We start from the raw sequence: 136,969 nt of genomic DNA on the forward strand, positions 1-136,969 counted from the left end.
CTCCTAGCAACCAGCTGTCTTAAGCTTCTGATTGGCTGGGGAACGCGGAGCGGACCATATTTTCTACTTGTAACTCCTTATTGGTCAAAAAGAGCGTCAGTCTCTCAGCCTCCCATCCCTGCAAGAGGCTAGTTAGGGCTTAAGCTCAGCGACTACTGGCCCAGTGGAACTAAGGGGAGTGACGAAGGACCAGACTAGGCCGTCATTGGTCCTTTTCCCTCGGTGGCGGCTGCGATTCCGCCCTTTTCTCCAGGTTCCCTTAGCTCGCGGCCCAGCGCCTCCCCGAGGCTCTAGCCCCCATTGGCTGCGGGCCAGGCCGTGACCCCGCCCCCTGGCCCTTCCGGAGCGCCGATTGGCAGGTGCCGGGAACCGGCCAGCTGCGGAAGAGCGCGCCGTGCTCGCGGAAAGAGAGCGGTGCGGCGCGAGCGTGCGGGCAGCCAGCCGGCTGCATGGCGCGCTGCGAACGGCTGCGCGGCGCGGCCCTGCGCGACGTGCTGGGCCGGGCGCAGGGGGTCCTTTTCGATTGCGACGGGGTGCTGTGGAACGGCGAGCGCGCCGTGCCGGGCGCCCCGGAGCTGCTGGAGCGGTTGGCGCGGGCTGGCAAGGCGGCGCTGTTCGTGAGCAACAACAGCCGGCGCGCGCGGCCCGAGCTGGCCCTCCGCTTCGCGCGCCTCGGCTTCGGGGGGCTGCGCGCCGAGCAGCTCTTCAGCTCCGCGCTGTGCGCCGCGCGCTTGCTGCGCCAGCGCCTGCTCGGGCCGCCGGACGCGCAGGGCGCGGTGTTCGTGGTGGGGGGCGAGGGGCTGCGGGCCGAGCTGCGCGCCGCGGGGCTGCGCCTGGCGGGGGACCCCGACGAGGACCCGGGCTCGGCCCCGCGCGTGCGCGCTGTGCTGGTGGGCTACGACGAGCACTTCTCCTTCGCTAAGCTGAGCGAGGCCTGCGCGCACCTGCGCGACCCCGACTGCCTGCTGGTGGCCACCGACCGCGACCCGTGGCACCCGCTCAGCGACGGCAGCCGGACTCCCGGTGAGCGCGGGGCTGGCGGGGAAACTGAGCTAGGGGGCGGCCTGCGCTTATTCCTCCACTCCTGGGAGTGGGGTGGGGAAGGGGCGTCTCCAGGTGACAGGTGAGGAGCAGGAGGGATGTGAGGGCGGTCCCCACCCAGCAAGAGCCCAGGATGCTTTTATGTCCACATGTGGTAATTCTTGCAGCCCTCACCCTGTGAGGGGCAGCAGTGGGGTCCCGGTTTGACAGATGAGGAAACTGAGGCCCATTGTGGCGCAAGGAGTTGCAGGCGGAATCCAGGGCCCCGACTCCCAATCCTAGCCTTTCTGAACCAGCCTCAAGGGCTCCTGTCATTTTCCCCACCCGCCATCGGGGTGAGGTCGGAGCGTTGGGGACAAAGCCTGGAAGGATTCCCCCCCCGTTGGAGGTTTCAAACAGGCGTTTCTAGCGGCAGGTTGAAGGCAGGTGTGTGGGGAGCACAGAAGGTGGATGGAGTTTGACCTGAGTTCCAGTTCCAGCTCCAGGGCTCTGTAATCTTGTTAAGTTACATAACCTTTGAGCATCTCTGCCCTGGGTGTAAAATGGGAATAGTAACCATGACAGTTTCGCTGAGGAGAGAGTGATCAGGATGAGTGCCTGCTACACAGTAGGTGCTCAGATGATGTAAATTGTATCCAAGACCTCTCCTATTACAGAGCTTTATGAAGCACCTTGGTGTCTGTTATTTAGTTTCAGAATTACTCTGGAGATGGAAGTTATTGTCCGATTTCCCAGTTAAACTGAGGCTAAGAGAAGGGAAGTGAGCCACCCAAGAGCAAGAGGATCTGAACTTGGGTCTTGAGGCCACCTTACCCCCAACCTCTGAACCCCACCCCCTCCATCCAAGGCACTCTTCACTGCTGTCATTTGGGAATTCAGATCTGCAGAGAAAGCAGGAGCAAGTGAGGCTCCTACATCTTGGAGGGTTCAAGTTAGACAAGAGCAGATGGTAGCAGAGGCTAGCTGACAGTAGTGAGTGTGTGTGTGGACAACCAGTCAATAAGCTGAGGGCAGGGACAGATCTCCATTGCTCACTCCCTGCTGGCCGCTGACTCGATTGATACCGAATCCTAGGAGGGCAGGGTGGAATCGATTGAGGAGTAGACACAGTATTAAGATGGGTGGCAGGGAGGTCCTAGAGCTGAGGAGATCTGGGAAAGCTTCCTGGAGGAGGCATCTTGCAGGACAGGGCACTAGGGAATGGAACAGGGCTTGAGCCATGGCAGAACCAGTTCCAGGCTGAGAATCTTATAGTTCTAGGCCTGTCTTAGCTTTGCTGCATGACCACTTCAGTCTCAGTTTCCCCATAAATCCAAGGTGAGGGCGCTGGTCAGGGCTCCCAGCTGCAGTAGTTCATGCCCTAGGCCATGCTATGCAAAGTGAGTTTCTTTGGAGGCCTCAAAGCTCAGGTTAAGGCTGTGGGTTCAGAAGCTCCTCCAGGGGCTCAGGAAGGATGATGTGGAGGAGCTGGGGAGAGACCAGGCCCTGCCCACGCGTGCCCCTTGGGTCTCAGCACCCACCTGGCTTTGCCCGCCGGCTCTGCTGGTCATTCCCACAGCCAAGAGGGGGAGACAGAGCTTAACAAATACAGCACTGCTGTCCTGTTTGGGCACAACTGAATCATGCAGCTTTGAAAGTGGAATAAAAACACTAATAAAGGCCCCAATATGCATAAAATCTGAAATAATGCTAATCTCACCCCAGTTCCCCCTCTGCAGTCCCTATGGGTCTCCTAAATTGTGTGTTTACCTATTTACCACCTGGCAGCCACTTGAGCTGGCAAATAGAAATGCCTGTTGTCTTAGGAATACGTCACCAGCGAAACATATGCCAGCCTTGGATGACAGGATGTTGAGAAGAGTGGGATGTAGTGGTCTGAGGACAGAGTTAAGTTCGTAGACTCCCCTGCTTGGATGCTCGCTCACCCAGGGTACGGATCCTAGTTTCATTCACTGCTCTATTCCCAGTGCCTAACACAGTGCCTGGCATATAGTTGGGCCTCAGTAATATTGGCTGAGTGAGTGAGGTGGGACATGGGGGGCCAAGAGGGATCGGCTCCGACCTGGTAGGAAAGGAAGATGCTGGGACTTCCCTGGTGGTTCAGTGGTTAAGAATCTGCCTGCCAATGCAGGGGACATGGGTTCGAGCCCTGGTCCGGGACGATCCCACATGCTGCGGAGCAACTAAGCCCGTGTACCACAACTGCTGAGCCTGCGCTGTGGAGCCCGCGAGCCACAACTACTGAACCCGGGTGCCACACTGCGCCTGGAGCCCGTGCTCTGCAACGGGAGAGGCCACTGCAACAAGAGGCCTGCACACAGCAATGAAGAGTAGCTCCTGCTCGCTGCAACTAGAGAAAGCCCCCGTGCAGCAACGAAGACCCAACACAGCCAAAAATAAATAAATAAATTTATTTTAAAAAGGAAAGAAATATGCTGACAGAGCTACCATTCTTTTTTTTTTTTTTTTTTTTAATATTTATTATTTATTTATTTATTTATTTTGGCTGCGCCAGGTCTTAGTTGCAGCATGCAGGATCTTTAGTTGCGGCATGCGAACTCTTAGTTGCAGCATGCATGCGGGATCTAGTTCCCCGACGGGATCGAACCCAGGCCCCCTGTATTGAAAGCATGGAGTCTTACCCACTGGACCACCAGGGAAGTCCCCAGAGCTACCATTCTTGAGCTGAGAAAATCACTTTGGGGTGACACAGTTGAGCCCTTCCCATCCTGGAAGGAATTTCTAACTAACAGGGCAAATGGCTTTTCTTCCCTACCCAGTTCTCCGGAAAACAAGCAGGCAAGTTCTAGGTCAGAGGTCAGGGAGACCTTCCCAACAGCGTTGCTCTGGGCCAGCTCTGCCTTGATCCTAAGGAAGTTCCTCCTCCTCATCGGGGGGCCACAGGGCTGAGGATTCTTCCTGTTTGTGCACCTTCTGTGTCTTCGGCTTAATCAAGTTGAGTGTCATCCCCTGTGAGAAGGGAGACAGGAGGCCCAGAGCATTTGGGGTCAGACCAGTGGAGTACTGATGTCTAGTAACTGGAAGAGTCTTGATTTATGCCTTTTGCCAATTTCTGTGGTGTAAGTACTCCCCCCACTGTGGCTGATTTCAGCCTACCAACATGAAGTCACTTCTCATCATGGGGTAGGGAAGATATGTACACACCATTCTGTAATATTTCCATCATTAGGATGCAGGTAACCTCAAGAGCACAGATAATGGTAAAATAATTAGGAAGTGATGAGTTTTGAGAATTTATTACCTTTGTTTTAAACATATTTCACTTGATTGTTAAGTTTATATAAGTTGACTTTTTTAAAAAAAATATTTATTTATTTATTTATTTATTTATTTATGGCTGTGTTGGGTCTTCGTTTCTGTGCGAGGGCTCTCTCTAGTTGCGGCAAGTGAGGGCCACTCTTCATCGCGGTGCGCGGGCCTCTCACTATCGTGGCCTCTCTCGTTGCGGAGCAAAGGCTCCAGACGCGCAGGCTCAGCAATTGTGGCTCACGGGCCCAGCCGCTCTGCGGCATGTGGGATCTTCCTAGACCAGGGCTCGAACCCGTGTCCCCTGCATTGGCAGGCAGATTCTCAACCACTGCGCCACCAGGGAAGCCCATAAGTTGACTTTTAATAGTGGCTTTGTTTAACCACCAACTCATTTCAGAATTGCTGAAAATGAAACATTCAGCACTCCCAAGCCAGTACAAGCTGGCCCTGCACGTGTCTGGGTCAGACCTACCTGAATGCATATCCTTTATCTGCCACTTATTAAGCTGTGCAACCCTGGACAAGTTACTTAACGACACTGAACATCAGCTTTCTCATCTGTAAAATGGGCGTTCATGAGCTCCCACACAGCCCCTGGCACTTTAGAATGTGCTCATCATTAGAGTGAAGGTAGAACATTCTGGCACAAAGATGTACCCCTGAGACGGGCACAGTGGACTCATTGTGTGGGACAGGATGGTACTGGGCTGGGAATTAGCCTTTTCTAAACAGTCCTCCTATTGTTAAACACTTGGGTGCGTTCCACAATTTTGCTTGTTATAGTTACTGAGGCCACGGACATCTTCAAGCATGTAGCTGTTTGTCTCCAGTTTGAATTCTCGCCTTGTGATCACTTTCCCAGTGGAGGCTGACTGGGTCAGAGGTGCGAACATTTCTGTGCCCTGCTGTGTTCCAAAAGGGCTGTGCCAGTTTCCGATGCCAGGAGCACACATTCTTGTAGCAATGACCACAGCTGCTGTTCGTTAAGGGCTTTTCTGTTTCCAAAGCATTTGCCCCTGTCGTGCTCACAGCACCTCTTTGAAGGTAGGCATTACTTGGATCCCCCTTTCCAGTGAGTCTAGGGAAACTCAGAGAGGTTGGCTTGCCCAAAGGCGTGTGGCTGCCTGGATAAAATTGTGAACCGCACGCAGGGCTGACTGAGCCAGGCCCGGTTACATGCAGTGGCTCATTCAGGCCTTACAATACCCACATGAGATACTGCCATTGATATCCCCATATAAGAGATGGGAAAACTGAGGCACAGGGAGGTTAAATAGCCTGCCCAAGAAAGGTGGAGATGGGGTGTGAATGCAGGCATCTGGTTGCAGAGTCTGTGCCCTTAACCCCTACACTAAGACTTGGAGGTAGGTGGCCTTTTAACTCATTTCAGTGCCTAATTTGACCCCCGTGCCAAGCTGCCTCGATGGGAATTCCAGTTTCCGGGCCTGGATGCTTTCCCCGCTGCCACCCGCACTGACCGAGTCTCCATGTCCCTGCAGGCACCGGGAGCCTGGCTGCCGCCGTAGAGACAGCCTCAGGCCGCCAGGCCCTGGTGGTGGGCAAGCCCAGCCCCTACATGTTCGAGTGCATCACAGAGCACTTCAACGTGGACCCCAGCCGCATACTTATGGTGGGCGACCGCCTGGAGACCGACATCCTCTTCGGCCACCGCTGTGGCATGACCACGGTGCTCACGCTCACAGGCGTCTCCTGTCTGGAGGAGGCCCAGGCCTACCTGGCAGCCGGCCAGCACGACCTCGTGCCCCATTACTATGTGGAGAGCATCGCGGACATGATGGAGGGGTTGGAGGACTGAGCCCACCTGACCAGCAACTGCGGCTGCAACCCTTGCTCACCCTTTTCCTGTAGATGGAGGTGATGGGCCAAGAGCTGCATTAAGGGCTACCAGCTCCCTGGCCCCAGTTTCTACCCTGGTGGGGCTGGAACCCAGGGAAGATGTCAGGGCCCTCGGACCCCCTTCCAGCAGTGGCTGGGCACTCTGCCGTCCCAGAAGCTGCCCCCTCCCTGCCACTGGTTTACCCTGGCCTGACCCAGCCAGGTGGCCTTATATCCTGCCCTGTGACCTCCACTTGTTTAAATCTGGGCCCTGCTGCCTTGTGAGGACTTACCCCAACCCTGAGCACTTAATCCCCTACCTCCTCCCTGGGGCTTCTAGGGCTCTACCTGCTCCTGGGTCCTGGCCCTGGGTTCCTGTTGACCAATCAGAGGTCTAGGTAGCCAAGAATCATCATTGTCCTGAGCCCTGAATGGACCGATCAGAAGGCTAAGTAATAGTGACTCGTTGCTCTTGGGTCTTGAGTGGACCAATTGGGAGCCTAAGCGACAATGACCCTTTCTTGTCGTAGGTCCGGGGTAGACCAATCAGGACCCTAGGTAATAATGACCCATTAGTCTCTTGGATCCTGAATAGAACAATCCAGAAGTCTGAGAGACAGTGGCCTCTTGACAATCTGGGTCTGACTGGACCAGCCAGGGGTCCAGATTTCTGTTCATAAATAAGGGTCCAAGTGCTGAAGACACCCCTCCTCCACAAAGGGGGCCACTTGGTGGCTCTGGGGGCTTCTGTAGCTGAGAGCCCCACCCCTCCCTGATCATGGTACCAGACCAGTGTTGACGGTGGTCACAGCTTGGGAGGGGGGCTTTTGTGGCCCGCCCCCCGTGCTGTCAGTGTTTGCTGTGCCACCTCTCCCCCGTGCCCACCCCCAGCTATTTATTATTGCGTGCCAGTGATGGTGGGGATGGGGGCTGGGCCTTCCCTGCCACCTCCACCCGTTGTAACCAGTCCTCCCGTACTTAATAAAGTGCGAGTGGGAGTGTCTGTGGGTTGAAGTCTGTGTCCAGGGTGGGGCGGGGGGAGGAGCCCCTGCCTGAGCCTGCTCTCCCCGGAACTGGCCCACCCGCTTCGTGAAATGATTCACCCCAGTTCCAGAGTATTCTCTGTGTGCAGTGGTACCTTAGCACGATAGCACTTTATGCTTCACTGAGTCTTTATATACCAATCTGTTTCAGTCCTTCAGAAAATCCAGCAAGCTTGCATTACTCATCCCACTTTACTCCTTGGGGAATGAGCATCATAAAGGTGATGTTGAGTTAAACATGAGGGCACACACCTAGAAAGTGTGATCACCTGCGGCAGGATCTGAACTTGTGTTGGCTGACTCCGGGAGGCTGCAGCCCCTCTCTGTAGAGACTGAGGTGGGAGACCGGTCCTCACCCTCCAGGAGCTCAGGTGAGATGCTGCGCACCCCTCTCCACTTCAGGCATCCTTCACACCTGGGCTGCTGCTGTGACTGTCTGCCCTGCTGGCCTCGAGCATCCCCAGTGCCTTCTGCAGAGCAGGTGCCCATCTGTGAGCTGGCTGAGGGTAGGACTTCGAGGTCTGGAAAATTCTCTTCAGTATGATTCTTCTGGGGAAGAGGGAGTACTTGACTGAGCTTGGCTGCATCAGGAAGTGGGAGCAAATGTGCTCTTGTGGAGACTTCTGGTTGTGACAGACTTGGCTCAACCTGGCTAAGGCATAAGAGTTTATTGGCTGCCCCAGAGGTGGTCCAACACCCTCCGGGTGCATCCCTCTCATCCTCTCACTCTTCTGGGCTTTGGGTGTGAAAGCGGTTGCAGCCATTATGTGATCGCAAAGCATGGCCCAGTATATTTCTCTGCTTGTGAGTCTGCTTCAGAAAGATGGGAAGAGCTTGTTGGGGTTGTTTCCTCCAGACCTCTAAAAGTTGCAAACCAACAGAAAAAGTCTAAGAACAGCACAATGAATACCACATGGCCTTCACCTAGACTCCCAGCTAATATTTCAGGAAGCTGATGACACCAATCCACAAAATGAAACAACTCCTTCACATTATACCCCCTGGTTTCAACAGGTACCTAGTTTTGCCTCCCTCCTCCCCCACCCCTGCATGTTGACTACTTTCTTGGTGACCAGAGGCCTTAGGGGTACTTTCTGTTGTCCCTGGCATAATTTTTTCCTCTGGGGGTGGCTCTGAAACAGTGGGCAAAGCTCAGACTCACTGAAATCTGAGCTTGGTCTAGCATCAAAGTCCCACCCAGCACTCTTTTTATTTCATCTTAGCTATTACAGATAAGCATAACCACAGGACTGTAAGTTTTACTTTTTTTGCAATTCCTTATGCCTCAGTAAGCCAGCTCCCCAGGACTTGGAGCCATGTCTAAATTCCATTGGTAACGTTAACCTTTTTTTAAAAAAATTAGTTAAGAAAGCACATAATTTTGGGACTTCCCTGGTGGTCCAGTGGTTAAGACTCCACACTCCCAACGGAGGGGGCACGGGTTCGATCCCTGGTCGGGGAACTAAGATCCCACATGCCACACAGCGTGGCCAAAAAAAAAAAAAAAAATTTTTTTTTTTTTTTTTGGCCGCGATGCATGGCTTGCGGGATCTTAGTTCCCCAACCAGGGATTGAATCCAGGCCCTTGGCAGTGAAAGCGTGGAGTCCTAACCACTGGACCGCCAGGGGATTCCCCCACGTTTACCTTCAGACAATGCAGCACAGCTGCTGCTCATACCATGGGTGACCACGTGACCACCTAGGAATCAAAGGTTCCTCATCCGGCGCCGTTTCACACTTTCTCTTCCCAAACCACACGTTTCCATGAGCCAGGGCCTTTGTAGCAAATCCCACTTCTCTGACTCCAACTGAAAGGGCAAACTGTTTCCTCTGCCCACAGAATACAGTACTTCTGACACCAAATGCGTGGGTTTTCTACATCAAGCAACTCACCAGTTTTCTGCAGACACCAACTGGGTATCCTACAATCTATCAATAATTCAATTCCGACACTACCTGGAGTTAGTGCAGACCCCACAGGTTAAGTGCTCAGTCCCCCAAGACTTTCCCCCACTTCAATGCCAGTCACAAGTGTCAGGTCATCACCTGGCACTCTGACCAACTGGCTATAAATCGGAGGCTCCCGCAACTCCCCTCTCAGGTCTGATCATTTGTTACAACGGCTCACAAAACTCGGGAAACACTATGAATACAGTTTTATTATATAATAAAGGATATGATAAAGCTTACGGATGAACAGCTAGATGAAGACATATACATAGCGTGAGGTCCTGGAGGGTACAAAGTGAGGGGCTTCTGTTCCCGTGGGGTTAGGGTGTGCCACCCTCCCAGCATGTGGATGTGTTCACCAAACCAGAAGCTCTCCAAACTGTGTGGTTTTGGGATTCTTATGGAGGGGATTCATCACATAGGCATGACTGATCATTAGTCTCTAGTCCCTCACCCGTCCCTGGAGGACGGGGGGCGGGGCTGAAAGTTACAAGCTTCTGATCACTGCTTGGTCTTTCTGGTGACCAGCCCCCCTCCTGAAGCCATCCAGGTACCCACCAAGAGTCACCTCATTAGAACAAAAGAAGATCCTATCACCCAGGAAATTCCAAGGGATTTAGGAGCTGTGTCAGGAACTGGGGTCAGAGACCAAAATGTTAGAATAAAAGATGCTCTTTCAGGCACCCATATCACTTAGGAAATTCCAAAGGATTTAGGAACTCTGTGTCAGGAACTAGGGTCATGGACCAAATATACATTTCTTATTATGTCACACTCCCCAAATTTTAATTTAGAAACGTTTCAAACCAACAGAAAAGGTGCAAGAACAGCACAATGAACACTCATGTGCCCTTCACCTAGATTCCCTGTTGTTCATATTTGTCCGATTTGCTTCATTGCTCTGTATATATTGGGTTGGCCAAAAAGATCGTTCACTTTTTGGCCGATCCAGTATCTTTTGACATTTTTTTAACTGACTCATTCGAGAGTCTGTTGCAGATGTGAAGACAGTTCATCCCAAATCCTTTAGCTTGTCTGTCCTAAGAGCAAGGATGAATTGTGGATTGTGGTTGTGCAGAAGAGCAAGGACTGTCTACATGGCCACAATCCATGATCATGCAGGAACCCAGATCTTTGATTTCATTGAGCCACTGAATTAACCTACCATGGAAACCTCCTAGCTCCAGACTGCTTGGTATGTGAATTTTCCTTAATTTTCAAGCAGTTTTTGTTGAGATTTCTGTTATTTGCAGCCCCAAACTCTCCTGATACACAGGTCCCAAGCACATTATAGAAAACATTAAAATGTACCCACAGCCCCCATTAAATATATTTGTGGGGAGTTTTTGCTATACATTTTTCCAAATATTTTTATGCTTTTGTTTTAGACATTATTTGGCTATGGGGATCTAATTTAGGAGTGACCAACCTCTAGGGAGAACTGGGCACACTTTCGAAGAAAATTCAACCCACAAAATTGTTTTCAAGGTAATACAATTTTTATGATTACCAAGTGTTAGGTTTGAGCACAGTAAACATTCATTAATTTCAACTCTTCAGTCTTAGAATTTTGGGGCCAACACATTTTTTTCTTCAAGTCTCAAATATTTTCTAAGCTTTTAAAAAACTCTTAGCTTCCTGTGAGTCTATAATTATTTCACCCTCCCCCCCACCAAAAGTTTAAAAAAAAAAGACTCATGCCTGAGCCCTGGAGGGCTAATGAATGACAGGGTCTGGACCCCACCCAGACCTCATACGAGAGGAGGAGTGGTTCCCCAAAGGCGAGCTGGGGCCTGTGTTCAGAGGGGGACAAACACCAGGAAATAAGCAAAGGCAGGGAGGTGGGCTCCAGCACAAACTGGTTGGAAAAGTATCTGAAGTTGGGGGCATCCCCCAACTAGTCCTTCCTTCATGGAGCAGGAGGAAAAGATCATTTTGAGGTCCCGGTATCCCCGGACCACAGTGTTCTTTCCTTGGCTCGGCAGATGAAAGGGCTGCAGCGCTAGCTCCGTGTGTGACCCTGGCCACATGGCCACGCTCTCTGGGTGGTCTCTGCATCATTAAATGAAGGGGCTCTGGAGCTGGCTCTGACCACCCACACTTTCCCCAGCTGGGCCAGCCAGGTTGCCTGGGGGTGTCTCAGTGGGCCTGGCAGCCCTCTCCACCACGGCCAGCTGGAGGAGGCACAGCCTTCATGGGGGCAGGGCAGGAGAGTCGGCAGGCTGGGAAGGGCCATGTTGGCCTGGATCCCCTGTCTGGACAAGCTCAGCTCATTTCTCATGGCGGAAGCCAAGGTCCAGCCCATAGCACCAGCCTGTAGGATGGAGGAATTCCAGAGAGTTCGCTGCCTCTGCGGCAGGCCAGTGAGGGGGAGGAGAGTCCCTGGGGTGGGTGCCCTTGGCCTTGGGGGGTGCAGGAGAGAGAACTGACGTGCAGCCCCTCTCACATCACTCCTGTAATCCTCCAAGCAGCCAGAGGATTACACTCCTGCTACCCTCCAAAATGGGTAACATTCCCACCTTCCAGGCCTGGATACAGGTTCAGGGAGGACAAGGACCAAGGCTAGAGTCACAGCCAGGTAGCCCCCTAATCAGGACTTGCCCCTCTTCTCTGATTCTAACATCGGCTTCATTTCAGGGCCCCAGAGCAGCTTCCCTATGCAGAAGTTTCACCCAGGTGGCCTGCTTCAGGAGGGAGGTGAAGACGAAATGAGATAATGTATGAAAGTGAGGCGCCGGGCACAGGGCCTGACAGATAAGTGGGCGCCACCAGTAGGAGGCCCCAAGATGGGGGCGGGGGGCACGCAATGCACCTTGTCCCTGGTCCCTGCCTCAGGAAAACTGCGGCCCCTGTTATAGGGGACACTGGACTCTGGAGAGACTCCCCACCGCAGCCTAGGCAGGAGGGGACTGCCGAGGGACGGGGGTGGTGAGAGGGAGGCCTCCCAGAAGTGCTGACCCAGGAAGGTGAACTCAGCCTGGGAGAAGAGATAAGAGGAAGGCTAAAACCTTCTCAGACTCTATGAAAAAAATAATCATCTATTAAGTACAACAGACCTGAACTCCACCTTGTACTAACCTCATGCAGGAGAGCAGGGCTGCACATCCCCAATTCACAGACGGGGAGACTGAGGCAAGCAGGGAGAAGCAGCTTGCCAGGATGCCCTGGGGAGGGCGTGGCAGGGCTAGAACCAGAACCCAAGTCTCCAGACTCCCAAAGGGGCCTTTCCGGGGGCCTATACACCCTGTCACCCTGCCACTCCATCTCTCTACCAGCCCTCAACAGGCCAGATGCCAGAGAGGAGTAAAGCAGCCCCTCATCCAACAGCAAACACTTCCTGGTGCTGGACCCGTCTTCCAGGTTGGGGGGAGAATGGAGGAGCAGCTCCTGAGGCCCTGAGAGCCCAACTACTGGGTGGGAACAGCCAGCCAGTCCCACCTGATGGCAGTCACAGCAACGACTGCGTCTGAAGCACCTCTGGCCTTGGTCCTGGACTCCTCCTGAAATGCCCCCACTCCTTGACCAGGCAGAGAGTGTCTGTGGGCCTCGGAGGGGAAGCACAGAGGAAAGGCAGTGGAGCTAGGCCCCACCCACCCCTCCCTAATGCTGAGGTCTGGAGGAGGCCCTGGAGGAAAAAGTGAAGCTCTGTGGTTGGTTTCCGTGGCAGCTGGCTTGGTCTAGGAGGAGGGATGAGGGGCTCGCAAGGGGTGCGACCCAACCTCTCTGGGCCTGCCTCTCAGCCCCGGGCAGCCCCTCTCCTCCTGTGCCAGCGTGGGTTTCAGGCATCTGGAGGAAGGTGGGGTCTGGGGAGGCAGTGCAGGGCAGGGCGGGTTTGCTCCAGATGTGAGTCACCCCCGGTCCACATCTTCCTCCCTCTTCAGTGCTGGTGATTTCAGAGGGGGACAGTGATGTGAAGCAGGTCCTGTTGATAACTCTCTTAGCAAGCCCCCCACCTCACCCAGTGCTCCCCACGCTCCTCCCTCTACCTGGTTTCTGAGTGTGAGGTGAGCACCCCTCCAACCCACCTTCAACCCTGTTGCTGCAGTGATTTTCCCTGCAGCCTAAATCTGGCCTCAATACTCACTCTTCCTACAACCTTTGGTGGCTCCCCAGCACCCTCAGATAAAACAAACCCCTCAGTGAGGCCCTTCATGATCCAGGTACCGCTGGCTTCCCACCCTCATGCCCCATCTCTCCCTAGCACACCCTAAACTCCAGCCATGCCCAGATGATCACCGTTCCCCAGACTTGTGCCTTTTCATTTCTGAGCCTTTGCCCACACTGGAATGCCAGTCCCAGCTTCTTCACCCATCCTTCAAGACCCACCTTCTTCCCATTCTGGACCATCCCACCAATGTGCTCGCTCATGACTTCCCTCAGAGCCTGCATCATGCTGCTTCTTAATTAGGTTCATGGCCAGATTCTGCCCCAACAGTGGGCTACTTGAGAACAGGGACTGAGGGCTTCATCTTTGAATCCTCTGAGGCTAGCTCAGGGCCAGGCACATAGTAGGTACTCAGTAAAATATCTGCTAAACAGATGGGGAAAGGGAAAGCTGCGCCGGGTGTCAGAGGGAGAAATGTGAGGAGAGCGGATGGGGGTGCACAGACCGGGGACCCCATCCCCTCATGGCCTGGCTCACCCTGGGCCCCCTCCCAGGCCTGACCCTCTCGGACAGGCCAGAGGCTGTCAGGCAGGGGCTCTTGGAGGACCCCCGGCAGACCCCTCGGGAGGGCAGAACGAAGCCTGAGGCCTGAGCCCTGAGCCTGGGCGGCAGCCTCAAGCCTGGCACCGGCCCAGCCTTTCTTTAGCGCTAGTGAGGAGCACGAGCAGCAGCCGCAATCTCTGCTTCCGGGGGAGGCCCAGGCGGGGCCAGGGCTTTGTGGTTAATGGGTCCTGGGTCCTCTGCAGAGGCGCCCAGGGCGGGCCACGCCCTGGCCCCTGCCAGGGAGCAGCCTCACGAACCCCAGATCTAATTCTTGAAGGACACTGCACCTCTTCAGCCGCCTTCTATGCGGGACCCCCTGAGCTCAGCTAGCTGGCCCTGGCCCTCTTCCCGCCAACCCTTGGGCCTAGCTCATCCTCAAACTATTTTCCACTGGCTTCCCTCAATCCTTGCCACAGCATAATTTTGGGAAGGGGTAAGAGAATGGGAGGTGGAGTCTGGACCTTGGGGGAGTGGCTAAGAAGGAATGGGGGGGGTCTCCACTCTGATTGGTCAGCTCTGCTCCAGAACTGGCTTCAAAATTCCATTGACTCCGCCTCCCGTGGCCCCCATCTCCTTTCTGAGTTACAATTGGCTCAGCATCCAGGGGGCGGGACTCACCCGGGTCTGGTCCAGTTAAAAGGGTGGGAGCGGGCTGTGGCCCATCTCTCCAGTAGAGTCTTCAGACAGCTGGTCCCGAAGTCCCAGGAACATCCTCCTCTCCTCAGTCATGGCTTGTGTGAGTATGGGGACCCCACCCCAAGGCCCAGAGATGGCGTGGGGGCAGACAGCCAGTCAGAGTGAGGGCAGATCACGATCTGGGTTCTAGTTCTTGTGGTGTGGCCTTGAACAAGTGTCTTTTCTGGGCCTCAGTGACCGTGTCTGTAAAATGGGAGTGGGCTCCATGGTTCCCCAAGGCCTTCTCTGGCTTAAGAATTTTCTGGATTCCTCCAGGGTCTGACAGCACAGTTATTTCTGCCAAGGGCTGACATTCTGCAGCTCTTTAAGTGGGAGTGGGAAGGGTGTGGCCGACTGGAGGTGGAGTGGGGCATTTTGAGGGCGCCCAGGCCACTATCCCTTCCCCCTTCCCCCCAAAGAGCCTCCTGTCCCCTCCCCCCTGCAGCTGTCCCTGTCACTGGGCCAGGGCAGAGTCACCCTCTGCTCCAGAGCTGTAAAAGTCGCCAGGATCTGAGACAGGCTGCCGGGAGGGAGCCTGCCTGGGTTAGCCGTGGGCGGGTGATTCTGTCCAGGCTGGTCAGGTGGGGGCTGGGGTAATTCCCGCTCAACCATTCCTCCAAGCTGGGGGTGGGGGGTGTGATAAAGGAGCAAGAAGGCAGCAAGACTCTTCTGCAGGCCCCTAGGGAAAGGATTCAAGTTTCTGGCAGGAGGAACCACTCACACCAGTTAAGCTTTGCGCTGGCTCTTGTTAACCCCGAGCCAGCCAGGTTGCAGGCTCCCGCCCTGGGCTGCCTTCCCTTCTTAAAGGGGTCTAGCTGTGCTCCTTAGGGGTCTCCTCTCCAGCCCCTGGCCCTCTCTGCACAGAGGAGCTTGAAGGGGATGGTGGCGGATGGCCCAGCCCCAGGCCTCTTCCTCTCCAGCAGAGGGGCAGACGCCGCACTCACCTTCCTTTGCCCCCAACTCGCAGTGTGACGCATTTGGAGCCTGGTTCTCTCCATCTATTCAGTGAGGCGATGGAGCACAGCACTCCACCTCCCAGGCTACTCTGCATCTAAAATCCCTGGGCTAAACCGCAGAAACTTCTAGATCCTGTCTTCTAGAACCTCAGTCATGTTCCAGACAAGAAACTGACCCAGTTGGGAGTAGGGACTTGCCCAGGACCACACAAAGAAGGAGAGTCTAGAACTTGCAGCCGGGTTCCTCAGCCTTCGGGTCGGCCTGGTCAGAGCAGGCCTGGTCTTCCCGGGGAGGGGGGCGGGGGCACGACCCCCCACCCTCCTACCCTGCGTCCTCTAACCCGGCTGGGCGGGGTCTTGTCTGCGCAGGGTCTGGTCGCCAGCAACCTGAATCTCAAACCTGGGGAGTGCCTCAGAGTGCGGGGCGAGGTGTCCCCGGACGCCAAGAGGTGAGGGGACGACGGCGGGGGCGGCGGGCGGCAGGGGCGGGGGCTGGAGCTCGAGGGTCCCGCCCCGCGTCTGGCAGGGGCGTGGCTGGCCGGGCCGGCCTCCTCCCTCCGGCGGGGCGGGGTTAATGTCGACGGCTGCTGAGGCTACGTCTTCTGGGTGAGTCACTTCCTCCGCGGAGTCTGGACGCCCCCACCGTTGTCGCCCCCTTAAACTAAACCAGCTGCGGCCTCGTCATCTGCCTCGGCTGGCCTTCCCCTCCCCACTGCTGTGGGCGGGACCAGAGGCTGAGGGGGGCGGGGAGAGGGAATGAAAGGGTGTCACCCTCGCTGCCCGCCCTCGGAGGTCTGTGTATCCTGCTCTCTTCACTCTCGACTTTTCACTCCTTCGGCCCTTCCTTAACTCATCATTCATTCGGCCAGCTGGCCTAGTTTCTCCGCAGCCTTGTGAGCTTGGACCAGTCAACCAACCGCCTTGAGCCTCGTTTGTTAATCAGTTAATGGAGGGGGGAGGTTGTGTGGAGGTGAAATGCTGGGTCATCTCACACGTTGATGACCAGCTGACAGTATAAAGAGCCGCACGCTTCATATGCACTGCTCATGTCATTCTTTCTAAACCCTCAGAGGGAGGCCTTGCTGTTACCTCCACTCAGCAAATGTATTATTGTTATTCGTTCATTTGCCCCACGGTTACAGAGCACGTAATGTGTGTCACACATCATGCTGGGCACCAGGGATACAGAGATAGACAAGACAGACAGGACACTTGCCCTCCCAGAGGTCACCATCTGGAGGGAGTCTCTGACCTTGACCAAACGGGCAGGGACACAAATTCATGTCTACAAGAGTCCTGGCTGTCAACATAGCAAGGCCCTTAAGAGATACTTCCGGTGGAGCCCCCACTGTGCAGATATGGAAACTGAGACCCAGATGAGGCAGGGACTTGCTCAAGGTCACACAGCAAGGAGGTGGCAGGGCACAGCTAGAATCCAGGTTTCCTGCCTCTCGGCTCCATGAGTTCCCCCGGTGAGGTCCATTAACGTGGACTGAGCGGCACAGACTGGTCGGTCTGAGGGGGCTGCAGCGGGCGGGGGCAGCCTCAAGCCCACCCGTTATCCCCTAGCTTCGTGCTGAACCTGGGCAAAGATGGCAACAACCTGTGCCTGCACTTCAACCCCCGCTTCAACGCGCACGGGGACACCAACACCATCGTGTGTAACAGCAAGGATGACGGGGCCTGGGGGGCTGAGCAGCGGGAGTCCGTCTTCCCCTTCCAGCCTGGAAGTGTTGTGGAGGTGGGCTGGGGCCTGGGGGTGGGGTCAGGGCCCTGGGTGGGCTGGGGCAGAGCTGGGTTGAGTGGCTAGAGACCTAGGTCCACCCTGCCCCACTTCCCTCCCTCCCCATCTCCCCTCCCTTCCCATCTCCCCTCCCTCCCCATCTCCCCTCCCTCCCCATCTCCCCTCTCTCCCGTCACCTGCTGTGTGATCCTCGGTGAGCATCATCCCCTCTCCCAACCTCAGGGCCTCACCATGAAGCGGGGCTGTTGTCAGGGCTACGTGAGGAAAGGGCTCTGGGAGGGCCTAGGACTTGCAGGCCGTGGCTGCAGGGCCGAGGCTCCCGCTGTGGGGTCCACACGCTCACTGCCCCTCTCCACCCCCAGGTGTGCGTCTCCTTCGACCAGGCAGACCTAACCATCCAGCTGCCTGGTGGATACGATTTCAAGTTCCCCAACCGCCTCAACCTGGAGGCCATCAACTACCTGGCAGCCGATGGCGACTTCAAGATCAAGTGCGTGGCCTTTGAGTGAAGCCAGCTGGCCCATGGCCCCCAATAAAGGCAGCTGCCTCTGCTCCCCCTGAACCAGCCTCCTGTGTGTGTGTGTGTGTGTGTGTGTGTGTGGAAGAGGAGGGTTCTGCCGACTCCCCCAGGCTCTGCCCCTTCCTTCACCTCCATTCACTGCCTCGATGCATGCATACCTTTTTTTTTTTGGCTGCACCGTGCGGCTTGTGGGATCTTAGTTCCCCGACCAGGGATTGAACCCAGGCCCATGGCAGTGAAAGCGCCGAATCCTAACCACTGGACCGGCAGGGAATTCCCTCGATGCATACCTCTTAAGTGCTAGTGACATCTTGTTCCCCTGGGTCCCCTGGGCTGAACAGAGAGCTCAATACACAGCGAGGGGCTCAGTACTAAATAAGACCCAGTCACTGCCCTCAAAACAGCTCCCAACTCACTGGGCCCCAGCACACAGTAGATGCGCAAAAGATGTTGAAATAAACGAAAACGGGAAGAGAGGCAAGGACAGACTGATTCATGCCATGGTATCTGGGGCAACACAGGGGGAGGTGAAAGGAATACCTGGGGCCCCTCTCATTTGTTTTCATGAACTAGGAAGAGATCTGGTTCAGACAGTGCAGGGAAACCAGCTGTGTGCCCCTGTGGGCCTTAACTGACCTCTCTGAGCCTCGGTTTATTCATTTATATGAGGGAGATGATAGCACGGAGCCTACCGTGGGACTGTTGTGAGGATGAAATGAGGTGTGTGACGGAGGATGAGTGTAGGGCCTGGCACAACGTACACACGCAGTGGATAGTGTTTCCCGTCGCTGCCGCACTACCTCTTGAGATCTTATCCCCCGAATCTGAAGGGGAGTAAACAGGCTCTGAGTGATGACTCCCTGGTCTCTACCAGGCCCAGCTGAGCCTTCTGGGGCTCCCCAGGCATCCCAGCTTTGTGGTGCCAGGCCGCACACCTCAATGCTACAGTGTAAGGGCAACCAGGGTGCTAGTCTGGAAACTCGGGTTCTGTGGCCCTCCCTACTCAGGACCCTCAACCCAACACAGGGAAGATGGGCTTGTGCGATGGCCCTGGCACCACCTGCTGGCCCGTTTCTGTATAGGAGGAATTGGGGTCGGTGGCAGGATACGCCAGCCCCTGCAGAGAACCTAGAAGTAGAGGCAGGTGGGCCTACTTGAAGCCCCGCCTTCAGGTTCTCAGAGGCCTCCTGCTGCACACAGCCTGTTCCCTGCACGGCAGAGTGCGGGAGACTCACTCTGCCTGAGATGAGGCCTCCGTGAGCCTCTCCTCTGCTGGTTTCCAGAGGACGTGTTTTCCAAGACCAGCCAGGCTCTGTTACCTTGGAGGGCAATCACACTCACTTGTTGCAAGTGATGGGACATGAGCTGATAGCTGGGCAACGCTGCAGACCGACCATTCCCCTGCACCTTTTCCTTTCTGCTCCCTGCTGTAGGGCCCCCTACCTCCCTGGGAAACAGCCCCTGGGAACTGAGCCAATGTTCCAAGAAGGCTTGGAAACAGGACCTCAGTAGGCACCCCCAACCCCCAAGGCAGTCTCCTGAGGTATGTGTGGGGTGGGAGCTTGGCAAATCTCACTCTCCAGGACAGCCAGCACTAGCTGTGGAACCCTGGGTAGGTCTCTTCCGCCCCCCAGTCTGAGTTTCCTCATCTATGAAATGGGGGTCATTATTTTCACCTGGCCCTTTTGGGTGGATGATTCCCATCTCAGTGGGTCTGCTGGAGGGCACATCTCTATAAGAGGGCCAAGAAGGATGGAGCGCAAAGGCTGGGAGCTGCCATGAGCCACACCCAATCTCCAGGCTCTCCTGGGGCACCCAACTGGCCACCAGAGAGAAACAGCTTTGGAAGTCTGGCTGTGGAGGGGCGCCCTCTGCTGGAGATCAGAGAAAGTGTCTTCTTGACTGCCTTTCTCTGATCCCACTTATTCTCTCTACACTGGCGGAACTCAACGATACTCCAGGACTGGGACTACAGCCAGGCAGAGGGAAGCCCTGGGGCAGATAAGGAGAGAGACCACTGGCAGTGGAGGAAAGAAACTGGGCTCGGAGTCAGACAGACTTGTGTCCAAACCCCAGCTCTATCACTGTGTGCCCTTGGACCAGTTGATCAACCTCTCTGAACCTGTTTCCTCATCTATCAAATTGCATTAGTACTAGTATCCACCCTGTGCGGCCGTTGCAAGGATTAGCTGACATAACGTAGAGAACTACCCTGTGCCTGGCACGTAGTAGGAGCTCCGTAACTGTTGGTTCCCTTCACCTCTTTTAAGACTCGGTGTGTCTCAAGAGCCTATGAAACTGGGTCCAGAGAAACTAAGCAGAGTTCTGCCCTTAGACCACTCAAGCTTCACCCTCAGCACTTGCTCTTCTTGTCTGTGTGACCTTGGGTAAGTGACTGCACATCTCTGGGCCTCATTAAAATGGAACTCATACCTCAAAATAGATAATCGTGTAAAGAGCTAAATAAATGGCAGCTGCCGTTATTCTTTTTTTTTTTTTTTTTTTTTTTTTTGCCGTTATTCTTTTGGCTCATCATCTTCATCATCATTTCTATTACGGAGAACGTACCATCTCTTGCTGTGCCTGGCACACAGCAGGTGCTCAATAAACATAAAAATAATGTCAAGGAGAAACTGACCTAAAAAGGGAAGTGTTTTAGACCGTGAGTTGCAGTAAATGGCCCTCAAGCTTTTGGAATCTGGGTGGGGCTGCCAGTCCTGCATCTCTTTTCCTGGAGTAAAGGGGACCTGGAACTCCCAGGGAAGAGTTTGGAGCAACAGCACCTGCCCGAAGTGGCGGGCTTCACTCTGCACTGGGAGCTTTCGCAGATGTGACCTCCCTGAACCACTCGTGGGCTGGCAGCTTGGGCCCGGTGGGCTGCGAGGGTGGACTGTACATAGCTCCCCACACGAGGTCCTGCATAAGCAGGTGTCTCCTTACTCAGTCCCCAGTCTCTGCGCCTGACCGGAAGCTCCGGGAGGGCAGAACCACTCCACACACAGGGCAGCAATTGAGGATGACGCTGCACACCACTTAATAATGGGGTGACTTTGCTTAAGTCACTTCTCTCTGAACCTCCACAGAAGGCGGCTCACTGGGCATCTTTTTGGGGGGCATCACTGCATCCAAGGCAATGCTTCCTCCCAGGAGGAGGGTGCCAAGGGTGGCATGGGGCATGGCCACTAGGGGGTGGCAGAGGGTCAGAGGGGCAGTTGTTCATCACCCTGAAGCCCCCCGCTGTGCCCTGGATTTGAGGATAACTTCCTCTCAGTGCCCAACGTGGAATCCCCCAGGCGGAGGACCCTTGTGGAATGGGTTCAACATTCGTGGAGAGATGCACCTACTGTGTGCCTAGCTCCTTTCAAAACTCATGGTCAGGGTCTGCGTCTTGCCCTCCGGAGGGGGTGTGCTGCTATTGGGAGAGTGATCCCTCAAGCCAGTGCCCCAGGATGCTGGGCCATGAGGCCAGTGACCCAGGTCAAGTCCCAGCTTTACCAAAGAACAGCAGTGTAACCCTGGACAAGTCGCTTCCCCTCTCTGAGATAACAGTTGCCTTCTCTGTGTGCCTGGCACACAGTAGGCACTCAATATGTGTGTGCTTACTTGCTCTCTGGGCTCCAGTCACTTGTCAAAGAAGACCATTGGGTCCTAAGAGTCTGTTATCCGCACTCTCGTACTGTTCTGGGGTCACCTCCTCTGGGAAGCCCTCCACACTGGAAGAGCCAACCCTGAGCTCCTCCAGCCTCCCGTGCACCTCACAGCAGAGGTGTCATCCCCTGGACTGTAATGATCATTGACCCTGTGGACCTGTGAGTCCTTAAGGGCAAGGGCAGCAGCTTGTCTGCAGTACCCAGCACAGATGAGTTGAGAATGGGAGATTCAGGCATACAATCCCAGCTACTAAAATTCCCCTTCAGGTGTTTTACTTACTGCCTTCACATTCATGCCCTCATTTTTAGTAGAGGATGTGTTACTACATCCCAACTCCATACTTGGGGAACTGAGGCACAGAGAGGGGTGATGGCTTGTGTAGCAAACACATGTGTGGCATGTATTATGTTATACATACACGCTACATAACTCACTTATCCCTCACAATCAGGGTTCTCAAAATTTGGTCTGTGGGCCAGCAACAGCAGCATCACCTGAGAACTTGCCTGAAGTGCATATTCTGGGGCTCACTCCAGAACTGCTGAATCAGAAACTCTGGAGTGGGCCCAAGCGATCTGGGTTTCAGCAAACCCTCCAGGGGATTCTGATGCACGCCAACGTTTGGAAACCACTGCCTTACAATACCTACCAAGTCACTATGATTAGTCCTCTTTTACAAACAGGGTGATTGAGGCACAGTGAAGGCAACTGGTCTAGGACCATACAGCTGTAACTGGGGTATCAGGATTCTAATCCAGGTAGTTTGGCTCCAGAAACGTGCTCTTGGAGACCACCACGGAGTTGACATCCAAATCAAAAGAAGGATCAGCAATCTTTGGCCATTCACTAATAACTCTGTATTGAGCACCTACTGTGTGCAAGGCACCGTGCTAGGCGCTGGGACCTCTGGGTCTCGCTCTCACCGTTGTTAGTCTAAGAGAGGGACTGGGGCTGGGAGTCGCGGCGGTGGGTTGGGGAGGGGCAGGAATCTTGCCTGTTACAGACAGAAGAGAGGGACGGGGAGACGGGCTGGGCGGCCCCTTTAAAAGGCGGGGCCTGGCGAGCGGAACTGCGGGGCGTCTCTGAGGGGCACTTCCGGGAGGCTGGAAGCGCTACACCCGGAAGTGTCAGGTGAGAGGGAGCCGCACCGCCGAGGCCTCACCGCTATGGGCCGCAACAAGAAGAAGAAGCGAGATGGCGACGGCCGGCGGCCGCGGCTCATTTTGAGCTTCGACGAGGAGAAGCGGCGGTGAGTGTCAAGAGTGGACCGTATCCTCTTCGGGCCGCCGGGCAAGGCTAAGGCCAGCTCCGCTGGCACACGCTCACGCGGAGGGCCCTTCCGGTCCCGCCCTCTGGGCGTGGTGCGAAGCTCCCGCGGAAGGAAGCGGGCGCTCTGGGCCCCCAGCCCAGAGGAATGGAATCGTCCACCCCGCCCTTACTTCTCTTTTCGGCTCCCCAACCCGGCCGGCGCTGCTGTACGCGCCGCCCGAGAGCGGGGAGCTCGGGTCTCCGAGCGGTGGCTTCGACCTCCCTAGCCCAGCCCGGCGGCCCCGCACACAGCAGACTCAGCTGTTTTTGATGACCGATGAGTGAATAAAACGAGTGGCTTAAATTCATTTATTCACCGGGCGATTACTAAGCTTCTTCGGGGTGTGCGCGCCAGGCCTCGGGATCCCTGAGTCAGACCCCTAAGCCTTAGCGTCCGGCCCATCACATGTCCCCCACTCAGAGTGCCACTTGGGCATATGGTAGTGGGTCAGCGAAAAGCCTAGCGTTGGGCCGCGGAACAGATGGGAATGGTGCAGCAGGCTCTAGAGAGATGAGAGGGGCTGAGATCAGATAGGGGGAGGGAGGGAAATGCTGAAGCATCATCAAGAAACTCAGGATGGGACTTCCCTGGTGGCGCAGTGGTTAAGAATCCGCCTGCCAATGCAGAGGACATGGGTTCGAGCCCTGGTCCGGGAAGATCCCACATGCCGCGGAGCAACTAAGCCCGTGAGCCACAACCACTGAGCCTGCGCTCTGGAGCCCGCGAGCCACAACTACTGAGCCTGCGTGCCACAACTACTGAAGCCCATGCGCCTAGAGCCCGTGCTGCGCAACAAGAGAAGCCACTGCAATGAGAAGCCCACGCACCGCAACGAAGAGTAGCCCCCACTCGCCGCAACTAGAGAAAGCCCGCGCGCAGCAACGAAGACCCAATGCAGTCAAAAATAACAAACAAATAAAAAAAACTCAGGGTGGCATCAACACAACTTACAGATGAGTCCAGGGGCGGGGTCCTGGGCAAATGGGGGGTTGGTCCAATGGAAAGTTCGTGGAGGTTTGGGTGAGGGTGGCCTTGAAAGCCCCACTAGAAGTGGCTTAATTCACTGAGTAATGGAGTTTGCCAGAGAAGAAGGGACCCTCACCTGTTCTAGGTTCAAAGGTCCTCAGCCTGTGCCCACCACCTGGCCCTGTTGCTGGCAGCTGAGAGCCCTGGAGGGTAGTGAGTGGAGAGAGGCAGCATCTCCCTCTCTTTCCCTAACCTTACACTCTCTGTGATCTTGGGCAAGTAACCTTGCCTCTCTGTGCCTCAGTGTCTTCCATCTGTAAAATGGGGATGGGTACCTACTATGCAGGTTGCTGTGAGGATTACATGAGTTAACATGTACATTTTTGGAATGGTGCTTGGCACATGGTGAGTGCAGTATTAGGTGTTTTTTGTTTTTTGTTTTCTCTTTCTGGAGCAAGCCCTTCTTTCCTTGTATCCTGACTTTCTTTCTTGCCTCTCTGCTGTAGGGAGTACCTGACAGGCTTCCACAAGCGGAAGGTGGAGCGGAAGAAGGCAGCCATTGAGGAGATCAAGAAGCGGCTCAAGCAGGAGCAGAAGAAGCTCCGGGAGGAGGTGCAGAGGGAGAGGGCGGGAGGGTGTCTCTGACTCCCAGGGGACTTGCAGCCTCGATGGCCCGAAAAGGGACACCTGCAGGGATGAGGGGAGGTGTGGGCAGGCCTGAGGAGCAGTTTATACAGATAGAGACGCCGTGGGCCCAGGTCTGGGGAAGGTTTAAGGTGAGATCTCCTGGTCTTTCTCTTCAAGCCATGGTCTTACTCACCCTGGAGGTGAGCAGTGCCTCTGCCTGAGGTTGAGCTGAGAGGCCATACTCACCATGTTCCCTTCCCTTTGGTTTCAGCGCCACCAGGAATACTTGAAGATGCTGGCAGAGAGAGAGGAGGCGCTGGGTAAGCCCATCCTTGGCCTGTCCTGGAGCATAGCCAACAGGCTGAGTTTGTTTATTCCTTGGTGGGTGGGAGCGGAGGGGTGTGAGGGCTGCACGGAAGCTGACGTCCCTTGCTTTAGGGCTCTTGGTGGTGACCTGGCAGCCAGGGGTGGTCCTCAGCTGTCTCTGAATGTCTGGATCAGAGACCAGGAGGAGGTCCAAACCTCTTGGTAAACCGATCGTGAGCAGAAAGGCCAGCTTCTGAGGCCTGGAGGGACTGGGGGTGGAGGGGTAGGGGAAGCAGCAGCTCCTGGTGTGGCCCCAGCTTCGTCCTGGGGGGGACCAGGGGGTCTGAGGTGTCCTTGGAGCATGAAGGGAAGAGTTGGGGGTCATTTACAGCATTTGCAGGCCACTCTCTGGAGCTGGGGACTTCCTGGATGCCCTCCGATAGAGCAGGGGGGCCACTGCACTCCAGGGCTGGGGGCAGGGGGCGGTGGCTGGAGCCTGCTTACTTGTGCCCTGGGGCTGAGGCCTGGCTCTGTGCCCACCTGCACAGAGGAGGCGGACGAACTGGACCGGCTGGTGACAGCAAAGACAGAGCCGGTGCAGTACGACCACCTCAACCACACGGTCACCGTGACCACCATCAGCAACCTGGACTTCTCAGCGGCCCGGCTGCTCGGACTGCCCCCGCCTGAGGTGGGTCTCCCTCGCAGCCCCAGGGAAGAAGGGACACAGGGGCAGCCTGGCTGGCCAGGGGGTCACTAAGTGCGGGTGCATGTCATGGGATTCCAGTGTGAGGGCCTCTTTCCTCTGGGGCACCCTCCAGGGCCTGGACAAAAGCCCCGAGCCTGGGGCTTCAGAGGCCGGCTCCACCACTAGTGGCTGTGGGAACCTGGGCAGGTCTCTCTGCCTTGTCTGCTTCCCTTCACCACTACCTTGGGGTCACTGACGATAGCAGCTGCCTCGTGGGGTTGCTGTGGAGGATAAAAGTGGTCGATCCACTAGAAGCACTTGAGAGAGCAGTGATCACTCCCACTGCACGGTATGTCTCTGTGCCCTGACCTGTGGGGTGTGAGTCATAACAAGTTCCAACCAGCATTTTTTTTTTTTAAAGAAAAGGAACACAATATCGTTGAAAATATCAGAAAGCATCACAGCAAGTGCTGCCTTATGAAACGTTTGTTTCAGTTAAACTTGTGTTTGGGTCGCCTAGGGGTTTATATGCGTGTGCACGTACAGTCACCAAGTAAACCACATCCCCGAGCATGGGTTACGGTGTCCTTGAGTTCGAGGGCCACTGCTTTATCACATCCTTTCTGAGCTCACACTCACCTTGCATTTGGTGCTCTTTCTTCTGTAAGGTCTGATGCAAAGACCAGTCTCGTCCCCATCTTAGAGTTTGTTCATTTGTGAGTGTTTGAGTGTGTTCACTGTAGGCTGTGGCGGTGGAGGACTTTGGAATCCAGCTCTGCCCGTGTCATCCCTGCTTTAGGGCACACGTGGCCTTTCCGCCCACGGCCTTCTGTGAGCCCCGACCCCGGTGAGGGAGGCGGCAGGTCATGCGCCCGCGCGACAGAGCCGCAACTGCTCAGGGTGCCCAGGCCCCCCGATCCAGCGCTCCCTGTGACGGTCCTTGTCCTGCGCTTCTTTAGCAAGGGCCCGGGCCCAGGTCTGAGGAGGACGCGTCATCCGTGGAGAAGCCGACCAGAGCCTTACCCAGGAAGTCCAGAGACCCTCTGCTGTCCCAGCGGTGAGCCCTGGCCTGTCCTCCCCTGTGGGCCTGCTGCTATGGCTGGCGTTGTGAGGGCGGCCTGTGGTGGGTGGTGTGGGGCCCATGTGGGGCCCTGGGCAGCGCTCTGCTCTGCTTGTCAAGTGGTCCTCGGCCTCCCTCACTGCCCCCCACCTCCAACCCCTGAGAATGTCTGACCCTGGGTACCCTTAGTGCCTGGGGTAAGGGCCTTTCTTGCCGTGAGCTGAGGAGCTGGCAGGCCCTCTGGGGACAGAGCATGCTGCCTTTGGAATGGCGTCCATGGCCTGTCCTGACTTCCCCTCCATGAGCTGGGCTGTCAGTCCCCCCCCTGCCCAAACTTCCACCCGCACCCTGTTCCCCAGGGTAGACTGAGGCCCGAGCCTCACCAGCCTTCCGCCCTCCCACAGGATCTCCTCTCTCACGGCCTCGCTGCACGCGCACAAGCGCAGGAAGGTCAAGAGGAAACATCCCAGCCGGGCCCAGAACTCCACCAAGAAGCCCCCAAGCGCCACTCGTACCAGTAAGACCCAGCGCCGCCGGCTGACAGGCCAAGCCCGGCACAGCGGGGAGTGAGCCCTGAGACCCAGGCCGTGCCCCAGCCTTGGCTGCAAGGACCTGTCCTGTCCCAGCTTGGCTGTCCCGTAAGCCAGCCTGCACCCAGGCGCTGACTCTCCGGCCCAAACTTGGGAGGCCAGCACCTCTCCGGCCTGGGGCTTGGACTCCAGCCAACGCAGGCGGCTGAGAGCTGGCCTCCGCCAGGGGGAGCCTCCAGGGCCACGTTTGGGGCATCTTCCCAAATGTATACCCCACCGAACCTTGATTACATTTGTCAAAGTAAGCGCACGTGTGGTCGGTTTGTCCCTGGCCCCGATGCCACGCGCCGAGGGCAGGCGTTTGTGGTGGAGGGAGCTGCTGGGGTGTGGGTCATCCTCACTGTCCAGCAGTCCTCCCTGTGGGCACGAAACGGTAGCGCTAGGTCCGGGCCCCCAACCCGGGTGAAGGCCAGCGCCACCACTGGTAGATGCCAGGGTCTCCCTGCTGCTCTGGAACCTGGGCCGGTGGGTGAGCAGGGCTGGGCTCTGCCTTTTCCTGGCTGGGACTTTTTGCCTCTTCCTTCTCCTTGGCCTTGTTGGCCTCCTTAGCTGACATTGAAGGGGTGGAGACGGGGCAGTCCCGGAGTATTCCTCCCCCCCACCAAACTTGGGCAGCTTCCCCAGGCTTCCAGCAGCTCCCAGACAGAGCTCAACAAAGAAGGAACGATTAGTCCCTTGTAAAGAAAATACATCTCCACTCGCCTGAAAGCCTGGCCCTTTCAGAGCAGGCCCCTCACGAGGCCGGCTGGTGCTCGGTGAGGCCTGCTGCTTTTTCACATTCTTTCAGGGAGACCTTCAGGTGCGGCTTCAGAGCCGATGGAAACCAGCCTGTTAGTGACCCACGTCACTCACACTCCCCGCGCTTCTCCTGACCGAGCTGGGCTGGTGGCAGAATCCAGGTCCAGCTGCGTCAGGTGGATGCGATGCCGGTGAGGACAGCCGGAGCATCTGTTCTGGAGACTGTCAGACCCCACTTGCGCTGACTGGTTCCTGTGACTCTGGGCCAGGGCACAGGAATTTCAGGTTGCGCCCTGATTAGTGGAGCTGTGTCGGGCCCTGACACTAGGACTGCAAAGGCGAGACACATGAGCTCTAGGCCCCTGTGCAGCTGATGGACTAGTAAGTGTGTGTGAGGGGAGCGCAGGTTCTGCTCAGCCCTGGGGCGTGGGGGGGGCTCCTGGAGGAGGGGAGCAGGGATCGGGGGTCCGCAGAGCCAGGCTTCCCCTCCACTCACCCCGTGGAGGGACTCCCAGGAGCAGCCCTGGCCCGGCACTGGGCAGGCGTTCTCCCCTGTCACCATCAACCCACCGTCTGGTGCTGGCTGGTGCGGGTCTGAAGGCCACACCTGGCCGTGGGAACGCGAAGCTCAGGGCTTGTGGCTGGGAGGCCCGGTGACCTGGCTTCTTGGCTCCTTCCTGCTCTCCCTGCTGCCTTCCTGTTGTCCTCCCCGTGCTTGGGGTGGGGCGACTTGCCCCGTTTGGCTGCCTCTATCCAGGGCAGAGGGCAGGGCTTGTACAAGCCGTCCAGGTGGTTCTGGTACTTGACCCGGAGTAGTGAGTCTCTCCCTCACAGCCCCTTGTGATCAGGAGCAGAGATGAGCCTGGGGGATTCGCACACACAGCCGGGCTGGGGTTTGAGTCCTGGCTCAGCCGCTGGCCCACTGTGTGAGCTCCTCACTGCTGACTTCACTGGGACTGTTTCTCCACGTGTGAGATGTCATAAGACACCTATCTCGCAGGCCTGCCTGGAGGCTGAAGGGAGACCACGTGCATGAACCGCTTCCCACGGCTCCTGACTTTCCCAGGCGTGCCTTCCGTGTGTGCGCGGCTGCCGCTGAGACACCGTACCGGGCTCTCTTCTCCGTTCCCAATGGCATAGGATGTTTTACAACTTACACCTACATTTGTAATGTTTACTAGTATTAAGTTCTCATCCACTCTCTCCCACGTGTGCCCTCGGAAACCAGCAGACCAAGGAGATTGAATCATGGTAATTTTTGCCAATCCTAAAATTGAAAGTGATAGAGTCAGAACTCTCTGGAGAACTTGTCTTTTCTCTCCACGTTCTACCTGGATTCTTCCTGTTGCTCCCCATCCTGTGGGCCCTGTGGTTTGGGACCTCTAGGAGCTTAATCAGGAAAGATTAGATTTAGCTACATATAATATGAAACAAGAATTTAAAATAACTGGCTTATGTAAGAGAGGAATTCTCAGGTTAACAAAAATGGAAGTTAGCTAGTCTGGAGTGGAGATGGCAGGCTTTTAGCTTTTTGTTTTGTGCCATTTTCTTTTTTTTTTTTTTTTTAGTTAATTAATTAATTTATTTATTTATTTTTGGCTGTGTTGGGTCTTCGTTTCTGTGCGAGGGCTTTCTCCAGTTGCAGCGAGCGGGGGCCACTCTTCATCGCGGTGCGCGGGCCTCTCACTGTCGCGGCCTCTCCTGTTGCGGAGCACAGGCTCCAGACGTGCAGGCTCAGTAGTTGTGGCTCACGGGCTTAGTTGCTCCGCGGCATGTGGGATCTTCCCAGACCAGGGCTCGAACCCGTGTCCCCTGCATTGGCAGGCAGATTCTTAACCACTGCACCACCAGGGAAGCCCTTGTGCCATTTTCAATACATGGGTTCCACCTCGTGGTCCAAGATGGCTGCCTGAGCTTCAGCCATCATATCTGCCTCTCAGCTGCAGGAAGGAGGAAGGGATGAAGGTCAGGGCCCTCCTTTTAGGAACACTTGATGCTTGTGCTATTAGGCAGGTGGCAAAGGCTTAGGGCAGGAGGAAGAGGGAGCTCCTAGTTGCAGGGAAGGCTGGGGTCCGTGGTCTGTTCTGGAGAACCGTGTACCCACTAAGAATTGGGGATTGCGTTACTAATGGGAGAATTGGCATTGGGGTGCAAGCAGCAGATTCTCACACAGGAGCCAAATACGTAAAGGGCTGTCCAGAGGGGATCCAACTGTGGAACTAAAGCCACAGCAGACGCTCATCCAGATGTTCCTGTTACCGCACTGAACTTCCCAGATGGGTCAGGCCTGTGCTAGTAAAAGAAGGAGCAATGGCCATGGTTACTGGGAGCCAGGCCTCAGCTCAGTAGAGGAAAGAACTCTCCTAGTAGGATCCGTTTTGGGGTGGCCTGATTCTCCCCCGGGGGCTGAGGTGAGCAGGCCGGGTGGAGCTGCCCGCCAGCATCTGAAACTGAGGAGGAGAAGGATCTGATGTTAAGCCTCAGCTTCCTTCCTCTCCAAAATCCCCTTGACCTTGATGTTCCCTAGGCTTGAGCTGTTGCTTTCCCTTTAGCTGTGTGGAGGGCTCTGGGGAGGGGTTTCCAATTCATCCTGAGCTTGGAGGGCTCACTGCCTGCTCTTTTGTGAGCAGGTCCATCTTAGAAAAGCCCTCCTGGGACTTTGTTGGTGGTGCAGTGGTGGTTAGGACTCCGTGCTCCCAATGCAGGAGGCCCGGTTCAATCCCTGGTCGGGGAACTAGATCCTGAACGCTGCAACAAAACTAAAAGATCCCACTTGCTGCAACAAAGACCCGGCGCAGCCAAATAATTATTAAAGAAAAAGAAAAGCCGTCCTGTTCTGAGCAAACATCTGCCTCCTCCAGATGCCAGAGAAGCCCTTTAGGTGTTTGCACTCTGCCCTCTGCCTTTCTCAGTCTCCTCGGCTCTGAGCTGCCTCCTCTGGGAAGCCTTCCTTGACACCTGGCAATCAGTCATTTCTCCATCTGGGCTCCTGGGATACTTTGCGTTTCTTTCTTTTAAACACTGAACATATTATAACCTGGTTACCTCTTTCCCCCCAGCCAGGCCCTGAGCTTTCTGAATGGGAAGTTGTGTCAGTCATTTCTGTGTTTCTGCTCTTGAAACAGGACCTGAATCACTGTAGGTTTTTGGCCAGTCCTGGCTGGATTACACTGGACCCATTCCCCCTCCTCACAGGTGTTTCCATGCAACCCTTGAAATAATCTTTTTGAGATTTTCTTGGCCCTAGTGCCATGCTTTCCTGTCTGCAAGTTTCCGAATCTAGTTTTTTCTCCTCATCGCCACAACCATCTCCCATGGGCCCTTGCTGAAACCTTCCCTGTCCGGTGAGCTTTGCCCTTTCCCTTCCCCCTTAGTCACCATGATTGGCAAATAACCAAAAGAAGGAGGATGGAAAACAAATTTATAAAGTACCTCCAATGTGCCAGTGATGACATTAACTCAACAACAGCACTGTGAAGTGGGTACTAGCTGCATTCGACAGTTGAGAAAACTGAGTCTCAGGTTAAGTTACATCAAAAGTTACCCCGTTATAGATAATAAGACATGACCCTCACATCTCATGAGGGAGACAGACACATGGAGATCACCCTGGAGGTCGGTTCAATAAAGTATAGGCCCAGGGGGGCACAGAACAGAGAGGAGGTGACATTGAAAGGAGTCTTGGAAGATGGCTTGGCCAGGTGGATGGGAGAGGGAATGGGCAGGCAGAGAGCCCTTGGTGAGCAAAGGTGGGGGAGGGGTGGTCAGAGGAGAGGAGAAAGCTGCAGAGGCCGGCAGGGACCAGACCCTTAAGGGCCTCAGATACTGAGCTAAGGATCTGGACCCTTATCTTGGGGCAGCGGGAGCCTCGGATGCAGGAGTGGGGGTTGAGCCTGGGGAGAGTCAGAGTCAGGGATTCATTTGAGAGAAATCTCCCTGGTGGCAGTGTCAGGGTGCATCAGGGAGACTAGAAGCTCCAAGACCCTCCAGCAATAATCCAGGGGAGAGGTGGGCAGACCCTCCTCTCATGCAGGCAGCACTTGCTCTCTCACCAAGTGTTTACTGAGCACCGGTAGGGAAGTGCTTAGTAAAGCACCAGTATTAGGTGCTTAGCACTGGGGATACACTGGTGAGTGAGACAGGGTGGTCTGTGCCCTCCAGGGATTTACATTCCCTGAGCTGTTTCTATAGGGACAGAGAGGAGGAGAGATAATAACATTTATTGAGCACTCACTGTATACCAGTCACTCTTTATCTGGTTTAACTCACTGAGTTCTCACCATAACCCCACAGGGTAGGTAATTCCATTAAGCCCATTTTGCAGGTGAGGCACATTGAGATGCCCCCCAACCCTACGCTGATGTCCTCCAGGACACTGTTTTAGCTGAGTTCTAACTGATCACTGTCTCTTAGTTGGAGCTGGGATTTAAGCTGAGGGTCATCTCTAGCTGGGCACATGTACATTTCCAGGGAAGGATCAAGAAGGTAGATATACCCAAGCCATGGGTCCTTCCGCAAAGAAATAAGTCACACCCTAGATACCTATGTTAACACTGCTGGACTAGCTGAACAAACCCAAAGAAACGGGAGACGGAGATCCAGGATCTTACCTCCAGGGGGCGCCACTCACATGGTCGACAATGTGAAAGACACCCCAGGAACAGCGGGAGTCTTGCACAGGATCCTGGCAGAGTGAGCCCTCACTTAAGGCTGGGGAAGCCAGGGAGGGCTTCCTGGAGGGGGTGGGCATTTAAGCCATCACTAAAGGATGAAAATCTGATTTACCATTTCAGAGACACTGCATAAAAAAGTCCTGAGGATTAGTTTGGTTTGACTCACACAATGTTTAAAAACAATTTGACTTAGCCATATTTAAAATTTTTTGAGGTTTTATATAAAAGTTCAGATTTCCAGCTTCTCCAGCTTCTGCAGGCTTTGGATCACCACTTTACAGGGTAGGTAGCTTTGGGCTGGAGCCAGCCCTGATGACTGCTTTAGAGACTCATACCTTCCAGCCCCTGCTCCACTGGGTCACAGCCCCCTGCATCTCTACCTTGCCTGCCCAGACCATGTGACACTCCAACAGGCCTGTGAGCCCAGAAGCCTGGGATGACCCTTCCCGCTTGATCAGGGAGGAAACTGAGGCTCAGGGGGGTAGAGTGGGATTAGAACTGTCACTTATTGTTCTGCTTTCCCAAATCTCTGAAGAGGTATGTCTGCGCCGAGGGGAAGGGCGTGAGCCAAGGGGTGGAGGTGAGCAGGCACAAACTCTTCAGGGAGCAGAAAGGGGAATGGGAGGCTGGGGCTAAATGGTGACAAGTGGTGACGCTGCCCTGCCTGCCACCATTATGCCCTGAGCCATCCCGCAGAACTCAAGAGTGTGTTTTCAGACCAGGCACTGTCATTGAGGGGCTGGGTGGCTTTGGGCAACTTGCTTGAGTCTTGAGTTTCCCATCTATACAATGGGGTTGTAGCTGCCCTTCCCATCACAGGGATGAAAGTACCACTGTCCCCCCCAGGAGGGGGCTTCCTCCAACAGACCCCTTCACTCATCTCAACACACCCTTGGCTCACCGGCCCCCTTCAGGACCCTGGCTGCTGCCCAACCCCAATCCCCCCACCCCAACTGTTTTCCCTGCCCTGGAGGAATGCAGCCAGGCGGCTCCAGAGCTGCGGAGAGCACTCAGGACAGCCCACCAATCCTGCCCACTGACTCTCCCCCTCACCTCCTTATTCTTTCCCCTCAGCCTGAAATGCTTTTCCCAGGACCTGCAGGCTCACTGCCACGTCTTCTCCAGGTTTTTGCTCAAAGGTCGCCATCTCAGAGAGGCCATCGCTGACCACCTTATTTATTTATTTTTTAATGTTTAACATTTTCTAAATATTTATTTTTGGCTTTTTGTAACGTTAAATAAATAGAGCCATTGGAATTGTTTTATTGACTAAATATATATGTGTATATATATGAGATCCAGCTGTAAATACTTCCTGACCACCTTATTTAAAAAGTAATGCTCTCCCCACACCAGCCACTTCCAACCCCCCGACCCTTTCATTTTTCTCCTTAGCACCTATCACCAGCCGACATACTCCATATATTGCTTCTTTATCTTGTTTGGGATCTGTTTGTCTCCACTAGAATGTAAGTGCCACAAAAATAGGAGGTTTGCTCGTTTGTTCACTGATGTGTCTTCAGCACACACAACGGACAAAGTAGGGGCTCTGTAAGTATTGAATGAATTGAAGTGTCAGGAGTGCCACGCTGAGTTGGTTCCAGATTTTACTGGTTGGTGGGGGCTAGAGAGCTGGGGCCATACCCTGAGTTTCAAACTCAAACCAAGCACCCACCCACCCCCTGGCTCAGAGAGGTCAAGTAACTTTCTCAAGATCCCACGGCCTCACTACAAGTGCTAGAGCCTCCCTGCTCCCTGTTTTGCTTATAGTAATTGGGACTGAGCAGAAAGATCATTATCCTTGTTATGAAGGTGTGCTTTCACCCACTCCGTCCTGTGCCAGGATGACCTGTTCAGGGGTCTGTCTCTCCCCCTGGTCAGTGGGTTTCCCCTCTCAGAAGGAGCCACGTTTTATTCATGTTAGCATATCCCTGGTGCCCAGCACAGGCCTGGCATGTACCAGGTACCTGTGAATGTCTGAGTGAACTAGTGAATGAAGATGCTCTGTATTGGCCAGTGGAGTCCAGACACACCAGGGTTTTAGTCTTGGCTCTGCCACTTACTAGCTGGGTGACACTGGCGAATTAGTTAATTTCTCTGATCCTAGTTGCTGTGAAATGAGGATGTTGGTACTTAATCCTTCAGGTTACTACATCGTCATAGATGTAAAGATTTTGGAATAGAAGCCGGCACATAGTGCAGAATGTTAGCTTAGAAAAGAAGGCATATTTTTTAAAAAGGTGGAGCTTTGCATTTTGTGAGTGAGCTCCACATCAGTGGAAGTGTGCAAATGGATGTGCAAATGGTCGAAAACCCCTGGGCATTTCATTTCATCCTCACAGGTACTACTGCCACCTCTCCATTTTACAGATAAGAAAATTGAGACGCAGAGCCAAAGCCAGCCTAGGAGACTGTGGCGGGAACGAACCGAAGGGAAAGAGATTAAAAAGAGCCAGAACCGCCAGTGCCAGCCCTCTCAAGAACCTCCTGGGAACCCTGCCACTGCTGCTCTGGCTAAGCGTGCAGCGGGTCTGGCACTCGGAGGCATCTGGGCGCCGCCCGCCTCCGCCCCGCCCCTTGCCCTCGGGTTGTCCAATCCCAAGATCTTCATGTAAATGAAGCACCTAGAAAGAGCCTATGCGAGAGCGGCAGGGGCGTGGTCTTCGTCCACCTCCCAGGCAACGTTCTGATTCATTGTTAAAATAGAAAGGCTGTGACCCCTGGCACCCAACCCCAGCACCCCCTTGTGTGTGGAAACCCGAGCCGAGGTTAGTACCGCGAGCGGAAAGGTTGAGAGGGAGGAAAGGCTAGTGAGAAAAGGTAGAGGGGTGAGGGACACGGCGAGGGACTAACTAGCTGGATGGAGAGAGGTCCAGGGGTCCATTCCCCGGGTGGGGCATGCATGTCCGCTGAAGGTTTTTCATTGTTATATCCACACCTAAAGTGCATTTTAGAGAAGGATTCTGCCAATTGGTTGGGGGGGGGGGGGAAGCGGGAGCAGTGAGGGGCATGTGTATAAGAGCACCCCACACCCGCCCGCAGGGGATTAAGCTGCTTTCTCAGTCTGAGGCGTTGCTCCTTTATGTGGCGGGATTGGGAAGGAACCGCCCAGGCTGGGCAGGACGGATGCCTACCCTCTGCACTACTGGGAGCAGGGAACGACGCAGGGAGATAACAGCTCGGGAAGAATTGGAGACCCCGGGGCCACTGAAGGGCCAGTGGTGCCCCCAACCTCCACCGTGCCCTGCCACTTCCCCAGGTCTGACGGTGAAGGAGCCAGGAATCTTCTCCCTGGTTGCCCCAGGGGAGGATGTGAAATTCCCCAGCTCTCCCCCAAGATTGGCAACTAAGGCCAGATCCCCTGCGACGCTTTGGAGGAAACTCGACAGGTATGAGCAGATGACCTGGGGGCACAGTAAGGTGCATGTGTGTTTGGGGATATGGATTCCTCTCACCCCACCCCGCTTGCTGGGGTGAGGAGAGCATCTTCAAGTCACTCTTCTGACGGGGCTCCCCCCCCCCCTCACCAGGGCATGGGGTTGGAGCCCTCAGGGGCGCCCAGAGGAAGAGCCCTGTGCTCATCACAACACCAGGGGTTCTCTTTGGCTGAGCTCTGCCAGACTTGCAGTGTGACCTTAGGTTGTTCACTTTCATCCATGATTTTGTCCTCAATTCCAAAAATACCTGGCTGGCCACTTGCCTCACTCTCAGGGTTTCCCAAGGGACCTGTATGAGTTGGCAGTGTGATCCAGTGTCCCTCACGCCCACCTCTGAGAGGGTGGGGAGGCACAAAGACTGGGTTTGAATCCAGTTCAGCCACTGGGAGTTTGAACAAGTTATGGAATCTCTGTGAGACTTAGCTGCCTCATCTGAAATTGGCATTAATTTTATCTACAATGCAGGATAACTGTAAGGCAAGGGCACTCAAACTTTGGGGTGCATTGGAATCGCCTAGGAGACATGTATAAAATGCACTGTATAAATGCCTTGTATAAGTGCCTCACCTCCAGAGATTCTGGCTGGGTGGATCAGGGAAGGAACTGGGAATATGCATTTTATGAGCAACTCAAACTGAGTCTAATGCAGGGTGCTCAAAATACACTTTGGGCAACACTGCAGTAATGACTAGAAATCACATGTCAAATGTTTGGCCGAGTGCCTGGTGCTTAGGAGGTGCTTAATGAGTGTTTGTTGAGTGAATAAGTGAACAGGTGAAAGAATTGATGGATAACCTCATTTCCTTGGTCCTTGGCTATCTGGGGGCAAGCTGGGGCTGGAGTCCTGGTGGGCTGCCAGCCAGTCAGCTGGTCTTTGCCTCCCCCCACCCCCAATTCTTCCCAGGCCCCACCATTGGATTGCAGGAGCTGCCCTGGCCTGATTCAACTGATATGGAGGGGGTGGCTGGGAATGCCCCCTGTGAACACTTTGAAGCTAATGTGCTTGCCCAGAGATGCTGTCAAAACTGCTTCCACCCTGAGGAGGCCCACAGAGCAAGGCATCAGGTGGGCAGGCTTTCCTGAGTGGTGGTTTGGGACAGGGGAGTCTGTGATGGGGATGCCTGGCAGGACCACTAACTTGCAGCTGAACTCAGACACTGACCTTCCTTGTGGTCAGAGCCTCAGTTTTCCCAGTCTGTACAATGAGGTGGTGGGACCATGCTAACGCTTCCCAAATGCCAGTTATTCTCCTCCTGCTCTTATGATTTTTTTGCCAAGCCTCATATAACCTATTACTTACCGTACTGTCCATTAAATCAATACGCATTTTTTCACTTATATTAAAACAAAACTTTACATCACCACCACAAATAGAAAACTAGAATCATATTCTTTATATAGAAGGTTCAAAGGAAAGAATAAAAAAGGAAAAAAACAACAACCCAGAAATGTCACTGAATTCTAACTAGAGAGTGTTGTCAGCTAAAGGTTCTGAGCCTGAGCCCTGCTGTCTCTCTGTTAAAAAGGGAGATTGGTAGGTGTTAGCCATTAAAGATACCCCACATCCACTGGAGGCTTTCTCCTTGAAGGTACTGAAGGAGTGAAAGGGGAGGCATTTTCTCACTTTGTGATGGATGAGGTTTCAGGCTAAGCCCTGGTCCAAGTAAACCCAGAGCTATGAGAAGCACGGGACTGTGAATCTCCAAGGGCGCTGCAGCCTTGACCGCCTAATGGCTCTGTCATTCTCAGTGGGACTTGAGGCTCCTCTTGAGCCTGGCAGCCATCTCCATGCAGGCATTAGGCTCTAAGAGGTGACCATTATAAGGGAGTTGCTGTTCAGCTTTGGAGCCAAAGCAGACCAGAGTTCCAGTCCTAGGTTTGCCATTTACCCGCTGTGTGACCTTGGGTCATTGACTGCTCTGGTTTCACTCTCCTAATGGGTAAAGTGGGGCAACAAGTCTTCTCACCCAGGGCATCTGGCCCTGCTTAGCCCAAGTCACATGTGGCTAATTCGATACCCATTCGTTTCCTTTCTTCCTCCTTCCCGACCAGAAAAATAAACCTGGGAGATTCTTTTCTACCCGTCCTGATACCTCTAAAAACAGCTCCCCTACCCTCGCCCCCAAGTTCAGGGAGCAGTTGCCTGAAATCCCTGTGAGTCCATCTCCCATGCAAATGACCTTCTCCCGATGGGTGGGGAGATGGCAAGCATGGAACAGGAGGAGAAACTTGGATTCAGACAGGTCTGAGTTCTAGTCTCAGTCCCACCACTTCCCAGCTGAGACCTTGGGCCAGCTCATGTGTTCACATATATTGAATAGGTGCTTAAAATGTGCCAGGCATTAGGCTAGATATTGGGGAAACAGTGACAAATAGAACAGACACAGTTCCTGGTTCATGGGCTTGTAGTCTAGCAAGAGAAATGGAGACTAAGAAAGTAATTATGCAAATAATTTTTGAATCATGGTTGTGATAAATGTTGTAAAGGAACAGCAAGTGGCATGAGGGTAAATGATAGGGCATTCGGGGACTGTTTCTCCAAGGAAATGATACTTTAGCTGCTTGGTAAGGGCTATAAGGGTGTCGCCAGTGAAGTTGGGGTAAGAGGAGAGGAAGGGAACAGTAAGTGCAAAGCCCCTGAGGCAGAAAGGAGGAGGCACACTGGAGGGTGGAGAGAAGCCAAGGATGGAGAATGGGGTGGGGGCTGGGTCTCACCGGCCTTGTGGGGACTTGTGCACATGCTGAGAACCTTGGACTTTTTCCTGAGAGGCATGGGGAGCCGCTAAAGATTTTAAACAGGGGAGTGATGTGATCAGATTTGCATTTTCAAAAGTCACTCTGACTGCAGGACAGAGAATGGACAGCAGGGAGTGAGAGTGAACAAGGTGACCAATGAGGAAAAAGTGTAATTACTCATATCAGAGGTGACAGAGACTTTTTTTTTAATTAACTAATTTTATTTTGGCTGCACTGGGTCTTCATTGTGGCACGCGGGCTTCTTTAGTTGTGGTGTGCGGGCTTAGTTGCGGTATGTGGGATTTTAGTTCCCCAACCAGGGATTGAACCCGGGCCCCCTGCATTGGGAGCGTGGAGTCTTAACCACTGGACCACCAGGGAAGTCCCTGATGCTGGAGATTTTGAGATGGAGACAAATGGACACATTTCAGAACTAACTGAATAGGAGAATCTAAAGGATTTGGTAACTGAGTAATGTGGAGAGGCTGGAACATGGCTGACTGCTGTGTTATTTTCTGAGGCAGGGTTCTTGGAATGGGAGGCCCGTTTAGAATTGTTTGGGGTGGTGAGTGGGAGGTGCCTGGGGGACACACTGGAGATGAGAGGAGTTTACTTAATATGAGGCACTCAGGAGCCAGACCTCTGCAGGAGATAGAGGCTTTCAAGTTATCAGGACCTGGCGCTGATGAAAGTCCTGCTCATGGATGAGCAGTTTCAAACACGTAGAGTCACAAAATCTGTGTGTTAAAAAAGCATCCCCCACCCAGATCCTTAATTACACTCCAGCACAAACTCATCCCTGAGGGGCCTGATAAAGGTCTCACCTGGGGCTAGAGCCAGTTCTGACATCTTCACCTATATTAGAAAATGCAAGGACTTCCCTGGTGGCGCAGTGGTTAAGAATCCGCCTGCCAATGCAGGGCACATGGGTTCGAGCCCTGGTCCGGGAAGATCCCACATGCCGTGGAGCAACTAAGCCCGTGAGCCACAACTACTGAGCCCATGTGCCACAACTACTGAAGCCTGCGCGCCTAGAGCCCACGCTCCACAAGAGAAGCCACCGCAATGAGAAGCCTGCTCATTGCATTGAAGAGTAGCCCCTGCTCACTGAAACTAGAGAAAGCCCGCGCACAGCAACGAAGACCCAATGCAGCCAAAAATAAATAAATAAATAAATTTATTTAAAAAAAAAAAAAAAAAAGAAAGAAAGAAAATGCAGAAAGGGCCCCAGGTCACAGAGCAAACCTTTCCCAGAAGCTTGCTCCAGCTCCCCTATGATCCTGGGCTCTGGATGCATCTCTGCTCTGCTCTCAGCTGAGTCTCCCAGGCTGAGAGGTGTGAGGAGGGCTTATCCCTGGAAATCACACAGCCTTGACCAGGTCATGGCCAGGTTCTGGATGGAGGGTCCTGGAGGGGGAGGGTCTTGCTGTATGCCAGGTCCCACACATTCCTTTTCAATGCATCTATTCTTAAGTGTATTTAACATTTATTGATTTAACACTAATAAAATTCTATTGAATGTTTTTACATTATTTATTATATTTAAGATGTACAGATGTTCTAAGCCCTTTCACTCATATTAACTCATTTAATTCTCATAACACCCCTAGGGAGTGGGTCCATTAATCACCTCTGTTTTGTAGATGAGAAAACCAGGCTCAGAGAGGGAAGTCACTGGGCTGAGGTCACCCAGCTGGGAAGTGGAGGCACCAGGATTGGGCCTGATGACTGTCTGAGGCCAGAGCCCGTGCTGACCCGCCAGACAGGAAATCAGAGCTGGGGATTAGTTGCTGGGCCTACTCGTGTGGATGGTGGGTAGTGACGGGGGCTGGAGGTGAAAGCAGGGAGGAGGTACCACGACAGGCTGGGGCTCCTGCTGGGCCCAGCTGGGCTGGGACCCCTTGATGATGCCCAGAGTGCCGCTCCCTCCTCATTCATGCGGCAAGGTCCCCAGGGTAGCCAAGGCGCCAGGCCGGGCTGCAGATCTGACACCTCCCGCTATGCAGCGCTGATCAGAATCTGGCTCCTGGGCAGGGGGCGAAACTGAATCCAGACGGGCCTTCCTTCTCTGGCTTGGATGGCGCGGCAGACACCCCAGCCCCACTCCTTGGCACTGCCCAGGTCCCAGAGTGGCGGCCTTCTTGGAACCTGGAGACTCTGTGCCCACCCCAGGGCTGCAGCCAGGCTGTGGCCTCCGCCCCGGTTCTGGGCTCCAAGGTCCCCAGGGAGCCCGTGCCCAGGCCCCCGCCCGGTCCTGCTCTCAGGTGAGCCGTAAGGATCGGGTTCCTGCGGTTTCATGTCCTGCATTGTTCTTGGCTGGGCCCCGGCTTATGAAACAGTAATGAGGGGCCCCTGCTCCCGCAGCTGGCCCCTCTAAGGTTTCCACTGCCTCGGCTGCCGCCGCCTCAGCCCAGAGTCGGGGCCTGGGAGGGCAGCAGCGTGGGGGCCTGAGTTGGAGCCCCCCGGGGACGAGGGTGCTGACAGCCGCCAGCCGCCACTGCCGGAGCCCGCCGCCCAGGTAATCCGAGAGGAGGCGGGGTGCAGGGTGCTGTGGCCGCTGTCCCCCTCACTGGGGGAGGGCCCTGCCACCCTGGGAGGTGGGGAGGAATGGGGGGGCCTTCCCAGAGGTGAGCAGCTGTTCCCCCCGGTGAGCCCAGCACCAGCCTTCGCAGGTGTGGCCCTGCTCAGGGCAGGAGGGAGAGAGAAACCCTCAGTCAGCTCAGGGGCCCTGCCCCCAACCCCTGGAGCCTTGACCTTCCAGCCCTGGAGCCCCGTGGCCCTCCTTTAGGAGCGCACATCTCTCCTTTTCTCCAAGGTCTTCCTTCCCATCTCCTCCTCCCTCAGACTACCTCTTCCTGCCTCAGACATTTTCCTTCATTCTCCGGGCTAGCTTAATCCTCCCTCTCTCTCCTCATCCTTGTGTTCTGGCGGCGACAGAAGACCCTTTTGGATCCTTGTGTGCACTTCACATCCTCAGGCACATACTCATACATATGTGCCGACACACACACGTGCTTGCTTGTGTACACAAGTCAGGTGGGTACGCTGATGCGTGTGTTTATAAACACATATAAATAAACGTACACGCACTTATGCAAACAGACGCATCAGCGTACCCACCGGGCACGCATACACATGCGTGCACATGCGCATACTTGCACACACGCAGGAATTTATACGAACACATACCTGTAGACATGTGCGCATGCACATACCCTGTGCCTCTGCCAGCCCCCAGCTTGGGTCCCAAGGAGCACTTCCAGTCTGATGGACAGCTCTCCCTGAGAAGTGGAGATCCCAGGAGGAGCTGTCTGGAGACTCTTCCACACCGCCTGGTGGGGGGAGGGGCTGCACAGGGGGAGGGGAGCCCCCACGTGGGCGGCGAGCTGCCTCCTCTCCAACTCTGTCTCAGGAGCCCGGGAGCCCTCCAAGTGCTGAGGCGCCCTACTGCGACCTGCCCCGCCGCCCGGCCGCCCCTGAGGACCCGCTCCGTGCCTCGACCTCCAACTGCCAGTCTGTGGTGGGTTCAGGCCTTGGGCCAGGGCCTGAGAGGTGGGTAGAACCCTGGGGCCTGAGGAGGGGTTCCCGGGGTTGGATGCCCTCACCCATCCCACCCCACACCCCTTCATGATGGCAGCCTCCGTCTGTGATGGCTGCTGGCGTGGGTCACGTGGTCAGTCCACTCGGCCTGGGTACAGGCAGCAGTGGGCATGTTCCATGGGCCCTAGCTCAAGGGATGGAGCAGCCGTGCACCCACCCTGCAGTGGGCATGGCCCACAGCCCACTCACATTTCCTGGTTCCCTTTGCACAGCTTTAAGAGATTAAACAGTCTCAGCACCCAGGGGCACTTTTTATCACCCACCTACCTGACCATGCACTGCCCCTAGGCTCTGGAATTGCCTCCACCCCGGGGCCTGAGTTGGACCGAAGTCCCTCTTTGGGGCCATGGTGCCTTGGGAGGGCATGGCTGAGGGTCTAGAAACCTGGGTTCCAGCTTCAGCTCCTTCCCTGATGGGCTGTGGGACCTAGGGCAAGTTATTCCCTCTTTTTATACCTCAGTTTCCCTGTTTAAAAAAGAAGAGGGATTGAATCAAATCAGCATTGTTTTGCGAACATGTGTTCCTCATAGGTAGGCATTATTTAAAAAAAAAACAAAAAACAGCTCTGCCATCAAATATGTTTCAGAAAGTCTGGTATAAACAAATTTGAATATCTTTTTTGCAGGACTTGTCAGAGCTTTTAGTTTGCTAGCATGCACTGTGCTTTTGGGTGGGGAAGGTAGAAGAGTGTAATATGTCTCAAACTTATTTGACCACAGACCTCTTTTAAGGGTCATCACTCATTTCTGTCTCGTAGGCCAATTTGTGGGTCACTTTTTTTTTTTTTTTTGAATTTTAGAATTTTATTTTTTATACAGTAGGTTCTTATTAGTTATCCATTTTATACATATTAGTGTATATATGTCAATCCCAATCTCCCAGTTCATCACACCTCCCCACCACTTTCCCCCCTTGTTGTCCATGGTGGGTCACTTTTTGGGGATACTGCCAGCTCTAACCTACTGGCTTCTTTAAAGCAGGGCTTTCTCTACAGCTCCCTCCCTTGGCATCCAGACCAGTGGCCCTGTCACTGCCCCTGGAGCCCTGCTCCCTCTCAAAGCCCACTGTTAGCCCAGCATGATTCTGTCTTAGTCTTACCAAGCTTGGGGTCCTCTCTCCTGCTCTAGTAACATGGTGGGGGCTGAGGCCACAGCCCTGGTTCACAGTGCATCTCTGCCTTTTCCTAGCTCTGTGACCTTGGCCAGTCCCTTGACCTCTCTGAGCCTCAGTTTCTTCATCTGTAAAATGGGAATCTTTACACTCACTTCGAAGGGAGGCTGTTGGAGCTAAACGAGGCAGCCCACGTGAAGGGCAGAGCACAGGCAGCCCTCGGTGTTAGCTCCCTCCTCCACTCAAAAGTGAGGTGCGTGTGCACCTGGGTGGTGGTGGGGTGTTACTCCTTAATTCCCATCACTTTGAGGGAAAAAGTCATGGATCTGTCTCCTCTCCCAGGGGCCCATCAGCAGGGCTCCCTGCAGAGGGCCTCACAGCCACCCCCAGGAGCCAGGAACCCGAGGCAGCACCCTACCTGGAGGGCCTGGCCTCCTCCCTGTGCGGCAGCTTCAACGAGAGCCCTGACTCTGGCACCAGCTCCAGCCCTGACTGCGAAGCCCCTGATGATACCAGCGACTCGTCCTCCGTGGTGAGAGGGGGGCGGGAGGCCAGGGCAAGAGCAGGTGTCTGCCCCTCCTGGGCCAGCCCTGGGGTCCCATGCAAACCTCCAGATGGGGCTGAGCCTCTCACAAAAGGGAACGGAGCCGAGGTCCTCTGGAGCCTTAGCCAGCATGTTGGGCCGCCCCAGACCATGCACCTGGGAGGGGCCGGGGGCTCTGCAGGGCCAGCCCAGGGGGCTGAGGGTCTGGCTATGAAAAGATGGAGGCAGGTGTTTCAGTTGACAGGGAGCTCCCCGTGAATCATCAACGGGCTCCGGCTGCCAAAAACTCTCAGTTCACGGAGGGCCGGGATGTTGGGTGTGGTATCCAGATCAAGAGTGGGACTGGACCTAGGCCCTGCCCTGGTCACACACTGCTTAGCCCCATGACCAGCCCTGGCATAGATCTCCGAGGGTCAGAGGAAAGGGAGCAGGCTGTGGGGCCTGGCAAGGGCAGGGGGCTATTTAGCCAGGAGAAGAGGAGACTCAGGGGAACTTCTTGGGACATTCGACCCTCAAAAGGTTGTCCCGGGACAGAAGAGGCAGGCTATCCAGGAGACCCCAGGGGGAAGTGATAAGACTCAGAATAAAACAACCCAGCCCTGCAGGCATTGGCTCAGGAAGGCTCACCACCCCGCTCTGAGGTGGAGAGTTTTATGTCCCTGTTTTGGGGCAAGAAATCTGAGGCTCAAAGAAGGGAAGTGACTTACTTGAGGCCACACATCTGGGAAGTGGTGGGGCTAGACTTCGGGGGGTTTTTTTGTTATTATAAATTTATTTATTTTTGGCTGCATTCGGTCTTTGTTGCTGCGCGCGGGCTTTCTCTAGTTTTGGTGAACGGGGGCTACTCTTCAATGTGGTGCGCGGGCTTCTCATTGCTGTGGCTTCTCTTGTTGCGGAGCACGGGCTCTAGGCGCGTGGGCTTCAGTAGTTGTGGCATGCGGGCTCAGTTGTCGTGGTGCACGGGCTTAGTTGCTCCGCAGCATGTGGGATCTTCCCAGACCAGGGCTCGAACCCGTGTCCCTTGCATTGGCAGGAGGATTCTTAACCACCGTGCCACCAGGAAAGCCCCTGGGGCTAGACTTTGAACGCACCTACTTCTCTCTGGATCCTGGGGGTGTCTCTGGGGCAGGGGCCGCTATTCGAAGGCCCTCCTACCACACAGAGTCTGACTACCCTGGGTTCAAGTCCCCTCCCATATAAACCATTTCCCAGCTGTGTGACTTTGGGCAAGTTCTTAGCACCAAGGGGCATACCTACTGCACAGGGTTGATTGAACATTCACTGAGTTAACACCTTCAAAGAGCCCAGCACAGTCCTGACCATACAGCAGGTGCTCTTGCAATGTCAATTCCCTTCCCTTCCATCTACCTGTCTCATGCTGGGAGTGCAGGCCCTGGGCTCTCTCTCCTTGCTCTCCAAACAGGCTTTCTCCTCCCCTTCCCTGGCAGGACTGGGACACTGTTGAGAGGCAAGAGGAGGCCCCCAGTGGGGACAAGTTCACCGTGATGATCCCACGGAAGCCACAGGAGGGGCCAAGGGCTGACAGCGCCCGAAGGGCTCCTCCTCTCCTCACCCGGTCCCCTGTAGGAGGAGACACTGCAGGCCAGAGAAAGGAAGGTGAGTACCTTCTGCCAGGCCAGGTTGGTCCCTGTGACCACAAGTGTGGTGATGGCCAGGGGCCTGGGAACCAGAAAACCATTTCTCTGGCCGCGTGGGCCCCTGGATACATCTTACTTTGACAGCTTGAGTCTCAATAACAGTAACAATCCCCATATAATTATGGAGCAGACAATGTGCCATGCAATCTGCTTTAAATACATCATCTTGCAACTGGTGGGTCAGGGTCTTCAGGTTGCAAGTGATGGAAACTGGCCGAGTAAAAGTCTAGAGGAATGCCTTCGGGCATGGCTGGATCCAGGTATGCAAATGGCATCAGAAATCTGGTCTCTGCTCTTCTTTCTTCTGTGTTGGCTTCATTCTCAGATCCTCCCCTGATGGTGGCAGGATGAGTAGCAGCGGTATCAGGCTGTATCCTACCTAATTTTCAACTCCCACAGTAAGCGGGCACAGTCTTCCCTATAGATATAGCTAAAGTCCCAGGAAGGGTTTTCTCCCTGGGACCCAGCATGAGTCATGTGCCCAACCTGGAGATCAGGGATGGGATCAACCCCCTGTGCAAACTTCATGGTCTGAGAGTGGGAGATAGGAGATGGCCCAAAGGAAATCAAGGAGGTGTTGTTTCCAGAGAAAGGCAGAAGGCTGCTGGTCAGGCCAAGCCCACAGATGCCCATGACACTGGTCAGCGTCTCGCTGGTATGTGAACCCAGGATGCTGGACCCCCAGAGTTTGGGCCCTCCATCACTACTGCACTGCGTTGCCTCCTGGTCTGTGTCTTCAGCATCATCAGGATTTGGAGATGTGGGGCGGGGCATCCATGTCCTAACCCCAGGAGGCAGTCTTGGCTTCCTACGGCTCCTGTAGCATTCAATCATCAAACACGTGAGCACTAACCATGTGTAAGCCCTGATGCTAGACACCTTGGGCGTTCAGGAGGAGACAGACACGGTCCCTGCCCCGAAAAGCTCATCATCTAGTAAAGCAAACAGATGGGTGATGACAAACAGCAGCTCAGGACAGAGGAAGGGCAGAAACAGCTGTGCGGGGTTGTGAGAAGGGCTGGGGGTGAGGGTCAGGGTGGGGCTGGGGTCTGGGGAGAAAGAGCTTCATTCCAGCCAAGGAAGGACTCAGAGGAACACCTTTTGGACGTGGCACTGTAGCTGAGGAAACAGCTGGGTAAAGGCATGGAGGTGTGAAAAGGGAGTATCCTGGTACGCACAGCTTTAGCAGAGATGGTGGTATATAGCTGGGCCAGACCACGCGGGGCCTCAAGAATCTAGCCAAGGAGTCTGGACTTTTCTTTTGTAAGTAGCAGGGAGCCACAGAAGGTTTTTGCGAAGGGGAGCGATGTAATTGGTCCTGTGCCTTAAGAATTTCACTAGGGCAAAGTGTGAAGGATGAATTGAAGCAGGGCGAGGCAGAGGAGACTTTTGCAGTTTAAGAGACTATTGCAGCCACTGTAGTGATAACTGGTTTAGGCATGAATCACCGGCTGATGCTAAATTCCTGGGTGAAGGGTTGTCGGGGAACAGTATATTCACACGGTCTCAGAGTATCGCCCCTCAGATTACATATCGATTACAGAGGGAAAAGGCACCCTTAGGATGGGAAGATCTGGCAGACACCACCTTAACCAAGTGGCTGCTCAGCCTCCCAGCATGGGGCAAACTGGCCAGGTGCCCCCCCATGTGTTGCACGGCGGAGGACATGGCATCTTTTCCAAGTCCAAGAGAGTGGGAACTGATTTTTGGACAATTAGACAGGAGGCTGTGAGAGCAAGTGGCCGGTGGACAGGGAGGGCCTCTCTGGGGAGGCGACATTGTAGCTGAGATCTAAGTTCAGAAACAGAAGGAAGAGCCAGTGCAGAGCCTTAAGGAGTGGGCAGAGGTGGCAGGTTCGAGGAGAGAAGAAAGATGGGGTGATAGGAGCATATGGAGTGTAGGAGAAGGGGGTGGAGAGGAGGCCGGTGTTGGGGGCCACCAGCAACCTGACCCTCCCTCCCAACCTGTTCCTCCTCCAATCTGTTCTATGTCACCACCCATCCGGAGGCTCAGGTCCCAAATCTCGTGTTATCCTGATTCCTCTTTCCTCACCCTTTATATCCAATCAGCAGCAATTCTGGTCAGCACCTCCAAAACACACCCCAAATATGTCTCCTTTTTGCCATCTTTACCACTGCTCCCCGACCAAACCAGGAGTTATTGCCACGGCGCCTTCAGATCTCCTGTTTCTGCCAGGCCCCTTTAGTCCATTCTGCCCCCAGCAGCTGAGCCATCCTTTAAAAACATTCATCAGATCTTGTCAGCACCCCAGCCTCCACTGCCTTGCCCTATCAGGCCCTGGGGAGAGTGTGTATGGGAAGAAGTGCCTCCCCAGTGTGAATGGCCTGAGAGGTGGTGGGATTTTGTACTAAATCCCTGCTTTCTTGCTCTTAAACGCAAGGGCCGTGGGGTGGGGGGACCCTCACTATGTGACCTGCTTGATCAAAGGCAGTCACCACTGTCCGCCTGGCGGCAGGTTCCCAAATTGCAGCAGGAGGCCAAGGCCTGGGGGGAATTAGCCAAGTCCAAGATGTTGGGAATGCCTTGACATCCCTCTCGGGGCACCTCTCAGTTTGCAGACACACTCTGTGGGGCAGGCTGTGCCGAGCCTGGCTAGCTGAGGGACAAAACACAGATGCCCTAGAACATCTGCATAGCCTGCCCTGTGTGCTCACTAAGGGGGCTGCAGGAATGAAGTCAGATCCTGGGTGGGCCAGGCTCCAAGAGATGCTTGTGATGGGTGGGAAAGGGAAGAAACTGGGGCTGGGGGTGCTGACCCAGCTGTGAGCCACTGGGAGTGGTGGTAAACGCCATCTCAGCCAGTGCACATGCTCAGAGGGTGGGAAGACTCCAGGACGAGGCGCAACTCAGAGCTGGAAAGTGGTGGCACAATATTATTGCTCACTCATGATGTGCTAGGCACTTTCCTAAGCCCAGTAGACACAGTAGTAAACAAGAAGGTGAGGCCCCTACCGAGGAAAGGCAGAGCCCTGCCAGCCATGGGAAATGCCTGGATTTTATTCCAAGTGCAGATGGGAGCCCCTGAAGTTTTTGCATTTTTTAAAATCTTTTAGAAGAGTTGCAAGGATAGTACAGAGAGTTTCCATTATACCCCTTACCCGGGTTTTCCCAGTGTTGACATCTTACATAACCATAGCCCAATTATCAAAATTAAGAAATTAACACTGGTAACAATACTACTAACTAAACTACAGACTTTCTTTGGATTCACCGTTTTTCCACAAATGTCCCTTTTATGTTGCAGGATCCAATCCAGGATCCCACATTGCGTTTAGTTACCATGCCTTTCAATTTTCTCCCATCTGTGACAGCTTTTCATCTCTCCTTGTAAGCAGGGGTGATCTAGCTAGATTTGCTTTTGGAAAGGATCTCCCTGGATGGGTGATAACCTTGGGCCCAGAGTGCACATTGTTGGGGGGCTATTGCAACCATCCAGGTGAGAAAAGAGAGTGGCTGAGAGCGGGGAGGTGGGAAGAGGTGGATGAGAGGAGCGTGCAGATTTGGAACGTCGTGGGGCATCAGACCATCAGGCAACCACAAGGCAAAGTTTTTTTTTGGCCGAATCGCCGGCTTGCGGGATCCTAGATCCCGGTCTCGGCAGTGAAAGCGCCTGAGTCCCAACCCCTGGACCGCCAGGGAATTCCCAACAGCGCAAATTTTAAGTGCTGCTCTGTGTGTGGTTCCAGTTCCTTGATGGGTGCTGGAAACTCAGACTTCAGTGACACCAGCTCAGAGAGTTTGGAGGAGGCAGAGGTTTCAAAGTGTGAGAAGAGGGTTTCCTTTTTTTTTTGGCCGCGTTGCGTGGCTTGTGGGATCTCAGTTCCCCCACCAGGGACTGAGCCCTGGGCCAAGGCAGTGAAAGTGCAGAATCCCAACCACTAGGCCACCAGGCAACTCCCCAGAGAAGAGGGACTCTTAAGTGCGGCCTTTAATGAAGGCAGTCGTGGCTCCTTCAAGACAAGGCCACAATACCCGTTACTTCTGTCCTGAAGTACCAGCCCAGGGACACGCACACAGCTGGTGGCCACCACATGCTTGGTGACCAAGGGACTGAGAGGGGTGTAGGGTGACACCATGATCATGGCGGCCCCTTCATGGGGATGGGAGTTGTGAGGGGGTCACTGATTAGCGAAGTTACATGAATCCCTTAGATCAGGGCTTCTTAAACTGTAACGTGCATGCAAATCACCTGGGAATCTTATTAAAATGTGATTCTGATGCAGTGCACCCAGGGTGCACCTGAGATTCTGCATTTCTTAGCAAAACCCCGGGTGAGGCCAATGCTGCCGGTTCACAAAAGGAACTTTTTAGAGCAATCACACAAGTCTCACTGGAAGAGAGGGGGGAATTCCTCGGAATCCAGTTGCAGGAGGTAGAACAGAAATGAAAATTTGTTGGTAGCTGCTATTTGATCTAGCTCTCCCTCTCTGGGGTCACACAGGCTATTTTCTTTTTCTTTCTTTTTTTTTTTTTTTTAAAGTTTTTTGATATGGACTATTTTTAAAGTCTTTATTGAATTTGTTACAACATTGCTTCTGTTTTATGTTTTGGTTTTTTGGCCGCAAGGCATGTGGGATCTTAGCTCCCCGACCAGGGATTGAACCTGCACCCCCTGCATTGGAAGGCGAAGTCTTAACCACTGGACGGCCAGGGAAGTCCCTCACAGGCTATTTTCAAAACTGCTCTTTACGCGTCTGCCTCTTTTCTGACTTGTTCGTGGACCCCCAGACTATGTGACCTTCCGCTCTAGAGCCCACCCCACTTTGACTGAGTCATCCTGGTTTTCAATTTCAAATTCCTGACCTCAGCTTGAGAGCGGCATCTAAGCCCTCCTCCAATCTGTTGCTCAGAGGGGTGGAGTTGTTTGGTAGGGACAGTGGGTCCTCTAAGGAGACAGTGTGGGGTCTGCCCCAATCATCTGTCCCAGGGGACAAAGAAAGGTAGGCTGTGGGAGCTGCCTAGACCTCTGCCCTTACCTTGAACCTGCCTCTTCTCTCTCTAGGCTCTGGTGGTGGGAACCGAAGCGCCGGACAGCACTGGGCGAAGCTCCGGGGAGAAAGCGGGTACTTCTCCTTGGAGCGGCACCGGTCGGTGCTGACCCCAGCCCCTCCCACGACACCACAGAGCAGTCCTCAAAGTGCCACCCCCCAGGCTTCCTCTCTCCATCGCTCTGCCCAAAGGGACGTTGCCCAGACTGCTTCCACACAACTCGATACCTCCCGAGCCTCCTCTCCCCACCGAATTGCCCAACGGGACACCCCCAGAACCTCGTCCACCCAGCAGGACACCCCCAAGACCTCTTCCACACAGCGGAACACCCCCAGATCATCCTCTCCCTCAAGAGTCGCTCAACGGGACACCCCCAGAACCTCGTCCACCCAGCAGGACACCCCCAAGACCTCTTCCACGCAACAGAACACCCCCAGATCATCCTCTCCCTCGAGAGTCGCCCAACGGGACACCCCCAGAACCTCATCCACCCAACAGGACACCCCCAAGACCTCTTCCACGCAACAGAACACCCCCAGATCATCCTCTCCCTCGAGAGTCGCCCAACGGGACACCCCCAGAACCTCATCCACCCAACAGGACACCCCCAAGACCTCTTCCACGCAACGGAACACCCCCAGATCATCCTCTCCCTCAAGAGTCGCCCAGCGGGACAACCCCAGAACCTCGTCCACCCAGCAGGACACCCCCAGGACCTCTTCCACACAGCGGAACACCCCCAGAGCATCTTCTCCCTCAAGAGTCGCCCAACAGGACACCCCCAGAACCTCGTCCACCCAGCAGGACACCCCCAGGACCTCTTCCACACAGCGGAACACCCCCAGATCATCCTCCCCCTCAAGAGTCGCCCAGCGGGACACCCCCAGAACCTCGTCCACCCAGCAGGACACCCCCAGGACCTCTTCCACACAGCGGAACACCCCCAGATCATCCTCTCCCTCAAGAGTCGCCCAACGGGACACCCCCAGAACCTCGTCCACCCAACGAAATAATCCTCAAGTTTCCTTTCCCCCCAGAGCCACCCAACAAGACAACTCCAGAGCCTCTTCTACCCAACAGGACAGCCCTCAAGCTCCTGTTCCTACTGGTACTCCCCAGTGGGGCAACCCCAGACCTTCTTGTATTCAACAGAACACCCCCAGAACCTCTTCTACCCAAAGGGACAACCCCAAAACCTCTTGTGCCCAATGGGACAATCCCAAATCCTCGTCCTCACGGCGGGAAAACCCCGGAAGCTCCTCCTCTCAGGGCTGCACCCAACGGGACAATCCCGGACCTTCCTCTCCCCATCGTTCCTCTCAGCGGAACAATCCCAGGAATTCCTCTCCCCATCGTACTAACAAAGACATTCCATGGGCCTCCTTTCCCCTCCGGCCAACCCAGGGTGATGGCCCCCGAACCTCTTCCCCATCTCGCTCCAAGCAAAGTGAGGTTCCCTGGGCATCCATTGCCCTCCGGCCAACCCAAAGCGACAGGCCTCAGACCTCATATCCCATCAGATCAGCTCAGCGTGACTCACCCAAGTCCTCCTCCAGCCCCACCCAGCACAACTCACCATCCCGGGCCACTTCCTCCTCCCATTACCCAGGCCACCACAGTGCCTCCCGAACCTCCTCGCCTCTGCACCCTGCTACCCGCGGTGCACTCCAGACCTCTCCGGAGCCCTGCCAGCCTCCCTGCGCTGTGTGCATTGGGCACCGGGATGCCCCTCGAGCCTCCTCGCCTCCTCGCTATTTGCAACATGACCCCTTTCCCTTTTTCCCAGACCCCCACGCATCTGAGAGTGAATCGCCCCACCATGACCCCCCCTATATGCCCCCAGCCGTATGCATTGGACACCGGGATGCCCCTCGGGCTTCCTCACCCCCCCGCCACACCCAATTTGACCCCTTTCCCTTCCTCCCAGAGACGTCAGATGCTGAGGACCAGTCGCCCCAGCATGAGCCTCCTCAGTTCCCCCCACCTGTGTGTATCGGGTACCGCGATGCACCCCGGGCCTCCTCCCCGCCGCGCCAAGCCCCAGAGCCCTCCCTCTTGTTCCAGGATCTCCCCAGGGCCAGCACCGAGAGCCTTGTCCCCTCCACAGACTCTCTGCACGAGCGCCTCCACATGCCCAGCCCTGTATGCATTGGGCACCGCGATGCACCCTCCTTCTCGTCCCCACCCCGCCAGGCCCCCGAGCCCTCCCTCTTCTTCCAGGACCCCACTGGGACTAGTATGGAGAGCCTGGCCCCCTCCACCGACTCTCTGCGTGGCTCCCCAGTGCTGCCCCCTCAAGTGTGCATAGGGCACCGGGATGCCCCTCGAGCCTCCTCCCCACCCCGCCACCCGCCCAGTGACCTAGCGCTCCTGGCACCCTCACCTCCGCCAGGCAGCTCGGGGGGCTCCCGGAGCTCGGCACCCCCGGGTGAGACCAGGCACAACTTGGAGAGGGAGGAATACACCGTGCTGGCCGACCTGCCCCCACCCAGGAGGCTGGCGCAGAGGGAGCCAGGGCCCCAGTGCAGCAACGGGGGCCGCACCCGCAGCCCTGGCCGTGCAGAGGTGGAGCGCCTCTTCGGGCAAGAGCGCAGGTGAGCCCAGGGCTGGGGCAGCCAGGTGGGCTGGGGCGGAGGCTCGGCGGCAGGACAGGTGGAAGGTTCACAGGCTTAGGTTCCAAACCAGGAAAGGGTTTAGACCCCTGCCCTGCCGCTTACTGGCTGTGTGACCTTAGGCAAATCACTTCACCTCTCTGTTTCCACACCTTAGGAGTTGTTTTTGACAATTAAGTGATATTGTGCATAGCCTAGTGGGTAAGAGTGAAGACCAGGGTCAGGCAGGCTGGGTTCAAATCATGGGTCAACGCCATTCGCCAACTGGTGTGATGTGGTAAAGTGATTTAACCTACCTGAGCCTCAGTTTCCTCATCTGTAAAATTAGAACATTAGTACATTAATTTAAATGAGGTTAAATTCTCAAACCCTTTGTTTGATCCAGAGTCACAGGTTTATTTATTTATTTATTTTTTACACCTTATGTGAGGGGGAAGAAAGTGTCTCAGATTTTTTTCTGCCTTAAAGGAGAAAACTCACGGGTCCCATGCATTTCAGAAAACAGAGATGTCAATTTAAAACGTATGGCCAGAGCCACATATTTTAAATAAGAGAACCCACAGGATGACAGACTTTTTTTAGAGGTTAAATGTTCCTTTCCTGGGACACAGCAACAACACCTGAAGTTCAGGAATCCCACAAGTCTCCTTGGTCAGTGGCTCCATTCATGCGGGTGTTTACAACCCAGCAGAACGTCTGCTTTTCCCCAGTCTTGGGGAGGAGAAATGTTTCCTCCAGATCAGGCTGAGATTTCTTTCTCCAGCAGTTCCAGCCTCAGAGTCTTTAAGGATCAGGGCTGAAATTCCATTCGTTAAGTTCAAGAGAACAAAAAAACATAGGTCTGAAAGTCTCAAAACTTTCAGTGTAGAATTCAATATAGCATATTTACCGAGGCTGAGGTGTACAACCATCACCACAACCTAATTTTAGAACATTTCCATCACCCTAAGGAGTGGGTAATATCTTGCATCCACAATTCCTCTCTTTGTTGTCCCTTAGACAACATTTTTTCTTAGATTTGAATCTGCATGAGAAACCTTATCTCTTATTCTTCAAATTCCTTTTCCAGTCAGTTTTATCCATTTAAAACCCAGGCGACAACCTTTGTGGTCTCCAGCGTTAGTGTAATTCTTTCTTTGGCCTCTTAAAAAAAAAAAAACTTTCATTTTTTTAGAGCAGTTTTTGGTTCACAACAAAATTGAGCAGGAAGTACAGAGATTTCCCATATACGCCCTGCTCCTACACGTGCACAGCTACCCCACTATCAACATCCCCCGCCAGAGTGGTCCACTTGTTACAATCCATAAACTTACACTGACACATTATCATCCAAAGTCCATAATTCACATTAGGGTTCACTCTTGGTGATGTACAGTCTGAGTTCAGACAAATGTATAATGACGTGTGTCTACCATCAGAGTATCACACAGAATAGTCTCACTACCCTGAAAACCCCCTTTGTCTTTGGCCTTTTATGATGACTATTTTTGGTCTGATGTCAATTTGCATACCTTTGACTTTACCTGATGACTCAGCAGGGTCTTTGAACCAAAGTTGAATTTTCTTTCCTTCTTTTTTTTTTTCTTACCATGATTAACTTTTAGAGAGATAAAGCGTGTATAGTAGAAGTCTGGAATATTTATGCTTTTATTAATCATTTAATTGTTTTTACACAGATACTTCTATTCATTTTATTTTGCTCTCTTCGAAGTAGATTTACCTTTTTTTAAAGCTTTATTGAGGTATGATTGATATATAAAAATTGCATATTTAGCATATATATTTTGGTGAAGTAGATTATTTACTTTTAACCAAGGTTTTACGACTCTACTGAGTAATTAAAATTTTCCCTCTTGTATGGCCTTTTTTCCAAGTAGAAAACCATTCGTCCTCTGAAGATAAAATTTCAAAACCTATTTCAATATCTCTAAGGGACAGGCTGAAATTTATGAGTGGGTGGCTATAGAGCTGTACTCTTATTTTTTCCCATTCATTCATTCAACATGTATTTATTGAGCATCTACTCTGTTCAAGCATTGTTCTAACTGAGGCCGGAAATTTTTTCTTAAAGGGCTATCACATTAAAGCATTAGGAATTTTGCCTTGATATCTTCATTCCTGCCCTCTTGATGCCTTTGGAATTTCTTGTCTTAGAATCATATAAGCATTTCCTAGTATCTTGAATTCAAAACAGAGCCTTCATGGAATTTGCCTGACTTGACGGCCGTTGTCCTTTAATACCCCCTGGAGGTGGAAGAGCCCATCCGAGCTTCTTTGTCATCCTTGGTGCAGCCACACCAACCCTCAGGAACAGGTGGCCCGAGGAAATACTGTTGCTTCAGCATCAGGAGGCTGGGTCTCTGTCGAAGTCTCAGGATTTTTTTGAGTCCTTCTCCCCCCTCTCTCCATTCCACATGGGGGGAACCTTCTCAGAAGGAATGCTCATTGAACAAGCTGGAGTTTATATGGAAAATGCATTCATTCAGAAGAGAACGCATGTTTGCCTCGCCACCCTGCACAGAGTACTTTCTGCCATTATCCGCCCCACCTAGTCAACGTTGGGGTTTTTGCTTCGCAGAGGCCCCTACACCCCGGTTCTGACGGAAATTCACTCTAAGGCATCAGATCTCACAGAGCAGGGAAACTCTCTCGCTTCAAATTGGATTAAAAATTGAACCTGATCAGGCAGCCGTCAAACTTAGAAACACTTACTCCAGAGCAGGGAACTTTGGTTTCCTGTGAGTCCAATGCTAAGAATGGCTAAAAAATCTAATTAGTTTATGGATCTGATTCCAATAACATTGGCAAAAGCCATAAGACAAGAACAAAGCCCAAGCCCTTAATTGTTTCACTTTCTAAAGCCTCTGTAGAGTTTCAGCCTAGTCCCCAAGCTGGAGACAGACTGCAGGGTATGGGTCCTGGCTCAGACCTGAGTAGAGATTCTTCTTCCTGTTTCACTGGCTGGGTCAAGGTCAGCACCTGGTCATCTTTCCCAGGCTTCTGGTTTGATTCAGCCACCAGAGACACAGCTCCATTTGTCAATTTAGATGAAGTCTGACTCTCAAACCCTCTTGCAATAAATATCCTAAATATCCAGTGGAGTGGTTAGGTCTTTTGTTTTGACCACCTTACACAGGGGAGGGGAGAGATATACCCAGATTCTGTTTGATGTTCCTACATTTCAACAGAGATGTCACGTTAAATATTAATAGCCATGGCTAAAAATTATTAAGCAAGACAACTAGCTGGAACTAGGGACTTTCTACAGCTTAGAGCTTGTCTTCGTCAGACGTGGCAACAATGCCTGAAGTCTGGGTGTCTTAGAAATGACATTTGCATGGACGGTTTTATGTTGGCCTTTCTGGAGTTGTGGGGAAAAGAGGATGTTTCTTCCTTCTGATCTTGCTAAGAGCTCTTTAACCAACAGCTAGATGGCTGCAGCTAGTACTGAGGGGAAAAACAGGTTGGCCTGGGAAGTCCAAAATTTACCATATGGACAGAAGATGGGCAGAAAGAATGGAATATGGGGGCATATGACATTCTGCATCTCCTGTCTCCACCTCATGGATTGCAGGAGTTGAAATGAGATAGTACAAGTGCCTGGGACACAGGAAGTGCTCCATAAATGTTTGCCATTATGATCATGCATGCACACTGCCTGGGACACAGTAGGTGCTCAATAAATCTTAATTCCCACAAGGACCAGTCTAGCCTTTGTCTGAGGGTGAACTGTGGGCTGCCAGTGGGGTGGCGGCCAGGCAGTCAAGGCCAAGGCTGAGCTCCCCGACCTTTGCCCACCCCTTTTCTCATTTCATCTTCACAACAGCCCCATGAGGCAGATAGAATAGGGCAGTGTCGACTATCCCCATTTTGCAGAAGGGGAAACTGAGGCCCTGAAAGGATCCTCCCTCACTTAAGGCCCTTCAACGAGCTTGTGGTGGGTCCCTGGATCTGCTACATCTCTTCCACTGGGGGTGGGAGTAGAGGAGCTGGGGTGCCGGGAGTGGGACAGTCCCAAGGGCCCTCAGAGGGGCGGTGCGTTTGCTCATAGGAAGTCCGAGGCACCGGGGGCCTTCCAGACCCGGGATGAGGGGCGGTTGCGGCGGCCCAGCCAAGTTCAGAGCCAACCTCTCCGAAGACAGTCCAGCCCTGCCCTCAGCAGGGAGGTGAGCACTGCCAGCCTGCCTGGGGCCCCTGCACCCCCAAGGGGTGAGCCACAGCTTCTCCCCTCCCCCAGGTGCTGGGCGGGGGTCCTGAGAAGGGAGGTTCTTTACAAAAGGGTCAGAGTCCCAATCATGGGCGTCCAGCTCCTCCCTCTCCCAAAGAGCCAGCAAAACTGAGACAGACCCCAATCAGTCCATCTTGAAGATGGCCCTTCCATGCTGTCCCCGTCCTTCATTAGGCACTTGCCATCTTGAGAAGTTTTCAGGGAAAACCTCCCCATACAGTCAGTCCAGCTCTAAGGGCTGTCTCTTCCAGGGTGGGGATTGGTATTTTTAAAGAAACTCTTAGATGGCAGGGCCCAACCCAGTGAATGGAGTATTGGTGGTGGAAATTCCGGCACCTGATAGCCCAGGTTGGAATCAATATCTTGGGGGGGAGGGGGAAGTCCGGAAAGTGAGCAGCTGTTTGCAGATCTTTTTCTGGAACTGAGGAAGGTGGGTGAGAGGGAAGGGCTGACACCCCCAGGGAGGGAAGCCAGAGACCCTAGGTACTTTTTGACCTGCTTTAATCCAGCCTGCTGTGAGGACAGAGCTTGCAACTCCCTGAAGCCTGGCTAAGACCCCAGTTTGCTGTCCTCCTAGACAGACACCACCCAGTCAAGGTCCTGGAGCCTCACCCGCCCCCTCACCTCATCCTCAGGTAACCAAGCCCCTCGCGAAGCAGGCAGAACCGGCCCGGCGGAGCAGAGCAGAGCCCCCTCATCCCAGGAGCCCCGAGAGGCGGCCTGAGGGGGAACGGCGGCTCCAGGGGTCCTCGCCGCCCCCGAGGACGTCAGCCAGGACTCCTGAGAGGGAGCAGCGGACAGAGAGACCTCTGGAAAGTGGCCGGGCGGGCCCAAGACAGCCTCTGGGAGGGTGGCGGAGTCAGGAGGAGCCGCTAGGATCCGGGGACCCACACAGACACCTGGAGAGAGGCTGGGGCAGGCAGGAGGAGGGCCCAGGCCCGGGGGGCTGGCTAGGACTTGGGGGGCCCAGCCGGGGGGCTGCCAGAGCCCTAGAGGAAACATGGAGGGGCCCTCCCAGGGAGTCTGAGGAGAGCTGGAAGCTGCTGGGCGGCCCCCCCTGCCACAGGGGGCAGTCAGAGGCCTGGGAGGAACCCCCCAGGGGTGGGCCATGGGAGCCCCCTGACAGGCCAGCTCAGCGGGGCTGGGGCAGCCTGCAGGAGCTGTCTAGTCCTCACCAGCCTTTGAGGCCCCCAGAGAACTCCAGGGCAGGCCCAGGAGAGTTCTCGAAACCCCGGAGGCCTGAGACACCCCCCGCCATGGGCTGGGGGGCTGAGGGAGCCTGTCCACACCTGCACGGCCCTGAGAGGCAAGCCGAGCCTGACTGGAGGGACCTGGTGGGCCTGCTCGGGGCACCCAGAGAGGGGGCCTGGACCCACTCGGAGGAGCCGACGCTCGCCTCCGCTCTTCCGAGGCTGGACTGGGAAGGCCTCCTGGAGCTCCTGCAGGTCCAGCTGCCCCGCCGGGACTCGGCCGGACACTGGGGTGGCCCGGGCACAATTTCCCCAGGCACGACGGGTACGCTGGAGCTGGAGCCAGAGCGACACACCCAGTCTGAAGGAGGGGCAGGAGCTACCCTAGTCAACGGATACAGCCCTGGGCAGTGGCCCCAGAGCTCCGCCCAGCCGCCCAGCCCTGCCGGCATCTCCACCCAGTGGCCAAAGACCAAAGTGACAAGTGGACCAGAGACCTCAACTATGGCTGGTCTGGAGGAGACAGGCCAGCTGAGGGGCAGGAGCCCTGCAGAGGGCCCCAGCTCGCTACAATGGGAGGTAAGTCAGTCTCACTTCCGAGGGGCAGCCTGAAAGTCAGTCCCACCCCACACAAGTGTCCCGAAAGGCCTCCCCTCAGCTCCTGCACACAATCCTCCCTCCCGACCAAAAGCTTTCCCTAGCACAAACTGCACAGTGATAATGAGAGCACTTTTTTTGAGCACTTACTGTGTGCTAAGCCTTGGTCTGAATGTTTTATGGTATTTTCCTCATTTAATCTCCACAGCAGTCTGATGAAAAAGGCACTATTTATTTACAGACAAGAAAACTGAGACACAGGTTAAGCCACTCACCCAAGATCACACAGCTAGTCAGGGCCAGGGTAGGGGTGGACCCCAGGTCTACTCTGTGCAGATCACCCTGAGGCCTCAAGCAAGATGCACTGGCCAGGGCCTTCTCCCCTCCTGGCCCTACAATACTTGGTTTGTGTTGCCTCTGGTGGCTTCTACCTGGCCCTGTCTGGGACTGCAGCCAACGTGGTCGTGTCCCCTCCCCACTGTTGTATTCCAAGTTCCTTAAAGTCCAGGAGTGAAGCTTGACAGCTTCACTTGCCTTTCTCTGGCCCATACAGCTCCTCTCAGGCACAGAGAGGGGTTGCATAAATGCTCACTGGGCTGAGCTGGCTGCTGAGACAGCTGCTTAAATGGGGGCCTATATGTAAGGTAGGCCCAGTGCCGGGCACATAGTAGGTGCTCACCAAATCCCTTCCTGTCTCTTTGGCCCAGGGGCAGGGTCACTGAGTCAGTGGTGCTCTGGTGCCGCCCAGAGCATTTATCTGAAGATGGTCGGTGGCAAGGGTCCTGGAGGCCAGAACCCTGCAACCTGGCCTCAGCTCACCAGGAATGCAGCAGGTGGTTTTGGACACCCAGACTCTCTTGGTCCTGGTCTTCCTCTGTAAAACGGGACCAACTACTTCCCTGACAGGCACCACTGGGGCGATGCGGCGGCTCCTGCCCATTCATCCAAACCCTCCTCATCTCCACAATGTGCAGCCCAGTACTGCCTCCCCCACGGATGACAGGGGAGGGCTTATGGTGTGCCGGGCCCTGGCCTTGGGGCTTCGCACGCTTTGCCACATGTGCCTCAGCTAGATACGAGGCCCAGACTCATTCAGCATTTGCTGGGGGTCACACATGTATAAGTCGAGAGAAATGAGATCAAAGTATTGACTCCAAAGCCCGAGTTTTTACTTTTTAAAATTTTATTGAAGTATAGTTGATTTACAATGTTGTGTTAATTTCTGCTGTACAGCAAAATGACTCAGCTATACATATATATACTTTTTCATATTCTTTTCCATTATGGTTTATCATAGGATATTGAATATACTTCCCTGTGCTATACAGTAGGACCTTGTTGCTTATGCATCCTATATATATGAGTTTGCATCTGCTAATCCCAAACTCTCAATCCTTCCCTCCCCACCTCCGTTTCCCCTTGGCAACCACAAGTCATGAATGTAAGTCTGTTTCTGTTATGTAGATATGTTCATTTGTGTCATATTTTAGATTCCACATATAAGTGACATCATATGGTATTTGTCTTTCTGACTTACTTCGTTTTGTATGATAATCTCTAGGTCCATCCATGTTGCTGCAAATGGCATTATTTCATTCTTTTTTGTGGCTGAATAGTATTCCTGTGTGTGTGTGTGTGTGTACACCACATCGTGTATATACACCACATCTTTTTTATCCATTCATCTGTTGATGGACATTTAGGTTGTTTCCATGTCTTGGAAAAGCCCAAGCTTTTAACCACTATTTTGTGGAGCCTCTGAGCCCATGGAAGGACTAGGGAGCCCCCTTCCCTGCATTTCCCTGAGGCTGCTCTCGATTTCTCCCCTGATCAACTCAATGCACAGACACCAGAGACGCAGGGATGAGCCAGCTTGGTCCTGCCCTCAGGACCAAGAGGGGACTTGGGGCCCCACGTGAGAGGTTGCTATCAGGCTTGTTGGGCAGGCAGGTGGACCACCACAGGCAGCTCAAGGAGAAGATGCTGCGTCCCAGCGGATGCTGGGATGCTGCAGGCTGGTCTGGTCAAAAGAGAAGAGGGAGGAAAGAGAGATTCTCTAGCTAGAGTTACTCCATGGTGAGGCTCAGGGGTCCCTGGGAGGTTAGGAGATGGTGACTGGGGAGGGGCAGGAGCACCAGGTGCTTCAGGCCATTTCACAGATGACACAGCAGAGGTATTCACCAGGTCCTGCTGGGGCTCCAGCTGGTCACCTCTAGGAAATCTTTGGCATGGCATTCAAGGCCTCCTGGCCTTCCTTCCACCCCAGATTTGCCCTCTAGCTGTGCTAAGCTGGCTGCAGAGCTCTGTGAGCACATCTCCCTGCCCTTGTGCCTGCTGTTTCTGGCCTAGGAAGCTCTTCCTTTCCCTCTTCACTCACCAAACATCTGTTCATTGTTTGAGTCTTAGATCAGCTGCCCTGTTCTGAGACGCCTTCCCTGAATACTCACGCCACCCCTGGATTCGTGATGTTTCCCTTCCGGGCTTGGTAGTTCTTCTACTCTTCATCTGGTCACACTCAGTTGTCATTTTCCCTTAAAAAACATGAGCTCCATGCGGGCAGGAGCTGCACCCACTTTATCTCTGTACCTCTGGCCCATGGCCCAGGGTCTCACACAAAGGAGATGAGCTCAGTGGCTGGTTGATCAGTGAATACATGGATGCTTGAGGGCTTGCAAGAAACAGACGGAGGGTGGGTAGGTCCGTGGGTAGTTGATGGATGAATGATGGATGTCAGATGTGTGAACGGGTGATGGATAGATGATATATGTTGGACAAATGAGAAACAGATGTTGGATGGATGACAGATGGGTGGATGGATGAATGGATAGACGGGTGATGAATGGAACAGATGATGGGTGCTGGATAGATAGATGTTGCATGGATGGGTAAATGTGGAATATGGATGATGGATGGTGAATGAATGTTGGAAGGATGGGTAGATGGATGAATGGATGTTGGATGGATTGAGGAAGGATACGTGGACACAGTTTTTTTTTTAATTAATTTATTTTTGGCTGCGTTGGGTCTTCGTTGCTGTGTGCGGGCTTTCTCTAGTTGCGGTGAGTGGGGGCTACTCTTTGTGGCGGTGCACGGGCTTCTCATTGCGGTGGCTTCTCTTGTTGCAGAGCACGGGCTGTAGGCACGCGGGCTCAGTAGTTGTGGCTCATGGGCTTAGTTGCTCCACGGCATGTGGGATCTTCCCGGACCAGGGATCGAACCCATGTCCCCTGCATTGGCAGGCGGATTCTTAACCACTGCACCACCAGGGAAGTGCCGTGGATATGGGATGGATGAATAGATGCTGAATAAATTGAGGATGGATGTATTGGGATAATGGATGTTGGCTAGATGAGTGGGTGGATGACATAGGATGGATTCTGGATGGTTGGATGGATACATGGGTCTATTGATGTTGGATTCTAGATGGATGTTAGATGGATGGATGATGAATGGATGCATAAGAAGTTGGGACCTGGGGAATAATCTGACCTAAGCTGTGTTCTTTCTTACCTCCAGTTCCAATCAAAGGAGCCTGAGGAGTCAGAAGGAAGCAGAGGCCAAGACTCACTGACTGACCAGAAGCAGGCAGACTCGGTAGCTGGGTCATGGGTGTGGGCACAGAGGGAGGGGAAGGGAAGGGAAATCAGGTTGGAGGTGGGCTGAGGTCCTCAGATCAGCTCTGGGGTCATCCAGAGCAAGGCTGGCTCTGCCATGGGGACATCAAGAAGAGGGGCTCTAGATGAGCTGGCAGCAGGGCCACCTCATCTGGGTGGGTGGACAGTCCTAGGGTCAGAAACCTAGGGCTCTGCTTTCAACTTGCTAGGATGCGCTGAGAAGGTCGCTGCCCTTCCCTGGGCAAATGGCAGTTTGGCCCTGATGGTCTCTGAAGGCAAGGTCCTCCTGATTCTGGAGGGTTGGCCAGGCTGGGAGAAAGGGTAGAGCTTCCAGGAGCTGGAGCCAGAGAAGCACTGAAGAGGGCCGAGGAGGTACAGAAGTCAGCGGGGCCTGGAGGAGCTCCAGGGTCCTGGGGCGGGAGAGATGTGTGCAAGGGGTGGGACCCGCCGAGGCCGCTCTGAGGCCTGGCTGCAGCTGGAGCACAAGCTCTGCCCCGCCCCTCCCCACAGACCTGCCAAACAGACTGTTCTCATCACCCGCAGCCTCCAGAGAGGTGAGGTCAGAGCTGAGGGCCTGGGGCAGCGGGAGGCGAGAAGAACACCAGGCTGTTTGAGGCTGTGCTTTTCTAATCCTGCTGTTGTTCTGCTGTTCCCCATGCCGCCTCCTGAGAAGCCGGGTGTGACGGGGGGCGGGGGGCGGGGGGTGTGTGTCTGTCTGGCAGTCTGGAGCCCCCAAGTCTGGCCCTGCCGCTAGTCAGAGCTGGGGGGATTCTGCCCAACCCATGACTGTGCAGATGAGGAAAGGAGGGGTAGGCAGTCATCTCAGATCACACAGCCGATCGGTGGTTGGGCTCATATTAGGACCCAGGGCTCAGGACCACCTACCCAGCGCTCTCTCTGCTACCCCCAACGCCGCTTCCTGGCTCTGCCCTGATTGCCTGCATGGCCTCGCATAGTAGAAGCAGCATTCTAACTGCTTGGTGGGCCAGTCTTCCCATCTGTGAAATGGGAGGGGACGGGGACTGGTCACTAAAAGCACTTCCAGCTCTCACAGGGACTCCGGGAACTTTGCTCTTCCTCTTTCTGGATTATTTCTTCATACTTCCTGGGGCTAGAGTTTTGTGAACAAAGAGGAAATAGCAATACAGGGGTCCCCCTCTAGTCTCCATGAAATGGGCCTGCCCCAGCAACCCAGAAAACCTCTCAATCCACCCCCAGGAAGCCTGGACTGGACAGAATTGATAACTGCCTCATTCATTCATTCACATACCCTTCATGAGCACCTTCTGTATGCCTGGGTGTGGGCCAGAGGCAAAATGAAGCGCCAGCATGAAGCCCACGGTCTAGTGGTCAGGGCTGTGATGGCGATGTGGTGCAGGGAGGGGGCAGTCCTTCCCCCCAAAGCCCCCTGGATCTGTGCTTTGATGCTTCATGTCCCACGTCCAGAGAATCTCTGGATTCTGAAGAGTTGGGACACCTGGGCTCTGCCCTGCCTCTGCCAGTAACTTGCTCTGTGACTTTGGGCAAATGCCTCTGCTTCACTGGGGCCTCAGTTTCCCCAACAAGGATGACTCCAAAGAGGGTGCACTGGGGACTCTGCCGGGCGTGTGGCTGTAGAGGTCTGTGACTCATTCCTTTCACAAAGGTGAGGAGAGTAGGCAGATGGGGGACTCAGGATTAGGGGGCCCTTGAGTGACCCCTTGGCTCCAGAGGGTTGTTGCCCTGGGGAAGAGGAGCCCAGAGTTTCTCCATCTTTAGATATTTCAAGAGGAGCTGGAAATATGTAGTTATGTGTTAAACCACTTGATTATTTAACACTGGAACCTAATGCAAAATAATCTGAAAACCTTATTCGGGCTGAATACACATCTGTGGTCCGCACTCCCCTCCCGCGGGCCACCTGGGGTCTGACCTGAGGGTGGAGAAGTGCACATCCCCAAGGGCGCTGAGCCCCAGGAGCCCTGTCAACCAACACCACGCGGTGTGAACACGTGGCAGTCCACCTCGGCAGTTCTGGGAGAGGAGAAAGATGGCAACCCTGGGCCTTTGAGGTGGGCATGGCAGCATGGGCAGGGGAGGCTGTCGTCAGGGACACCCCCATCCCACCAAAGGGACATGGGGGCCAACACTGGACCCTGTTTGACAGGCAGACAAGAGGCCAGCGGAGGGCAAGGCTGGGAGCCCACTCAAGGGCCGACTGGTGACCTCATGGCGGATGCCCGGGGACCGTCCCACGCTGTTCAATCCGTTCCTGCTGTCTCTGGGGGTCCTCAGGTGGCAAAGGGTAGGCTGGCTCCAGTGGGGTGGGGGTGGGGAGAGGGTGGGGAGAGTGGGGGAGGGGAGGGAGGAGGCTGGTGTCAGTCAAAGAAGAGCCAGTAGGGGCTGAGAGGGAAAGATGTGGAGGCCCCAAGTGAGGAAGGAGAGCTGGAAGCAGAGCCCAGAGCTTCCGTGGTCTCTGCAGCGAGGGGGACGTCCCACCTGCAGGACCAGGCTGGGGCTGTTTTCAGCTTTCAGGGTGAGGGGTGATGGAATAATCCACCCAGCTGAAAGCTCCCGATCAGCAAATAGGCCAAGGGGAGCCAGGCTGGGGGCAAGGGTGAGAGGGAGGGAGGGCCTGCGAGGGGCTCTGGGATTGCAAAGTGTGTCTCAGACCTGGGTCTGAGCCAGTTGCACAAACATCTGGCATTACGTAACCCATTCCCTGCCCAGAGAGGGCTATAAACACTCAGGCCTCTGGTTCATGGTTTTCTCAAGGGCGGGGAGGGGAGGCAGCTGTGACTTGTGCTCTCCTGCCCCCTTCACGGTGGGAGGGAGGAGGCCTGGCCATCTCCAGGAGCCACAGCCTGGCTCATGGGGTCTCTTCTCTCAGTGACAGGCTGACTCTCATACTCTCATCGGCTTGGGGTCTAGCTCTAGGCTGAGAGCCCGTACACCCATTCTACAGATGAAGGGACCAGCACTCAGAGAGGTGAGGTAGACTTGCCCGAGGTCACACAGCTATGGTTTAGAGCAGCGTTCGCCAACCTTTTTGGCACCAGGGATCGGTTTTGTGGAAGACAATTTTTCCGTGGACAGGCGGTGTGGGGGGATGGTTCAGGCGGTAATGCAGGCGATGGGGAGCGATGGGGAGCAATGGGGAGCAATGGGGAGCGATGGGGAGCGATGGGGAGCGGCAGATGGAGCTCCGCTCGCTCGCCCGCCACCCACCTCTTTCTGTGCAGCCCAGTTCCTAACAGGCCAAGGACCGGTACCAGTCCACAGCCTGGGGGTTGGGGGACCCCTGGTTTAGAGGAACTGGCCTCTTCCTGATTTTCCTCATTCCTAGATGAGAGAATGGCAGCAGCCAAACTCACCAAGCCTCAGTTGCCACATCTGTCTAATGGGGAAAAAAAAAACCTATGGAGATGATCAGGGCTGCAGGGAAGGCTCAGGGAAATCAGAATGCACAGAGGTGTGATGGGGTGGGGTACGGGGTGGGAGGGGCGTCCAACACTAGCTTCTCCATACACTTCTTAATTTCCTCGCTGCTGCTCTCTGGGGGTTAAGGCACAAGGGTAAACAGGCAAACGTGGTTATCTGGGCAGAGTGGTATCTTCAAGCCATGGGCGGGAATTACCTTATCAACCTAACTAAAGGTCACTAACACACAGCAGTTCCGGCAGGAGGGGGCAGGTAAGTTTTTGGCTGGAGAGAAGGGGGAGAGAAATGGGGAAATGGACTCTGGGATGATGATGATGGTGATGATAGCCAGCATTTATTGTGCACCTACTATGTGCTCAGCTCTGTGTTCAGTGCATGGCACATCTAATTGCATTGAATCCTCACCACTAGGCATACTAGGTACGGTTCATATTGTCCATTTCATAGATGAGGGAATGAAACTCACTTGTTCCAGGTCACACAATGGGGGAGAGCTAAGATTTGAACCCTGCTCTGGCCGACTTCAGAGCCCACCCCCCCACCTCTGTGCATCCGTATCTCCCTGAGTCCTCCTTGCAGCCCTGAGAGTCTCTGCAGATTTTCTCCACTGGACAGATGTGGCAACTGAGGCTCAATGAATTTGCAGCTATTCTCTCACCTGGGAATGAGGAAAATCAGGAGCTGAGAGATGGAACTGCTAGTGGAGCCACCCAGACAGTTACTTAAAGCAGCTTCACACATCTCTTGGGCTGGACAGTGAAATTAGTCCAAGGTCAAGAGCTAGGAAGCCTGGGCTTGAGTTCTGTCTCTGCTCCTAACTTGTGTGACTTTGGGCCATTGTCTCCCTTCTCTGAGCCTCACATTGTTATCTTCAATAGAGTAACGCTTTGAGACTGGATAACCCCAGGGTTTGGTGGCTCTGTTTAATAAGTCGCTCCTGGGTCCCTGAAGCTGTGCCATCTCTGTCTTACCAGGGCAAGTTGCAATAAGGCAGTCATTCCTTCATTTGTGCATTCATTCACTCGACCGATGTTTACTAAGGACCTAATGTGGGCTGAGGCCCTAGGCTTACCATGATATACACAAAAACCACTCTGTTCCTGCCCACAAGGAGCTCACGGTTTGTGAGGACACTGACATATAACTGATTAGAACACTGTGTGGTCATCACTTGAGTTGGGGAGTGTACAGATGCAGGGAGCTCTAGGCAGGGAGTTCACACAGGCAGCCCTGGGAAAGGAGATTCTAAGTCTGTGCTGGGGGCACTCTGGCTTCCTTTGGACTGAGACTTGAAGGGTAAGGAGGAATTTTCCAGGCAAACAAACATGTGGAGGGAGGGAAGGGAGAGAGTGAGTGTGTGTGTGTTGGGGCATAAGAGGACAGGAGGGCAAGTGTTCCAGGCATGGCACAGAACAACATGTGCAGTTACGGAGGTACAGAGGACCTGGCTTATTCTGGGATTTCCCAGCATTGTGTAGCCCTAGCACGTGAAATGTGTGTGTCTAATGATAGAGGACAGCAGGCAGGGGCCAGATGATAATGGACATGACTGCGGGCACAGGGATGTGGCTATCAGCAGTGGAGAAGCGGTGAAGAACTTTGAGCAGGGGAGTGTTCTCATCTCTGTGTTGAGGGTACTAGAAGGGAGTCCCAGAGGCCAGGAAACCAGCGAGGAGGCTGGTACTGCCAGGTGTCCACGCCACTGCGGTAGGGCATTGGTGGTAGCTGAGGTGTTCTGTTTGTCCACGCACTCTCCCAAGGACCAAATGCCTGAGTGAGGTACAGGGTAGGGTGGGAACACTCAGCACAGGGATGCCAGAAGGCCAGTGTCTAGGAGGACTTACCCTTGGTCTCATTCCTCAGGGTGGAGGAGAGAATTCCAACGGGAAATGCTGGGAAAACTTCAGCTCCCTGGGCCTCTGTTTATCTGTGAAATGGGGATAGTGATTATAATCATGACAACAAAGATTTTCAAACCCCAAACTGAGATGGCAGAATCATTGAAGTGGTAATTATTCCAAGCTCCCCTGTGCCCCTACCTAAGGAGAGCTAACTAGGGATAAAGGGGTTGTTCTAGGTGCTTTACTTAAATTAACACTTAATCCTTACAGTAGCCTGTGAGATAACAGCATTATCCCATTTTACAGAGGATGAAGTTGAGGCACAGAGAGGTTAAGGACCTTGCTTAAGGTAACACAGGGTTTAAATCACAATGCCCCATAAGCCACCTCATGCATTTACCAACAAATTCCACCACAGTACCTCCTCAGCTGCGGGCTTAGAGGAGCTTCTGCAGGGCAAAAGTACTCTTACAAACCACCAAGTGTTCTGGGAAAGTGAGAAACGGGTATAGCCCACACCCAAGAACCCAAAATGAGGTTCTTAAGGCGAGAAAGACCCCCGGTGAGGAAGGCACGTTTAGGGAAGGCCCTACCCATTCCAGAACTCACTTTGTGCTTAGATTACTTGCTAGGAATCCCGTCTCTTCTTACTGTGTGACCCTGGGCAAGTTGGCTCACCTCTCTGAGCCTCCGTTTTCTCATTAGTAAAATGGGGACAAGGATATCACCTGTCGGGTTTGTGGTAAGGATGAAAGTCCATTACATGGGTAACGAGCGGGGCTTGGTGTGTGGGACCCGCTGAATTGGTAGTAATGGGTGCTTTGCCCATGTCACCATCAAACCGAGGCGCCGAGGCCTAATGGACCCATCGCTCGGTCCGGCGGTTGGCGTGGGTCGGGAGCCGTTGCTGGACGACGAGGGTGCCACACCCGGCTGCCCCCACCCCGCACTCCCTAGCCGTGGCCCGACGGAGTCACCTGCACGCTAGGCCCTTCCTTCCTCCCAGCTTGCCCGCCGTCAGAGCTCGGCCCGCCCTCACTTCCCTCCGCCCCCATCCGCCCGCCCGGACTGCCCCAGCTCACCCGTCCCATTGCGGCAGCCCCCGCCCCCGGGCCCCTCCCGCGCTCCTATTGGCCCACCCGCGGCCCCCGCCACTGTTTGTCCCGGCTTCCCCGCCGCCCATTGGCCCGCCCGGGTCCTCCCAGGAAGTTTGAAAAAAAAAAAAAAAAAAGTTTTATGGGCGGATGGAAGGGGCCGGGGCAGCGCCGGGGAAGGGAAGGGCCGGACGAGCGGCGGCGGGTGGCCGAGAGGGGCGGCGGCGGCGGCGGCGGCGGGATTCCCGCGCCGCTGAGCCCGGCCCGAGAGCCCTTTCCACCTTCCTGCCTCCTGCTCTCGCCGCCCCGGGGTGCCGCCATGACGGTGAGTGCCTCCCCGGGGGGCAGCCCCTCTGCGCCCCAGGTCCGGATGAGAGCAACGGCCAGAGCCGAGCCGCTCCCCTCCTGGACAGCCCCCTCCTCACTTCTCGGAGGCCAGAGGAGGTCTCGGCCGGAAGACAGGGCGACCCCGGCGGCACGGGTCGGCCGTCCTGCCTCACCTTCCCCCGGCCTCCGCCTCACCTTTCCGGGCCAGAAGCCCGGGCAACCCCCGAGAAGATGGGAACTCTCGGTCCCAGGCACCACCCCCTCGCTTTTGCGGGACCAATCACGGACAGATTCCGGGTGGCCTTTTGCCTTCTCCCTACCAGCTACCCCCCTTAGTGTGAAAACCTGATCTGATTCCCCTAAGCTGCCAGATCCGTAGGGTCTCTCAGGGTTCTGGGCCACGGGAGGAGCGGAGGTGGGCCTGGCCTGGATCTGGGTTTCGCCGGGGCCTGGAGAGAGGCGCTCCCTGGTTCGGATGGGTCGCGCTGATGTGGGCCTGGGAAGGCTGTACGCCTGTGTGGGCGCTGGCCGGAGGTTGGGTGGGTGAGAAGGGGCCGCCTCGTCCCATCCTGACCAGAGCCCATCCTGGGACTTCTGAAGCAGCAGGATACCATGTTCTCCCGGGCTTGCCACTTCCCAGTGGTCCTGGGACCTTGGGTGGGGCAGGCCCGCTATTGGGGGTGGGGAACACGATGGCAGGGATTTGTCTTTCTCTTGGGGATGAGCCCTACCCAAACTCTCTCAATACATGTGCCTTATTTATCATATTGCACCTCATAGCTGAGTTCACCATTACTCCCATTTTACAGTCGGATAAACTGAGGCTTGGGGAGGGGCGTTGGTGAGTTGCCAGAGGTTACCCTGAGTGTAAGGGAAGGAGTAGCCCTTTTCCACGTCACTCTGGCCCCTTGACTGTGATGTTCTGGAAGAGAGGGGCAGGACTGCTTTTGGCTTCTGGCAAGTGCCTTAGGGAGGCTCTGACAGCCTGATGAGAAGGGTGGGGAGAGTTGAGCAGGGTGGTGTATGCAGGGGCCCTGCCCCTGTGAGTGTGATGACCTGCTCACTGCCTGGACTTCCTCAGGCTCTGCACATCCTGCCACCTCTCTGCTGGCCCTTCCTGTTGTCAGCAGCCTCCCCTTCCCTGTCAGGGAGGAGTAGAGAGGGATGTGGGGGGAGGAGCTGAGTCAGCGTCTTGGCGGCCCCCCCCCCCCCACCACCGGCAGGCTAGTGGGGGTGGTTTCATTGTTGACTGGGTGCCTGCCAGGCCCTGAACTGGGTGCTTTCACATTACCACACTGGAACCCTGAAGGTTGATGGTAACTCCCCATCTAACAGATGAGGACACTGAGGTGTAGAGAGGTGAAGTTACAGGCCCCAGGTGACACAGCTGGGCCCTGGCCAAGCCAGAATTTGTAACCAGGTCTGTCCCAGTCTTCTCTCAGGATGAGATAAGAAATGTACACAGTTGCCTTTCCTGGGGAAGCACACACTGAACAGGGGTAAGGCTGCTAGAAGCAGCATGTGGAGGAAGACAGCACATCCCTGCTGATGGGAGGGGGCTTCCCAAGGGAGATGTCCTCCTGGGACTGTAGGACTTTGTCAGGTGGAGGTGGACTGGGGGAGGAGGGACAGTGTGAACAAAGGCTGGTGGCCATATTTGGGGAATTAAATGGTGAAAACATAGAAAAGGGACTTGGGAAGGAGGGCCTCAAAGGCCAGGAGGAGCAGCTTGGGCTTTGGTCGGGGCGCTGGGGAGCCATGAAAGGTTTTGGAGCGGAGGGGAGGCTCACAATCACCTTTGACAGTGTTTACCGGATTCATCCTGGCCGCTTTCAGACCTGAGCCTGCTCCAGGCCGGTGTCCTTCCTGTTTCTTCTTCATACCCTTTTCCTCTCTCCTGGCCGCATCTCCCCGACCTCAGGAATCTGAACGAGCAAGTGGCAAAGGTGCTGTGACTGGGTAAATGCTTAGAGGCTTCAGGAAGCCAGGCCTGGAGTCAGGATCTGCTCCACCTCCTTTTGCGTTAGCCGGGTGCAGCCTTGCCCCTGGAGCTTCATTCCCCAGCTGCTAGCTGGCATCAAATTATATACCTGTTCGCTTGTTTATTGTCTGTTTCTGTCCTGAGTTTTCTCCAGGGCAGGGGCCACATCTCTTGTTCACAGCTGATTTCCTGGCGTAGAACAGGGGCCTGGTTCCAAAAGAAAAAAAAAAAAGAAAGAGAGAGAGAGAAAAAAAAAAAGAAAGAAGAAGAAAGAAAGAAATTTTTACGAATGTTCCCTGAGTCCTCGGGTCTTGGGGCATGAACAGTACATGTCCCTGACTGAGTTGCTTCTAGTCTAGCCTGTGAGGGATAAGTAAATGGCTTCAAGACAATCACAGATGCAACAGAGGCCGTGGGAGGTCGTCTGGTGTGGTGTGTGGTGTGTACTGGGAAAGGGACCTCTGGCGTGGCAATTAAGCCGGGTCTTAAGGCATGAGAAGGGGTTTGCCTGGTCGAAGGAGGAGGAGGAGGAGGCCTGGTATTTCAAGCAGAGGACACAGGCATGTGTGGAGGGCCCTACTAGTCCTGATGTGTTGGGCATCAGAGAGGATGTGTGATGACATAAACATGGGGCCCCCTAAGCAGTGGAGAGTCCAGGTTGAAGCTTTTGTGCCATTCTAAGGCAGCTGGACCTTGTTCTGAAGCCGTCTGGAGCCATCCCTGGAGGTTTTAAGCGGCTTGTGACATTCGGCCTTTTGGATCGGGTCCCCTGCCAGAGTGTCCTTACAGGAGGCTGTGTCGATGGTCCAGGCCAGCGGGAGGCAGTGCTGACCTGTGGCCAAAGGAAGGAGGGCCCACTGTGAGGACCTGTCAGTGCTCCGGAAAGGAAAAAGGAGAAAGGGAGCTTCCTGCAGGAGGAGGAATGGTGTCTGGGCCTGAGGAGCCACGCGTGAAGGTGCAGGGGAGGAGATTTATGTTATCAGACCTTTTGACCCCTGGGCGGGGGGGTTCCAAGGTAACTTCAGGACCTCTCCTGCCAGCAGGTTTAAAAACTCCTCTCCCCAAGGTCACCGCACCATCTCGTGCTTGATGTGGCACGTGTGCAGCATGTGTGTGGTGTGTGTGTACTGGCGTCTCCATGTGTGGCCCATTCAGTTCTCTCACGGAACTGGGGGGAGGGCAGGGCCCTGCTATCATTAGGCACATCAGGCAGCCGGGCTCAGGGAGGGGATGTGACTTAGGAAGGTCACCGTGACCCCACTTCCCAGGCAGCCCTCAGGGTCCCAGCCTGTCATTCCTGCCCTTCCTCAGCCTCTGGAAGCCCACCGCTGATCTCCCAGCCCTGGCTCAGCTCAGTCCGATTGGCTGGGTTATCTGCTTGTCCTTTCCGGGGGCTCTCTTCGGGTCAGCACAGTGATGCCAGCTCCGTGGTCCATCCCAGAAAGCCTGGCTTCTCATTCTCAGCGCCAGGAGGTGGAAGTGCGGACTGCCCCAGAAGCACAGGAATTTAGATCAGGGAGGTAGAGGAGGGAGGATATTTATTCAGCACGTTTCCCCTGGGGCCACAGCATGCCAGGCCCTGGGGCCACGGGGGGTCTCCATCTGCATGTGGACCCAGGTGACTTGGTGGCCCTGAGCGTGGCTACCGGTCTTCAGTCTTAGCTTGGAACCACCCTGAGCAGCTTCCGGCCCACGTGGGGAACAGGGCGGGGAAGGAGAGAGAGCAGACAGGGCATACGCAGCCTGGCGTTTCCCAGGTCTGGGCAGAGCCTGTGTTCCTTCCCTCGGACAGGTCTCCGGGCAGGGGCTGCGATGCAGGAGTTGGGCTGCCGGCCGGCCGAGATCCAGGGGCCCTGGTCCCAAGGCCATGGCTGGAGACGGCTCAAGATGTCCAGGCCGCTGGCCCAAGCCCCTGTCAGGTCTCTTGCTCCACCTGAGGAAGAGGAGAGTGGGGCTCCCTGACAGGAAGGCGGGTCAGGGGAGGTGGCCAGGTCAGGTGGCTCCAGTTTCCAGGTTTCCAGCCGCCACTGCCATCGCCGCCCACCCCACTGAGCCATGCCACCCGCTCCCTCCACTGCAACCGGACACCTTGGCCTGGTGAGGCTGTGATGCAGGTGCTGATAGGTGGGCTCAGAGCCATGGCAACAGGTGGCCGCCTCCTCCCTGCCGGCCAGCCTGGCCCGCCAGTGGGCACGAGCTGAACCTCTGCAGGAGGACCGGGACGTAGACGAGAGAGTGGTCTCCCCAGCAGGCAGGGAGGGTCTGTGGATAGGCCTGGCCAGAGAAAATGCCTGGATGGGCAGTTTCGTCATCTAGGGTTAGGTGGGGGGACCTAGTTCACAGGCCCCCGTGGAACATGCTACAGCTGGGAGCCCCCAGACCCCGGGGCCGTGCCCCCCTGAGCAGCACCCGGCAGGTAGGGCTTGCTGGGACTGAGGTGCCATCTGCCCGGCCCTTCCAGAGATCTAGGGGGGGACCAGGAGGTCTCTGACCTCATCCTGGGCCTGGCTCCATCTTTCAGGCTCTCCAGGAGATGAGGGAAAGGCAGGGCTGGTTGGACCATGGGAGGGTTAGTGGGTTGGGAATGGGTAGGAGCATTAAGGCATTGTCCTGCTGGGCCACTTGGGCCTCATCAGCGAGAAGAACTGGACGGTTCGCTCAGCCCTGCTGATCTGGCCTGTCCTCTGAGCTCTCTAAGGGTCCCTTTTTACAGTCAGAGATCTCCTGCCCCCTGTCCCACTCTCAGGTGAGGAAGCCGGCTGGTGGGAAGGGAGGTCAGAGGTCTGTGGTGGGTGGCCAGTCACCCAGCCCACCTCTCAGGGATTGCCGGATGTTCGGGAAAGGGACCAAGGCTGCCTCAGTGGTTGGGGAGCCTGCCTGGATTTAGGGGGCTACCTGGGCCCTCAGCCCTCCCTCCGGGCTTCCGAGGACCTCACTCGGGGGCAGGATGGGCAGCCCCCCTTCCTCCCCAGGCCCCTTTGGTTCTTGCTGGGCCTGACTCATCTGCCCCCTCCTCTCCCCATAGCCCGATCTGCTCAACTTCAAGAAGGGATGGATGTCAATCTTGGATGAGCCTGGAGAGGTAGGAGGGCTGAGGCGCGGGTGGGGTGGGGGGTGGGAGGTGGGGTTGCTGCAGGGCCCAGGTGGCTGAGCTGCTTCCCTGGCCTGTCGGGCTTTCTAGAGACCCTGGCTTCTGGGTGGAGACGGTACAGGGTGGGGGCCGGAGTGGGAGCCCTGAGGGTAGGATGTTTCTTGTCCTGTTGGAAAGAAGACCTTGGGCTGTGGGGTAGGAGGGCAGAGGCTGCTAGTCATCTCAGCCTCTTGGAGCAGTCTGCAGTCTGTAAAGGTCACCAGGGATGGTGGCCTCCTGGTGCTTCACGTCCTGCACCCCGTCCTCTCCTCTCACCAAGAGCCCCTCAGCCCTCCCACCTCTTGACGACCCTGGCTGGGTATCCAAGGGTCTGGGATGAAAGGGTTCACAGAGATCATCCAGCCTGAGACACGTACAGATTCCCAAAGACTCAGCTTTACAGCAGCTCCCCCCAACCCTGGGGGTGGGGCTCAGACCACATTTCTTGAAGTCTCACCAACCTGGGGCCCCATCGGGTGAGTCACAGCTTCCTCTGGCCTCGGTGACCTCATCTGTGAAATGGACATACTGGATAATGATAGTTCTTTCCAGGGTGGATAACGGAGTCACAGAGGTTAAGCATGTAAAGGGTCCCACACAACCCCCAGTGCCTGCTTGGGCCTCAGCGAATAACCCTTCCCTTTCTCTAACGTGTGCATCTTTACAACCAGAAGAGACAGTAGCCTTTCACCAACTCTACCCTTCTGGCTGCCAAGCTGAAGCTGGAGCTGGCCTCCTGCCCACCCAGCCTGGGAAGGGACATCTCCCCGCCCAGGTCCTGCATGCGCCCGTGGCTTGGGTCTGTGTGCAGCCCGCACGCCGGGGAGGGCACGGAGCCAGAGGGAATCTCATTGTGTTTCCTACCCACATGCTTTATTCCCTCCAACCTACAGCCTTCATACCCGCTGCCTGCTTGCCAGTCCTCTGGTGGCTGGACTCCAGGCTCACACAAGGCTGGGCACCCTGCCAGTGACCCTTCCCGGCCTCCCCCACCCAGGGTCTCTGGAGGGCAGAGATTATGGGCTCCACCCAGAACTGGCCGTTACTCATTCTCTTTCACAGGGTTTTGGAATGTCCGAGCTGGAAGGGCCCTGGGAGTTCAGCCAGCCCAACCCCTCGGTGCACAGACAGGAGACAGGCCCACAAGGGCTTTAATCTCTTCCGGGCCTAGCAGCACCTTGGGCAAACCCTGGCCTAGAACTCGGGGCACCTGAGGCCCATCCAGCTGCCATCTCAGGCAGTCACAGACTAGGCCTGGAGGGGCCAAAGAGATCATTTGACACAGAACCCCTGCCCTACTTTACAGAGGGACAGTTGTCCTGAGCAGCAACTCGGGCCATTCAGAAGAGCAGGGTGGTTCTAAGGTCAGCCTCTTAGAACGATCCCCAGCAACCTAGTGCCTGACCCTATGCGAAGTGCCATGAGAGACGTTCCCGGGAGGGTTAGGAATTTCTAACTTCACTAGGAGGCTTAGGGTCTTATTAGCCCTACTTTATAAGTTAGAAAACTGAAGCTCAGAGAGATCGAGACACTTGACTAAAGACACACAGCTAGCAAGGCATACAATAGTTGTAACCTTGGTCTCTTGGATGCTAAAATCCTGTTTCTTAGGGGAGGCAGTGTGGAAAGAAGTAGAAAGTATCATCCTGGCACATCCTTGAAAACTTACTGTCTTCTTGAGGAAAGAAAACGAAGTACTTGAAGTAATAAACAAGGGCTTAGTGATGTGGGAGAGCACCAGGAGGACATGCACTGACCCTGGCAGTGGGTGGACCTCGACTGGCATTCCAGTGAATGGTCAGAAGCCCAGAGGTGGGCTGAGCTTGGCACTTTCATATCAGGCTGTTCTGATGCCCCCACCCCTCTCTTATGTGTCCTGCCAACCTAACCCTGGTTGGAGCAGAGAGAAGCCCACATCATAAATGTACAGATAATGTATTCACATAGCTGAACACGCATGTAACCAGCACCCAGATCAAGAAACAGAATACGACCAGCACTCAGATGCTTCTCCCTGGGCACCCTTCCAGTCCTGCTCTCTGGTAGACTTGTCTTTGACCACTGGGGTGATTGATCTGGGGTCAGTGTACGGAAAAAGGTTTTTGAAGTTCTGGCCTCCGACTTGCTAGGCAAATGACCTTACACAGGTCACATCCCCTTCCTGGATTGCACTGGGTGGGATTTGCATGTAGGAGCCTTGGTGATCTTGGTGGAAAGTTATCAGGAAGCCTGTGGAAGTGTCAACAAATCAGAGAAGGGCCCTGAGAAAGAAAAGAAGGGTGTGGTTACTGAGGAGAAGCTGACCCATTTCACAGATGCTGTCCCCGCAGAGAGGAAATGGGGGGGCTTACTTCAAGTGTGGATTTTGTGACTCTGCACTGTCCCCTGTCCCCTGCCCCCCACCCCTCAGCAGAGCAGATGAGGGTGCCAGGCCCCTGCTGCAAGCAGAATGGTTGACCTGGCAGCGCCCAGGGTGCCCGCGCAACGATACACACACACACACGCACGCTCTCACTCCACACCCCCGCATCCCCTCCCTCACCACCATCTCTCCTTCACAGTGGAAGAAGCACTGGTTTGTGCTGACCGATTCAAGCCTCAAGTACTACAGGGATTCCACTGCTGAGGAGGTGAGACGATGAGATGGGAGGGCTCCCTCCCCCATCAGGTGCCGGGGGACACCTGGAAGGGGCTTGGGGGTCCCAGTAGGGTCACTGGAGTCCAGGGACCATCGTGAGCCCTCCTGCTGCAGGCAGATGAGCTGGACGGTGAGATTGATCTGCGCTGCTGCACGGACGTCACCGAGTATGCGGTGCAGCGCAACTACGGCTTCCAGATCCACGTGAGCCTGCGGGCGGCTGGGGGGCGGCATGCCTGGAGGGCCCCCCAGAGGAGGTGCCGGGGTGGGGCGTGGCCCACCAGCCTGGCTCCTATCACTCATTTACCTGGAGATCCTGTCCTCAGAGCCAGTCAGAAGCCCTGCTGCCGGCGCTGAGCATTTCTGGGGCGATCCCGGATATCATTGGCAGGGCTGTTTGGATGTTGGAGAGATCTTGGCGCCGATGGGGCTCTCCTGAGGCTAGTGGAGGGGAGGTTTTGCATGCTCTGCTCGCCTCCAGGCTCAAGACCTTAGATACCCACCTGGGAGGGAAGGGCACCTCTTTGGAGTCCATAGTGGGGAGGGAGCAAGGGGGCTGGCCAGGTGGCAACCTACCTGTGGGGTGGACTTACAGACCAAAGATGCTGTCTATACCTTGTCGGCCATGACCTCGGGCATCCGGAGGAACTGGATCGAGGCTCTGAGGAAGACTGTGCGTCCAACCTCAGCCCCAGATGTCACCAAGTACGTGCCGGGCTGGACCAGGGCCTGGGGGAGGCACTTACCCCCGCATCCTGAGTGGGTTTCTGGCACTCACCTGAGGGCCCTGTGGCTCTACTTGCTGGGCCTCAGTTTCTCCACCAACAAAATAGGGAGAGGGAGAGGGGAGGGGGTATCCGTGGCACTCATCCAGAAATACCTTGAGGATTTGAGGTTTGCCTCTTGTCCCTCTCTATCTCCCCACATCCTGAAAAGGTGGGGAGAGGCCTTGGCTCTTTGGAGAAGATGCCAGTGAGTCACAGCCCCATGAGGTGGCTGATGGACTCTGTGCCGCAGGGGCTGTGTCTGAGCCTGTGTCAGGGAGAGGGGATGGCTACTTAGTCTGGGTGGGGAGCTCACTCCCTGTGGAGGTCACGGTGGGTAGAGGGGCAGGAGAACCGAGTGACCTGGTGGTAGAGCCCCACGCAGGATAAACCCCAGACGCCCGTAGGGGCTGGGACTCCGGCTGCTGGGCAGTAGGAACAGAAGCGTGGTATCGAGGGGTGCTGAGTGTGGGTCCACCTGCCTGGCCACACCCTGGCTGGTCAACCTTAGGCCAGTTGCTGTCTGGCCTGAGTTTCAGACTCCTCACCTGTCACACCGAGGTGTGTCATGCGAGGACGTGCATGGAGGCCCTTTGTAAACTCTCAGCTACTGTGCAGCTGGACTTTGATTTAGTATATAGGCTCCACTGCTACAACAAAGAAACCCCAAACACGGGTTTAAACAAGGGAGAGGTTTCTTTCTCGCTCCACAGCAGCCCACAGCCTTGCCTCTGCGCCAGAGCGCTGTTCGCATTCTCATGGGTCCCAGCCAGGAGCCAGGCCAGGGCACGCCTGGTCCTTCAAAAGGTGCCACCTCTCATATGCACTGGGCAGGGTGGAGTCACATGGCCACGTGTAGCTGCAAGGGATGCTTTAGTTTTTGGCCGCGTAACCACGTACCCAGTATCGCTATGGAAGAAGAAGGGAACTGCCGCAGTCATTACGGGTTTCCACAGTTTGTGCTCTGTGCCCCCACCCATAGGTCACCGTTCATCTCACCAGCAGTGACCCTGGGCATCTCCCCTATTCCACTGTGAGCCTCTTGAACCTAGGGCCTTGTCACACAGCACACCCTTAATACTAATGCTTCGATCACGTTCTCAAAGGGCTTCCTGGTCGCTTTGCACACATTTGCTCACCTAGTCCCTCCTGTGAGTGGCACTGTTGTCCCATATCACAGATGAGGCAACTGAGGCTCAGAGAGAGAGGCCAGGTACCCTGGACCCTCTGCCGGTAAATGGCAGAGCTGGGATGGTTCCCAGGGTCTGTTAATGATGAAGCTCTAGTTCTAAGCTGCTTCCTCCACTGGGGTCTGTCCCCCGGCCCCGGTGCACGGGTGGCACTGCAGAAGTGCTTATTTTGGGACCAAGAGGGCAAGGTCTCGCCTGATGTGGCTCTGCTTGGCCCCTAGGCTCTCAGACTGCAATAAGGAGAACACGCTGCACAGCTACGGCACCCCGAAGGGCTCCCTGAAGGCAGGGGAGCAGCGGGCAGGCTCGGAGGTCATCGGCCGGGGCGGCCCCCGGAAGGCAGACGGGCAGCGGCAGTCACTGGACTACGTGGAGCTCTCCCCGCTGACTCAGGGCTCCCCGCAGCGGGCCCGCACCCCGGCCCGCGCTCTCGACCGCCCGGCCAAGCAGGAGGAGCTGGAGCGGGACCTGGCCCAGCGTTCCGAGGAGCGACGCAAGTGGTTCCAGGCCACGGACAGCAGGGCCACGGAGACACCGGCCGGCGACGGTCCGCGCCGGGGCCTGGGCGCCCCCCTGACTGAGGACCAGCAGAGCCGGCTCAGTGAGGAAATCGAGAAGAAGTGGCAGGAGCTGGAGAAGTTGCCCCTGCGGGAGAACAAGCGGGTGCCTCTCACCGCCCTGCTCAACCAAAGCCGGGGGGAGCGCCGGGGGGCCCCAAGCGACAGCCACGAGGCACTGGAGAGGGAGGTAGGCGGCACGGCTGGCCTCTGGGAGCCTCCTCATCCTACCAACACCCTTCCTATCCCTGCAGTCACGCTATGGCATTCATCTTGCATACCTACAGTGATGGGGAGCTCACCCCTGAGCCACTGACCCCCCCAGATTCCTTATGAACTAGAATCTTCTTTCCTGGACCTTGGGGATTTTTTGTTTTTGTTTTTGTTTTCCCATCTGAGTTCTGTCCTCAGCAATCACAGAGAAGGGAAGAGGGAAGAGAAGGGAGAGACCATTTATTGAGTACCTTCTGCATCCCAAGCCTTGTGCTAGGCCTTCTTTACCTACATTGGCTCATGTAATCCTCACAGCAGTCTCATGGTCCCATAGGGTAGACCTCATCACTGTTTTACTGATGGGAAACTGAGGCTCCAAGGCATTTCTCCCCACCTGCATAACGTGGGGGTGACCGCGGTGTCCTGCTCCCAACCCTGTCGAGCCGTCTCTGGGCCAGCACTCTCCTGGGTTTCTGACCTGGCCATCCAGGAAACAGCTAGAATGTCCCCCTTGCCTGCATCTCCACACGAGGGCCACTTCCTCCCATCAGCTCCATCCCCACTTTCAGGCCCTCACTGACCTCGCCTTCCCGTTCCCCCCCCCCATAGGTCCAGTCCCTTCGTGCCCAGCTGGAGGCCTGGCGTCTCCAAGGGGAGGCTCGGCGTCTCCAAGGGGAGGCTCCTCAGGGTGCACCCAAGTCCCAGGAGGACGGCCACATCCCCCCAGGCTACATCTCACAGGTAAGGCCAAGGAGCTGTTGTGTCGGGGGTGGGGGCAGGTTTCTGGTTGCCACGTTGTGAGAAAACGGCTAATATTCTGGGAGCCCTTCCTGTGTACCGGAACCCATGTGAGGCATTTGACATTCATTATCTCATTTAATCTCCCCAGCGGGTGGACGTGAGCACTGTGCCCATTTTTACAGACAAGGCCACTGAGCTATGAGAGGTTATGTGACTTGCCTGAGGTCAACCTGCCTGCAGATGTCAGAGGTGGGATTTGAGCTCGGGTCAGGCTGACTGCAGAGCTTGTGTGTGAGCCCCCATGTGATCCTCTGTACTTAGACCCCTTCCCCTGCACGTCTGGGGCAGAGGGGGCCTGGTGGAGAGTGGGATCCCTAATGGGCAGGCCCCTGGAAGTCGCTCCCTAAACACAGGGAAATCCTGCCCATGCCTGCCAGGCCGAGGCCCTGCTCAAGGTGGTCTGCGGGACGTGGGCACCTCCAGTGGCCCTCGGGAGATGCACGGTCTGCCTAGGACAGCGGCTCTCAACCAAGGCTGATTTTGTTCCCTTGGGGACATTCGGCCGTGTCCGGAGACACTTTTGATTGTTATGCCTGGGACAACTAGCTCTCCAGAAAAAATACACGTGTGTGTACACACTGACACACTTGTATATGTTTATTGTAAATTTCACTGATATAAAGGATGTTTAGTGTGCAACTTACAAATAAAAAATATATAATGTTTTTTATTGTGAATTCCATATAGCAAATTGATTTTTCTCAGAATACTTTCATTGATTTTTCCGAATGCTCGTATCCACAGCTAGCCGAAAAAACGAGTGTCGTTCTAACACGAATGTTGTTTGGCCTTTTTTGTTTGTGTGAATGAGTAAGACAGAAAGACGTATGTCAAAACTTTACTTGGTCAATGTCAGGGCAACTTCTTTGCTGAATTAGAGGATAGCTTTCGGTTGAGACTATTTGAGAATATTCTTTTAAGAATATTTCTCAGGTTTTTGTTCTGTGTACAACGTGATGGTCATAGATAGGGCACGCCGCTTTGAAGTGTAATCTGTACTGTGAGCATTATTAGCTTTTTCTCATCTCTTGCTTAAATCTGGACAATCAACAAAACAATAAATCAAGCCCTGATTTGTAACGTTTACCAATTTCCATGGTGTAAATACTCCCGCTATGGCTGATGTCCCTGAACACAGAGTTGGGAAGCTATGTGCCCGCCGTCATACGACATTTCCACCCTACAGATACAGGAGATGTAAATAACCTCAAAGCATAGCTACTAATAAAATGCAGTGAAATAATTAGGAAATGATGAATTTTGAGTATCAGCTTTGTTTTTAATGTAACAATTAATTATAAGTTTATATAATTTCTAATAATGGCTATGCTAAATAACCGTGCCACCGAATTCCTAAAAATTTGACAATCGGCTGCCCCCAGCCAGCACGCCCTTGCCTGAAGCAAAAAAGAATGCTGGGATCCCAGGCTCTGAGTAGGGGGACCTTCTAGAAGTTCTGAGGGGGCGTGGGGCTCTCAGGAAGTCTTCCTGGAGCTGTGGGTGGGAGCGTGGGCTGCAGCAGGAGGTGGAGGGCCAGTGGGTGCCTATCGTGGAGACCCCCACTGCCAAGCTAAGGAGCTGGGATCGCATCCCACACATCTGAGGAGGTTTGGGGTCTGACAGTGACATCGGGAAGGTGGGGTTGGAGTGCAGGGGGCTTGGGAGGGGGTAGGGCCAGCGTCAGGAGCTAGGGCGATGCTGAAGGAGAGAGGGATGTAGGAGGGCATGTGGAGGGAGGTGAGCTTAAGGCTGGGCCACTGCCCCGAGGAAGGCAGAGGGGAGCGGCTGGGAGCTGGGGCCACCATGCAAGGCCAAGGGCCGTCTGGGGCTGAGTGGTTGATGGAACGTTCAGTTGAAGGGAGACCAGGGCCAAGGGGCGTTGGGGTGTGATGTAGAGGCCTAGCTTGGGGATCACCTGACATGGGGAAGGGGGAAAGGGAGGGCCCAGTGTTGTCAGGGCTCCCTTGAGGCCAGAGGAAGGTGGGGCATCTCTAGACAGGGTGAGGTCCAACACCACCACCACCTGAGGCATCTGGGGACCTCAGAGACCCCCACCCAGAGGGCTTCAGACTTTGCTCTGTGGAGGGTCCATTCTCCATTCTGGGTTGGTTCATTCACAGGCACCAGTACCAGAGCAGCTCCATCCTTGTCCATTTTACTATTAGAACCTGCATTAGATTCCCTTTGGAAGAAGGTTTCTGCCACTAAAATGAAGTTTGAAAAGCACTGCTCTGACTTCTCAGCTTACAGATGGGAAACTGAGGCCCAGAGAGGGGGCGAGACCTTCCAGCTGGCGGCAGACCTGTGTCTGCAGTCCAGGCTTCCTGGTCCCCAAGCGCCCACTGGGCACCCCAAGGCTGTCAGCATTTCGTCCTGCTAGGTTGGGATGGGCAGGAGGAGTGGGGGGTGAGAAGGGCATAATGGGGAAACAGCCCAAGACGGGGTGGGGGAGGGCGCCAGAGAAGAGGAGCTGAGCCATCTGTGTCCCCTCGGGTCCCTGAGGAGGCAGCTGGAGAGTCAGTGGACCCTGGAGAGGTGACAGCAGGGGAGGGATTCCCCAGCCTGGTATCAGGCCGAGTGGGCACCCCTCTTCTAGCTTGTGGGGCTTGCCACCACAGGACAGCAGCGGGGGGCCTGGCGCTTCACCCCGCGGGGCTTCAGTGCTTACTGCAGTGGGGGCCACGGGTACTTCTTTATCTACTTTGATCCATGTCAGAGGTGGCGGCCAACACGTTGGGCCCTCGGGAAGGCAGGTCAGAGGGAGCAGCACCTGGCCTTCTGGGAGCCCCTCCTCGTGGGCTAGTTCCCACCTCCTGACGTCAGCCTCCAGACGCCCTATTGGCTGCCGGGTCTGCCTGCCTGACCTGGCGCTTTAAGAACAGCAGTCCCATCTCCCATAGTGCTCCGGTCTCTACAGGTCGGCGATCTCTACAGATGGACGCTGGCTTACCTCAGGGACCCTCCTGAGTTGGTCTTACGGGGTCTGTTTTACAGATGAGGAGATTGAGGCTGAGAGGGGGAAAGGAGCTTGCTCAAGTTCACTCCATGGTACAGCCAGGACTAGGACCCAGTCTGTGGAACTCCAAAGCCATGTTCTGTCGCCCTTACTGGGGACACACACAGAGGACAGGCACAGAGGCTCAGTGGGACAGGTGTCCCTTGCCCACCACTCGGAACACCTGGACCCAGGGGGCCTGACCCTTGCCCTTCCCCCACACTGGCCCGTGCAGCCCCCAGATGTGGCTGCTGGCGAGGTGGGGGTCAGTCCCCACCGGCCGTGAGGTGCCCTGTGGCATGGGGGAGAATGCAGCCTCTTAACCGGCCCTCCGTGCCTCAGTTTCTTCCTTGGCTGTTCCCCTTCCCTTTTTAATGATCGTAAATATTTTTAAATTATATAATGAATTTGTTTACATTTTCAAAAATAATTCAAACAAATCAAAAGGTTAGAAACAAACACGTGAACTCTCCTTCCCATGCCTGCTCCCAACCCCAGGGAGCCTTGGTTACCATTTGAGCACATCTATAGAGTTTCCTGTTGCAGCCGTAACAAATTATCACTAACATAAGTAACACAAATTTATCATCTCACAGTTTTGTAAGGTGGAAGTCTAACACGGGTCTCGCCGGGCTAAAATCCAGGCATCCACAGGATCGCGTTCCCTTCCATAGGCTCTGGGGAGGCTCCGTTTCCTCACCTTTTCCAGCGTCTGGCAGCCGCCTGCATTCCTTGGCCCGTGGCCCCTTCCTTCACCTTCAGAACCTGCGAAGGAGAGTCAAGTCCTTCTCACTTCCCACTGAGCTCCTTCCGTAGTCCCTTCTGCCTCTCCCTCTGCTCCCCTGCCTCCTCTTCCACATCCAAGAACCCTGTGATTACTTTGGGCCCAGAAGATAATCTAAAATAATCTCCCTATTTTCAGGTCAGCTGATTAGCAGCCTCTATTCCCCTTGGCCACGTAAGGTAACGTATTCGCAGGTTCCGGGAGTAGGACATAGACATCTTTGGGGCACCATTACTTTTCACAGTATCCGTCCATACCTTTCTCTGTGTTTTTATGTACACGTACTCAGACCTACAGCTCTAAGTGTCTTGTGTCCGTGACTGGGGTCCCACCATGTGTATTGTCAGAAACCAGCTTTCATCACCTAATTTTTGGGACACCTTTCTACAGCAGTCCATGTGGGCCGCTCTGTCTTTTAACAGTTGCCTGGGTCCTCTGTAATGCTCAATCCCATAATTTATTTAAGGGCTTCCCTGTTAGGTATTTAGATTATTTCCAGTTTTCATCTGTTACCAACCTTGCCGCAGGGAATACCCTTGTCCAAGAGTCTTTGTACACGTATGACTTTCTGTGGGGTCATTCCTAGGAGTGGACCTGCTAGGTTAAGGGGTCGTTAAAATTTGATGGTGCCACCAAACTGCCCTCCACGCACACGGTCGCGGCTGACTCTCCCAGCAGTGGGTATTATCAATCATTTAAAAACTTGCCAGTCTTGTCTACACAGCCCCATGCTGTGGTAAGCCATTAATTTCAGCTGACTTACTCAGCACCTGCCACAAGTCAGGCCGTGGCCCAGACCCCGGGGACTCTGAGCTGGATCAAATCTTCCTTCTTTTGGGGGAATTTATGATCGGGCAGAAGCAGAGCCTTTGGAGGCAGGGGAGAGGCTGCCCAGAGTCAGAGCTAGGAGGATCTTTAAGCTGGTCTAATGGCCAAGTGAATTACCCAGGAAGAGAAAGTTGTAAAAGAACGTTCCAAGCAGTGCGAATATGAGCTAAATCTCAGAGGTGTGAACATGCCATGAACTGGTTTTTTGTTTGTTTTTTATAACTATGGGGCTTCTTGGTGGGGAGAGGGCCAAGGATGAGACCACCAGGGTCAGAAACTGGAGCAGGGACTTGGCTCTGCGGGATGGGGAGGCTCAGAAGGGTTCGAAGCAGGAGAATGACAGGGTGAGGTTTGTGGATGGCGGGGAGCAGGGGCAGATAAAGGCTGATGATGCCAGGGTCTTGGGGGAGGTGGTGAAGCCTGGACCAGGGCAGGCCTGCCCCTGAGGCTTCTTGTCACAGGCTGGGAAAGGGCCACCATCCAGGCAGTGGGGGCAGCCCCGTGACCGCCTGGCCTCCCACCCGCAGGAGGCGTGCGAGCGCAGCCTGGCGGAGATGGAGTCTTCGCACCAGCAGGTGATGGAGGAGCTGCAGCGGCACCACGAGCGGGAGCTGCAGCGGCTGCAGCAGGAGAAGGAGTGGCTCCTGGCCGAGGAGACAGCGGCCACAGCCTCAGGTGAGGTCCCCGGGCAGGAGCGGCACGGTGGGGCCCGGCCCCTGAGCCTCCAAGCAGAGGCTCCTCCTGACTGGATTCGGGAGGCCTGTAAATAAGAGGTGAGGGCCTGGGTGCCAAACTTGGGGTGAGGGGTCAGGAGCTCCTAGATCTGGCCTCTAACCCTGCTTGCAAAGAGGAAACCGAGGCAATAAAAGACCCCAACTCACAGACCGTGGGTTGTGACTCCTCTCCCTCAGGGGCCTGCGGCCACTGGGAAGCCCCCCTCAAGCCACACACATGCCCTGAGCTCCAACTCCACGCCCAGGCCCGTGCCGTGTGCTGGGGAGAGACCGCTCAGCCACAGACGCTGCTCTCATAGGAGTGCCGTCTCACTGGGCATGTGGGCCGGACCCTGGGGAGAGCAGGGAAAGGTGTGAGCATTTACCAAGCCCGTTACCCACGTGAGCAACCTTAGTCCTTGCAGTGCCCGAGGGAGTGAACCCATTTCACAGATGAGGTAACTGGGGCTCAGAGAAGTTAGCGACTTGTCCCAGATGGCATAGCTTGGAGGTGGCGGAAGCTGACGTGGGAGCTCAGAGCACTCTGACTGCAAAGCCGTTCCCTGAACCCTTCCCTCTGCTCTCCCAAGTCAGAAACAGGAATGCCCAAGATGCTGGCCAACTCTCCCCCTCTGTGCTCTGCACACCTGCTGTGTGTGCCTGCCATCCTAGACACTTTCATAGGGTTTGCAGAATAATGGAAATGATGAAAGAGGCCACATGATCTGGAACTTAACCACCTGCCAGTGCTTCAAGCACTCAAGCCCAGGGCCCCTCGTCCCAAACCCTGGGGTCAGTGCGTTTTGCATTTTAGAAAGATAACCTGGTATGTATATTAAATATCCTCTCTCAGCAGGGTCTGGGCTTCACCCCCTGAAATCTAGCACTAAGGTTTTGGCAAATTTTGGAAATTTCTCCAAGTCACACTTAAGTGGGATAATCATGACCACAAATAGCCTTGTGTCCGTTCAGGTTGGGGATTGCCACCAAAAGAGTCATAAAACACTTTCAGTGTTCAGAGCTTTTGGATTTTGGAATTATGGATAAGACTATGAATAAGGGCTTGTTTAATCTTCACAACAACCCTGTGTGAGTGTGGAAAGAGACTCAGTCCTTGGGGGCTCACAGCCTGAAAATAAACCAGTGGGGGCCAGTGTCTGAGTACTGACTCTGTGGCCATGCATTGTTCTGAATGCTCTACACCTGTCTCCCAACAACCCACGAGAGAAGGTGCTGTTGTCATCCCTGTTTTCCAGATAAGGAATCCAAGGCACAGAGAGGTTAAGTCCCCTGCACAAAGTCACACAGATTTGTACCGACTGCAGAGCCTGCGTTCTTGACCACTAGGCTGGGCCAGGCAGGTGGACCTTGTTAAAGAACCTTCCAGGCTCTGCAGGGAGGACTATGTGGGGTCTTACCAAGAAATCACTAACAACAAGAGGTACCAGTGGTCAGACATTGAGGTGTCTCCCCAGCAGGGTCCAGCAGACAGGCACTGTCATCCTCCCTTGATAGACAGGCTCAGAGAGGTTGAGCAGCTTACCCAAAGCCACTCAGTCCATGACACAGCCCGGCCCAGTGCTCTTTGCATACCACTCTCTGCTCCTGTCTCCATATGGAGTCCCAGAGGAAGTGGAGCTTGTTGCTGCTGACCCCTCCCCAATCTCCCTTCCACCTCTCTGCCCTGCTTCCAGCCATCGAAGCCATGAAAAAGGCCTACCAGGAGGAGCTGAGCCGGGAACTGAGCAAGACACAGAGTCTCCCGCAGGGCCCGGATGGCATCCAGAAACAGCACCAGTAAGATGGCAATTGGGCCCTGTGGTCTGGGGACAGGGGCTCCCTCTGAGCCAGGGGCCCAGCTGTCCACCCTGCTGATTGTGAGTGGGGGACCTGTGCTAAGACCCCTGGCGGAGGGCATGTCAGTTTGCCCCCAGCTGAGACGCCTGCTCCGGTCACATGGCACCGGGAACAGAAGCAGCGGGACCTCAGCCAGACCCCCACGCCAGTGCACACGGCAGTTCTCAGGCCCCTTCTGGTCTAGCCAGTCTCAGCCTCCACCCTTCTCTTCCCCTCTTTAGTGTCTCCTAGAGCTGGGCTACAGTATCAGCCAGTAGGTGCCCCTCTGCCGCAGAATGTTGGGGCTATGGAGGCTTTAGAGATGGGCTTCTCCAACCCATCCCCTCATAGAGGAGGCGCCTGCAGCCCAGAGAGGCTGTCACCAGTTCACAGCCCCACAGCTGGCTGAAGGCAAAACTAGGGCGGGAACCAGGAGCCCTAAGCTGCTTTGAGTCTATGTGACCTAACCCAGCTTGGCAGAGGGCGAGAGAGCCCGGGCCATCCTTCCCCTCCTCTGCCCTGGGCAGGTCAGATGTGGAGGCGCTGAAGCGGGAGCTGCAGGTGCTGTCAGAGCAGTACTCGCAGAAGTGCCTGGAGATTGGGGCCCTGACGCGGCAGGCGGAGGAGCGTGAGCACACGCTGCGGCGCTGCCAGCAGGAGGGCCAGGAGCTGCTGCGCCACAACCAGGTGGGCCTGGCCCCGCTGGGGTGGGGGTGGGGCGTGGGCATCCCGGGGCCCCTGCACTGACCATCCCACCCCTCCCAGGAGCTGCACACCCGCCTGTCCGAGGAGATTGACCGGCTGCGCAGCTTCATCGCCTCACAGGGCACCGGCAATGGCTGCGGGCGCAGCAGTGAGCGGAGCTCCTGTGAGCTGGAGGTGCGTCCACCCCTTGTGCCAGGCCGCCCAGCTGGTTCTTGGGGCCTGGGTGTGGGGAGTGTATCCAGACAGGCTGGCTCTGCCCTGTAGCCGGGAGAGGACGGGGCAGCTAGGAAGGATGCCTGCTGTGCACCCAGCACTACTGGGCTGACTGGGTGAAAGCCCTCCCATGGTGGGTCCTGCCACCCACCTGCTGTGTGACCATGGCAAGTCACCTCACCTTTCTGAGCCCCAGTGGCTCATCTATAAAATGGAGCTAGCACCTCCCTTACTGGGAGAAGCCGGAGTAAAAAATGTGTATGTGATCCCAGGGCCACCCTAGCCTTTTGTTGTATTTAACAAAAATTTATATACAGCTTTACTCTGTGGCTGGCACTTCTGTAAGCCCTTATATCTGCTAATTCATTGAGGCTTCCTAACAGTCCTATGAGAAAGATGCCATTACTGTTCCCATTTTATAGGTGAGGAAACTGAGACACAGGGAGGTCAAGTATCTTGCCCAAGGCCACATGGCTAGTCAGTATGGGAGCTGGGATTTGAACCAGGCAACCTGCCTCCAGAGTCAAAGCTTTTAAGCCTTCTTTGTCCTGGCTGAACCTGTCTCCTCCTTGGTCAGGTCAGGGTAGCAGTACCTGCTCATCAGGGTTTGAGGAGAGGTTAATGAGGAAGCCCAGCCCACTCTGGTTCACACTAGGGCCACACTATGGCTTCTTTTCGTGCTCTTTGCCCTGAAGTGGAGGGCCTGGCGCTGTGTTGAGGCCATAGCAGAGGTGACCATAAGCTACCCACTCACATGGTATGGACAGGGTGAGAGAGCGAGGAGAAATCACGGAGGACTTCCTGGAGGAGTCTGCTCCTGGGGACATGGGTCTTGGTGCAGGTTGGGAGCTGCATTCTAGGGGCCTGAGGCAGAGAGAAGCCATGCTTCAGGGGTGCGGTGAGCCAGGGTAGCTCTCGCCTCTGGCCCTGCGTCAGCCTGGCACCTGTGACCCCAGGTGCTGCTGCGAGTGAAGGAGAATGAACTGCAGTACCTGAAGAAGGAGGTGCAGTGCCTCCGGGATGAGCTCCAGATGATGCAGAAGGTGAGAGTCCCAGCCGGCCAAGGCAGGGTGTCAGCGGGGTGGGGAGCCCCTGGATCCAGCTGTGCCCCATCTTGTGAGCACCTGCTCTGTGCCGGCCACTCCTGGCCTCATCAGGCTCTCCCCGTGCCTCCCCCACGTAGGTGTCACTATTCCCATTTACAGACAAAGAAACTGAGGCTAAGAAATGTAAGTGACTTGCTCAAGGCCACATTTGCTTTTATTTAGTCAGAAAATATTTATTGAGCACCCACTATGTGCCCAGCACTGTGCTGGGTGCTGGGTGACAGCCGTGGACAAGACCAAAACCCCTGCACGTGTGGAGCGTGCGTTGCAGTGAGGGATAAGCCGTGTTGCTGGGAGTTGGGGGACCAGGATTCGGGGCCCAGTCTGGCCCACCCTTGGTGCCATGTCCCTTTGTCTTTGACACCCGCTGCATGTTGGTGGCTCTGAAGTGTGTGTGAGCCAGACTCATGGAAGGGGCCCAAGCACTGGGCCAGGCTGACCTGGTTCTCCTCCCAGCCACTCACTGCTGTGTGGTCTCGGACAAAAGCTTCACCTCTCTGAGCCTCAGCTCTCATCTTGAATGGGATGAAAATGACGCTGAAACCTGTGTCACTGGGTGGAGCCGGGGGCCATCTAGGGGGGCCACCTGGAGGGAGGAGGCCATGGGGGCAGTGGAGGGGCCTGGCTGCATTGTGCCGGCAGGTGGGCAGGGCCAGGAAGGAGGGCTTCGTGCCCTCACAACCCCTTTCCGCCCCCCAGGACAGGCGCTTCACCTCGGGAAGGTACCAGGACGTGTATGTGGAGCTGAACCACATCAAGACGCGGTCGGAACGGGAGATCGAGCAGCTGAAGGAGCACCTGCGCCTCGCCATGGCCGCCCTGCAGGAGAAGGAGGCCGTGCGCAACAGCCTGGCCGAGTAGAGGTGGGCGCCCCGGGGTGGGCGGGGGTGAGGCCACCACCTGGAGGCCTGGAGGTGTGAGCTCAAGGCTCATCCACACCTGACTCCCCCCTGCCATCTGGGCCAGGGCACTTCCTTCTCCTAGCCTCCGTATCCCTTTCTGTAAATGGGGACAGTGACACCAGCAACTCGGGGTTGTCGTGGGGATCTGTCAGGCTCAGCCAGAGGCTGCTTTGTAAACTTGAGCGTGTTTCTTCAGAGGTGGGCCAGTGAGTTCAGGGTCTGATCTTCGCCCTGTCCCCGCCATGTGACAACGGGTGCTTCTTAACACAGAGCCACAGCCACAGTCCGAGCAGTCCACACCCCTCCTCAGGGCTGGCAGTGCCCTAACTGATCTGCCTGGGCTTGGGTGGCAAATCCGGTGTGGCCACCCCCTCATCAGACCCAGCAGCACAGCACACATCACTAATCACCCACAGCGTTCCTTCCTCCGTGCTTCACACCCCAGACATCACTGGAGGCCGTGCTCTGTCCTACTTCTTCTCACAGTCATCCCTGACTTGGCAGGGTTTGAAACATTTTTATGATGCCTTTTCCTACTGCCCTGTCTACCTGGAGCTTCCTCTTTCTAACACATCCTTGGGGACTTCCTAAGGCACTCGGGAGAGGCCACCCTGTGGGCCAGGCTTGGGGGAAAGCCCGGAAGAGAGGATCTGGCCCAGCCTTTGGGGCCGAGAGGCATTGGAAGGACCTGCCAGCCACCCTTGCCTGGCCTAAGCCAGACTCCCACACTCTTTTTTTTTTATTGAAATGTAGTTGATTTACAATGTTGTGTCAGTTTCTGGTGTACAGCAAAGTGATGCAGTTATATATAGAAATACATACATACATTCTTTTTCGTTATATTTTATTACAAGATATTGAATATAGTTCCCTGTGCTATACAGTAGGACCTTGTTATTTATCTATTTTATATATAGTAGTTTGTATCTGCTGATCCCAAACTCCTAATTTATCCCTCCCCCCACCCCTGCTTTCCACTTTGGTAACCATAAGTTTGTTTTCTGTGTCTCTGTTTCTGTTTTGTAAATAAGTTCATTTGTATCATTTTTTTTTAAGATTCCACATATAAATGACATCATAAGATATTTGTCTTTCTCTGTCTGACTTACTCCACTTAGTATGATAATCTCTAGGTCCATCCATGTTGCTGCAAATGGCATTATTTCATTCTTTTTTATGGCTGAGTAATATTCCACTGTATATATATACTTTATCCACTCATCTGTCAATGGATACTTAGGTTGCTTCCGTGTCTTGGCGGTTGTAAATAGTGCTGCTGTGAACACTGGGGTGCATGTATCTTTTCTAATTAGTAGACTCCTCCACTCTTGTCTTCTAGGTCCTCATGGTCCAGCCCTGCTGCAGACCCCCAGCCCAAGGGGACCAATCGCCCTCCTTCCCTGCTGGATGGACGTCAGAAGCCAAGCTTTCTCCCCACCCTCTGTGGGCCGCACATGCACTCACACCCACTATACACACACACACACACACACACACACACACATGTCCACACACATACACATACACACTCACACTCTCTGCGTATCTGAGCGCGCCCCTAGCACTGGGTCTTACCTTGCACCTTCTTCAGGATTTTATATGTGAAGAGATTTTTTTTCCTTTTTTTTTTTTCCCCAAACACTTTATACTTTTTAAAAAGCAATTCCTGGTGGCGTGTGCCTCTAACACTGGCTCCCCCTGTGTCTCTAGACGCCTGCTTGGGCTTCTGGGCCCACAGCCCGGCCCGGGGTCTAGCGGAGGCCCAGCAGCAGCTACGGCAGGGTTGACTCTGCTGGGAGAGGCCGGGAGCCAGCCACCCTCTTCCTGCCCTACCTCCCACTAACTACTTCCTGCCCTGGGGGGACCCACTCCCTGGGACTCTGGACGGAGGGACAGATGGACAAAGGGAGCCAGCAGCTGTCCCCATGGCCGCACCCCCTCCTCTGAGAGGTGCTGGGCATGGATCTGCGGGGACCACCCCGTGCAGGCGTTTCTCTCCTGCTCCGTGAGCCTTCGTAACTTAATAAAATGTTCTGGCAGCTCTGGTGTCCTGGGTGGCTGGGCAGGGAGGGTAATGGAGGTTGGGGTTTCTTAAAGTGGCTTCACCACCCGCCCCCCGCAGCGCTCCACCCTTCCTGAAGGGGTAGCATGTGGGCTTCTGAGGGTGGGGTTGAGAATCTGGTTCCTCCACCAGGCTTTGCAGCTCCACGTGGGGTTTGCAGACCAGCAGGAACAGCAGTGACACCAGGGAGCTTGTTAGAAACACCAAGTCCAGGCCCCGCCCTGACCTACTGAGTCAGGATCTGCACTTTAACAAGGCCCCTCAGTCTGAGAAGCCCGGGAGTGGGCACTGGACCCAGCCTTGGAGGGAGGACTGGAGCTGAGGCTTTGCCAGTGATTGACCTCGGGCAAGCCACGCCCCTCTCTAAGAGCCTTAATCTGCTTCTCCACCAAATGGGTACCTTTCAGCCCCAGTCCTATATTGAGGCTGTGCCCAGAGGGCTTGTCCAGCCCTGGCAGGGTTGGGGGCGGGAGCAGTGGACGTGGCCACCCCAGGCCCATCAGGCCAGGAGGCTCATCCCTGCTGGCTGGCTGTGCTGATCGTGGCCCCACGTGGGGCTGAGAAGAGGCCCCAGTTCCGGGGTACTGCCAGTCCAGCCTGGGCTCTCCGATTTGCAGGGCTGTGGCGAAGGTGATGAAGATGAGGGGACAACTTGAGCCGGCCCCACGCTCTTCCCATCAACCCTCGGGCACCTCCTCTGGGCTGGGCACTGCATGTATAGAGTTGAACAAGAACTGGCCCTACCCCGCACTGAGGCCACAAAAACAGGTCACATTGGGTTGGTTCCCGGAAGGCTGTGGGAACCCAGAGGAGACCCCCTAACCTAGCCTGCAGGTCGAAGAGGGTTTTTGGAGGTGACTTTGGAATATGACTTTTCTAGATGGAAAAATCAGGAAGGGCATTCCAGTTCCAAGGGAACAGCATGAGCAGATGCCCTGTGAACTTCCCTGGTACGTTCAGGGAATGACCCGCAGGGGAGTAAGCTTGTGGGGTGTGGGGGAAATGTGCCCCATTCCCCTGCCAGTGATGGGTTTAGGAATGAGCATGGGATGCGATGCAGTTCTAGCCAATGAGATGCCAGGGAAAGTCTTGGTTGGGGTGGAGGGCTGGAGGGGATCATCTGGAAAGGTCTGCCTTGCTCTTAAAAAGGAGCACAAGGAGGGAATTCCCTGGCGGTCCAGTGGTTAGGACTCCACGTTCTTACTGCCGAGGGCCTGGGTTCAATCCCGGGTGGGGGAAATAAGTTCCCACAAGCCGCATGGTGCAGCCAAAAGGGGGGTGGGGCACAAGGAAGGGAGGCCTCTTCCTCCCAGCCTTTGGACACCATTGAATGAATTCCCCACGTTGCCACCATCTTGCCTCATTAGTATGCTAAAAATGGCCAAGCAGAAAGAAAGAAGAAACAGGACCCCGAGCCATCAAATCACCCAGGCTTGGCACTGCCCTGCCTCAGGACTTCTTGTCTCAAAAGGAGCACCCCATGGGCAGCCCCAGTATCCAGCTGGCTGAGTCCAGCGCCCTGCCCATCCTCACCATGCTCTGTTGTCTCCCACCAGCACCCCCAGACCTCCCTCGAGTCCATGCTCTGTCTTCATGACTCCCTCGGCCCAACTCGGGCTGCCTGTGTAGCACCTGGGCTATGGGAAGGTCCTCACCGGCTCCCTCCCACGCCACCCTCTCCTCAGGCAGGGCTGCCTGGACAAACCAAAAAATCAGGCCAACCTATGAACAGGTGCCCCACCTCAACCATTTAAAAACAATGAGAGATCACTTCCCCCCCACCCCACTAAAACATAGCTCAAATTAACAGGACTAATGATACCAAGTGTTTGAGGATATGAAAAACGAATTCTCACGACCTGCTGGTGGGATGTCCTTGGTACTAGCACCGTGGGAAAGTGTTGGCTTTTTTTTGTTTGTTTGTTTTTGGCTGCACTGCGTGCTATGTGAGATCTTAGAAGTCCCAGCAGTTTCTTATAAAGTTAAATACACACCTACCCTGTGACCTAGGATTTCTACTTCTGCATATACACCCAAGAGAAATGAGTGCTTAGGTTTATAAAATGACTAGTACAAAAATATTCATATCAGTCTTACTCATAGTAACCCAAATCCGAAAACAGTACACATGGCTATCAACAGTAGAATGAATAAATAAATGATGGCATATTCATACATTAGAATACTATACAGCAATAAAAAAGAATTATTAGGCCTTCCCTGGCGGTCCAATGGTTAAGACTCCGAGCTCCCACTTCAGGGGACATGAGTTCGATCCCTGGTTGGGGAACTAAGATCCTGCACGCTGCGAGGCACAGGCAAAAAAAAAAAAATTACTGCTACATGCAACAGCATGATGAGTCTTCTAGACATAATGTTAAGTGAAAGAAGCCAGCCACAAAAAGTCCATTTACAGGAAGTTCAAGAACAAGCAAAACTGTCACTATGGTGATAGTCATCTGGGCTCCGGGTAGGGTGGGGCACATTGACTAGTGGGAACTTTCTGGTGTGCCAAAAATGTAGCATATCTTGACCTGGGTAGTGGTCACATGTAAAAATTTGCCACTTTGCACACTTAATGATTTGTGCATTTGTGTGAATCACATCTACTTAAAAAAAAAAAAAAATCCAGGGTTCCAGCAGGTGCCCAGGTGAGGCTCCTGGGGAAAACCCCAATAACCTGTCACACAGGGAATTTGGCCAAAACTACAAGGTTTGGCTGCTAGGTCTGGCCTCAGACAGCCAAGTATGTGCTACGGAAAGAGCACAGAGTGGGGTATCAGACAAACCCATCGGGGTTCAAACCCCAACTGCTGCCTCCAGCTGGCTACATGAATCTCACAGAGTCACATCCCTTTCTGGGCTTTATTTTCCCGTCTCTTAAATGGGGACGATAATGTCTACCACAGAGGGTTATTCAGGTATTAAATTACCAACTGGTTCAATGATCTATTACTGTGTAATCAACTACCGTAAACTTAATGGCTTAGAAAAACAGTTTTTTTATTATCACTCCTGGTCCCATGGATGGACCAGGCTCAACTGGGCCATTCTCTTGGTGTCTGTTTTGCAGTTGCAGTCAATGGTGGCTGGGCTGGACGTCCAAGACGGCTTCTTCATTCGTATGTCTGGTGCCTCAGCTGGCATGAAGGTGACAGCTGGGGGGTCACAGGACAGATGTCTCCCTTTCTCCACGTGGCTGCTTCACGTGGCTAGCTTGGGCTTCCTCGCAGCATGGCAGTCTCAGGGCAGTCTGTAGTCCAACTTCTTACATGGCAGTTCACTTCCCTTAGAGAGTTTCAAGTGATGCTGGTGGAATCTACAAGCCTCTTATGACTTAGACTTGGAAGTGCTGTGGCACTGCTTCCAATCACATTAATCAAAAACAAGTCACTGGACTTCCCTGGTGGCGCAGTGGTTAAGAATCCTCCTGCCAATGCAGGGGACACAGGTTCGAGCCCTGGTCGGGGAAGATCCCACATGCCGTGGAGCAACTAAGCCCGTGCGCCACAACGACTGAGCCTGCGCTCTAGAGCCCAAGAGCCACAACTACTGAGCCCACGTGCTGCAACTACTGAAGCCCGCGCGCCTAGAACCCGTGCTCCACAACAAGAGAAGCCACCGCAATGAGAAGCCCGCGCACTGCAACAAAGAGTAGCCCCCGCTGGATGCAACCAGAGAAAACCTGCGCGCAGAAACGAAGACCAAATGCAGCCCAAAATAAATAAATAAATAAATAAATAATAATTAAAAAAGCAAGTCACAGGGCCGGCCCATAGTCAAGGGGAGGGGACAGCCCCTGATCATGGATGCTGGGGGGTGATTCACTGGGAGCTAGCTTTCTTCTCTGTGCTCCGGCTTCTCCACCTAACTCTCCACCTCCTCCTTTTCAGTCTCCTGAGAATTCTCTTCTTCTGTCCTGCCCTCTTATGTTGGGGTTCCCCAGGGTCTGTCCTCAGCTCTCCTGTCTTCTCCTTCTACATGTTTTCCTGTGACAAGCTTGATCTCTTGTCCTTGGCTTTTGTCTGTCTCCAACCCAGGCCTTTCTTGGGAACTCCAGACCTGGGCAACCTCAGTCTCAAGGCTGCTATCAAGGCCCTGTCTTCCCTCCAACTTGCTCTGCTTCAGTTATTTACAAGAGGCCACAATCAGCACAGAGGAGGCAGCAAACCCAGCCTGGGAGGTCAGGGGAGGCTTCTTGGAGGAGGGGGCCCTGGAGCTGAGCAGGAACTAGCTAGACTAAGAGGGTGGAGAGAGTATTCCAGGTCAAATGAACATCACATTCAAAGGCACTAGATGGGAAAGGAAAGCCCATTCGGGGACAGAGCAGCTGGGTTGGGCTTGAGTTTGGAGTGCATACAGGGATCCAAAATGAGGCCAGAGGAACAGGCCAGAGCTAGAATTCAATCTGCAAGGAGGGTGGGGACCCTGCGTCCAAGCTCTAGCTTCATTCTTCTTTTTTAAAAAAATATTTATTTATTTATTTGGTTGCGCTGGGTCTTAGTCGCAGCTTGTGGGCTCCTCAGTTGCGGCTCAAGGGCTCCTTAGTTGCCACTCACCAGCTCCTTAATTGTGGCATGCGAATTCTTAGTTGTGGCATGCGTGTGGGATCTAGTTCCCTGCCCAGGGATCGAACGTGGGCCCCCTGCATTGGGAGCGCAGAGTCTTAACCACTGCACCGCCAGGGAAGTCCCTCTAGCTTCATTCTTAACCCAGTGGGGAGCCATTGGGGAGTTTTAGGTGGGCCATGCCCTGTCTCAGGACGGAGGTCTGGGCAAAGACGGGGCTGTGGGCGTCGTCAGCACAAGGGGTTGGTGAAGGCTCTGAGTTGGTCTCAGGGTGGTAAGTAGCAGGGTGGGGGGCCGGGGGTTGGAGAGGAGGACAGGACCCTAAGGAAGAGCAGTAAGTAGGTTCCCAGCAACCAGAGGGAGCGGATGCTTTGAGAAGGGAGTGGCCGACTGGGGCTGGGAGAAAAGGCCCACCAAGGGCCCACTGAATTTCGCCAGGCCACAGAGGGTGGGGAGCCATGAGGGGGACAGAGGTTGTGAGGGGAGGACAGAGAAGTTGTGTCACTTCCTTGTCACCTTTACTCTTTACACCTTGTCAGACTTCACTCTGGCTCCTTTTTCTAAGGCCTAGAGCTTCAGTCACCCCAGGCCCACCCCATCCAGGGGCTCTGGGACCATCTCACCCTCAGCTCCAGGGACCTGCAGCTCCTCTGGGAAGGGGGGACAATGTCACCTCAGAAGGCACTAATGATGCAGACCCTCCCCTCTCTGTCCCACGACGCCTGAGAGAGGCAGGATGAGGAAGGAGTAAGGGCTGAGGTCAGCGGCGGGGGGTAAGGGGACCAAGACAGCCCTCCATCCGTATCCTAGCTCCTAGCTCTGCAAACTTGGGCAAGTTATATAAATTTTCTGTGCCTCAGTTTCCTCATCTGTAAAATGGGGATAGTAGTGCATACCTCGCAGGAGTATTGTGAAGCTCAAAAATGAGCCAATACATATAAAATGCTAAGAAGAGTGCCTGGGACAGAGTAAAATGCAATTAAAATGTTAGTTGTTCTTATTGTGGTGGTTGTTATTGTTATGGGGTGGTGATGAGGATTAAATGAAATGATGGAAGTAAAATGCATGGCATGGGGCCCAGAATACAGTAAGTATTTCAAAAACAGGAGCTATTATTTTATTATTATTAGTCAGAAGTCAGCCGGCTGTCCCTGCCCCCTGCCATTCCCAGGAGACCTGGTTAAACTTGGTCCAAACCCTGACTCCATGGCCTGTGAGAATCCAGTCCTCTTCCCCCCATTTTGGCAGATTCCCACCTGTCACTTTTCAGGGCGTCCTGAGACTTCCCTTCTCTTGGGGTGGGATGTGTTGCCAGGTACAAAGCCAGACCCCTTCAGGGGCTCTATGATAAATCCTCTGGAAAAGAGTGTCCTATTAGCAAGCTCTCACCAACTTGCCCCTGCGCCGTCTCGACCCCGGCAGGTGGGGGCAGCTGGCAGTCTGGGAGGAGCCCAGCGTGGCCGCGGGGTACTGCCCGCTCCTCCTCTCCACCAAGCCCTGGGGTAGCTGGCTACTCCTTTACCACCCTTGGATGCTACTGCTTATCTTTGTCCCCAAGCCCATGCCTCATTCTGCATTTTCCCCGGTCCCCAGCCTCTGATTTTCCCCCTCCCATCCAATCCACACACCACCACTGTGGGTTTTCTAAAACAGGGTTTTCCCTTTGTGAAACCCTGCTCTGAGCTCCTGCTGCCCTAGGATCAAGTATTGGCACGTGAGCCGCTGCCCCTTCAGGATCCCTGGGCTCTGGGTTTCCACTCCACGAAGGCACCTGCAGCTCCTAAGGGTGCCCAGCCAGGCACTGGTCTATCCTCACCCCTCTCCTCCACATGCACCTGCCCACTCCCCGCCCCTCCTCTGGGAGACCCAGTAGAGTCAGGGCTCAGATCAGTCATCACCTGCCACCTCCAAGATCCCCCAGATGGGGCTAGATGCCCGCTCTGGCTTCCACAGCCCTTCTACTTGACATGTTCTCTCCACATGGCTCCCCCAGACTGTGAGCCCCGCAAGCCAGGGACCAGCTCTGATTCACTTCTGTTTCCCCAGGACCCAGCACAAAACACATGGAGTCTCGGTATGATGTGTGTTTGTTGATTGACTTACTGACCGACTGACTGACTGGAAGTGAATGACTACCCAGCCAGGCACCCTCCAGACAGGGCACAGCCACAGCCTCAGCCTCACCCCGACGCCAAAGGGCAAAGGGCTGGGTCTCCCCGTAAATCAGCCTGGAAGCCCAGCAACCAGCCTGAGGTGCTAGGAGCTAATGGCAGTTTCTGGCACATGAAAGAGCCTAGGCTGTAACTGTGAGTCACCCCTGTCATCCCAGTGTCCCATCTGACTTTACTAGCAGACTCTGAGGCCCGGGAAATGAGGAGCTCACATTGAGGGAGCTCCTGCCGTGAGCAGACTTTTAGACAACAACTCTTTGAAGTGCTGAGCCCATTTACGGAGGAGGAAACTGAGGATCAGAGAGGGGACATGACTCACCAAGGTCAATAATTTAGTGAGTCACATCACGGCATGTCTGGCTCCAGCGCCCAAATCTTCTTACTCAGGTCACCTGCCCAAACAGAAAGATATCTACCTTTTGTGGCGCACTTACTGTGTGCCAGGTCCTGGAATAGGCATTTGCATTCATTATCATCTCCTTTAGTCCCCTGAACAGCCCAGCGAGGGAGGTGCGCAGTTACCTCCATTCTATAGGTGAGGGGGCTGGGACTCAGTAGCGCAGAAGTCACAGAGCTGGAGTCCAGGTCCGTGGGTCTCATAGCAACAGGGGCTTCCCAAGCTGACCAATTGGAAACTGCCCAGAGACCATTGGAAACTGCCCAGAGACCAGGTGCCCTGGGTCCCTTCCTTGGGGCATAGGTTTGGAGGGAGGTCTGGGTGCACCTCTGTTGGGCTGACTTGGATGAGTCACCTCCACACTCCTGCCTCAGTTTCCCTAGTTAAGCAGATCAAGAGCTTCCTCCCAAGGGGGCTAGGAAGGCCGGAGGCCCCTAGAAAGGGCAAGAAGTTGCCTGAATTGTTGCCCCTTCACCATCCGGCAGCTCCAGTCTCCCCCCTTTGTCACGAGGTGTGCCAATCACACCTTCTTCTCAAAGCCCCTGAGCTCTTGCAGTGTGGATCCCTGCCTGGACCTCCAACCCCACTCCCTGAACTCCCAAACCAGACCCTCCCCAGCTCTGGGCACCCTGGACCCAGTCGGCCACTCTCTCCAAGCTCCCTTGTGGTTCCTCGAGGTCATGGTTCAACGAGGTCAGCGGCCATCTCTGTGTCTCCATCTCCCCCATCAGGGCAGGGCATGGAGGCTGCATCCCAAAGATGCTCATTTGGCTTGGCCACCCACTGGCCCGGTGACCTCAGCGGAGGCGTCTCTAGCTTCAAGAGGGGGCAGCTGGCTGCACTGGCAAGCAGGTGTGAAAGGTGACTCATGGTGGGCACACTTCACCAGCAGTGTGACGTTGCTGCATTGTTGAGGAGGAGCCGAGACGGTCCTGCCGAGAGACCTTCACCTGGGACCCAGCTGGCGGTGACCCTCAGGACTCCAGCGGATTCTCACGTTCTCCCATTTCCTTAGGAAGACAGGTTTGGAGGTATCTCTGGCCCCACGTCCAGGGTCCCCCCATAACCCAGGCCCCAACCTCAGGCATCCTCTCTCCCCTTCACTCACTGCTTCACTGATCCATTCATTCAGTCAAAGTCTATGCCTGTACGAGAACATTCATGGCCGCATTGGGAGTAGAAGTGTTTAATAAATTCCCCACCACGTGTGCCAAGCAGTTATAAAAAGCAATGAGGACGTTCTTACATGCTGATGCGGAGAGATCTCCAAGATGTGCTGTGAAGTAAACAAAACAAGGTGCAGATCTGGGTGTGGGGCGTGCCACTAGTTATGTAAAAGAAGAGAAATAGGGCTTCCCTGGTGGTGCAGTGGTTAAGAACCTGCCTGCCAATGCAGGGGACACGGGTTGGAGCCCTGGTCCGGGAAGATCCCACATGCCGCGGAGCAACTAAGCCCGTGCGCCACAACTACTAAGCCCGTGCGCCACAACTACTGAGCCCGCGTGCTGCAACTACCGAAGCCCGCGTGCCTAGAGCCTGTGCTCCACAGCAAGAGAAGCCACCGCAATGAGAAGCCCGCGCACCGCAACGAAGAGTAGCCCCCACTCGCCGCAACTAGAGAAAGCCCGCGCGCAGCAATGAAGACCCAACGCAGCCAAAAATAAATAAAATAGATAAATAAATGCAAAAATACGAAAAAAAAAGAGAGAGAGAGAGAAATAACAGTTGGTATGCTTGGCGTATGTGCTTAGAGATGCTCAAAACCTCTCTGGAAGGAGTCACACACGTGCACATGCTCATGCACATGTGTGTGTGCCCACACACATGAATGCACATGCACACACACAGCGTGAGAAAACGCAGGGGGAAGGGGGCCCTGGACATGCAAGAACCTGGAACAGCGGTTGCCTCCGGAGCGGGCTGGAGGGTGAGTGACAGGGGTGGAGGGACGCTTATTTCAATGTTAGATGCTTTTCTGAATTGTTTCCCAGGGGTGTGTGATAACTAATCGCAAATAAGTAAAAGCTTAAAAAATAATAAAATTGCCCCAAAGGAGTATGGTATGGGAACGACAGAGCTGAAGCCAAGCCCGGGGTTCAATTTCTGGTTCTGCTGCGTACTTGCTCCAATCACCCTCTGAGACCTCGATTGATAAATGGGATTCAGTGAGGTCACAAGGGCACCACTTCCGCGCACGCCAGTCACAGCGGCCGTGCCCACCGAGTGGCAGCTGTTATCATTGCTGTTAATGTCCTGGTCAGACCTGTTCCAGACACCTGAGTGACACAGATGTGAAGGACACACCCTCACTCCAACGGAAGACAGTGCCAGGGAGGACCAATGTTGCAACTGACCCAGCCAGAGGAGCCAGGGCCGCCTGGGGGAAAAGGTGGCACCCACACTGAGTCTCCGGGGATACGTAGGCGTCACCAGGAGACAAAGGCCGAGAAGGGCGTGCCAGGCTGGGGGAGCAGGGCAGACACACCTGGAGCCACGCCCCGTAAACAGAGTTGTAGACACGTGCTGTCATGAACACCTGTGTGCACTCCCGCCCCATACTGTTCACTCCCACACACGCTCCCCTGCTCACACTTCCAGCCTGCGCAGGTGTCCACACATGCTCCAGGGGCTTGCAGGTGGGCCGAGCGTGGAGGCAGCTTGAGGCTCAGGGGTGCGGGCTGGGGACAGACTGCTGACTACCTGTGTGACCCCAGGCAAGTCACTTAACCTCTCTGGGCCTCAGTTTCCTCACTTCTAACCTGGGGATAATAACAGTACTGACCTCGTCAGGATGTGGTAAGGATTAAATGAGGCAGTTCCTGTAGGGTACTGAGAACACTATTCAATACATATTCACTGTTATGATTTCTAAAACACACTCAATGATACATTAATATCATTACATTGTGTTCATATTTCATAGACTATGTTAATGTTTTACTAGATGCATGCCTAGTGGCATTCATTTATATGTATTTTATGTACACATACACACAAGCCTGTAGGCATGCACCACACATCTCATGTACGCCTACAGGCTTGTGTGTATGTATGGATTCAGCACACTCAAACACACACACACCTGTCTGCACACATGCACCCTCTTTACGTGCCCACTTCACCTCTGCCCTCTCCTCCCAAGTTAAATATGTGCACAGGGCGGTGAGGCACGTGGTCTGAAAGGTTGCCCCAGCCTGAACAAGGCCAGTCTCCCAGGCCCCAGCTGCCCTGTCAGACCCACTAAGAGTAGACCCAGACTGAGAGGCCAGGAACCACATTCCAGAGCCACTGAGTCAAAGGCCGCTGCTCTGGATGGAAAGAAGGCTCCAGGGTCACGGCGTGTGTTCTCAGCCTGGGGGCCCCTTGAGGGCCAGCCGCGTCAGTGTCCCTGCACTCAGAGCAGTGCCTGGTGTTGACCAGAAGTCCCAGCTCTTGGCGAGAGTTGACTATGTGAACAAATGGTTACCTATTGTATGAAACTGAGAATAGAGTTGTCCTGGGATTGTGTATTTCATCTTCGTCTCCCCTCTGAACTGTGAGTTTCACGAAGATGGGCTTATGTCTGATTTGTCTTTGTTCCCAACACCCAGTTCAGATTCTGGTAAAGACTGGTCATCAGTGAGTGACTTAGTTAGGATATGTTTGGCTGTGAGTGACCATAGAGTAGCTTAAACAAGAAAGATATTTATTTGTCTTATCTGGAAAAGTCTGAAAGGAGGGATCACAAGCTGAGCTGAGTCAGAGTGTCTGGGATCCAGCCTCCTTATATATTTATATCTAGGACCTAGACCCCATCCTACACAGCCTTCATTCACAAATGCACCTCATGGTCCAAGATGGCTGCTCTAGTTCCAGTCAACACATCTGCATCTCAGTCAGCAGGTAGAAGTGAAGTGAAGAAGTGGCAAAGGGCCTATGCCAGCTTTCTCTTAAGGAAGCTCTAGCACAACACTTCTACTTGTATTCCTTTGGCCAGAACTTGGTCATATGGACATTCCTAATTGCAAAAGAGGGTGGGAAAGGCAGCCTCCGTTTTGGGTGGCCACGTGCCCTAGCCAAACATCAGAGGTTATGTCACTGTGCTCTAAGGGGAACATCGATATTGGCTCCACCATCATCAGTATTTACCAACTCAACTGCCTAAGATTCAGAAAGCAACTTGGGAATTCTTTGTCAGGCTAGGGACACAAAAACTGTAGTAAGGAAAGAAGGGTTCTAGTTGTATCCCAGCCTGTACTGCCTGTGCAGTGAGGAGATAGCAGTGACTTCCAGCCAGAGCTCAGAGGAGGCTTTAACCACACAATGGTTAAGGCCACGCGCTTTAGCGTCCAGCATGTTTGGTTCTGGCTCCAGCGCCTTTCACCTGTGTGACTTTGGGCACATCCCTTAACTTCTCTGAGCCTCTGCTTCCTCATCTATAAAATGGGAATAATCATCCCTGTCTCAAAGGAAGATCTTGAAGATACAGTGATATCATGAACACAAGGCACTTAGCACAGTGCTAGGCCTTGAGGGGACCCTCTGAAAACCACCTCTGAGAGGAGAGGAATGGGGCCACTTGATCTGGCAAAAGTCCTGGGGAACTGGGATAGGGCTGGGGCTCAACCACCAAGGGACCTGGAGTTCTTTGGGTACAGCTGGAACCAGCTTTTTCACCACTTTTATTTTGTCCCATCTAAGTTTAAAAAATTGTTACTTACTATACAAGTGAAGTATGTTAATTTTTGAAAGTGAGAAAAAGCAGATGAGCTAAAGGAAAAAAGAATCATCAGTAAACCTACCTCCTAGAAGCTAAACTTAAGTTGTTGAATATCCTGTCAGACTGTTTTGTAATCCTATGTGTACACATAACCACTCATACTTATATACTTCTTTTAATGTAAAATGTATATACCCTTCATCGGGTCACACTACACATAGGCTACCTGAACACCTCAAAATGCTAAAAACTATCCCGCTGAAATATAACTTTTACCTTTTGACACATCAACGTCTTTTCATGCCAACAAATTGGAGAACTCCACCATCATTCTTACCGGAACAATAAGACCAAGATTAATTCCACAGGTCCCTCTCTGTTTCACATATAAGTATTTTCCATTTTTCTAGGGTTAAAAATAATGCTGCAGGGACTTCCCTGGTGGTCCAGTGGTTAAGACTCCACACTCCCAATGCAGGGGGCCTGGGTTCGATCCCCTGTTAGGGAACTAGATCCCGCATGCCACAAGGAAGATCCCACACACGGCAACGAAGATCCCATGTGCCACAACTAAGACCCAGCGCAGCCAAATAAATAAATTAATAAATTTTTAAAAATAATGCTGCAGTGAACATCCTCGTACAGAAACATTTGTGTGAATTTCTGGTCATTTCCTTAGGCTAGATTCCTCTAAGTGGACCTCTTCCATGTTCTAAAAGTTCTGGTCTCTCAAACAACCTACATTCAGAAATAAGAGATTCCTCCGTTTAAAAAAATTAAGGAAAGCCATATGGAGCTGCCAGTCAAAGCTTTGCATCAACAGGAGAAAATCCGCTGTTCCCACATTGAATTGACATAAATCTTAGCCAAAAGTAAAGACACAACACATTTGTGAGTCTCTGCTGCCTTATTGTGGGTAAACACATCATTTCCGTCCAGGTGATGAGATACCAACAATGATAATAACAACTAATGCTTAAACTGCGCTGAGTCGGGACGTCTCTGGTGGCGCAGTGGTTAAGAATCCGCCTGCCAATGCAGGGGACATGGGTTCGAGCCCTGGTCCCAGAAGATCCCACATGCCGCGGAGCAACTAAGCCCGTGCGCCACAACTACTGAAGGCCACGTGCCTGGAGCCCATGCTCTGCAACAAGAGAAGCCACCCAATGAGAAGCCCGTGCACCACAACGAAGGGTAGCCCCCCGCTCGCCGCGACTAGAGAAAGACCGCACGCAGCAACAAAGACCCAACACAGCCATAAATAAATTAATTAATTAATTTAAAAAAAAAAAAACTGCGCTGAGTATGTGTCTGGCACTCTTCTAAGTGATGTATATATAATCATATCACATTATAATATATATAATACTATAGATGTTATATATAATATGACATATAATTTGTTATAAACATATTACATATACACATATATATTTATACACATATATATACATTCAGTCTTCATGAAAACTCTGTGAGGTAGGTGCCACTATTATCCCCAGTTTACAGGGGGAGGAAACTGAGACACAGAAGGGTCAGCTTGCCCATAACCTCGTACCTGTAAGTGGTAAAGCTGGGATTTGAACCCAGACAACATGAATCTATGGTGCTTGGACCTCACCACCACGCTAGACTTTGTGGACTTCTAGTGGGTCAAAGAGGTCCTCCCAACCCTGAGTTTCTAGGAGAGAGCACAGGAACCCAGAGAGGGTTACCAAACTATTTTAGGTCACACAGCAGTTTCAGGGGCTCCTCCCACCCGCACTGTCTCCTAAGGTGTGTTTAAACGCCTTCAGCGTCCGTGGGAAAAGTTTCCTGAACCTTTCCAGAGAAGCTGCAGCGACCCAGAGTTTATACCCCCTCGTTCCTGGGAGCGGCACTTTGCTCTCCACCCCAGCCAGCACCAAAGCATGTTTTGAGCACTTGCAGGGAGTGATGCCAGCTGTGTTTGGGCCCCAGTTGGGCATGGCCCTCACCAGAGAGCAGCCAGGCGCCGTGTGCGGGCCTTCCTCGCCATCCTGGGCATCCCAGCCTCGCTTCCAGGTTCCTTTAGCCGCTGGTGCTGGGCAGGGTACCAGTTAGGGTATCTGAGAATGTGGTGCATGGAGCAGAAAAATAATATTTACCCATCTATCTAGCCACTTTCCAGATATAAGAGATTGTGATTCCAATATTTTAGAATTCTAACAGAAGTGAGAATTCTAATATGAGGACTGAATTCTTAGCTTCCATAATTTCTCTGAATTCTTTGATTCTAGAAGTCTTTGCGCTTCATTCCCAGAAGCTGTGGCCAGGGAAGGCCAGTGCTCCTTCCTCTGGGCGGTCAGGGAGTGGCCGCCTAGAAAACATCCAAGTGCTGGAAGGCAGCTCGTTTCCGTCTCTCAGAGCGAAGGGGCCGCGATCTATGTACTTTGCCATCTTTTCCTGGATACTCTGGTTTTGTTTGTGTTGCGTGTTGCTCCCAAGACACCCTAGTCCCCCCTGCCCCCACGCAGGGACCCCTTTTTATCTCCTCGTCCAGGCGGGTCTTGCTCACGTGAAGGGCCCCCCAGGTCAAGCTCAGCTGACCACTTCGATAGCAGAGCTCGTGCCCCGAGGTTAGGAAAACAACTGCTGCTGACCTTGGGTGTTACTGCTTTTGACAAAATAAACACAAACAGACCCTCCACGTGCCCTGGGCTTCAACAGCAGGGCCTGCACTGAGTGGCAGAAGCAGGGCCTTGGATTTGGGTGTGGGGTGATCCCGGCTTCTCCCGGACTCCCACCTCTGGGGGCTTCCATGACCCTCCAGGCTGTGGCTACCCATCCAACACTTGCTGGAAAAGACACAAGCCCTGAGTGTTAGGGAGGATGGACAGGCAAGTCCGGCAAGGAAGTGGTCCCAGAGCAGTGCTAAGGGGGAGACTCGGGTAAGATCACAGGCGGAGCGAGGACTGGGACTCCGCCTCCTTGACACCACCCAGGTGTGAGAGCTAAGCTCTGCGACTAGGGTCCTGGTTTGGCCTCATCCTGGCCCTGATGTGGGATGAGGGGTTGAGTAGAAAGGACTGGCTCAGGGGTCTGGAGCGGGGCCGGGGCCAGGGCAGGGCAGGCAGCACACGGCGTGAACTGTGTGTGCCCCCCAGACAGGCCTGCAAAGGGTCTCTAGCCCAGAGGTGCTGAGGGCAGAGGAGAGCAGGAGCAGGCTGGGGGGTGGGGCACGCAGGACCAGAGCCAAGGTCAGCCTCACCAGGCTGCACATCCTGGCTCTCACTCAGACGCCGGGCTGAGAATGGGCTATGCCTCCGCACTCACTTGGCCTTGAACACTTTTCCTCCAACTTATTCTGTAGATTTTTAAACCTACAGATGAGCTGCAAGAATAGTCCAATAGGGACTTCCCTGGCGGTCCAGTGGTTAAGACTCCGTGCTTCCACTGCAGGGGGCACGGGTTCGATCCCTGGTCGGGGAACTAACATCCCGCATGCTGTGCAGCTGTGCAGCACGGCAAAAATAAATAAATAAAACTTTACACACAAAAAATAGTCCAATAAATTTCCATGTATCCTTTGCCCAGGCTCACCAACGGTCATGATTTTGCCACCCTTACTTTCTCTCTGGTGTTCTCTGTTGACACCTCTGTCTACATTTATACAAATCTGTAAACCAATACATCTAAGTACATATATTTTGCTCAATGATCTGAGTTGCAGACATCATGACGCTCTCTCAGCCCTTCAGCATCCACCTCTTAAGTTAAAGGACATTCATCCACAAGACCACAATCTAATGAGCGCATTCCAGAAATGGAACGCAGGTGCAATGTTATCTAATATACAGCCCACATTCAAACTTCCTCAACTGTTTCAATAACGTCTTTTAGAACTTGTTCTGTTTTAGATCCAAGGTCCATCCAGGAGCACGTACAACATTTAGTTGGGTCTCTCGTCTCCTGTGATCTGGGACATGTCTCTGCCTTTATAGTCTTTCATGACTTTAATATTTTTGGAGGGTCCAGGCCAGTCGTCTTATAACATGTCCCTCGGTTTGAGTTTGTCCAGTTCTTTTCTCATGATTAGATCCAGGTTCAGTTTGAATAATTCAAGGCCTTTGAGTCCTAGTGGCAAACTGTTATCCAAACACGTTGATCTAATGTCCACTCCTGCGAACAGGGGAAAGGAGTGGCCGACTCTCTTCCAGCAGTGTTACCATTTCTAAAAATCTTAGTTAGGGAAGCCCCAGGCAGTCCAGTGGTTAAGACTCCGTGCTTTCACTGCCAGGCCCTGGGTTTGATCCCTGGTCTGGGAACTAAGATCCCGATCCCACAAGCCGTGTGGCACGGCCAAAACAAAAAACAAAAAACAAAAACCTTAGTTAAACTGAAAGGTGAAAAATATGACATTGCTGTTGTTTAAAGCTGCACATCTTGGCTTACGTGTGAGATCAAATTAGCTGGTATTTACTTGTCTATAATTTATCTGTTTACGTACTATCTCTCACTGTGGTGTTACCATTTTTCTCCTAAGGATTTGTAACACTATTCTATATGCTATGAATACTTACCATTCATCACATTTACTCTGAAGGGTTCTTTTTAATATTTTTTTGGCCTTTTCCTCATATGTATGTTTTTGACATTATGAAGGTTCTTTATTATAAAAGTAATACATGCTTATGGGACTTCCCTGGTGGCGCAGTGGTTAAGAATCTGCCCACCAATGCAGGCGACATGGGTTCGAGCCCTGGTCCAGGAAGACTCCACATGCCGCGGAGCGGAGCAACTAAGCCCGTGCACCACAACTACTGAGCCTGCGCTCTAGAGCCCCCGAGCCATGATTATTGAGCCCGCGTGCCACGACTATTGAGGCCGCGTGCCACAGCTACTGAAGCCCGTGCGCCTAGAGCCCATAGTCCACAACAAGAGAAACCACCGCAGTGAGAAGCCCACGCACTGCAACGAAGAGTAGCCCCTGCTCGACGCAACTAGAGAAAAGCCCATGTGCAGCAACAAAGACCCAATGCAGCCAAAAATAAAAAATAAATTAATTTATTAATTTTTTTAAAAAGTAATACATGCTTATTGTTTAAAAAATTAAAACAACATGGAAGTGTAAAAGTAAAAAGTAAAAGCCTGCCATGACCCAATTCCACTTCTCAGAGAAAACTGGCAGTAATAACATGGACATATGCACACACGTCCACAGCCACTTGTCCAGCCTGGAAAACAATCCTCTCATCACAGTGCGGCGTGGTTGTTTTTTTAAACCATCTCTCATGCACCCTCATGCATTTATTGGTAAGAAGCCCAGCATCTTCCTCTCGAGTTCTCTTCCAGAATAGTCTGAGATTCCCAGGGGCTCACTCCATCCAAAGGAGGCCGGTCCCCCTCCTACAAGGCCCAGCCTGCCTGCTGGTGAGCCCCGAGGTTACAGCCCTCTCGTTCATACCAGGAGCTCAGTCCTTGCTCCCTGAAGTGGGAATGATGCCAGAATGGAGGGAGGGGAGGGCCCAGCATGGCTTCCAGCCGAAGCCACACATGGTCTCTGTCTGCCTCACAATGTCCATATCCCTTTTCCCACAGAGTGAGTTCCCTCTTTGGGGGCATAGGTGTCCTCTTTGCCAGATGACCTTGGTCAGGACTATCCCAGTGGGTCAGATGGCAGCTAATCTTACTGACCCGTATAAGGGAGGGCTTGGAGCCCGGAGCTCATTCCTCCCAGGGCTCCCCAGGACAGCCACAAATTTGCCCATCTAGTCCCCAGATTAAGGGAGGGGAAGCTTTGAGAGTTGATTAAGAGCATGGAGTCAGACCCCTTTAGACAAGTTCCTTCCCCGTCTGTCAAAGGAAGTGACAATAATAGCAAAAGATCCAAATGCATTAGTACCTATCAATAGAGCACTGACCACAGTGCCGGGCACACAGTAACTGCTCCATAAATGTGAACTATTGTTATCAATATATACCTGGATGGAGCTCCCTAACTTCCCTATTTTATAAAAACGAGATCCCCACGCATATTTTTCTCAGCTTGCTTTTCTGAATTGGTGTACTGCAGACACATTCCAAGTCTGCACTTGCAGCCTCCTCTCCTGTGTAAGAGCCACATGGCCTCCCAAAGGATGGTGCCCATGCAGGAGATTATCTCTAAGAATCAAAACCCTCAGCCTTTGCCTTGGTGATGTCTTTGCTGCTTTAAATCTTAGGAAATTAGTTAAAGTTTAGTTCAGCTAGATCAGTTAAAGTTTAATCATGAAGCTATCACCTGCATTTTCATTCCTTTGTCATGGAGTGTGTGTTTGTCTTTCTGTCCATCATTTGGCTTTCAACCCACATGGGATTTCGATTATTTTCCTAACTTGGGAGAAGTGGGTGAGAGGTCAGCTTCCAAGGCATGAGGTTGTAAAGGATGAGGAGGGACCGGGAGAGCTGCCAGCTAGGGCAGGAAAGGGGAAGGCCCACGAGGAAGGGTCCTGGTGTCAGACTCCCTGCCATCACCACCTCTGGTTCCACCACCATCCTTGCTTCTGCTCCAGGAATCTTGGTTGCTCCCTCACCTCCAACAAGGAACCCTTTAGGGAGTCCTGTGGACTTGTCATCCTAAATATTTCTCACATCTGCCCCTTCTTCGGGCCTCCACTGCCACCTCTTTAGCTCAGTACCTGGTTTGCTGAGATGGCCCGTAATGGTCTCATCACCCTCATTCTGCCCTTCCCAAATCCATCATCCAAACTGCAGCCTGTGAGAAGCAGTAGTCTCGACCAGGTAAAGCTGAGGCTGCACATACTACACCAGGACACTTGGAGAAGGAAAGTCACAGCAACATTGTCTGGAAAGCAAGAGGCTGGAAACAACCTAAATATCCAACCCAAACAGTAGTGTATTAGTTTCCTAAGGCTGCTGAAACAAATTGTCCCAAATTTGGTGGCTTAAAACAGCACAAATTTATTACCTTACTGTTCTGGAGGTCAGAAGTCCAAAAAGGGTCTCACTGAGCTAAAATCAGGTGTTGTCAGGTGTGTGTTCCTTCTGGAGGCTCTGGGGAGGATCTGGATTTTGCCTTTTCCACCTTCCAGAGGCAGCCTGCATTCCTTGGCTTGTGGGCTCTTTCCATCTCAAAAGCCCACAGTGGTCCACTCTTTCATGACACCATCTCTCTGGTTCCTACTCCTTTGCCTCCCTCTTCCCCCACTTAAAGACCTTTGTGATTACATTGGGTCCCCCTGGATAATCCAGGGTAATCTCTCAGCTCAAGATCAGCAACCTTAACTCCATCTGCAACCATAATCCCTCCTTGCCATGTGACAGAGCATACACACGGTTTCCAGGGATGAGGGCATGGACAGGTCTGGGAGCCATCTATCACAAGTAGCACGGAGAGAAACTGCAGCCTCTTCCTACAGTGGAACATACCACATTCTGAGAGAGATTCACTGTGAAGCTGGCCTCCCGGGAGCCTTAGGGTCTCTGCCTTGCCCAAGTCCCTTGCAAGGTCCTGAGAGGGATCCTAGCAATATGGGTCAGACAGTTCATTAGTAAAAATATATTTCTGGATAGCATGATCTTTGTGGTATTTATTAGCTTTTAAAAAAAAAAATGATTTGTTGTGAGTTCTTTTCTCATTCTAAATATAGACTCACTTTTTACCTAATATTCTATTACTGTATTTTTATTTATTGGCCACACCCATGTGGTCTGTGGGGTCTTAGGTCCCCGACCCGGGCCCTCAGCAGTGAAGGTGTGGAGTCCTAACCATTGGACTGCCGAGAAATTCCCTATTATTGCATTTTTTAAAAAAGGACTTCAAAAATTGTATAAATGTTAGGTTCTACAAAACCAGTATGTGCTCTGACCACTGAGCAACAGCTGCTTGCACCAACATGACGACTCTCAAAAATACACTGAGTGAAAGAAGCAAGTCACAGAAAAAAATACCCATGATATGCTTCCATTTGTATACAGTCCAAGACCAGGCAAAACTAAGCTATACAGTAGTGTATGGGGTTAAGTTCACATATGGAAAAACTATAAAGAAAAAGGAGAGAACTGTTTTACAGAATTCCAGGATAGAGGTCACGGAGATATGGTTAGGGAGGGGGACACAGGGGGCTTCCAAGGGACTGATGATGATTCTCATGTCAAGTTGAGCAAGGCAGACAGTGGTCTCCATATTGGTTTTAGAATTGTATCACATTGCATAATCTCTTGCATGGATGATGTATGCCATAATTTCAATTTTTATTTTAAAATAACTGGGTTAATTATTTTAAGAAACAAAATTTTAAGCTTAAAATTCTGTAGTGGCTTCTGAGTGCACTCAGAACAAAATCTACACCCCTTGCCGTGGCTTAAAGCCACACGTGCCCCAGCCGGCTCTTCAGTCTGATGGCATCTCCCACCACACTCCTCATCCTGTCTCCATCCAGCCACACAGCCTCCCCTGGCACTTGATGTACATAAGCCCGCCTGTGACCCCCTTCCCAGGCCCCAATTGTCATCCTTATCTGCGCTTGACACAATCAAAATTTGTAATGATATCAATGCTGTCTCCCCAGTGGACTCTGAGCCCCGTGAGACCAAGCTGGGTCTGTTCTGTTCACACCTGGCACTCAGCCAAAGTAGAGGGTCCTTAAATGGGGGAAGAGGGAGGTAGAAGATCTCTCTCCTTGAACTCCAGACTCAGGATTCTTCCATTTACCTGACTTCTCAGCATCTCCATTCACACATCTGGGAGGCATCTCAAACCTAACCCGGCCAGAACTCTCAAACCCTCAGTCTTCCCTGCCTCAGTTAATGACAGCTCCATCTTCCCTTGTTCAAGCCAAAATCCGTGGGGTCCTCCTGGGACCTGACCACTTCCCATCCCCTCCACTGCTGCCACCTGGGCCAAACTACCATGATCGCTCACCTGGATTACTGCAACAGCCTCCCAACCCCGCTTCTGTCCTTGCCCTCTGCAGCTTCTTTTCCACACAGTAGCCAGAGTTGACTATGATTAACTATTTTTTTAAATAAATTTATTTATTTTTGGCTGCTCTGGGTCTTCGTTGCTGCGTGCGGGCTTTCTCTAGTTGCGGCGAGCCGGGGCTACTCTTCATTGCAGTGCGCAGGCTTCTCATGGCGGTGGCTTCTCTTGTGGAGCACGGGCTCTAGGTGCGTGGGCTTCAGTAGTTGCAGCACGTGGGCTCAGTGGTTGTGGCTTGCGGGCTCTAAAGTGCAGACTCAGTAGTTGTGGCGCACAGGCTTAGTTGCTCTGCAGCATGTGGGATCTTCCCGGACCAGGGCTAGAACTGGTGTCCCTTTGCATTGGCAGGCGGATTCTTAACCACTGCGCCACCAGGGAAGTCCTATGATTAACAATTGCCTGGGTCCCACCATGTCCCACCTCTGCTCAAAACTCTCCAATGGCTCCCACCTCACTCAGAGTAAAAGACAAAGTCCTTACAATGGCCCCCCAAACCCTACATGACCTGTGCCTCCTTTACTTCCCAGACCTTACCTTTTAAAAAACTCATCTCCTCCTACTGTCCTCCTTAATTCAGCCACCCTGTACACTCCTGCCATAGGGCCTTTGCACTGGCTGTTCCCTCTGCTTGGAAGATTCTTCCTCCAAGAATAAGAATGGCTCCCTTTCTCACCTCCTTTGAATCTGTTCACACGTCAGCTTCTTCTCTGACCACCCTATTTAAAATTGCAAACACCCTCTTCTCAGCACTCACCCTCACCCGGCTCTAATTTTGTCTTTGCAATTATGGCTTTCCAACATACTATATAATGGACTTTTTTTTTTTAAATACTTATTTATTTGGTTGCATCGGGTCTAGTTGCGGCAGGCGGGCTCCTTAGTTGCGGCATGCATGCGGGATCTAGTTCCCGGACCAGGTATCGAACCCGGTCCCCCTGCATTGGGAGTGTAGAGTCTTAACCACTGCACCACCAGGGAAGTCCCTATAATGGACTTCTTTATAAGTTTATTTATTTATTTTTGGCTGCGTTGGGTCTTCATTGCTGCACACGGGCTTTCTCTAGTTGCGGCAAGTGGGGGCTACTCCTCATCGCGGTGTGCGGGCTTCTCATTGCGGTGGCTTCTCTTGTCCCAAAGCATGGGCTCTAGGTGCACAGGCTTCAGTAGTTGTGGCTTGCGGGCTCTAGAGTGCAGGCTCAGTTGTTGTGGCACGTAGGCTCAGTAGTTGTGGCGCACGGGCTTAGTTGCTCCGCGGCATGTGGGATCTTCCCAGACCAGGGCTCGAACCCGTGTCCCCTGCATTGACAGGCGGATTCCTAACCACTGCGCCACCAGGGAAGTCCCTGGACTTCTTTATTTAGTCTATTGCTTATCTATCTTCTCCACTAGAATGTCAGCTCCACAAGGTCAGGGATCTCTTGTCTCTTGTTCACAGCCCTATCCCAGTGCCTATCTCAGTGCCTGGCACATATCAAGTGAACACCTTAGAGTTCCAAAGACCAGAATGAATGCATGTCTGCAGTGGAAAAGTCACTGGCTTGGGAGTCTGTCACCTTTCACCCTCCTTCCTCCAGGTTGACCCACCTTGGACAAGTCATTTAGCCATCGTAGACATCCTCTCTGAAAAATGGAGTTGTTAAGTATCCCTTGAATGTGCTCAGTAAATGCTGGCACATTCACACATGCATATTAGTAAAAACAGGACCCCTGGCATTCTAGTGCGATTTACGCTTTTCCATACAGGGTTTCATTTCACCCTCACACCCACCCCAGAGGTAGGTAGAGCCCCTTTTTGATAGGTGAAAACACTGAGGCCTCTTTTGACAAGTGAAAAAACAGCAGAGAGGCCTGGGTCCCTCCCTAAGTGAATGAACAGGCAATGTCTGACCCCCCTCCTCACGCCTGGGGCGGCCCGGCGGTTCCGAGGCTCGAGAGGGTCCCAGGCGGGTCTCAGTGCGGGGTTCGCCATCGGGGGACTACATTTCCCAGGAGGAATTGCCCGCAGCTCTGCGGCTCCCGAATTTTTAAAGGGCTCGCGTTAAATGGGGCGGAGGGAGTTCTGCCGTCTGCCGGCCGGTAAACGGCTCTAAGCTGGGTGGGGACCCGAGACCGTCCTGCGAGGGTACGCGGGCCGGGCCGGGCCGAAGTGAAGAAGCCCCCCGAGCTCTGCAGTGTCAGCGAGGCGAGGTGAGGCCAAGCCAGTCTGGAGGCAGCCTGTCCTCTTCGTGCCCACCTCGGCCTCGGACTCTATGCCCAACTCCCGGGGAACCCCTCCCAACACCCCCTTCCCCTCCAGTTCTCCCGAACGGGGGGAGGGGCGGTGAATCTCGTCGCCAGCGGGGAGAAGAGCTGTCCACCGGCGGAAAAAGCCCCCGAGACCCCGAGGCGACCCCTCCCTCCATTTCTGGCTTCAGTTCTGGGAGAGAATTTACAGGTTGCTAGGATGGGCGGGGACTCGGGATGTGAGAGCTACAAAACGAAGTGAAGGCCTGGGGGCACCGGGAGCTAAGCCTCGCAGTGCGCCCCCCCCCCCCCGCCGCCATCCGTCCTTCCTAGTCCCGTGGCCTCCACTGTAGATGAGGGTGATGGGGGGAGTGATCGCGTTACCTGCCTCCCCAGGCAGGAGGCGCAAAGGATCAAGAAACGGGTGGAGAGCGCTGTGCAAATAAAATTATTTCATCATGGTGCCACTGGACTCGTTCAGTCCTTAGTTTTAGACACCCAGGGACCTGGGATGCGGGGATGACATATCTCTGGGAGCACAGGGTGGAACGACATCTCGGACCTGGGGCTGACTACGTGGATGCCTATTTTCCCATCTAGATCTTAGTGGGAACCAGAAGAATTGTCTTTGAAAATAACCAAAACAAACCCACCAGAATGTTGTGTTTTCAAATCAGGAAACTTCGGGGTAATTGACAACATCCAAATAAGAAGGTTGACCTTTTAAACTAACTTGGCCCTTCCTGGCTTCTCTTCCCCGCCTGTGGCAGCAAGATAAGCCCGGGAGAAGGCATCCCATACCGATACCCAGGAGTCCCCCTCCCCTTTCCCAATCATTTGGATTAATCCATCCCTTGGTGTGTGTGGGGGGGGGGGGACCCATTAATTTCCGTGGCCTCAGAGACTCCCAAGTCCAGTAGGAGCCCTTCCCCCAACATCTCCCAGTTACGACCAGTCCCCCCATCTAAACCTTCCAACCCTTCCCCCACCTCCTCAATAGCTGGTGTCTGCAAACAGCTCCGGGACCGTACAGGAGAGCCGCCTTCATCATTTTGACCAGCTATAAACCCCCACTACCAGCGTATTGTTTAAGTGAAGAGTGGCCGGCTCTGCTTAGGGAATAAAAGCGGGTTGTTGTGGGAGGAGGCTCAGAGAGCGAGCATCCTAGAATCTCAACCCAGGGCCCCTGCCAAGCGGGACCCTGCGGGACCTTGCACGTGAGTAGGACGTCTGTTGCAGACAAGGGGTCCCAGGAACTCTGGGGTCCCATCTGCTGGCCTCTAGACCGCTAAAGCCCCTCTGAGCCCCCAAGGTTCCCTACAGATGGCGGCGCCCCTTGCTTTCCTCATCTATACCTGCCAAGCAGCACGGGAAAAGATGTACACATTTTAACAAAGACATCGCATCTTCTCAGCAAAATGGCGGTGGTCCGGGCCACGGCTCCCTGAACAACTCACACTTTCCGAGGATTAGTCAGGACTCAAGCAGCGCGACCCCCTCCTCGACCTCCCCGCCAGAACCCCATTTTCCCAAGCTCCCAAAGCTCTCAGGGCCTCTCCTCATCCCAGGGGCCCCCAAGACAGTCTTTGGATAGAGCCTGCGGGGCAGCTCCTTCATTGTGGACCGCCCCCCTCACTGCCTTCAGGGAGCCTTGGGAGGGGGACTGGACCCCCAGGCTGGGCCCTAGGGGTAGGGGCAGCGAGCTCTGTCTCTGACACCCCAAAACTCCTAGGCTGAGGGAGGACTATAAATGAATTCTCAGTTAGGACATACGGAGGATGTGGGGGTCTTTGAGGAGAAGAGGCGACTCGGAGACCCCTCCTCATTCCCTTAGGGGACCCGGGCAGCATTCGGGGTTCGGTCTCAGGAGAGAACCTCGACGCAGAGGTCAGGGGGCGCGCTGGGGGAGCGAAGACAGAGGAGGGGGAAGGGACAAAGTTTGAAAGTGCCCTTCCAACTCTTCCAGGGAAAGTTTGCTTAGGGGCCCCATGGACAGAGAGAGGGTAGAGGTGCAGGGGGCCCGGTGGCGGGATGACCCCCGAGAGGTGACCGGACCCCGGGGGAGGGACCCCTCCCCCCTGTCCCGGCTCGGCCCGGCTGGGAGTCGCCCGGCTCGGGGCCGCGTGTGTTAGTTGGGGCCGCTTTCGGGCCGCTCCGCCGGGCTGGGGGGTCCCGCCGCGGGCCGGGAGCGGGGTCCCCGGTAGCCCCAGGGGGGAGCTTTGCTACGGGGGGTTTCCCGCACCGGGGCTCCCCGGCCCCGCAGAGCCAGCCCCCGGCAAAGGGGAAATGTGCCGGCGCGCCAGCGGTCCTTGGCGCCGTTTGGGGCGCGTGGCGGGCGCGGGGGGCGGCGGCCGGGCCGGCGGGACGCCCGGTGGGGGAGCCCAGAGAGCCAGGCAGCGGCCCCGGGCGGCGGCGGGGAGCGGGAAGGCCCGGGCCGGGGGGAAAGGTCGGATTTGCTCAGCGGAAGAAACACAGATGGCGGCGGCGCGGCGCCATTCCGGGCCGGGAGCAGGCAGCCAGCAGCCCTGTCCTCACCGCGGTCCGCCCGCCGCCGCTAAATACCCGGATGCGCCGCCCGAGCGCCAGACGCGGAGCTGGGAAAAGGGAGGCAGAGGAGGCGGAGGCGGAGACGGAGGCAGACCCGGGCGCCGAGGCCGACCGACAGACCGGCGAGGCTGGGCCACGCAGACCCGGCCCAGCGAGTTCCTCCCGCGACCCGAGCAAGGTCCCCGAGAGCCGGCCTCGGACTGGCCTGGGAGCCAGAGGCGCCAGAGCAGATCCCGAAGCAGGCTTTCCTCGGTTTCCGACGAGGGCTGGCCCTTTGGAAGGTGCCTTCTTCAACAGCAGGACCAGGCAGGCCACCATGACCGAGAACTCCACATCCACCCCTGCGGCCAAGCCCAAGCGGGCCAAGGCCTCCAAGAAGTCCACAGACCACCCCAAGTATTCGGACATGATCGTGGCTGCCATCCAGGCGGAGAAGAACCGTGCTGGCTCTTCGCGCCAGTCCATCCAGAAGTACATCAAGAGCCACTACAAGGTGGGTGAGAACGCCGACTCCCAGATCAAGTTGTCCATCAAGCGCTTGGTCACCACTGGGGTCCTCAAGCAGACCAAAGGGGTGGGTGCCTCGGGGTCTTTCCGGCTGGCCAAGAGCGACGAGCCCAAGAGGTCAGTGGCCTTCAAAAAGACGAAGAAGGAAGTCAAGAAGGTGGCCACGCCAAAGAAGGCCGCCAAGCCCAAGAAGGCTGCTTCCAAAGCCCCAAGCAAGAAGCCCAAAGCCACCCCAGTCAAGAAGGCCAAGAAGAAGCCGGCTGCCACGCCCAAGAAAACCAAAAAACCCAAGACTGTCAAAGCCAAGCCAGTCAAGGCATCCAAGCCTAAGAAGGCCAAACCAGTGAAGCCCAAAGCCAAGTCCAGTGCCAAGAGGGCCGGCAAGAAGAAGTGACAATGAGGCTTTCCTTGTGGACACTCCTGCCTGTCTATTTTCTGTAAATACTTTTCTCCTTTTTTCTCTTTTGATCCTCATCTGCAACCCTTTGCCCCTTTTCCTTCTGACTTTGTAAAGAGACAGTTTGTATTCCTCAGAAATTAGGGAATAATTCATTTTTCCTTAACCAATCACGCAAGGACAGCAACAACAAATCTCATCTCTGTAATGATGAGAATGTACTTACATTTTGTTTTGTTGATTTGTTACTAATATGCTTATGGTTTGGGGATTTGGGTGGGTTTGTCTGTTTTGTTTAGTTAGATGGTTGGTTCACTCTGAAGGTAAAAGTCGGGGGGAGGGGGAGAATGGGCAAGGCAGCTTCTTGTGGCTAGATGACAGGGAGCCCAGGAATTGTAAGGTTTGTAGGAATACCTATGAGGCCATCGAGTTTTCTTTAAGTTGAGCACTGCTTGTGAGAGTTTCAGAACCTAGGCGCGGAGGAGAGGGGTGGCAGCAGCTGGACGGCAGAGGAGGGAGGTGGAAAAAAAAACCCTCTCTAGGCTGCCTTCCACCTCCCAGTGGTGAGCAGTGGGGTGTCCAAATCCAGTTTCCTTGTCACTTCTGTTAAGTCTGCCCCAGTGGCCTCCCTATTGTCTTAGGGACGTGGAGGGGGGTTGAAGTGACAGCTGGTCCGAGAAACTGTGGCTTCTCTCAGTCAGCTGGAAACTAGCCACTGGGGGGGTGGGGGGTGGTATCTGGCTTCCAAAAGTCTCCTGTTATAAACAGGAGTGGAAACTTTGGGGGAAGGGTGGAGAGTCATTCAGCCAAGTGCCTCAGTGTGCCCTGTTGAAACTTGGGTTTTTCCACACAATTGGATTGTATCCTAGGAGAACCTTTTTGCTTTTCCCCTGATTTTTGGTTCCTCCTGTACAAGAGGTGGCTTTGCTTAGCAGTCTGGTGGAGCTCCATCCCTGCCGCCCACTTAAAAACCTCCCGACCTCTTTACTTCTGAGTCTTTTATAAGTAGTTGTAGATGTGGGGGAGAAGGGGAGGGAGGGGAGTGGACAGCAAGACATACTGCAGTCGACTTTGAATTGCTAAGTAGTTTTACAGAGCTAGGTCTGTGTGTATGTGTGTGTATATGTATATATACATATCTAGGGCTAGTACTTACGTTTCACACCCGGGAGCTGGGAGAAAAAACCTGTACAGTCGTCTTTCCCTTGTTTTTAATAAAATAGAAAAACGCGCAATTGCGCGTTCCCCCCCCCCCCCCCGCCTCCTTTTTGTTTGTAAACAAGTGTTATTTGTGCCTGGAAGAATTTGCTGTCTTTGTAATTTTCAAACTTTAAAATAAAATTTAAAAAAAACCTGAGCGATGTGTTTTTCCATACTTCTAAGACTGGAGGAAAATGCGGAGCAATTGGACTGGCGAGCAGTGGGGGAAATCTGGGGGCGTTTGCACCTGAGAACTGGGGAGGGTTCCAAGAGCTCGACAGAACCCTGGAAACGCTAGGGCCGGAGCGTACGGAATATGCCTCACCCTGCTTCTAGGCGTCTGCTTCCGGCGTCCAGAGGGCATCCCCTAACCTTCCGAGAGGTGGGTGTGGAGGCAGGGCATGGGAATGGGGTGGGGGTCTGGTGGGCCCGGCCCTGACTTGCCTTCCAACCCCCGTCGCCTCCCCTCCCCCCACACGGACAGCTCCAGTCTCATTTTACAAATCAATCCACTTTCGTCCTCTTCAGATCCCGCCAAGCCCCGCCCGCCTATCGCGGGGTCCGCCTCCCCTGCCCCGTAGCTGAGCCCTTCTCACTCCGATTGGCTGCCGGAGCCCGGCCCCCGCCACGTGATCAGGTCGCGGCCGCAGTGCGCAAGGCCGGGAGCGGGCAGGCGAGCTCGGGCGAGGTGGGCAAGATGTGGGCTGGCCGCGTCTTCCGCGCTGCGATCTCCGGGGCCCCCCGCGGCCACCGCGCGCAGTCAGCGCTGGCTCAGCTGCGTGGCATCCTGGAGGAGGAGCTGGAAGGCATCCGCGCAGCTGGCACCTGGAAGAGCGAGCGGGTCATCACGTCCCGTCAGGGGCCGCGCATCCACGTGGACGGCGTTTCCGGAGGTAACTCCCCCTCCTGGGAATCCTCAGACCTGGCCGGTGTTCGAGGGCCGTTCTGAGGCTTTCGCTGAAATGGAGGTCCTGGAGGCAGTGGGCGGGCGGGAGCGCACACGTAGCCGCTGGACCCTTTCCCATCTATCAGGCCGACTTGCCGCTTCCCACAGTTAACTCTAACCTGGTTAGACCAGTTTCCACGGAGGCAGGTAATTTGCCCTTTGAGCACCTTTTTGGCTTAGAGGGCAGGGCTGGATCGATCTAGCCCTATGAAAACGTGAGAAAGAGAGACAGACAGCTGGCTCCCACCGTACCGCTTCAAGGAAGGGTGGTGAGAAGGTGGCAACAAGAAATCCCGCATTTCTGGAGCTGCTGCTTTGTTCAGGCTTCTACTGATTGCAGCACATGGACTCCTGCAAGCGTCAAAACGTGGGAATGACTAATCTCGTTTACAGACGAAGAAGCTGACGCTCAGAGATGTGAAGTGGCTTGCCTAAAAGCCCCCAGCTAGCTGCAGGCAGAGCTGGGCTTTGGTCTAGATCTTCTGGTATATTGGAGCTGGCAGGTCAGCTAAATGGCCATAGAGACCAACTTCCTGGCCAAAATCACAGGGAGCAAGGGGCTCGAGGGCTGCTGCGGAAGTCACACCATGAATTGGCCCACCAGGCCTCCCTGGTTTCTGCCTCATCAGTGGTCACTACTGTCCATCTTGTCTGTGCCAGGCCCCAGGTGGGTGCTGGTTACAAACAGGCCCCCCAAACTGCCTTCTGCCAAGGAAATAGGCATGGACTCCTTGGTGTTGTTGTGCTCATTTGAAAAACAGAGGTCCTAGGAAGTCTCTACCTCTCCCCAGGGAAGCTTGGAGCAGGTCAAAAAATGGGAAATTAGGAGACCTAGGTTCTCATCATGTTTTTGCCCCTCCCAAGCTGAGTAAACCTTGCCCTCTTGAAGCCTTAGTTTCCTCCCCGGGTCACCTGTGTTCACTTTGGGCTTTATAATTCAAGGGTCAAGGTCTCAGAGGCAACCCAGCTGGGCATGCAGTTCTGTACCAGGCAGCAAAGTCAACTGTGTAGAGTTTGGGGACCAAGGCAGGCCTCTGACGCAGCCCTCTTCTTTTACCCATGAGGAAACCAAGGCCCAGATGAGGGGTTGCTGGTGGTCTTCAGGGACAGAAGAAGCCAGTGAGGAAGGGCTGGTTCCTCTGGGTGAATGTGATCCAAAGCCAGAGTCTAAACTTCTCATCCTTCAAGGCGCTGCTCTGAGAGTCCTTTTCTAACCCTCCCTCTCCTGTAGCTGTTGGATTTGGTGCTTCCGAGGGGCTCCCAGCTCCCCATCCTGGCCTCTGCCCCCAGAACAGACCATGCTGTGTGGTTGTTGCCTCCTCAAGGGTGAATCCAGGTTCATGTCCTCTCTGAGTCCCCAGGGCCTGGTACTGACACCTTTCCAGGCCCTTCTTGGCCCTGAGCTGCTGTGTCCGTTCCCCCGTCCTCCACCTCAGGAATCCTTAACTTCTGTGCCAACAACTACCTGGGCCTGAGCAGCCACCCCGAGGTCATCCAGGCAGGTCTGCAGGCCCTGGAGGAGTTTGGAGCTGGCCTTAGCTCTGTCCGCTTCATCTGTGGCACCCAGGTACACAGTAGGTGTTGCCCAGGCTGGGGACGGGCGGGGAAGGAAGGGGGGGTGGTCCCCAGCGTTGGGCGCTGACCCCAGATGTCTGCTTCTGCCGTTAGCAGGGCTAGTTTAGGCAGCTCAGCTCATCCCACTAGAGCTGTCCACTAGAAAGGCTGGGTTCCAGCTTCTGTTTTGCTGTGAAGCCTTGGGCAAGAAACTTTCCCTCTCTGAACATCCATTTCCCCACCTGCAAAACAGCTCCTTACACCTGTTCCTCTTCGAGAAAGGAAGAAGAGAAGGCAGGGATTGAGAAGAAGGTTTCCGGAGCTATTCTGCCTGATCTCAGTTCCCAGCACCATTTATTGGTTCTGGTACTGTGGGCAAGTGTCTTAACTTCTCTGTGCCTCAATGCCTTCATTAGTAATGTGGGGATAATTTTACCTAACAAAATTATCCCAAATTAAAGAGTTAATACATGTAAAAATGCTTAGAACAGTGCCTGGCACATAGTAGTGCTCAATAAATGTTGGTTATTAATTTTATTTTGTAAATGTTACAAAATGAAGTTTTATAAACATGAAACTTACAGTGCTTGCTATGTGTCAGGTGCTATTTTAAGAACATTACAAATATTAACTCATTAATGCGTATAATAATCCTAAGTGATAAGTGCTATTTTTGCTCCTGTTATAGAGATGAGGACACTGAGTCCCAGAGAAGTCAAGTGACTTGCCTAGGGGCACACAGCCTGTTGTGGTGCGATTTGAACCCGGATGGTCTAGCTCAAGAGTCAGTGCTTCTGAGTCCTTGTGATTATTATTACTTGTCCTTTCAGAAAGGTGAAGGTGAAATGAATGGAACTTTTGACTCCCATCCAGGGCACTTTAGACTGGACAGCTTTCAAATCTAAGAATTGGAGGCCCAAGTGAACCTAGAGTTACTTATATAATCCTCTTCTTTGCCATTAAGCAACAAAGAAAGGCACTCAGTTTGATATCGGGGAGACACATCTTCCTTTGTCATTAGCACCCATAATTCTACCATCAAACCCCCATTATAAAACGAAAACCCAACCAGGAAGAAGAGCACCTTCTTAGTGGGCCCCTAATTCCTCAGTGGGAACCATGTGCCAGATTCCTGTTGGCTCTGGGTGAACCTTGTGGTGCAAAAAGTAGGAGGAGGATCTGTTTGTGGCCCTGTGAGCCTCTGTCCCCAGGACCTGTCCCAAGTGGCCCAGAAGGCATTAACACCTGTTTCACTCACTTACTTCAGAGCATCCACAAGGATCTAGAAGCAAAGATAGCCCGCTTCCACCAGCGGGAGGACGCCATCCTCTATCCCAGCTGTTTTGATGCCAACGCCGGCCTCTTTGAGGTGTGTGAGGCCACAGGTGGGAGTTGGTGAGACCTGCAAGGCTGTGGAAGGCTTGGGAGTGTGCAGTCCAGAGAACTTGGCAGGATGCCAGTACCACGCCTAGAGGCTCCAGTGTCTATTTCTTACGGAGGTCAAGGTTGGGCCAGTAGGTCTCCAGGAGGAATCCTGGGGCTTACAAGGAGGCCAGCTTCCAGGGCATTTGGAGGGTAACCTGTTTCAGCTGGAAGGCTGAGGGTGTTAGGGGCCACACATTCACCAAACATGTTCTCACCTCCTTTTGCTAGAGCAAAGCCCCTGATTCAGCCCCGTCCTGGGGCCCTGGGGACCAAGATAGAGGCAGAGGGCTCCTGGCCTCCCTGCCCAGCAGAATGCCCTGGTTGGCAGTGAAATATTGATTCAGGGGGAGTCATGAGGGAGGGAGAACCCCAAGGTGGTTGGGTGATGGCTCTTCTCCTAACTGCCTTCTGCCAGGCTCTGCTGACCCCGGAGGACGCAGTCCTGTCGGATGAGCTGAACCATGCCTCCATCATCGATGGTATCCGTCTGTGCAAGGCCCACAAGTACCGCTACCGCCACCTGGATATGGCCGATCTGGAGGCCAAGCTGCAGGAGGCCCAGGTGGGGCAAGGCCTAGCGGTTCTAGGGGCCAGGACTGGGCTTATCCTCAGTCTTGCTGCCGCACCCAGCACTCCCCCCACCCCCACCCCCCGGTGAAGGAAGCGAGGCTTACAGAGGCCAACTTCTCACTCACAGGCAAACAGCCTGAAAGTTCGAAACAACCAGGATTTGAACCCAAATCCTCAGACCCAAAGCTTTATTCCATTGCGCAATACTGCCTTGAGTTTTAGTAAGCACCTTAATGTGTGGCAGGCCCCTGCTAGGCATAAGGGTGGCATGAGCTTATGGGCAGAACTGGCCACACCCCATCCTGCCCTCTGGGAGAGGAGACTGCGAACATTCTTCCTGCCCAGTGCTGAGTGTGGCTCCAGACTGCGCTGGAAGAGGTGGGTAAAGCTCAGAGAGGCCCCAGTGAAGGAGAGGATGTACCAGCCTCAACGTGGTAGTGCTTATGTGCTCATCTCTGTGCTGGGCACTGGGCGAGCTGAGCCTTTAGAGCCCCGAGCAGCACAGAGAGTGAGTGGTTTGGCCCAACTCATGATACCGGCCACCTTCTGTATCTTTCCTGCAGAAGCATCGGCTGCGCCTGGTGGCCACCGACGGGGCCTTTTCCATGGACGGCGACATCGCACCCCTGCAGGAGATCTGTCGCCTTGCCTCTCAATATGGTGCCTTGGTCTTTGTGGACGAATGCCACGCCACTGGCTTCCTGGGGGCCACAGGACGGTGAGAGCACATGGCACCTGAGTCCTTGGGTTGGACTCCTCAGGGCGGGTGGGAAACCGGGAGGCCAGCCCCCAAGCCCAATCCGTGATCTTGGGCACTCAGGTGGCCAGTGGTGGCAGTGGCAGCTTCCCTTGCAGGGGCACAGATGAGCTGCTGGGCGTGATGGACCAGGTCACCATCATCAACTCCACGCTGGGGAAGGCGCTGGGCGGAGCATCAGGTGCCTACAGGCTTGTGCCCCTGGGCTCCCCTCATCTACATGCAGGGCCTTGGAAGAGTCTCGGGGAAGGTGGGGAGGGGAGACCTGGGGCTGCAGGGAAGAAGACAGCGGGGACTGTCCTCTCAGGAGGGGCATGGGGTAAGCTCTGGCTCCTGGCCTCTGACTGCCGCCCCACCCCCATCCCCACCTCTGTCCTTGTTCTCAGGGGGCTACACTACAGGGCCTGGGTCCCTGGTGTCCCTGCTACGGCAGCGTGCCCGGCCCTACCTCTTCTCCAACAGTCTGCCACCTGCTGTCGTCGGCTGTGCTTCCAAGGCCCTGGACCTGCTCATGGAGAGCAACGCTGTCGTCCAGTCTATGGCGGCCAAGACCCAGCGGTGCGGTCTCGGGCAGGGTGGGGCCAGCAGGGGCGAGGAAGCTGGTGAGGGCCTGCCCTGCGTGCCTGCGCAGGCCCTAGCTCCCTGCCTACGGGTTCTGCCTTTGCCCACCCCACTTCCCCAGCGGGTTGCACTGGGACTCAGCTCTCTTAGCCAAGGGCTGCCTGCTTGCCCACCTCCCTCTTCTCTCTGCCTCTTCCTTCCATTTCCTGGCGCATTTCTCTGCAAATGCTCCCCATCTGCCTCTCTGGGTCTGCATCTCTGTCTTTGTTGGTCCCTCCTGCAGACTTGGTCACAAACCTTGGGTCACATGCCTATCAGGAGAGGGTGTGATTGCTCCACAGCCCCCCAGCTCCCTGTGACGCCCAATTTGTGCCCACAGATTCCGCAGTAAGATGGAGGCTGCTGGCTTCACCATCTCGGGAGCCAGTCACCCCATCTGCCCTGTGATGCTGGGTGATGCTCGTCTGGCCTCTTGCATGGCAGATGACATGCTGAAGAGAGGTAAAGGGGGCCGGGGCATGAGGAGTGGCTGTGGGTCCTAAAAGAAAAGGAGGGAACCCCTAGACTGTGAATACCCCACTTCCCCCTGCCCTACTGCCCCTCTTAGACCAGCTGTCTGTCCAAGCTTGAAAACCCTAGGCCATGAGGCAGTCCCATGTCTGAGATCTTGGGCAGCTCCCTTCTCCTCTGTGGTCCTCAGAAAAGGAGGAGCTGTATATCATGCCCCAAAAGCCTGTCTGGCTCTGGTGAGCCCCAGGTTGACTCTCTCTACCCTCCCAGGCATCTTTGTCATCGGGTTTAGCTACCCTGTGGTCCCCAAGGGCAAGGCCCGGATCCGGGTCCAGATCTCAGCGGTGCACAGCGAGGAGGACGTTGACCGCTGCGTGGAGGCCTTCGTGGAGGTGGGGCAGCTGCACGGGGCACTGCCTTGAGTCCTGGGTAGTGACAAGCAGAGCCAAGGTCCCCCTCCCTCCACAGTGACAGAGAAGGGGGCCTTTGACCAGCCCAGGCCAGAGGCTGTGAACTCTGTCAGTCCTGGGGCCAGGCTGGGGTGAGGCCTGTGCTTGTGGCTGTGAGTGTGAAGTAACAGTGTGGAAATTGGCTGTGTCGTGTCTGTCTCCTTTATTCTCTCGGAGCAGCCCCAGTCCTGCACTGGTCAAAGAATCAGGCAGGAGCTGGGGCTCTGAGGGCCAGCTTCTGAGGACTGTAATAGATCTCAGAGCTGACCGCCTTCCCCAAATTAAGATGGGACCCAGGCAGCTCGGGTAATAGAGGCTGGAGCCACTGTTTGGCTCAGTTGGATTCTTTCCTGCTGTAGAGGGCAGCTGAGCCCCAGCCCTGCAGGCCCCTTCCCGCGCCACCCACCCGCCTACTCTGCAGCCTCCAGAGTCTAGCCTTGGTGAACACCTCGTCCTCTGCTCCGCATCCAAAGGATGGCCTACAGCTGCCCAGATAAGAAGGGGCTGGGCACCCAAACCCATGTTTGGGAGAAGCAGAAGATTCGGCCCCAAAAGAAAGTGTCGCTATTGGAGAGGCCCCCGATGGTCTGGAACTCTGTGTTCTAAACTTTGTTCCTGCCTCTGTGGCCTTAGGCAGGCCCCTTCCCCGTGTGTGCCTCGGTTTCCCCCGCTGTACCAAGAGTGGCTGTTATATTGGTATCGGGGCCTTTCCATTTCCGTATTCCCGGGGCCTGCTGGCCTGAAGATCAGCCGCCAGGGGGCGTAGCGAGCTCAGGCTCTGCTGTCGCCCCGCCCCCTCCAGACTTCTGGCCTCGGACTCAGCTTTTGCTGCAGGCAAGGCCCCACCCCGCCTTGACCCTGACAACGGCTCACTGCTTCCCTGCTGAAGACGACAGTCCCCTTCCCACAGTCGCAGCCCCTGGTGCTTCTCTCTCCATTGCCCTCCCCACTCAGCCTTATGGGCACCTGGTGGGGGTAAAGGATGGGTTCTGCGTCACCGCGCCTCCAGCTTCAGCATGGTGTGGGCTTGGGGAGCTCGTAGTTTGCTGGCGATAGGGCAGGGAGGATGAAAAGGCCCTTCTTCATTAACGATGAGACCATGTCTCTGGTGCCCCCCCAGCCCCAGCCCTCCCTTCAGCCTGGGTGTCTAGGGATGGACAGTCTGGGTGAGCTCTGGCCCAATCCATCAGGATCTTAATGCTGGGATGCTGAGAATCCTAGCCTGTGATCCCGAGGAGCTTGAGGCTGGGGTCCAGGAGTTCGGGGTGCTAGGGGATGCAGCCCCGGGGGAGGGGGCTGCTGTGGCCACATCAGGGGCACAGACACGGGTAGGGCATCTGGCACCAGGTGCACTCCTACAGCAGCAAGTACACACAGCCTGGTGCCAGCCCCTGGCCAAACCAGCAGCTTGACATGCATGGTCTGCTCAAGCTGGCAGGTCATAGAGGGTGGCCATGAGCAGCCACGGGGTGACAAATCGCAGTAGGTGAGGCTGAGATAAGGTGGACCTAGGTGAGGTCCATCAGCCAGTGGCGCACAGTGAGCACCGTTGCATCCTGTAGTTCCCAGGCGCCGCCGCTGACATTGTGGGGCGGTGGCAGTGCCTCGACACCATGGGCCAGCTTGTCGCGGTCGAGCACCGCATCAGCAGCCAGCTTTCGACTCAGCGTGTGGAGCTGTGCTGGCCCAGGTCCACCGTGGCACAGCTCCTCCGCCACCATCCAGAGGGGTCATAGGAGGTGCCAGCAGGTGCAGTGGCAGCTCTGGGCACACATGCTTGGGCTTGGGCACTTAACTGGTCATCGCCCGAGGCCAAGACAGGCTATAGGGCCGAGGGCCAGTCATGGACAAGCTGCACTTACACACCCTGCAGAGCCTGGGTCTCTGGGGACCACTCTCAGGGCCCACCATCTGTCCTCTACGTTGGGTGCAGGGTTCAAGGCCACAGTCACCAGGAGCAGCATTTGGAGCAAGGGAAGAGGGGGTGCCTGGGGCCCGCTGGGACTCGGGCCATAGCGAGGCGCCCTTCCTGCCTGCCCTACAGGTGGTCCCTCTCTGGTTGCCACCATCCTCCCTCCTCCTCTGCAATCATATCAGCAGCTCAGCCTTGCTGCTGCTGGGAGCTCTTTGCCCTAGTACTGCCCCTGCCCATCCAGAGCTTAGCCTCCAGCAAGGAGGGACATGGTGGGCTGGGAGCGCCCAAGCGGAGGGAGGACAGTGTGTCAGGGACCTTGGGGCTTTCAGGGTCCAGGCCTGCCACATTCGTGAGTCCAGGCTTCTGGGAATCTAACAGTGCATTACTTTAATACAAGGTGGTTGTGGACCCCTAAATTCTTAAATCCCACCACACTAAGTCTGGATCCTACAATTCTATTCTTCAGAGATCACACGATTCTACAATTCTAATTCCTTAATTCAATTTTGATAGCTCTGAATTCAGGTTTGGAGAATCTAGGTATGATCCCTAATATCTTCAATTCAGTGAGTCTCTGCTTCCAAAAATTTGGGGATGCGCTGCATCTGGGATGGGTGACATGAGGCTTTAGAGCACTGGTGAAAATCCCAGGGCCCATGGGAAGGCAGTTCTGAAGAGTCTCTTCCCGGCTCCTCAGGCCTTGATTACAAGTCCTGGCTTCATCAGCGTCCCCTCAGACTGTTTCCTCTCCCCTTTCACAGACTTCTCCTCGACATTCACCCCACCCTCCCAGCTTCTAGAAAGACACCACACAGTCCCCACCACCTCTCCCCTCCCTTAATTCATTGCAGGCAGTCTTCTGGCCCCACTACACTTGTCTAGTTTTCAACAACCACCTTGTTACTAAATCCAATGTACCTCACACCCCAGGTGCTGGCCTCTAACCCTCTGGAAGCATGTGGCCATGTGGCCCACTCCTCCAAGAGGTCCAGACCAGAACCCCATGACTGAATGATACAGCCATTCACTAAGACCTAGTAACCTCTTTGGCTCTTGCCTGGACAAGAGGCTCCTAATGGCTCACCCATTAAATCTCTCCCCTTCTATTCATCCTTTTAACCCCAGGCCATAATAAACTAATTACACAATAAATGGGCAGGTCCTGTCCCTGCTCTAGAACCTCCTCTAGTTCCCCATTGCCCTCAGGCTAAAGCCAGACTCTTTGGACAGGCACATAAACCCTGCAGGCTTCAGGCAGACTGACCCCCTGGAACAATCTTAGGGAAACTGATGGGTCTCAGGATTCTCAGGGGCCAGGAAGAGTAGTCCTATCTGAAGTCTGCAGAAAAGGGGCTCCTGGATTCCTAGCATAGGACACCCCACTCAAGACTAGGAGTCCTGGGACTTCCCTGATGGTCCAGTGATTAAGACCCCGCACTTCCAGTGCAGGGGGTGGTCGGGGAACTAAGATCCCACATGCCACACAGCGCGGCCAAAAAAAAAAAGGCTAGGGGTCCTTTCTGAGCTTGGGTTGGAGCCCTTCTTGGAGCAGGGAGCAGAGACGATGGGGAAGCAGGACCACAGGAGGTGAGAGGGCCAGGAGTGGACTGGGCCCTGGGCACAGAGGGGTTAACTACAAAGCGAGAATCTCAGAGAGCGAGATCAATGGGTTACTCGCTGCAGAAAGAGGCAGAAGCAACGCAGAGAGGCAGAGGAGAGCCGGACAGAAGAGCATGCCATCCGGGGGAAACCAGGGAATGAGGAGGAGGTGGCTACTTCTTCGGAAGGAGTGTCCAAGTCCAGCTCAGCAGAGGAGGGCCCTTAAAGGAGAAGAGGGAGCACTGGGAGGCAGACCTGTACCTGCAGGTAGGCACCAAGGGGTGGCCACTGAGCCAGGAGGCAGCTTCAGCCTGGCCGGTTCACCCAGGATCAAGCAGGAGCCCAGTGCCCAGGGTTGAGGTGGGTATTGCCCATCCTGGGCTTTGTGGGGACCTGCTGCATGCTGGGGTGGGAGACACAGATATCACCTTTCCTCCCTCCTCCCTGCCTGGCTCCCTTGCCCTTAATACGTCCAGCCACCCCAGAGGTCCAAGCATGTAGGGAGACCCCCAGGTAGCAGTCGATATGGGCCATGGGTGGGGCAGGGGTAAGAGTGAGCACAGCTTGTATAGATGCTCTTGTGCGCACACGCGCACGCACAGATTGTCAGAAGCACTACCTGTTACAGGCTCTCAGATGAGTGCTCCAGCCTGGGAGTCAGGGTACCAGGGTGGCAACAGCCTCAGATCTGCCACTCAGCGTGTGATATTAGCCTCCCATGTCCCCTCTCTGAGCCTCAATTTCCTCATGTGTAAAAAGGGGGCAGTGACTTATATGGTTCTCTCAGCTGTGCCACTGTCATGCTCTCACTAAACTGGACTATCCAATGACTCAGGTATGTCACCCATATTTGGCTGAATTTGACCTATGTCCAAAAGTCTTCCTTAGGACTTCCCTGGTGGTCCAGTGGTTAAGACTCCACCCTTCCAATGCAGGGGGGGCGTGGGTTCGATCCCTGGTCGGGGAACTAAGAGCCCACATACCACTCCCACATACTGTTGTGTGGCTAAAAAGAAAAAAAAAAAAAAAAAGCCTTCCCTGTATTTCAGATCCCCATTGAAAACATCAGCTCCTGGGGTTGGAGCTGCCCCTCCCCCCACCCCACTTTACCTGCATCATTGGTTGAAGGTGTCTATCAACTACCTAATCAGCCCTTCATGCCCTGGGCTATGGGGGTGTTCCCTAGGAAACTGAGAAACCCACCTTAGACACCAATGAGACTCTGCCAGGAGCTTGCACAGGGGGTCCCAGTGATAACTTTTGTCTCTGTCCCCCCCCACCCCCATCCCCCACAAGCTTCCAGCCCACAGGACGTGGCCAGGCCCAGGGTGGGGGACTAGACCCCTGAGTTGAGTGACCAGAGCTGGGGGCTCCTGCCTGAGGACTCCAGCTTCTCTTCCTCAGGTGCCTGTCTGATGGGGAGATGGCTGATGCCCAGAACGTTTCGCTAGACAGCCCAGGGAGTATGGGGGCTGTGGCAGTGCCCGTGGTCTTTGCCCTCATCTTCCTGCTGGGCACAGTGGGCAATGGGCTGGTGCTGGCAGTGCTGCTGCAGCCCGGCCTGAGTGCCTGGCAGGAGCCGGGCAGCACTACGGATCTGTTCATCCTCAACCTGGCAGTGGCCGATCTCTGCTTCATCCTGTGCTGCGTGCCTTTCCAGGCCGCCATCTACACGCTGGATGCCTGGCTTTTTGGGGCCCTCGTTTGTAAAGCTGTGCACCTGCTCATCTACCTCACCATGTATGCCAGCAGCTTCACGCTGGCGGCTGTCTCGGTGGACAGGTGAGCTGTGTCGGGGACCTGGCCGGGTCTGGGCTGGGGAGGGAAGACCTGAATAGATTCTCATTGGCCTTAGAAAGGAGAGAATGGGGGACCAAAAGGAGACATGGGAGGGAGAAGAGGAACAGTCTCTGGGCACCTGCAGGGCATGCTTGAGGGGATCATCCTGCCCTCCCCCCAACTCCATTGGGAGCTTCCAGAGAACATCTCTGTGTCCCAAGTGTTAGCACAGGGCCTGGCACATGATGCTCTGTAAGAGTGAAATGAATGGCAAAAGGAACACACCAATGAATTCATCAGATATTTTATTACCGCCCACACCTGGCTCAGGTTGTGGTCAGACTGGCTTTCATGGCTTGAAACTTGGGGTCAAACCCAGGCTCACTCTCTAGCTGACGACCTCGGGCCGGTCACTTCTCTCTGAGCCTCTGACCCAGTCCCGCTAGGTGCCAGGCGCTGCTCTAAGCGCTTTGCGCGCTGACTCCGTTCATCCCCACAACCTCCCTGCGAGGCCGGGCGCGCGATACCCCCTCACTCGCGAGGTTCAGACGCGGGCGTCTAGGCGGCCGCCCGCCCGCCTCGCTGACGCCGCGCCCGCCCGCAGGTACCTGGCCGTACGGCACCCGCTACGCTCGCGGGCCCTGCGCACGCCTCGCAACGCCCGCGCCGCCGTGGGTCTGGTCTGGCTGCTGGCGGCGGTCTTCTCGGCGCCCTACCTCAGCTACTACGGCACCGTGCGCTACGGCGCGCTCGAGCTCTGCGTGCCCGCCTGGGAGGACGCGCGCCGCCGCGCCCTCGACGTGGCTACCTTCGCCGCCGGCTACCTGCTGCCCGTGGCCGTGGTGAGCCTGGCCTACGGACGCACGCTGCGCTTCCTGTGGGCGGCCGTGGGTCCCGCGGGCGCGGCGGCGGCCGAGGCCCGGCGCAGAGCCACGGGCCGCGCGGGGCGCGCCATGCTGGCGGTGGCCGCGCTCTACGCCCTCTGCTGGGGCCCGCACCACGCGCTCATCCTCTGCTTCTGGTACGGCCGCTTCGCCTTCAGCCCGGCCACCTACGCCTGCCGCCTGGCTTCGCACTGCCTCGCCTACGCCAACTCCTGCCTCAACCCACTGGTCTACGCGCTCGCCTCGCGCCACTTCCGCGCGCGCCTCCGCCGCCTGTGGCCCTGCGGCCGCCGCCGCCCCCGCGCCCGCTGCCCCCCGGGCGCCCGCCGCGCCCTCCGTCGCGTCCGCCCGGCGTCCCCAGGCCCTGCCGGCTGCCTCGGGGACGCTAGGCCTCGGGGACGCTAGGCCTCGCGGGCAGCTGCCGACGGGCGGCGGCTGGGGCGGGGAGCCGGGTCGGGAGCCCGCCCGCGGCAGAGAGGCTGGCCGGGCCCTTCCGCGCGCGCCTCCGCCTCCTGTGGCCCTGCGGCGGCCGCCGCCCCCGCGCCCGCTGCCCCCCGGGCGCCCGCCGCGCCCTCCGTCGCGTCCGCCCGGCGTTCCCAGGCCCTGCCGGCTGCCTCGGGGACGCTAGGCCTCGCGGCCGGCTGCCGACGGGCGGCGGCTGGGGCGGGGAGCCGGGTCGGGAGGCCGCCCGCGGCAGAGAGGCTGGCCGGGCCCTGCCTGCCCGAGGACCGGAATAAACCTTGTCTGCCTCCATTCTGCTGGGTGTACGTCTGTCTGTCATTCCCCTTCCCCCGGGACAGGACGCCCGTAGGGGATGGGGCCAAAGCCAGGAGCCCTCTGAGGAGGAGTGGCTGAGCTGGGGACACTCAGTCCACTGAGTGGACACCCCTGGGCAGTGAAAATGGTTCAACGCAGCCAAGTGCAGGCCCTTAGCTAGGCAGCCCCGAGACGCTGTCCATAACCAGTCTGGCAGGAAGGAGGGCAATCCGTCTGCCCATCTGTATGGGGTGCTACATTCCTCAATCTAATTATCAAAACAGCTTTGCAAGGCAGATACAATCAATTCCACTTTATAGATGTAGACCTCAAGAATCAGAGAGGTTGAGTGATTTGTCACATAGCTAGTGTTTGGCAGAGGTTGGGTTCAAACCCACTGCTGTTTAACTTTTTCTACTCCGTAGCACGGAGTATGGTTTTTCCCATTTTTTTTTTTCTCCTCAGATCCCATGGTTTCCAAGGTTTTTCTTGGTTTTTCCTGATCCTCCATCAGCCCTCCTCCCCAAACCTGCAGCTCCCCACGCTCAACTGGATGCCCTAGAAACTTCAGAGGGCTCCCAGCCCCCTTCCTTAGGAGAGTTCTGCTCAGGTACAGCGAGTGCTGAGGGCTTCCCCCGGCTGTCAAGTCCTAGGTCCATTGCCTGACCCAAACCCCTCACATTATTCTTTCAGTCATTTGGTGCTCCTGGCTACGGGGAGACACTGAGCCACACTCGGGCCACAGCTGGCCTTCCAGCAGCCCTGATTACCCTGTAGCCCCCTCCCTACCTGTACCTGCACACAGCTGGGGTAGTCTGTGGTGTGGAAACCTCCTAATTAACCAATAAATCAGTCTCGATGGTTGCGGAGCCACTCACTTCCTCCCTCACCGTAAGCCAATAATGCTTATTAGCTTCTGGCTGAGGCCTGAGGCCTTCGGCTTCCGTGGCTCTCCCCAGCACACCTCCTGGCTGCTGGGCGCTGTGGGAAGGCCCTCCCTGACACCGGGCAGCTGCTGAAACCTCCTCACTGCCTGCCACCTGCCACAGACCCAGGGGCCAGAACGGCAGTCAGCCTTCTCAGGGGGAGGTTGAGACGCAGCTGGGGAGTGACTGCTGCAAGGGCGCAGCACAGGGGCTGACACCTGGTCCTGTGCTCTTTCTCCCACGTCTCTGCCAAGATGTCCCTGGCTGACTCAGGCTGCAGCAGTGGGAGTGTTTCCTGGAGGGCAGGGGGTGTGATGCTGCCGCTTCTGCAGCCCCCAGTGTGGCCTCTGTCTCCCTGAGGCCATCACTCACACCTCGCCTGGCTCATCCGTGCCTCGTACCAGCCCCGGCAGGCAAGGGATATTACCTCTATTTTCAGAAGTGAAAACCGAGGCTCAAGGAGGTGAGGTACGTGACCAAAGCCAAGTGGCAGATTCGAGACAGAGCCAGGACCCTAACTGGGCGAGAGGGATGGCTCTCAGGGCAGCCCAGGCAGCATCGGAAGAACATCTAAGAGCATCTGACAAGGTTTGCTACATGACAGTGGTGAGTGCCTGCAAAATACAAGCGGGGAACAAAATCTCCTGCGGTTGGCTTATGCTGTGGTTGGTCCAGTCACCCAGCTGGGGTCACCTCTGTGGGCATGGACAGGTGACCGACTGGGAACAGCCTCCCTCTAGGATGGGCAGGAGACAATTGCCCAGCCGGGGAGTGGCAGAGCCAGAGCCTGAACCTGCATGAAACCCCAGGCCCAGGGGAGAGGTCGGTCAGTGGAAGCCCTCCACACACAGTGGCCTGGCAGAGGGACACTTGTACAGCCCAGGCCCTTGGCTGGACCCCAAGGCCTCCTGCTTCTGAAGGGGTCTCTCTGGCCCATTGGAACCCGATAAAGAAGCCCAGACACCCCGACTAATGGAGGGCAGTACAGCCTGCCCAGGGTAGGCACACGGCCGGTATTTGATACGTGAGGACAGAGGTGCCAGGGAAGGAAAGACGTGACCCTCTCCTTTCTTCTTTCCTTTATCCCTCAAACATGAGTGCCTGCCCTAAGCTAGCCCCTGAGAGGAAGTCAGAGACAGCGTGAATTTGGTCTGGTCTCTGCCTTCTGGGAGCTCTCAGTCTAGCTGGAGAGCCAAATACCAAAAGAAGAAAGGATAGCACTGTGTTATGGGGCCATAACGGAAAAGTACACACAGTTTGAAAGGGCCCGGAGGAGGAAACTCCTGCCTTCCTGGGCAATCCAAGCAGGAGTCCCAGAGGAGATGACATTTAACATGCATTTTCCTGGGAAGAGGTGGGAAGGGCCTGCCAGGTGGAGCAACAGCTTGTGCCAAGGCAGGTACAGGTGGGAGCAGTAAGCGGGCTTGTGTAGCTGAAGCAGGGCGGGGTGGGGCCTGGGGAGCCCGGGAGGGTGGGTGCAGTGAGATCACGTGTGTCTCCTAGGCTAGCTGGGGGGCAGGAACTTCATCCTTCAGGCAGGCAGTGATGCCATCGAGGGTTTTCAGGAGGGGAGGTGCCCTAGGGTTGCTGTGTAGAGGCTGGGTTGGAGGTGCCAGGTTGGCAGCAAGGAGCCCAATCCAGAGGCTGTTCTGTGAACCCTGGGCCAGGAAAGCTACCACCAAGGGCCTGGCCTAGGACTAGGAGATTATTTTTGCCATGGCTTTGGCAGGAAGATTGATGGCCTGCTGCTGGGCTTGGGCTCGGCCCCTGAGGTTCCTGGGTCTGCTTCAGGGGGCTGACGAAATGCTTGGAAGAGCAGATGGTTGTAATCGTTTGGTGGAGAGAGCCGAGTCCTGCAGGGCCGGAGGCAGGCAATGGGGGCTGGGGTAGAGGCTGAGCGA

The 136,969-nt window shown here is 54.8% G+C and overlaps 7 protein-coding genes and 2 long non-coding RNA genes across 21 annotated transcripts; 7 read left to right on the forward strand and 2 right to left on the reverse strand.

Annotated features, from left to right (window-relative positions):
* The first annotated feature begins 248 nt into the window (after window positions 1-248).
* Window positions 249-7,150, forward strand: PDXP (pyridoxal phosphatase). The gene is made up of 2 exons (XM_082352704.1): window positions 249-1,023; window positions 5,811-7,150. The coding sequence occupies exons 1-2, from the start codon at window positions 450-452 to the stop codon at window positions 6,125-6,127; spliced, it is 891 nt and encodes a 296-aa protein (XP_082208830.1). The 5' UTR covers window positions 249-449; the 3' UTR covers window positions 6,128-7,150.
* Window positions 7,151-7,265: 115 nt separating this feature from the next.
* LOC309610194 lies at window positions 7,266-14,590 on the reverse strand. Its single transcript, XR_014233771.1, has 2 exons — window positions 14,467-14,590; window positions 7,266-8,050 (listed from the first exon to the last, which is right to left on the reverse strand). It is a non-coding gene; the product is annotated as an uncharacterized lncRNA (long non-coding RNA).
* Window positions 14,428-17,785, forward strand: LGALS1 (galectin 1). The gene is made up of 4 exons (XM_082352707.1): window positions 14,428-14,584; window positions 15,849-15,928; window positions 17,049-17,220; window positions 17,586-17,785. The coding sequence occupies exons 1-4, from the start codon at window positions 14,576-14,578 to the stop codon at window positions 17,730-17,732; spliced, it is 408 nt and encodes a 135-aa protein (XP_082208833.1). The 5' UTR covers window positions 14,428-14,575; the 3' UTR covers window positions 17,733-17,785.
* A 4,699-nt stretch (window positions 17,786-22,484) lies between these two features.
* On the forward strand, window positions 22,485-27,185 carry NOL12 (nucleolar protein 12). 2 transcript variants are annotated; one of them, XM_082352705.1, is made up of 6 exons: window positions 22,485-22,643; window positions 24,176-24,281; window positions 24,568-24,616; window positions 25,151-25,293; window positions 26,250-26,347; window positions 26,755-27,185. In XM_082352705.1, the coding sequence occupies exons 1-6, from the start codon at window positions 22,561-22,563 to the stop codon at window positions 26,918-26,920; spliced, it is 645 nt and encodes a 214-aa protein (XP_082208831.1). In that variant the 5' UTR covers window positions 22,485-22,560; the 3' UTR covers window positions 26,921-27,185. The 2 variants fall into 2 exon arrangements, with proteins under 2 accessions (XP_082208831.1, XP_082208832.1); XM_082352706.1 differs by lacking the exon at window positions 22,485-22,643 and adding an exon at window positions 23,393-24,074.
* Window positions 27,186-27,319: 134 nt separating this feature from the next.
* Window positions 27,320-92,766, forward strand: TRIOBP (TRIO and F-actin binding protein). 9 transcript variants are annotated; one of them, XM_082352689.1, is made up of 24 exons: window positions 30,287-35,119; window positions 35,611-35,740; window positions 36,693-36,853; window positions 41,937-42,076; window positions 43,577-43,766; window positions 45,227-45,395; window positions 50,460-53,040; window positions 57,110-57,224; window positions 57,922-59,055; window positions 62,590-62,667; window positions 64,834-64,971; window positions 74,376-74,432; window positions 77,042-77,110; window positions 77,233-77,322; window positions 77,714-77,823; window positions 79,294-79,819; window positions 80,452-80,583; window positions 85,778-85,925; window positions 87,658-87,760; window positions 88,327-88,486; window positions 88,565-88,678; window positions 89,674-89,760; window positions 90,523-90,686; window positions 92,065-92,766. In XM_082352689.1, exons 3-23 carry the CDS (start codon window positions 36,740-36,742, stop codon window positions 90,682-90,684), a joined length of 6,417 nt encoding a protein of 2,138 aa, XP_082208815.1. In that variant the 5' UTR covers window positions 30,287-35,119; window positions 35,611-35,740; window positions 36,693-36,739; the 3' UTR covers window positions 90,685-90,686; window positions 92,065-92,766. The 9 variants fall into 9 exon arrangements, with proteins under 9 accessions (XP_082208818.1, XP_082208819.1, XP_082208815.1 ...); XM_082352690.1 differs by having other exon boundaries at window positions 30,288-35,119; window positions 41,937-42,044; XM_082352687.1 differs by lacking the exons at window positions 30,287-35,119; window positions 36,693-36,853 and having other exon boundaries at window positions 35,463-35,740; window positions 41,937-42,044.
* On the reverse strand, window positions 61,101-69,008 carry LOC309610195. Of its 3 annotated transcripts, none has more exons than XR_014233772.1 (3): window positions 68,926-69,008; window positions 67,952-68,034; window positions 61,101-62,605 (listed from the first exon to the last, which is right to left on the reverse strand). It is a non-coding gene; the product is annotated as an uncharacterized lncRNA (long non-coding RNA). The 3 variants fall into 3 exon arrangements; XR_014233773.1 differs by lacking the exon at window positions 61,101-62,605 and adding an exon at window positions 62,674-64,460; XR_014233774.1 differs by lacking the exons at window positions 61,101-62,605; window positions 68,926-69,008 and adding exons at window positions 62,674-64,460; window positions 68,677-68,902.
* A 25,588-nt stretch (window positions 92,767-118,354) lies between the features above and the next one.
* On the forward strand, window positions 118,355-120,594 carry H1-0 (H1.0 linker histone). The gene has a single exon (XM_082352808.1). The coding sequence runs from the start codon at window positions 118,650-118,652 to the stop codon at window positions 119,232-119,234; it is 585 nt and encodes a 194-aa protein (XP_082208934.1). The 5' UTR covers window positions 118,355-118,649; the 3' UTR covers window positions 119,235-120,594.
* Window positions 120,595-121,068: 474 nt separating this feature from the next.
* GCAT (glycine C-acetyltransferase) lies at window positions 121,069-132,263 on the forward strand. 2 transcript variants are annotated; one of them, XM_082352779.1, is made up of 9 exons: window positions 121,069-121,330; window positions 122,820-122,950; window positions 124,205-124,306; window positions 124,778-124,924; window positions 125,496-125,650; window positions 125,788-125,870; window positions 126,076-126,247; window positions 126,630-126,751; window positions 132,128-132,263. In XM_082352779.1, exons 1-9 carry the CDS (start codon window positions 121,135-121,137, stop codon window positions 132,172-132,174), a joined length of 1,155 nt encoding a protein of 384 aa, XP_082208905.1. In that variant the 5' UTR covers window positions 121,069-121,134; the 3' UTR covers window positions 132,175-132,263. The 2 variants fall into 2 exon arrangements, with proteins under 2 accessions (XP_082208905.1, XP_082208904.1); XM_082352778.1 differs by lacking the exon at window positions 132,128-132,263 and adding an exon at window positions 127,031-127,353 and having other exon boundaries at window positions 121,071-121,330.
* Window positions 132,147-133,913, forward strand: GALR3 (galanin receptor 3; the record flags this gene model as incomplete). Its single annotated transcript, XM_082352794.1, has 2 exons — window positions 132,147-132,505; window positions 133,107-133,913. The coding sequence occupies 2 exons, from the start codon at window positions 132,147-132,149 to the stop codon at window positions 133,789-133,791; spliced, it is 1,044 nt and encodes a 347-aa protein (XP_082208920.1). The 3' UTR covers window positions 133,792-133,913.
* Between the last annotated feature and the right edge of the window lie 3,056 nt (window positions 133,914-136,969).

This window comes from Balaenoptera borealis, assembly GCF_965194805.1.
Source record: "Balaenoptera borealis genome assembly, chromosome: 13".
NCBI lineage: Eukaryota > Metazoa > Chordata > Mammalia > Artiodactyla > Balaenopteridae > Balaenoptera > Balaenoptera borealis.

What these genes read in the sequence shown, in the direction of transcription:
- NOL12 (XM_082352705.1), top strand. Translation starts at nt 22,561, where the DNA reads ATGGGCCGCAACAAGAAGAAGAAGCGAGATGGCGACGGCCGGCGGCCG. An exon ending in TTCGACGAGGAGAAGCGGCG is followed by an intron (nt 22,644 to 24,175) that starts GTGAGTGTCAAG and finishes TCTCTGCTGTAG; the next exon opens with GGAGTACCTGACAGGCTTCC. An exon ending in AGAGAGAGAGGAGGCGCTGG is followed by an intron (nt 24,617 to 25,150) that starts GTAAGCCCATCC and finishes CCACCTGCACAG; the next exon opens with AGGAGGCGGACGAACTGGAC.
- H1-0 (XM_082352808.1), top strand. Translation starts at nt 118,650, where the DNA reads ATGACCGAGAACTCCACATCCACCCCTGCGGCCAAGCCCAAGCGGGCC.
- TRIOBP (XM_082352687.1), top strand. Translation starts at nt 35,478, where the DNA reads ATGCCTACCCTCTGCACTACTGGGAGCAGGGAACGACGCAGGGAGATA. An exon ending in CCCCAGGCTACATCTCACAG is followed by an intron (nt 80,584 to 85,777) that starts GTAAGGCCAAGG and finishes TCCCACCCGCAG; the next exon opens with GAGGCGTGCGAGCGCAGCCT. An exon ending in GGCATCCAGAAACAGCACCA is followed by an intron (nt 87,761 to 88,326) that starts GTAAGATGGCAA and finishes TGCCCTGGGCAG; the next exon opens with GTCAGATGTGGAGGCGCTGA.
- GCAT (XM_082352778.1), top strand. Translation starts at nt 121,135, where the DNA reads ATGTGGGCTGGCCGCGTCTTCCGCGCTGCGATCTCCGGGGCCCCCCGC. An exon ending in CCAAGCTGCAGGAGGCCCAG is followed by an intron (nt 124,925 to 125,495) that starts GTGGGGCAAGGC and finishes TCTTTCCTGCAG; the next exon opens with AAGCATCGGCTGCGCCTGGT. An exon ending in GGCGCTGGGCGGAGCATCAG is followed by an intron (nt 125,871 to 126,075) that starts GTGCCTACAGGC and finishes CCTTGTTCTCAG; the next exon opens with GGGGCTACACTACAGGGCCT.
- LGALS1 (XM_082352707.1), top strand. An exon ending in GTGTCCCCGGACGCCAAGAG is followed by an intron (nt 15,929 to 17,048) that starts GTGAGGGGACGA and finishes GTTATCCCCTAG; the next exon opens with CTTCGTGCTGAACCTGGGCA. An exon ending in AGCCTGGAAGTGTTGTGGAG is followed by an intron (nt 17,221 to 17,585) that starts GTGGGCTGGGGC and finishes CTCCACCCCCAG; the next exon opens with GTGTGCGTCTCCTTCGACCA.
- PDXP (XM_082352704.1), top strand. Translation starts at nt 450, where the DNA reads ATGGCGCGCTGCGAACGGCTGCGCGGCGCGGCCCTGCGCGACGTGCTG. An exon ending in CGACGGCAGCCGGACTCCCG is followed by an intron (nt 1,024 to 5,810) that starts GTGAGCGCGGGG and finishes ATGTCCCTGCAG; the next exon opens with GCACCGGGAGCCTGGCTGCC.